The 138,303-nt window shown below is 60.5% G+C and overlaps 4 protein-coding genes across 4 annotated transcripts; 2 read left to right on the top strand and 2 right to left on the bottom strand.

The window, feature by feature from the left end:
* The first annotated feature begins 12,025 nt into the window (after window positions 1-12,025).
* PLA2G3 (phospholipase A2 group III) lies at window positions 12,026-18,756 on the top strand. Its single transcript, XM_077835337.1, has 7 exons — window positions 12,026-12,902; window positions 13,786-13,918; window positions 14,570-14,704; window positions 16,274-16,809; window positions 17,082-17,211; window positions 17,586-17,717; window positions 18,552-18,756. The coding sequence occupies exons 1-7, from the start codon at window positions 12,026-12,028 to the stop codon at window positions 18,754-18,756; spliced, it is 2,148 nt and encodes a 715-aa protein (XP_077691463.1).
* Window positions 18,757-22,121: 3,365 nt separating this feature from the next.
* On the bottom strand, window positions 22,122-57,202 carry INPP5J (inositol polyphosphate-5-phosphatase J). Its single transcript, XM_077834995.1, has 13 exons — window positions 57,092-57,202; window positions 52,585-53,432; window positions 50,556-50,666; window positions 48,863-48,971; window positions 47,158-47,274; window positions 46,890-47,065; window positions 32,237-32,348; window positions 27,562-27,671; window positions 26,779-26,968; window positions 26,516-26,653; window positions 24,237-24,314; window positions 23,223-23,327; window positions 22,122-22,799 (listed from the first exon to the last, which is right to left on the bottom strand). The coding sequence occupies exons 1-13, from the start codon at window positions 57,200-57,202 to the stop codon at window positions 22,122-22,124; spliced, it is 2,883 nt and encodes a 960-aa protein (XP_077691121.1).
* A 22,538-nt stretch (window positions 57,203-79,740) lies between these two features.
* Window positions 79,741-83,810, top strand: SELENOM (selenoprotein M). The gene is made up of 5 exons (XM_077835268.1): window positions 79,741-79,836; window positions 81,613-81,648; window positions 82,001-82,035; window positions 82,764-82,842; window positions 83,210-83,810. Exons 1-5 carry the CDS (start codon window positions 79,741-79,743, stop codon window positions 83,447-83,449), a joined length of 486 nt encoding a protein of 161 aa, XP_077691394.1. The 3' UTR covers window positions 83,450-83,810.
* A 2,392-nt stretch (window positions 83,811-86,202) lies between these two features.
* On the bottom strand, window positions 86,203-138,009 carry SMTN (smoothelin). Its single transcript, XM_077835182.1, has 22 exons — window positions 137,942-138,009; window positions 136,002-136,222; window positions 116,786-116,946; window positions 116,247-116,340; window positions 114,756-114,834; window positions 114,552-114,649; window positions 113,137-113,230; window positions 112,345-112,682; window positions 111,581-111,647; window positions 108,610-108,711; window positions 107,516-108,196; window positions 106,618-106,688; window positions 99,193-99,351; window positions 98,664-98,739; window positions 97,953-98,117; window positions 96,512-96,574; window positions 96,142-96,202; window positions 95,346-95,516; window positions 95,141-95,264; window positions 93,926-94,077; window positions 92,055-92,224; window positions 86,203-86,337 (listed from the first exon to the last, which is right to left on the bottom strand). The coding sequence occupies exons 2-21, from the start codon at window positions 136,050-136,052 to the stop codon at window positions 92,080-92,082; spliced, it is 2,952 nt and encodes a 983-aa protein (XP_077691308.1). The 5' UTR covers window positions 136,053-136,222; window positions 137,942-138,009; the 3' UTR covers window positions 86,203-86,337; window positions 92,055-92,079.
* Window positions 138,010-138,303: the final 294 nt, after the last annotated feature.

The raw sequence follows: 138,303 nt of genomic DNA, 5'->3' as shown, positions 1-138,303 counted from the left end.
CCTGAAGTTAAAGATTATGTCATGTGACGAAACCTCCAGGAATACGTCCAGCCAAAACTGGCAGCCCTAGTTGCCAATGCTCCCAGATTTATTAAGATGAGTCTGGCCCCCACTGCAGGAGTTCTCACCCCACATCTGCCTGGCCCCTGCTCAGCAATTCATTCTGCACCCATCTCCTCATCAATTCTGTCCCCGCCCCAGACTCCCCTCTGCTGCTCCTGCAGTTCTTCATCCCCCTGCCTGTCTTTGCAGCTGCAGTGGGGTCTCCTCACTCCCTTCCGGACTCGGGGGGGGGCTCTTCACCCCCCTCTGCCCTGACAGGTGCTGCAGGGGGAACAGGACAGTCCCGTCCGTATTGCTCACAGGAGGGGAGGGGGGATGCCCTGAGCTGCTGGGCTCTTTAGCTCCCTCCTGTCCCCTCCCCTTCTGTGAGAACAGTGTAGGCTCCTGAGGGGTGGGGAAGAGCTCTTCCTGCTACCTGCAACAGCTCTGATTGGCCGTGGGGAAAGCAGCCAACCACAGGCATTTTCCCCCCTCCCAGCCCCAGCACAGTAGAAATGCACAAGGGGGCTGGAGTGTCTGGTGCCATCCCCAGCTGAACTCCTGTGGCTGGCAAAGGAATGGAACAGGCCCCAGAGCACTACAGTGCTAATAAACGATGGTCACATAAACACCACCCTATACTGGAAACCTACTGACTGCTGTTCCTACCTACATGCCTCCAGCTTTCATCCAGACCACACCACACGATCCATCGTCTACAGCAAAGCTCTACGATATAACTGCATTTGCTCCAACCCCTCAGACAGAGACAAACACCTACAAGATCTCTATCAAGCATTCTTACAACTACAATACCCACCTGCTGAAGTGAAGAAACAGACTGACAGAGCCAGAAGAGTTCCCAGAAGTCACCTACTACAAGACAGGCCTAACAAAGAAAATAACAACGCCACTAGCCGTCACCTTCAGCACCCAACTAAAACCTCTCCAACGCATCATCAAGGATCTACAACCTAACCTGAAGGGCGACCCATCACTCTCACAGATCTTGGGAGACAGGCCATTCCTTGCTTATAGACAGCCCCCCAACCTGAAGCGAATACTCACCAGCAACCACACACCACACAACAGAACCACTAACCCAGGAACCTATCCTTGCAACAAAGCCCGTTGCCAACTGTGTCCACATATCTATTCAGGGGACACCATCATAGGGCCTAATCACATCAGCCACAATATCAGAGGCTCGTTCACCTGCACATCTACCAATGTGATATATGCCATCATGTGCCAGCAATGCCCCTCTGCCATGTACACTGGCCAAACTGGACAGTCTCTATGTAAAAGAATAAATGGACACAAATCAGACGTCAAGAATTATAACATTCAAAAACCAGTCGGAGAACACTTCAATCTCTCTGGTCACTCGATTACAGACCTAAAAGTGGCAATTCGTCAACAAAAAACTTCAGAAACAGACTCCACGGAGAGACCGCTGAATTGGAATTAATTTGCAAACTGGATACAATTAACTTAGGCTTGAATAGAGACTGGGAGTGGATGGGTCATTACACAAAGTAAAACTATTTCCCCATGTTTATCCCCCACCGTTCCTCAGACGTTCTTGTCAACTGCTGGAAATGGCCCACCTTGATTATCACTACAAAAAGCTCCCCCCCCCCACTCTCCTGCTGGTAATAGCTCACCTTAAGTGATCACTCTGGTTACAGTGTGTATGGTAACACCCATTGTTTCATGTTCTGTGTGTATATAAATCTCCCCACTGTATTTTCCACTGAATGCATCCGATGAAGTGAGCTGTAGCTCACGAAAGCTTATGCTCAAATACATGTGTTAGTCTCTAAGGTGCCACAAGTCCTCCTTTTCTCTTAAAGGAATGGTGAACGTTCTCAGCAGCGTATAAGGCACCGTTACACAGTATAACTGCAACCCCTCAAGGGGCTGTAGCACATCACAGGCTCTGTAAATATCCCCCCAACCGACCAGTTTCACCGGTACTAGCAGCGTGTGCCGGAGCCTAGCAGGCTAAGTGCAGACCCACAACAGGTTTGAGCTTTGTGAGCTGCTGTGACCCAAGAACCATCTAATGCCACTAGCAAGAGGTGCACAGGGATTACAGCGATCTCCTGCGTCTGGCATGTACCCTCTGATTCACCCAAGAGTGTCATGAGAGGTTTCAAAGAAAAGCTGGTGTCTGGTCACAAATAGCCTCACTCAATGCACACACAGACATTGTGTAAGTGTTAAATACACACCCTGAAAGTTATGTTCTTAACTTCTCTGTTTAGGGGCTGGTCACCAGTAAAGATGTTTATCTAACTGGCGGGGCAAAGAGCAGAAGTGGGGAGAACCTTGTCTTGAGGTGCACATCAAAGTTTCCCTCTGCTACATGTGGGAGACAAAGACAACACCGTCGCCCTACACCTAGGAAGTAAACCAACAGAGCACTTGCTTCATGCAGAGTGTGGCTGCAAACACTGAGGAGAGTTGAGTGAGATGGGCGTCCTGAGACAGGAGGGTAACCAGCTAGTTAAGTTTAGTCTCCAGGAAGTGTGTTTGAATTTTGTTTTATATGTAACCTTTGGTTTCCAGTGTCCTTACTCACCTTTACTTGACACTCTGGTCTTTGAGAACAAACGTATTCTCGTTTTCACTATAAACTTCTCTCAGTGCCGCGGCGCTGAGTGAAGCGCTGGGCCTGGGCCAACTCTTATAAGCTGGTTGTTCTGCTCCTTGGGGAAGACCAGGCCTGGTTGTTCTGTGAGCACCCCGTGGAACAGGGGCTGGACTCTGTGTCCAGGACTGGTGTGTGCCTGTCGCTACCCGTACAGAGAGAGCGAGGCCTGAGGAGGCGTGTGTGGCAAGCAGTGCTTGTTCCGCCGCCAGAGGCTGGTGGTTTCAGGGAGCTGGTCCACAGCAGGCACAGACAAGGACAGAGGGTGGTGAGGTGCCGCGGCGCCCTACATACCCCTAGGGAGCATCAGGGCTGCTAACACAGAAGAAAGCTGCAAAGTCACCAATTATTTCCCAAGCAGGATGGGAGATTTCAGCAGGGTGCAGACATTGCCCGGAGCCGAAGTTCCTTCTGATTTAGTCGAAAATTGTAAGCCAAGCCCAGATCAAAAGGAACTTCAGCTCACCAGGCCATTGCTTTGGGAACAGCGTGGAGTAGTAACTGCCCCTCTGGGCACCACGCCCTGTGATGCTTCGTGGGCACCCAGGGTTGTGAGTCACCTTGTTGCCACCTGCCTCCAGTGCAAGGGAATCTTGCCTGTGCCAGCCGGGTTCTAGCTATTTAACACAGCCAGCCTGTCAGCCACTTCAGCACTCTCCTCTAGGCTACACCAGCCCTGCCGGGTGACAACAGATGCAACCCAGCTCCTTCAAAGTGTCCCCTGTGGCTTCCAGTCCTTGATCACTGGATCCCCCCAGAAATCCCAGATCCTCTGTTCCCAAAGGAACAGTATCCCCCATTTTGCCTTAGCCCACTGCTCCTGTATTACACACAGCCCTGGAGTTCAATTCTAAACCAAAAGAAAATGTATTTAAGAAAGAATCGAGATTTAAATAAAAACCAGCATGAGAGATGGGAACAAATGTGCACTATTTAACACCTTTATCAGTGACCTGGAAGAAAACATCAAATTATCCCTGATGAAGTTTGCAGATGACACAAAAAGTGGTAAATAATGAAAAGGACAGGTGACTAATTCAGAGCAATCTGGATCACATGGTAAACTTGGTTCAAGCCAACAATATGTGTTTTAACATGGCTAAATGTAAATGTATTCACCTGGGAACAATGAATGTCTGCCAGACTTACAGGAGCAATGACTCTGAAAGAGATTTGGAGGTTATGGGGGATAATCAGCTGACGATCAGCTCCTAATGGGACACTGTGGCCAAAAGAGCTGATGGGATACATGAACATGGGAATCTCGAGGAGGAGCAGAGAGGTTATTTTACCTCTGGATTTGGCCCTACAGTGACCCCTGCTGGAATCCTGTATCCAGTTCTGGTGCCCACAGTTCAAGACGGATGTTGCTAAGTCGGAGAGGATTCAGAGAAGAGCCCTGAGAATGACTAAAGGATTGGAAAACCTGCCTTATAGTGATAAACTCGAAGAGCTCAATTTATTTAGCTTAACAAGGAGAAGGTTAATGGGTGACTTGATCACAGTCTGTAAGTACCTTCATGGGGAACAAATATTTAATAATTGGACTCTTCACTCTAGCAAAGAAAGATCTAACACATCCAATGGCTGGAAGTTGGAGCTGGTCAAATACAGATTAGAAATAAGGTGTAAATTTTTAATGATAAGAGTAATTAATATTGGAACAAGTTACCAAGGGCCATGGTGGATTCTCCATCACTGACAATTTTAAAATCAAGATGGGATTTTTTTCTAAGAGATCTGCCCTAGGAGCGATTTTGAGGCTGTTCTCTGGCCTGTGCTACACAGACTAGATGGTCTCAATGGTCCCAGCTGGCCTTGGAATCTATTAATTTATTCTAAAGCTCAAACTTCACTAACACATTCCCCTCCTGGTTAAAGAACTTTTTTCTCACCCAAAGTTCTGTCCAGCAGTTTTAACCAAGCCTGGCTGGGATCCCTTTTTCATGAAGCCAACGCGCTATCCATTTAGTTCCTCAGTGAAGGATGCCAGGGTGACTATTTGCACCCCCAAACGTAACACAACAGCCCTTGGACGTTCACCTCAAGAGAGCATCTCCCTTCCCCTCTTGCTCCTGCTGTTGCCTTTTCCTGGTAGTTGCCTTCTGAAGTCTCCGCCAGTTCTTCATCAGTATTTGACTCCTACTGCATGAGAAACAACAATGCCCACTGGTCCCCTGGAGACAAGTGTCTCCCACGCCCCTGTCTGGAGGAGTTTGTCTCAAGACATCTACCTCTGAGTGACCTGTTTCGAACGAATGACCTAGAGAACATAATTGTTAGTATATGTAGAACTCCTCACATCTTCTCCATACATCCATCTCAATATGATTATGATGATGAGTGTGACACAGGCTTTCCTTAGGGACTTTTGAGCTGTAGCTCACGAAAGCTCATGCTCAAATAAATTGGTTAGTCTCTAAGGTGCCACAAGTACTCCGTTTCTTTTTGACATTCTTTTAGTGAACCCTGGGGACCCCTGTACCCCTGTATACCCCAGCGCCCTCTGCCAGTTGGCATCCAGGGGTTCTTGGGTCACAGGTGTATGTGGTACCTACGCCTTGGCATGGCCCCTCTGCACAGGGGGAATGTCACCCTCTGCGGGAAGGAAAACTCCATGGCTCTGAGCCCTGGTGCTGGCTGCATTGACCACAGGGTGCTGGTGGATGGGGCAAGGGACCAGAGCCGTCCTCAGGGAGCTGACCCCCAGCTGCTAGGCTAAGGCTCTGCCAATGGCAGGGGGCATATCCCCCCTCTGCTGCCCTGTGCCCAGACCCAGGGGATGGTGAGAGTCCCCACCCAACAGCCACCCCCTGCTGAGGAAGGGGAGGAGCTGCACTCAGGACATGGGACTCCTGCTCCTGAGTGCTAAATGGGACAGACCAGCCCAGGCCCCGCTCTAACTCCTGCATGTGCTTCCCTTGAGGAGCACAGCCTGACCCGTTCCCCCCATCCCTGCTGACTGAAATCCACTGTCTCGCCAAGTCCTTCCCACTCCCTTATCAGCAGCATCGGGTTATCTCTCTGAGTGCCACATCACCTGCTCCTTGAACACAGAGCAACCAGCCCCGCACAGCCAGGGCACGGCCTGGGAAGGCACACACAACACCCTGGCAACAGCCCCGACAAACAGCACAATCCCCCTGCCACAAGGACAGCACACAAACACAGACCCTCCCACACACAAACAACACGCTCCCCCCTGCAACCTCCCTGTAAAATTCCCCCTCGAGACAACACCCACCAATATCCGCACATACAGACACAACACCCCCACAAGTAGTGCACCCTCACACAGGGACGACAACCCTGTAACACCCTCCCAACAAACAAACACAGAGACAACACCCTAACAAACACCCCCAACACCTTCCTGGGTAACAGTCCTGTCACAAACTATACAAGCCTGCAACATGAATATCCTGACAACCTGCACAACATGCCTCCAATCACCCTGCCCCATTGTGCATGCTCACAAACAACAACACCCCCCACACGAACAACACAACCCAGACCCCTGCCAGGAACACCCTCTGAGCTGGTCACAAGCAGGTGCTCCCAGGGGCTGGCTGGCTTGGGGGATCAGTACCAGCGATCGAGCCCACCCAGACCATTGCCTCAGTCTCTCGGGACTTGCTCTTCCTACCACCTCTGGGGAGACTCTGTTTGACGCCTACTCCTGAGCCCTTGATCTTCCAGCCAAGGAAGGTTTCAGAGGAGCAGCCGTGTTAGTCTGTATCCGCAAAAAGGAGGACTTGTGGCACCTTAGAGACTAACAAATTTATCTGAGCATAAGCTTTCGTGAGCTACAGCACACTTCATCAGATGCACGCAGTGGAAAATACAGTGAAGAGATTTTATTTACACAGAGAACATGAAACAATGAGTGTTACCATACAGATTGTAATGAGAGTGATCAGGTAAGGTGAGCTATTACCAGCAGGAGAGAAGAAAAACCTTTTGTAGTGATCATCAAGGTGGGCCATTTCCAGCAGTTGACAAGAACGTGTAGGAACAGTAGGGGGGAGAAATAAACATGGGGAAATAGTTTTGCTTTGTGTAATGACACATCCACTCCCAGTCTTTATTCAGGCCTAATTTAATGGTGTCCAGTTTGCAAATTAATTCCAATTCAGCAGTCTCTCGTTGGAGTCTGTTTTTTTGAAGTTTTTTTGTTGAAGAATTGCCACTTTTAGGTCTGTAATCAAGTGACCAGAGAGATTGAAGTGTTCTCTGACGGGTTTTTGAACGTTATAATTCTTAGAATCATAGAATCATAGAATATCAGGGTTGGAAGGGACCCCTGAAGGTCATCTAGTCCAACCCCCTGCTCGAAGCAGGACCAATTCCCAGTTAAATCATCCCAGCCAGGGCTTTGTCAAGCCTGACCTTAAAAACTTCCAAGGAAGGAGATTCCACCACCTCCCTAGGCAACGCATTCCAGTGTTTCACCACCCTCTTAGTGAAAAAGGTTTTCCTAATATCCAATCTAAACCTCCCCCACTGCAACTTGAGACCATTACTCCTCGTTCTGTCATCTGCTACCATTGAGAACAGTCTAGAGCCATCCTCTTTGGAACCCCCTTTCAGGTAGTTGAAAGCAGCTATCAAATCCCCCCTCATTCTTCTCTTCTGCAGACTAACAATCCCAGCTCCCTCAGCCTCTCCTCATAAGTCATGTGTTCTAGACCCCTAATCATTTTTGTTGCCCTTCGCTGGACTCTCTCCAATTTATCCACATCCTTCTTGTAGTGTGGGGCCCAAAACTGGACAATTGCTTCTGGTTGGGGGGCTGTCTGTAAGCAACGACAGGACAGTCCTTTGTTCTCAAGCTGGGGTTTCCGCTCAGCTTTCCTAATGAGAGATGGGGAAATCCTCACCCCACTGGGTCACTGGTTGCTAGGTCTCAGTGTCCTGGTGACTGGGTTTTCCATTGTCTTCTCGGATTTTCCACAGATATCGGTTGGCCTAGGCCAGTCCTTTTTAATAACCCATGGTGTGGAGAAAGTAAATAAGGAAGTGTTATTTACTCCTTCTCATAACACCAGAACTAGGGGTCGCCAAATGAAATTAGTAGGCAGCAGGTTTAAAACAAACAAAAGGAAGTATTTCTTCACACAACGCACAGTCAACCTGTGGAACTCCTAGCCAGAGGATGTTGTGAAGGCCAAGACTATAACAGGGTTCAAAAAAGAACTAGATAAGTTCATGGAGGATAGGTCCATCCATTAGCCAGGATGGGCAGGGATCGTGTCCCTAGCATCTGTTTGCCAGAAGCTGGGAATGGGCGACAGGGGATGGATCATTTGATGATTACGTGTTCTGTTCGTTCCCTCTGGGGCACCTGGCATTGGCCACTGTCGAAGACAGGATACTGGGCTAGATGGACCTTTGGTCTGACCCAGTGTGGCCGTTCTTATGTTTTTATGTTCTTATTCAGTCCCCTCAGACAGCGAGGCAACACTCACACACTACGGCCATGTCTATTCTACCACTTCTTTCGGCAAAACTTGCGTCACCCAGGGGAGTGAATAAACAGCACCCTGAGTGACATAAGTTTCGCCAGCATAAGCAGCAGTGTGCACAGTGCTCTGTCGGCAGGAAAGCTGCTCTCCTCAACGTAGCTACCGCCGCTCACTGGGGGTGGTTTAATAATGTCACCAGGAGAGCCCTCTCCTGTCGGCACGGAGCAGCTACACGGGAGATCTTACAGCGGTGCAGCGGCATTGGTACAGCTGTGCTGCTGTAAGGTCCATAGTGTAAACATGGCCTTAGTCTCTACACCTGTCAACTTGATCCTTTTTCCCCAACTGGGTAACAATGCAGAGTATGGGGGAAACCGAGGTACACAAAGAGTTCATACAAATATTACCGAAAATTCCCACTTTGTCACATCTCCTTATTCCAAGTACTTTCCATTTGTACAGCTGTCTCCTGCTCTCTTGGGACTGGTCACACTCCTTTGCCCTGAATGCATGTCCCACAGAGCTCATCTCATTCAGCCCAACTGGGCATTAGCTCCTGTTGAACACAGGTCCATCTCTTTGTCCCACAGTAGAACACTCCATACTATTGCCCCTTTGACCCAAGCCGTTCACCAATATTCAGGGTCTTGCCAGGTTGTTTCTATTAGGATGAGGAATTGGTGAGATGAGAAAAGTCTATTCTTTGTACAGTCCTCTTTATTTACAAAGAATGTGCACAAGGTCCCACTACCCTGAACCCAGTAGGAGCAAACACCAGCAGGCAGCTTCCTTGCTCAGAAATCCTCATGTCTGCCCCTCCAGCGAGCTCTGTGCCCAAGCACACGAACTGTTCTGGAATAAAGCAATTTCTCTTCTGGAACAGAGTGCAGGCTATTGGCGCCAGCTTCCTCACATAAAGAAGCCCCAAGGCTCTGCAAGCAATGAGAGAATAAGACCAGGAAGGTTACTCATGAAGAAGTTCTGGCACTTGTATTTCTGCAACAAGCTTCATTTTCTCTGTACTGCACGTTTAAACTTCAAAGAGTCGGCCCACCTGCAGGGAGAGCACACACCGCGCTCCCTCTCCCCTGAGGACTTTGCTTTTGGTCTTTCTTGTTGCTGTTTTCCCTATAAAAGTCCTTCCACTTACAGCACAGGCTACTCCAGAGGAATGGGAAGCAGAGGTAGGCTTAAACCCACCCCTCTCTGAGCAGGGGAGGCAGCAAGAATCTGAGCTCATTTTGCAGAAGCTAAATATCCAGCATCTCATGGGACACTCTGGCACCTGGCAGCGCCCCTCCCGGCTCTCCCATCTCCCCACAGCCTGGTTGGATCCTCACACATGGCTGGGCTGAAGGGATGATCTTCCAGTGGCTCCTTATGGCCACTTGGGGTGGTGTGGGGCTCTGTAGGCAGCCAGGTGCCCCTCTGCCTCCCCAGTCACAGCCCCCCCGCTGCATCCCAGCAGGGAAGGAGCAGCCAGGAGGAGGCAGCGGCAAGGGGAGGTTGCTGGGGGTGTGGGCAGAAAAGGGAGGGGGAAACAAATGCTGGTCCCAAGCTCCCCCTTGTCCCAGCTGCTTCTCCAGCCTCTCCTGCAGGGGCCACTCACCCTCCTACCCCAGTTTTGTGCAGGGCGTGGGGGAATCAGGGACATCTGCATTCCCATGGGGGCGGTGAGGGAGGATCAGGATTGCTCCCAGCCCTACAGCTCCATTGTGCTGGCTATGCTGAGGAAGGGGATCCTAGGGCAGGTGTCAGCCCCCTCCAAGGAATACCCTGGCACAAAGGCACCCTAGGAGTTGCAGACTCTGGCACAGGGCACGGGCAGGGCTGGCACATCGGTGATCCTGCCTCATGTGCGCCAGAACAAGGGAGGCCCAAGCCACCTCCAGTTGTCATGGAGTCCCCGGGCGATGCTCTGCAACTGCTCCCTACGAAGCCAGTCAGGACTCTGGTGAAGCCTCCTTTCTGTGAGCAGACTGTCTTCAGGGCAAGAAGCTCACACGGCTTCCACCTTCCTGGGTCTGACTTTGGAGCATTCAGCATCCTCTGCCCCTCCGTGCACCTCCCACAGCGAGTCCGCCCATGCGAAGCCAGAGGGTCCTGCACCTCAACATCGCAGTCAGACATGACTCTTAGCCAGCCAGTAAAACAGAGGTTTAATAGATGACAGGAACACGGTCTAAAACAAAGCTTGTAGGTACAGAGAACAGGATCCCTCAGCCGTGTCCATTTTGGGTGGGAGTGAGCCAGTCAACCATGTCTGCACTTCACTCCATGTCCCCAGCCGGCCCCAAACTGACTCCCCCTCCAGCCCCTCCTCCTCTGGGCTTTTCCGTTTCCCGGGCCAGGAGGTCACCGGATTCCTTCGTTCTCCAACCCTTTAGCTCTCACGTTGCAGGGCGGAAGGGCCCAGGCCATCAGTTGCCAGGAGACAGAGTGTTGGCCATTTATGTACACTGGCCCTTTGCTCTGCAACGACACCCCCTCATCCCACCACCTAGAGACTTAAGAAATCCATAGGGGAAACTGAGGCACCCCTACAGCATTCAGAGGAAACAGTAAGAACAGTTCCACTTCATCACAACCTCCCCTGCCTCCCACTGGCGCAGGGGTGAATCTGGCCCTGAGTCTGGCTGCTGGCACTCACAAAGTCCTGGCTGGGTTTGTTTAGCTTCAGCTCCCCGGGGAAAGGGAAGGACTCGTGTGTCACAATCCCCAGGCCTGCAGGGTCAGGGTCCCGGGCTTGGGCTGTTTGAATGCCAAGTTCAGGCTGTCCTATCTGCCCGCTCTGGATGCAATGCCTGCACCACCAGCCCAGACGAGCAGAGACAGGTGCTGGGCAGGGAGTTGCGAGCAGGTGTCCTTGGAGCCCCAGAACTCCCTGGAGTCACTTGCACTCAGGCAAGTTTTATCTTCTAAATAAAAAAATTAAATCCTGGGGCAGGGACTTGCCTAGTGATTTACTGCTTAGACAGGGGAGCGGGTGATCTGGGAGCCAGGACTCCTGTGTTTTTTTCCCAGCTCTGTAGTAGCTAGAGAGCTGGTCACTGTCACCCTGGACAAGTCCCATCCCTGCTCTGTGCCTCAGTTTCCCCATCTGTATCATGATGACACTGACCCACCTTTATAAAGTGCTACGCAAGTGCCAACTATTAATATCATAGATGGGGACACTGAGTCACGGAGAGGGGCCTGCCCGTCATACAGAGCCCATGGTACCGATGAGCACAGCCGTCCAGTCTGATGGCAAGTCCATGTTCTCACCACACTAGACAACTCTCCCTGTGCTAACGCCAGCCATTGCATCCTGCCTCCTTATCTCCCCTCCTCCTCCACTCACCTGCCCACGGGACTCCTCTTCCCTTCCTGCTGTCCCGCGCTGGGGCGTTGCTGTGTGCTGTCCAGCAGCTGCCACGGTGCACCCTAGAGGTGACTGCACCCCAGTGCTGGTGAAGGGGGTAACTTGCAAAGTACGCCAGGAAGCTGAGAGACAGACGGGGCTAGGGAAAGGTCAGATAGTGGCCACTGGCTGACCCCACTTCTCCGGCATCGTCTGGCACCTGCTCCCCGGAGGCTCTGAGGGGCCGTTAATTGCTGACACAGCCCTGTGCGCCCGGGGCCATGCGCAGCCCGGTGCCGCAGCCTCCGCGCGCTGGTGCGGCAGGTGCCCTGGGACCTGACCCAGAGAGGAGCAGCTGGGCAAGGCCCATTGGGTAGGGCACCGTGCCAAGGGCCCTGCTGGCTCCTCCTTGCCTGTGCTGAGCGTGGGGCAGCCCACCTGAGTCCCCCCCGACGGGCGCCGGAGAGGAGCCAGGAGACCAGCGGGGGCCTGCGTGCGTGATCCCGGCGGCCAAGCCACATGCTGCCGCCCCAAGCACTGAGGGGGCAGGGATCCACCTCTCCGGCCCAGCCATGGCCCGGCGCCCGCAGCGCCGAGCCCGCCGGGGCAGCTCCCCGCCATGTGCCGGGCCGGAGGCGGGCGTGGCCCAATCAGCGGCCGGCCGGCGGCCCAGCCCTCCCAGTGCTGGAGTCGCCGCCTCACCCCACGCGGCTGCCGCGCCGCCTTAAAGCCGGGCAGGGCGCGGGGCTCAGCTTCCTCCGTCCGCCGGCTCCGCGCCCCGCTGCCAGCGCGCCCCGCAGCCCCGCCGGGCGCCCCTGCGCTGGCCTTCCCCGCACTGGCCGGCGCCGGCTGGGAACCATGTGGCCGATCCTCTGGGCGCTGATCTCTCTAGCGGAGCCGGGGGCCTGCGGGTCCCCAGGGTCCTTCAGCAGGAGCGACACCTTCTGCTACATAGAGGCGGCGGGCACCGCCGGGGCGGCGGGCACCAGATACCTGAGCTTCCTCAGCCAGCGCTCCGGCGCCCTGGCCCTCTTCCAGAGCGCCTGGGATGGGGATGGGGATGGGCACCTGCTGGCCTGCTCCATCCAGGAAGAGCCCTGGCTCACGCGCCTGTACCAGGAGTCCTGTGCCAAGCGCCCGCAGAGCAGCCTCTTTGCCAGCCCCTGGAGCCCGACGCGCCAGCAAGCCCTGGACAGCCTGGCCCAGCAGGTGAACACCTGCAGCAGGGCTGAGCCCTTGGGGGCTGGCAGGCCCCGGGTGAGGAGAGCGCCCGTGGGCAAGTGGGCAGGACTGGCCCGAGAGGAGCGTGGGCGCAGGAGGACCCGGCGAGGCTGGACGATGCCAGGGACGCTGTGGTGTGGAGCTGGGGACTCTGCAGAGAACCTCACCGAGTTAGGTAAGAGCTGCAACATCCCCAGTGCCCCCAGCTCCCTGGGGCAGAGCTGGGACCCAGCACTGTGGGCAGGGTGAGCTGGCAGGTCCCAAGCGAAGGCCAAAGAGGCTGGAATGAGTTGAAGGGGGTTAAATGAGCTTCCTGCCTTTGCCCTAGTGGTCACCCTATGGCAAACGCCTGGGCCCAAATCACCATGGGGCCTGGCAGGTCTGGGGACAGGGAGACAGCCCCTCATGGGGCTGCCCAGTCTCCTCACTATGCTGCCTGCAGGAGCTGAAGGGGCTGGATTTGCTGCGAGTCAGTGACTCTGGCCTAGCTGTGGCTCCAGTAGGACTGGGAGAGGTGGGCTCCCAGGACTGCTCAGTGTCCCTCAGTTGTGTCGTTTATCATCTTGGTAGATGGGGCTGGTCCCTGGTGACCCCAGGGCTGGCTGGCCCTGCTCCCTGGGGAATTCACCCGCCCCAACCTGCGAGCCTCTGTGTGTGACCCCTGCAGGAGGGGTGTAAGTATCTGCGGGAGCTGATTCGAGGCTGCTGCATTCCTGAGAATGGTGTCAGTGGGCCAAGGTGCCCCATGGGGCCAAGACATTCCACAGGCTTCTGAGGGAGGCCCTAGAGATACCCTAATGGGGCCAGACCTTCAGCCAGCACAGAGCCACCGCCCCTGCATGTCCAGCCTGAGTTGGGTGCTCTTCCCCCTGGGCATCGTGGCCAGTGTGTGTGACAATAACCCACCCTGCAGGTCCCCTCCTGCACTGCCAATAGGTGCCCCACCCATCGCTCACAGGGGGCAGCAGCGAGGGTGCTGCGGCCTCTGCAGGCTGTTGCTTTGCTTTGCTGGGCAATGCTGCGCCAGTCCCCCTGAGCCAGCCACCCCTTCCCTGCAGGAATCTTCCAGGGCCCAGACTTGTGCTGCCGGGAACACGACCAATGCGCAGAGCAGCTCTCTGCCCTGGAGTACAACTACGGCATCCGCAACTACCGCCTGCATACCATCTCACACTGCAACTGCGATGCCAGGTGAGCGGGCTGGCATGGGAGAGCCTGGCACGGGCCGTACTAGCCTGGTGCTGCACCAGCTCCCCAGGGCAGAGAAGTTGGGGGCTGTCTGTATCGCAAACCCACCCAGGCACCAGCATTGGCACTTTGGGCTCAGGAGATGCCTAGAGTGGTGGGGCTCTGAGTCAGGATTGAGGAGCATCAGCAGAGCTGGGGGCAGTGAGGCCTGCAGGTCCCCTCTGCCCATTTTGCACGGCCTGGTTGGGAGTCCCCAGCCCCACCCACAGCTGTGCGGCTCCAGAGGGCCCACCCCTGCTCCAGTGTCCAGGGCCAGCGGGAGGCTGGCTGGAAACGACTCAACTCCCCAGGTCCCATGGAGACACCGGCAGACCCCGACTGCCCCTTTCCCTGGCGACTCCTGGATCACGGGCTGTGCGGGGGCCTGTCGCTGTCACCTCGCATGCCCAACAGAGCCGCTAACCAGGGGTTCAGCGTGGGAGGGGGCTGGGATTGGACAGCAGCAGGGCTCCTCTGCAGTCCCTTCTCTGCCCCCGCTGCCCGCCTTGTGCCCTTCGTCTCCGAGCCAGCCCTTCCTCACCTGGCTGCCAGCGTCCAGGCTGGCTCTCCTGTACTGCGCAGCCCGCGGCTCTGACACCCCTCGCTGGGTTGTAGGTTCAAGCAGTGCCTGCTGGAGCTGAACGACACCATCTCCAACATCGTTGGCATCACCTTCTTCAACCTGCTGGAGGTCCCGTGCTTTGTGCTGGAGGAGAGCGAAGCATGTGTGGACTGGCACTGGTGGGGAGGGTGAGTACCCATGCAGGGTCCTGAGCCCCTGGCCCTGCTCACAGAACCATGCCCAGCTTCTCAGGGGGGCTCTTTGACACCAGGGCCATCAGGCGGGGCAGGCTGGAGTTGCAGCCGATTTCCCCAAGCCAAGGTTCAGGGAAGCGTCTCTGGGCACTGCGCCCAGCAGGCCGGGCTCCTGACTGCGTCACTGGAGTGGGGGCTGTGCCAGGTTTCTCACTGGTGTCCCTGCAATGCCCTTTGCTAGCAGTGCTGAAGGCACTGAAGGTAGAACCGGAGCTGGGCAGCATTCCCATCCACCCCTACACCGCGGGCTCCTCTCCGGGGTGCTCCTGGGGTTGAGAGTCTGCTGCCACGTGATGGGGCGCAGAGATCAGCTTCCCAGGGGCTCTCAGGAGGTGCCCCATGACTCCACGTCAGCTCATCAGACATCCTGAATCCTGCCAGACCGCATGGAGCAGCCATGGGCTTACCGGCGGGAGCAGGGTTGGCTCAGGTGTGGGAGACAGCGCAGGAATAGGACGGACACTGCCTCTGGCGAGCTGTGGAGCAGAGACAGGCCTGGCACCGGCTGGGGATGGCGGAGCCGCCACCTGCCCTGGCAGTGCGGTGAGGTCACTGAACTCAAGACATCTCTAGAAGTGATTCTCCAGCCAGGCAGGGTCTCAGCCAGGCTGCTCGCGGCACCGTGCCAGGGTGGTAGGGAGCCCCAGGACTCGGGGTGGGATGGGAAGGGAGGGACAGACTCGCCCAGCACAGGGTGTCCCCTGCGGTTCTGGCTGGTGGTGGGGGGCGGGGCACATGGGGACTCTACCAGGTGACTGTCCTCTAATGGTGGAGGGGAACGGGGGAAAGACAGGTCAGCAGGGGGCAGATAGTGGGCAGGGGGCCTATGGTGGAACCCAGCCCTGCCGGTGGGAGTCCTAGGCTCTGCTGCCATCCAGTGTGTGGGCGATCGCTGCAGAGCTCGCAGGGCTGCCGGGCTAGCGTGCCCGGCAGAGAACCTGGCCCTCCTCCCTTCTCCTGCCCTGGGCTGCCTCTTTCATAGAATATCAGGGTTGGAAGGGACCTCAGGAGGTCATCTAGTCCAACCGCCTGTTCAAAGCAGGATCAATCCCCAATTTTTGCCCCAGATCCTTGAGTGGCCCCCTCAAGGATTGAACTCACAACCCTGGGTTTAGGAGGCCTCTGTCACCCCATCTCTCCCGCTGGACATAGACTGCCGGTGTCCATGGCCGTGTACTGGCCCCAGGCTGTGGCTCCCTTGCTCGGCCAGGGCAGGCTCTGGGAAGGTTGTGGGTTCCCTGGCTGGCCCTGTGTGGGGGAGGGTGTGCTGTGGCGAAGCAGCTGGGCACCGGTGGGGTGTGTCCCACTCCCTGACTGGCTGCTGCAGGTGGCATGACTGGGCAGGTGGGACGGAGCCAGTCAGCTCCACCCCTGCCCCAGCACTCCCACATGATGGGGACACGGTGCCAGCCAGGACATGGCTGTCAGGAGCTCCAGCAGCCCAGCCCTGGAGGGAGTGGGAGTTTGGGGGATTGCCTTGTCTCACTCCCCCTCTGCTCCCAGGTGTAAACGCTATGGCCCCGTAGCCCTGGCCCGGATGGTGCAGCAAAGCCAGTACCACTATGGCCTGCCCCGGGGGGAGACGGCCAGCCCTGCTCCGCACCCACCGGGCAAGGGCAAGAAGAACGCCAGGCGGGGCAGGAAGCACCAGAGGAAGAACAGGAAGAGGCCTGGGCAGGACGATGGGGCCCAGGGGTCACAGAGCCCCAGAGAAGATCAAAGGCTTGTCACGCCCCCCCCACGCAGGGGCTTGGGCACGCTGCCCCCTGCCCCTGCTGAGGATGCGGCCACCACCCCACACAGGCGTGTCCCAGCCCTGGGGGGGCAGGAGTCACCACCCCTTACAACGAGGGCCTCCGAGCAGGGCCCCACACCAGAGACTGAGCACCCACCCCCTGGTGGGGCTAGAATGGAGGGGGCAGGGCAGCCCCAGGACAGGGACTCAGCGCGCCCTGCCCAAAGGACTAACTCGCCACTCCCCCCAGCCTTGGAGCCACACCACACCCCCACACTGCACCCGCCCAAGCTGAGCCACCGGGGTGAGTGAGGGCTCTGGGCACGAGGGCGGGGGAGCAGAGGGGGCTGGGGGGCTGCCATGGGTTCTCGGGGGTGGCATGCTCTGCAGGGGAACGCCCAGAGACTGCCCATGCCCATGGTGTGTGTGCGCAGAGCTTGGGTGCCCGTGGCACTTGGCACAGCATTGTGCATACCGAGGCCCTGGGTAGAGTTTCTGGGCCCCTGACCCGCTGGGGGGGGGGGGGGGGCGAGTGATGTGCCTCAGTTGACCCCAAGCCCAACTCCCTCCCCCCAGCCCCAGGAAGGAGCTGTGGATGCTACCGGCGCCTTGACCAGTGTGAGCACAAGATCGCGCCCCATGAGGTCAAGTACCAGCTGCGCAACCCAGACTCCCGCACCCTGTTCCACTGCAACTGCACCCGCAGGTGCGTACCACTTCCTCAGGCAGTGGGGCCCCCTCTAGAGCCCCACGCCCTTTGGGGTGCAGCTGGGTGGGTGCCCGGTGCTGGGACTGGCACTGGCTAGCTCTGCTCTGATTGGTGTACGGAGTGAGGGGCCAAGGGCCTGACACTGGGCCTGTTCCTTCCCACGGTTGCCCAAGCTAACCCTGGCTCCCAGGGACTGGGCCAGGTGCTCTCTGCAGCGGGTGAGGGGGAAGGATGGGGTGGAGGTGCTGGGGACTCTGCAGGAGCAGGGGGCGCTTGGTGCATGTCTGGAGGGGCGCTGGCCCCTGCCCAGCATTGCCTCTCTGCCCCCAGTGCCCCCCAGCTCCTGCTGTGAGCTGTGCCTGTCCCCACAGGTTGGCACGGTTCCTGCGCAGGACGAAGGGCCCCAATGAGGTGGAGGAGGAGGTGCTGTCCGACTTCATCTCCACGGCCTGCTTCGTGCTGGAGCCGCCCAGGGGCTGTGCCCATGGGGAGCAGCAGCCCAAGTGAGTGCAACATCACCACCAGGCTCAGAGCCTCTGTGCCCTGGGCTGGGGCTCAGAGTCCCAGCGTGGGAGAAAGGTGGCATGGAGTCCCCTGCAGCCTGGGCTCCCAGTCTGGTGTTGTGGGGAGGTCCCCTATGCTGGTACGTGGGTGCTGCCTGGTTTGGGCCCTACATCTGCTTGAAGATCCCCATGGAGGTGCTGGAAGGGGGCAGCCCAGGCTAGGCTTGCAATGTGGCTTTCTCACCACCGGGTGGCAGCACAGGATCACCCTGCGCATAGAGAGGGCGGGAGGGTTTGGAGCCTGGATCCCCTGTGTAGTGGAGTGCCAGGCTGGGGGCACCGCTAGCATTGAGGGCCCCCATGCAGTGCCGTGGGCATTCGGGGCCCTTTCCGCACCTGGAGCAGGGGCGAGGGCAGGTGCTCACTTGGAGGAGCCCCTTCCCCTGCCCCTCTCGGCTCCAGTTCCCTGCCCCAGAGCTGCCTGGCAGCACTCCGTCATTAACAGCGGCAGTGTCATGGTGGGATCTGGCAGAAGGCACAGCCTGAGTGGGGCACATGGGGCAGGCTGGCCAAGCAGGGGGGCTGGGAGGAGTGCCCAGGCTTAGAGGCCATGGGAGGCTGGAAGAGAAGGGGCTCAGTTCAGCTCCCTACAGCATGCCCCTATGGGCCCACGGGAGCAGGGTGGAACTGGGGGATCTGAGCCCCTGCCTTCCTCCCATCCTCCCTCCTCAGCCCCATAGGGGTTGATTCCCCAGTGGGCCGAGGGCTGGGATCCTCCCATGGTGCCAGTGGCCTGGGGCTCCCTGGACTAAGCACGCTCCTGTTCTCTCCCAGCTGCATCGGGTTGGGCCGGGCCGTCCTGGCGCCCGCACGGCACCTGAAGAACACGCTGGGGCGGTGGCAGGTGTGGCCCGCGGCCTCGGTCAAGGTCAAGCGGCAGGAGTGGGAGGCACAGGGCAGCCCCCCCAGGCTCTACGACAAGTGTCTCCAGCTGGCCAGGGCAGCCCGGAGGTCAGACCATCACCCCGCGCCTCACTGAGGCCAGGGCACAGCCTGGACATGGGACCGTGGAGCCGGCCTGTCTGCAGGGGGAACGTGGAGCTGACCCTGCAGCCAGCCCGCCCCTGCTCACTTCCGGCGGTGCTGGGAGACTGACTGTGCTGGACATGACCGGCTGGGCAGCCTGTAGCCTCCAGCATGGACACTGGGGGGGGGGGGGGGGCATCTCAAGGAGACAGGACCCTCCCAGCCTGCTCTGGGACAGAGGCTTGGCTGTTCCCTCCCTCTCCTTCACCTGATGGTGCAGCTGCCCCCTGCCTCACACTCCTGTGGGGTGGGCTGGACAGAGCCCAGGCAGGAGCTGTGATGCTTGTGGGGCCAGGCCGCGGCGCTGTCTCCACTCCATGTTCACCCCTGGGGAGCATCCTGTCCTGTGCAAAGGTCAAAGGAGCCCTGTCCGGGGGAGGGGCTGTCTGCCCTGCTTCAGGGGGCAACCCCCAGGGCTGGGTCCCGGCTGGGTCCCTTGAACACGCCCTCTGGGGAGAAGGTCCAGGATGCTACTTCCTGAAGCTCTGCCATGGGGGGCAGGCGTGGCACCTCCTCAGGACTGCAGCCCCGGGGTGGGCAAGACACTGGAAACCAGCCCCATGCTGCAGGGAATCCCCTGCCGGTGGGGGGGCCCTGCCACTAGCAGTGCCCCCCACCCCGATGGGCAGGAGGACCCTCCTGTACCTCCCCGAGGCTATGGGGAGGAGGGAGGTGAGTCAAGAGGGGGGTGCTGGTCCTAGCCTTGCTGAGGGAGCCTGTTAGTGCCCTGCCTGGGGGCGGGGGGCAGTGCCCCCCGGCCCTGGGGCAGAGCTGGCCCCTGGCAACTGCAGGGACAACTTTTCTACAGAGCCTGTATTTTTTTTACATCTTTCCCCCCAGTGCTGCAGCCCCCCCCGCCCCCCCCCAGCACTGCCCCTCCTCTGGCCGGGCATGGGGCAGAGGGGGCTGGGCCTGAACGTGCTTGGGCTGGGGCCATTGCTCTGTAAATAATGCTGCAATAAAGGGTTCCCTTCACACCGGCTGTGTGCTGGGGCTGGGCTGGGCTGCTGGGGTCCAGGCTGGGGTGGGTCGAGCAGCCCCCTGTTCCTGGGGGCCTGTGGGGGTCTACTTCTGTCCCATCAGCCTCTTGTGCATCCTGCCTCGTTCTGTACCCTCCCCCTCCCATTCTGCAGTACCCTGGCCTGCCCAGGCCCCCAACAGAAGAGGAGGGGGGGGAAGGCTGCCTGCAGAGGACCGTGGCCCCTTCTCCCACCCCCCAGCTCCCCGGGAAGGGCAGGTGGCCCAGTCAGCTGCTCGCCCTGCACATTCCTTATGGCCCTGGGGGAATGTTGCTAATTTTATCCACAGCAATAGCACAGAGCGGGGGAGCCAGCATGCGTGGGGCGGGGGCAAGGGGACCCAGCGTGCACATACAGCTGGGGGGGCTATTTTGCACATGGGGTGAGGTGACCGGACCTAGAGAAAGCACCTAGGGCCCAAACTGCCCCGGGGAGGGCGGGAACAGCACTGGCTTCAAGCTGCCAGCCACTCATTGAGCATCTTCCCCCCCCCCCCCCGAGAGCAGCACAGGGTGGGGGCGCCCAGCTCAGGGGAGCCTCAGCAGTGGGGCAGCAGCTGACCTTGGTACATCCTTGTCCGCTAAGAGGCGGGAAGTCATGGTCCCCACACCTTGCCTGGGGCCCCTCCTCCTACCACTACTCTGCTCTGCCAGCTCCAGTCCCCCTGTAGCTCCTGTGCTGAGGGTGGGGCCCACTCAGGGTCCCCCCACATGCAGCAAGTGGCAGACCCAGGCGGCATGGCCCCCTGCCCCTACACTCCCAGCACAGGGCCAGGCAGGGCAAGCGGGTGAGGCGGAATGGAGTGACCCACCAGCACTAGCTCCCTGGGGCGGAGCCTTCAGGGACCACCGGTGACTAGCACCATGCTTTGACAGGCACTTTCTGTGCTGAGCTGGGGCCTCGGGGCTCCTGGCAGCATGGCACCCCTTGGTGCTGCACGGGGGCTGGCATTGAGTGCTAGGGTAGCGCCCCCTCCTGAGCCATGTCATCCAAATGCTGAGCCAGCCCCAGGCCTGCCAAGGGAGCAGACCCAGGCCTGCCATCCCTGCCCCAGCCCCTCCTGCACATACCAGTTCAGCAAATCAAAGCACAGGGGGGCACCTGGGGGTGGGGCATTTATTCCATCAGCTGCAATGTGGTAGGACATGGTGTGTTGGCTCTGACCCTTGCCGAGCCGTGGGCCCCAGGGCAGCCAGGCCCATGCACTCCCTGGCAGCTTTGGTTTCTTCCCTCCCTCGTGGGCACTTGTGCTGCAGACCCAGGCCAGGCTCTGTGGAGTGAACAGCTGTGGGTCAGTGACCCCCCTCTCCTTGTGCTGCACAGCTCCATCCTGTCCCCTTCTGCTCTAATCTGCCCTGATGCTGTCCCTGTGCCCCCAGCACCGCACCGTGCCCCAACCACCCCTTCGCACCCAACGCCAGCTGGAACCACAGCTGGGCCCCCACCACTACTGCCCCGAGTGACCCTGACACGCTCCCTGTGCAGCCCTGGGGCCAGCGCTCAGCCCTTCTGGGCATCTGGCACCCTCCCCCTTGGAGACTCTAGCTGGGCCCCCAGAAGGCTCCTCAGCATCCACCTCCCTGTCCATGACGTTGTCTGGGCCATGGGGCCAGTCCCACTGTCTCTCCTCTTCCTCAGCCTGCTCTGCGTGGGGGTGGGCAGCAGGCTCAGCCCAGCCGTGCGGCAAAGGAAAGGAGGACTTGGACCGCAGCTTGGTCTGTCATGTCAGCCGCTCCCAACCAGCTCCCCCAGTCACATCCTCTTGGCCCCAGGCTGCCAGCCCTGCCCACATCCCCCTGGCATAGCCACTGACTGCTGCCATGGGCTCTGCCATACCCAGTGTCCCGACTCCCTGGCCCTGCTCATGCCCTATGGACTCCGTGCTCCAGGCTGCCCAGGAAGCGCTGGCCAAGCCCAGCCCCAAGGCGCCGTCTCTCAGCTGATGGAACCGGAGCTAGGGCCCAAGCACACAACCTGGGGCGGAGGGTTTCACGACTGGAACAGCGAACAGGAGGAATGGACCCAGGGGCCCTGCTGGGGCCTCACTACACTCACACTACAGGACCCGGCGGGCGGATGGCTGGGGTGGGTGTGTGTGGGGAGCAGAGTGTCCGTGCAGTGGCCAATGCCTGGACCTGGGCAGGGCGTGTGGGTCGCTAACAGCCGTTGCCTACATCACACCAGCAGGGACGGATCACAGAGCACCTGGGGTGGCCCAGTGTGGGCAAGAGAGGCAGCACACGGGGAAGAACACGGCAAGCTCTACACGGGAATCACTGCAAGTGGCCAGGCCCAGCATTCACTGAGCGGTGCCAGCTGCTCGGCCCTGAGTGGCTCCAGTGGCTGCAGCTGGCAGAGGGTCCTGGCTGTCCCTGGAGCTGCTCCCCTCCTTGGGGGAGGTGCTGAACAGATTGGCAGCCCCAGCGGTGGGGCTGGTGGGGCTCATCCTCCTGGCAGGGTAGCCCTGGTCTGCGCTCGCCCTCCTTGGGCCCATGGCCTGGTCGACAGTCTCCAGGCGGAGCGCGGGCAGCAGGCCGAGGTTCCTGGGGTTGGCTCTGGCCAGGGGGTTGTCGTCAGAGAGGCACCAGGCACCGCAGGGCTCCCCCGCAGTCCTGTAGCCAGGGGCACGGCTGTTCTCCTGGCTCTCGGCAGCCCGCGCTGGCTCCTTGCTCTTGGCGTTGCGCCAGGGCAGCTCCTCCTTTGGCAGCTGGATGCTGGGGATGTCGCCCTTCAGGGGGCGTCGGCTCTGCGGGGACGGGCTGCGGCTGGCCCCCCGTTCGTGGCTCATCGGCCTCAGGATGAGCCCCTGGAACTTGGGGAGGCTGGGGCTGCGGCTTCGGTGGCTCTTCATCTTGCCAGGGCTGGGGCTGCGGGACTTGGGCGCCAGCAGGACCAGGGTGCTGTTGTCCTCCTCCTCGGAGCTGGTGCTCGAGCTGTCTGGCTGGCTGCTGCCGTCCTCCGACGTGGGCAGCGAGATCTGCACGCCCACAGAGACAGTCAGTGGGGAGACAAGGCTGGTGCTGCCCCATGGGGAGTGCGTGAGGAGAGGGGGTGTCTCGGGACAGTCCGCCCTCTCTCCTGCCCCTCACCTCCCCACACCGAGGGTTCAGCTGCCGTGGAAGGGGGGGGCATAGACATGTCACAGCACATTTGGGGCAAGGCCAGCCCAGCTTCTGGGGTGTCTGGGCAGCAGCTGGCACCATGAGGCCCCAAGAACCCCCATGTCATTCAGCTCACACCACCAGAACTCCCCTCCCTGTCACCCTCCATCTCTTCTCCCCCACCGTGATGCCCTTGTACCCTGCACAGCAGCCCCTGCCCTGCACTCCCCTCCCCACCTGCATGGTGCCCCCCAATGTGCCTTGCCCCCTGCGGACGTGCCCAGCAGGAAGCTGCTCACCTGGAAGGGTTCTGTCACCCCAGTGATGCTGCTGTAGTTGTTGCCGTAGTAACCGAGAATGTATTCGCCCTTCCCTTTGGGTAGCGCCTCCTCCGAAAACACCACCTACAGCCCCGGGGAGAGCGAGGGGGCATCAGGGGCCCTGCCAGCCACACAAGATGGGCCCTGCAATCCACCCGTCCCTCCCCCACCCCTGGCATGGCAGAGCACCCAGCGGGGTAGCTCAAATGCGGGCCCATCACAGTGCCCCTGGCATACCCAGGAAGGACATGTGGCGCCCCAGGGCGTTTCTAAGGGGACAGGCGAACGCAGAGCTGGCAGATGGAGAGGACGTGGCACTAGTCGGAGAGCCGGCGCTCCGAGAGGCCAAAGGCTCGCTGGGAGCAGGGCATATTCCAACAGGCACAGGGAGCCTGGCACCCAGGCAGATCACCGCCACCGGCAGCAGTTGGCAACGGCCTGGCTCCTGCTGTGGCATGGAGTCCAGGCTCCAGGCCGTCCAGTGGCTTGCATGGGATTGTGTGATCATCTACCCACATGGCAGGGACTGTCTCCATGCTATGAGGGGCTGGTTCAACTGGGCATGTGGCTGCCTCTCTAATCACCGATCCAGCCCCTGGACTGTCCTACAAGCTCTAAAGCCCCACACCTGGCCTCTGGCTGGTGCTGGTTCTCCAGCTCCCCCCCTCCCCACACACACACCTGGTGGCCCCCAGCACAACTCCCCTCTGGTGCAGGATGTCCCGCTAACAATGGCTGCCTCCCACTGGGCTGTGTGCTACACCCAGCCTGGAGGGAGGCTGCCCTAAGACGCCATGGGCTGGGAGATCCCGAGAGCCCCAGGCTCTATCGGGGGCTGACCCTCACCTGGCTGGCAGAGCAGGGAGGGCTAGCTCACTGTTGTGGGGGGAAGAGAGTGGGGCTCAGTGGAGTACTTGGGAAGCAGAGGCAAAAGGAGCAGCCAGCGGGGGCCAGCTGGGTACATGGCCATGAACGGGGGCTGGGCTCACACACCTGGTACACACTGCCCTCTGGGTCCTCTTGTTTGGCCCACACGTACGCCACGTAGTCCTTGTAGTGCCTGAAGCCTACCTGCAGGGAGAGAAGTCCCAATGGAGAGCTAGATGGGACCAGGCCCCAGCCACCCAGAGAGTGCCCAGTGCTGACCCCTGCTCTTGCCCACACCACTGGGCCTCACACTGACTCCTAACCCTGCCCACCACCCCTATAACACTCACCTGCACGACCCAACCCCCACCAGTGTGCACCTAACACTGACCCCCTAACCCACCCACACTAGAATATGCTCCATTGACATCAACTGCAACCCCATCACTGGACCATGCCCAACTCTAATCCCTGACCTCTAACCCCAAGGTGCTCGATTCTGACCCCTAACCCCAGAGCATGCTTACCCTAACCCAGCCTGGTCGTACCCCCCGAGCCAACCCTCAGCTCCCAGCCAGCCTCTGCCAACAACCCGGCCTGATCTGGGGGCTCCATTTAAGACACACGGGGTCAAATTTTCAGAGGTGCTGAGCACCTGCAGGCACCCACTGGTCACCCCACCCACCACCACCAGCCACAGCCCCAAAGTCCTGAGCTTTCTGAACGCCCCAGGGCTCGTCCTGGATGCACCTTCTGGGCTCGGAGCTACGAGGGGCTCTCCTCTCCAGCCCTGGGGGCTCCCAATCCATTTACAAATAGTGCACTGTGAGACACCCCTTTGGGCACAACACGAGTCACCGGAGCCAGAGGCGCTCGCCCCCCAGCCCACTCCCCAGTCCCCGGCTGGGCATCCAGGAACCAAGGATGACCCAGGTGACTGCCTCTTCTCCTCACCACAGGGCAGGTCAGGTGCCCCTGGCCAGCCCCCCAGCCCCGAGTGCTAGCGGGGCATGGGCTCGCCCAGTGGGCGTTGGGGGTGGGGGGACGCATCCCCTCTGTCGCTTCCATCCAGGCTCCTGCCATAGCAGCAGTGCCCCAATTTGGAGCTGTTAGCGAAGACCAGGCTCTGCCCCAGACATGTCCCCCCAACCCCCCCGGCTGCACGGCCCCATCGCAGCGGCACCCAGGGCGGGGCCTTGGCACGCAGCAGCTCCCAGCCAGGCAGCTATAACCCAGGGGACCCGCAAGCCCCTGGGGAATCCAGTTAGCAGCAGGGGCAAGGGGAAGAGGGATGGCCCCTGCTAGAAAGAGGGGCCAGATTCCTCCCTGGGGTGAACACACTGAAGCCAGGGGAGTTACCCCAGGGGAGAACCTGGCTCAGTGAGCCTAGGAAAGCAGGGGGCCTAGACAGCAGGGCCCAGGGAGCAGAGGCTGGCCCCACATGGGAAACAGAGATCCTGGAGAGGGGTGCAGGGCGACGTGTGATCCCTGCAGGCTGCTGGAGTCTCTCTGCCAGGGGATCAGGTTTGCAGCGCAGCACACGGGAGCCTCCCCTGCAGCCCCAGCTTGGCACAGGGGGATCTGAAAGTCACATTGCCTGGCTCCTGCGCTGGAGGCCCTCCCTCCCTCCCTCCGCTGTAAGGAGACACCCAGGTGAGATGCAGGCTGCTCCAGAAAGGCTTACCCTGTGAGCCGATTGCACAGTGCCAAGGACACCTGCAGCTCGCCGGGGCTCACCTTGGGTCCATGCTCGCAGAGCCCTGGCACACACTGCAGCTGGCTGCCAAGGGGCGGTGGCTCGCCATGTGGTACAGAGCAGCACTGTAGCTAGGGATGTCAGCACCAGGGGAGTCGGCTCTCCCACTTCAGGCCATGGGCAGCTCGCCCCATCAGGAAGGGAAAGGGCAGCAGGCAGTAGCCGCTTAGGAAGGCTGGACAGCCTGGCTCAGAGTGGCAAAGCCGGTGCTCCCACAGGACAGCTCTGCCCCTCAAGAGGGAACTAACCCCAGGGCACCCCTGTAACAGGCATCTAGCCTTGCAGCGCTCCCCATTCACCTGCTCAAAGATTGCTGACTGCACAGACATGGGGTGGGAGCTACTGCCCTGAGCGGGGAGAAGGGGCAAGGATACAGCTCTTTTGTGGTGTGGGACTCTGGGGGCTAGGGAGGGAGGAGCCCCGTGGAGCCCGCACCCTCCATCTCCACCTCCAGGGGACACCTGCCTGCCTGCTTGCCATCCCCCAGCCATCTGGACCTGCTCCCCCTCACACCCCCAGCCACCCCCTCCCCCTGCATGCCCAAGCAGCAGCCAGGGAAGGACCCAGCCGAGAGGCCAGGAGCACCCACAGGAGGGCCCCACACCCTGCCCCTCTGGCACTCAGCCCCAGCTACAGCACAGCCCCTTACCCGGTAGAGGCCTATCCAGTCCCAGGAGCTCCTGTGGAAGACGGTGGCCATCTTGTATCGGACAATGGCTTGCTCGGGTCTTGACCACTCGTCGGCCACTTGAATCTCAACCAAAGGCTTGTCGGTCTTGGAGGCAAACTGCCATGGAGAAGCACAGGGCATCAGCGGGGGCAGCCGCACTCCTGCAGGGGAAGCTCTGCCAATGCTGTCAAGCACCTCTGTCGAGGGGCTGGGCCCTCAGGACCGTGGCCAGACTGACTCACCTGCACAGCGAAGATGGCAGCCACAGGCTTGTGGTCGCTCACCACATACTCCATGTGGCTGCAGTAGCAGAGCTGGGTCACGGCCAGGACAGTCCTGCTGGGCCTCCGGCCGCCGGGGTTGTGCGGGGCGCCGCAGGACTTGATCTTCCAGAGGATGCGGTCGGTCCAGGCTGGTTTCCGTTTCTTGGCGCTGCGTGGCACAGGTGGGCACCGTTCAGCTGGCACAGGGCAAAGGGGTCTCCCCGCAAACCGCCCCCCTCCCCGGCGCAGGCCCTGGGGGAGGGGAACGGAGCACATCTTGGGGATGCTCCCTGGTGCAACTGCAGGGACTCCCTGGCAACATGGCTACTGCAGCCTCCCCCATAACAAACCCCATGCCCCCCGCGCTGACACGGCAGCCCATCCCTATGCCCCCCGCACCAACACGGCCGCCTGTACCCTCCGCCCATCCCTATGCCCCCCAGGCCGAGACAGCCACCCATATCCTCTGCCTGTCCCTATTTCCCGGTGCTGATGTATCCTGCCATATCCTCCCCCCACGGGTGTGCCCGCCCTATGCCTCCCATTCTGGAGCCCCTTTCCCAGCCCCCATGCAGAAGCTGCTTCTACTCCCTGCTTGTATTGTGTCCCCCAGCCAAGCGCCAGCAGCCTGCAATGAGGAGAATGGTACCCCAGTTCCAGAGTTCAAGACACCCAGTGCCCACTCTCACAGCTAGGCCCCCCAGTCTTCTCCTCAGCCTCTCCCTCCCCGTGGCAGGCAAGTCACTCACGCTGCACCCCTACCTGGTGTCATACTGGTTGGTCCCCACGTCAAACTTGAAAGTGGGCGGGAAGTTGAGGGGTCCCTCCTGGAAGCCGCTCAGGATGGGCCAGGTGCCTTTGGCGATGTTCAGCTGGGAGAGGGGATCAAGGGGAATGGACAGACATTGGCAGGGTCAGCCCGCAGTGCAATTCACACAGGCCTCCCTTCCAGCCCCTGCAGCCCCCCAGCTCCTGACCCACTCCAAGGAAGGGAACGCAGCTGCTGGCCCTGGGCTTTGGGATAGGGTGACCAGACAGTAAATGTGAAAAATCGGGACGGGGGTGGGGGGTAATAGGAGCCTATATAAGAAAAAGACCGAAAAATAGGGACTGTCCCTATAAAATCGGGACATCTGGTCACCCTACTTGGGGAGGGGCTTGGGGTTGGGCATTGCTGGAGTGGAGCTCTGGGCTTCAGTGGAGCCATGGCCCTGGTGATTCCCCTCCCCCCTTCATCCTCTTTTGGGGGCAGCCCCATTAACGCCTGCCCTGGGGAGCCCCAGTGGCCGTTCCCTGGAGCGCAGGGGAGGACTGGCTGAGCCGCTGCAGACTCAGGGTTGGGGATCTCAGCCAGCACCTGTTCCTGCCCTTGGAGCCCCAGCTGAGAGCACGGACGCAGGCGGCAGTCCCGGGTTACAATGGCTCCAGTGGCTCCATGGAGCTGGGCCCATGCTCAGAAGGACTCCCACCACTTGCTCCTCTTGGCCTTCCCACCTGCTGCCTCCTCAGCCCCACCCCCCTGCTCCTCTCTGCCCCCTGCCCGGACCCCAGGGCACCTCCGGCTCCGGGCAGTCTCTGCTTCCCACCACCAGTGGGGCCCCCCGTCTCCCCGGAGCTGAGCCATCTGGGACTGGTGCAGAAGCCTGGCCCGTCTCAGCTGGGGACTGTGCGGGAAGCTTGACTGGGTCCCTGAAGGGGAAGTGCGTCTTGAGGAGCCCAGCCGGGGCAGGCCCTGGCCTGGCTGATCACACCACTCCTGTGGGGCCGGAGCAATTCCCCGCCCCAGGACCAGCCCTGGCTGCACTGCCGGGGGCTCAGCCCGGCAAACACAGTCGCCTCCCAGCAGGGCCAATGAGTGCGGCCAGGAGGCAGGGCATGGGGGAGTGGGTTACTTGCGGGGGCACTGCTGGGCTGGGAGGGGGCAGGGAAGAGGTGTATGTTGGGGCACTAGGGAGTGTGGGGGGGTGCTTGGCAGTTGTGGGGGGGCTGTGGGCAGGGGGGCACTGGACAGGGGTGGTGTTGTGCAGGGCGCTATGCATTTGTCTGGGGGGGCGCTGGGCACAGTGGGTCTGGTGGGGCTCTGGCCAGAGGGTGTTGGTGTGATGAAGTGGGAATTTTCTTTATGCTTTCTCTGAATACTGTGTGAGTGCCTCAGTTTCCCCTATGCATTTCTTAAGTATCTAGGTGGGGGGATATGGGTGTGTGATTGTTGCAGAGCCCGAGAGGGCCAGTGTGATGGTGTCTACATAGAGAATGGCCGACACCCTGTCTCCTGGCAACTGATTGTAACAAAGTGTGGGGGAGTCCAGGCCCTGCACCCCTCTTCCTGGGATTCACCGTGGTTTATTGGACAATAGCAACACAGTCTAAAACAGAGCTTTTGGGTACAACCAGGACCCATCAGTCAAGTCCTTCTAGGGGGCAGGGAGCTTAGACCCCAGCCTTGGTGTTCCCTGCATTCAACCACCCAGCCCAAAACTCTCTCCACCCCCTCCTCCTCTTGGCTTTGTCCCTTTCCTGGGCCAGGAGGTCACCTGATTCCTTTGTTCTCCAAACCTTTAGCTCTCACCTTGCAGGGGGGAAGGGCCCAGGCCATCAGTTGCCAGGAAACAGGGTGTCGGCCATTCTCTGTGTCCAGACCCCTGCACACACCTGCCCTCTAGGGCTCTGCAACGATCATACACCCTTATCCCACCACCTAGATACTTAAGAACTGCATAGGGGAAACTGAGGCTCCCCCACAATATTCAGAGAAAACATTAAGAACAGTCCCACTTTGTCACACTGATGTCCTGGGCCCCTCCCCTGCAAAGGTGCTGACTGAAGGTGCTGTAGAACAAAGAGATCAGGTGACCTCCTGGCCTGGGAAAGGAAAAAGGCCAGAGAAGGGGCTGGAGAGTTTTCAGTTTGGAGCTGGCTGGGGAAATGGAGGGAGGCCCAGATGGGGTTCTGGGCTCCCTGCGCCCCAAGATGGACCTAATTGAGGGGTCCTCGTCTCTGTACCTACAAGCTCTGTTTTAGACCATGTTCCTGTCATCTAATAAACCTTCTGTTTTACTGGCTGGCTGAGAGTCACGTCTGACTGTGAAGTTGGGGTGCAGGACCCTCTGGCTTCCCCAGGAGCCCGCCTGCGTGGACTCGCTGTGGGAAGCGCACGGTGTGGACGGGGATGCTGAATGCTCCGAGGTCAGACCCAGGAAGGTGGAAGCTGTGTGAGCTTCTTGCCCTGGGGACAGGCTGCTCACAGAGAGGAGGCTCCCCCAGAGTCCTGACTGGCTTCATGAGGAGTAGTTCCAAAGCATCGCCCAGGGACGCCATGACAGTTGGGCGGGACGGGGGCTGTGTGGTGCGGCATGGGCCTGCCCCCCAAGCGGAAGGGGCATGTTGGCAGCACAGGGCGGGGCGGGCCACTGTGTGTCTGGCAACTACCAGTTTGTAAATAGTGCCCTCGCACTGGGCTGGGTGGAGCTGGGCCGCCCCTGTCATGCCATGCCCCATTGCCCCTGGTTGGCCCCTTGCTCTGGGGACTGACCTCCCTGTGCCATGCTCCACTGCCCCCCTGGGGGCCCACAAATAAGTTTGGCACCGGGCCACAAAAGGTCAATCCGGCCCTGGCAGGCGCCAAGATCCAGATCCTCATGCAAATATGTCCCCGCAGCTCCCGGCAACACAGGCCAGGCTGGGAGGACTTTGCCCCAAGCACAAACCTCTAGGAGTGCCAGGCGGCTCCTGTGCTCTCTGCCCAGCCTTAGTGCAGCCCCACGGGGCTCAGGGCCCCCGTGCGGGCCGCATGCCCAGAGCCCAGCGATTACAGCCTCGCATCAACCTTAGAGCCCATCAGTGCAGAGACACGTCTCCCCCGTCTCAGCCCCCACGCTCCCTCCAGGCTCTGAGAGTCATGCTGGGCTTGTGCATCAACCACAGAGATTGTGCACTGGGAACGCAGGGAGCAATTCCCTTGTCGATGCACAAGCCAGGCTGGGCCCCAGCTCCCGCACACCCCACTGGCCCTGCAGGGCGAACGGGAGGGGATTAAAGTAGCTGTGAGCCACACCCCAGGGAGCAGACAGAGAGGGAGGAACGAGGCACTTTGCACATCCCTTTCCTGAGCAGCCCCAGAACCCAACCCTCTTACAAACCCCCTCCCAGCCTCCCGGCCCCCTTCAATCTCTTCCTAAGGGGGATTCCGCACTGTGACTTTACCTTGTTCATGGAGCAAGAACACAGGGTGGCCACATCACCGCAGGGCAGCGTGACAAAGTGGGAATGTTCTTAATGTTTTCTCTGAATACTGTGTGGGTGCTTCAGTTTCCTGTATGCATTTCTTAAGGATCTAGGTGGGGGGATAAGGGTGTGTGATTGTTGCAGAGCCCTAGAAGGCCAGTGTGATGCTGTCTGCACAGAGAATGGCCAACACCCTGTCTCCTGGCAACTGATGGCCTGGGCCCCTCGTCTGCAAAGGTGCCAGCTGAAGGTGTTGGAGAACAAAGAAATTAGGTGGCCTCCTGGCCTGGGAAAGAGACAAAGGTCAGAGGAGGGGCTGGAGAGTTCAGTTTGGAGCTGGCTGGGAAAATGGAGGGAGGCCCAGATGGGGTTCTGGGCTCCCTGCCTCCCAAGATGGACCTGTCTGAGGAGTCCTGGTCTCTGTACCTGCAAGCTCTGTTTTAGACCGTGTTCCTGTCGTCTAATAAACCTTCTGTTTCACTGGCTGGCTGAGAGTCACGTCTGACTGCGGAGTTGGGGTGCAGGACCCTCTGGCTGCCCCAGGAGCCCCACCTGGGTGGACTCGCTGTGGGAAGTACACGGTGTAGAAGGGGATGCTGAATGCTCTGAGGTCAGACCCAGGAAGGTGGAAGCTTCTTGCCCTGGAGACAGTCTGCTCAGAGAGAGGAGGCTCCCTCAGAGCGCTGACTGGCCTTGTACGGAGTAGTTCCAGAACATCGCCCAGGGACTTCGTGACAGGCAGTAGGCGGGGGAGCAACGCTGCCCCACTCCAGGGGACTCTGCGGCGGGATCATGGAGGCAGCTGGGCTCCAGGGAACCTCTCTCCCAAGCCCAGGGGCACGCCTGCCCTTCATGCCCCATGGGCTCTGGGCTGGCAGCAGCTGGGTTAGGAGGAAGGAGCTTTTCTAGCCTCTTGCCCTCCCCGTCCCCAAGGAGCTGTGGGCCCCAGCCGGGGATTTTCATTCCCCAGGGGAGCAGCTCTCCCTGCCCCCCCAGCGGGGGGCACAAGGGATTGGATTTTCATATCTGCCCCAGGGAGGTGCTGGCTCCTCAGACCCATGTCGCCCTCAGCACCTAGCATGTGGGGCTGCAGGAAAGCAGAAGAGTATCTGCCGGCCCCCCTTCAGCACCGCCGAGCGTTAACTCAGAGCCGAGCACGCACAGGAAGCAAGCACCTGCCACGTGGGATGCACCTGCCCGGACGGCCTCTCACCTGGTCCTTCTCCCACAGCTGGCTCAGGATGCTGTTGTCGATGGCGTACTTCACAAAGCGGATGTCTAGGCTCTCGATGCGGAAGTTGAGGTCCCCAAACCAGAAGACAATGCTGGGGAGAACGAGGGTGAGAGCAGGGCCAGGGTGAAGAGGGGACTCTGTGCCCCCCACACAGCACAAATGCAGCGTCCCCAGGGGCGGGCCAGCTGCAGCCCACGGAGACGGGACTAGACTCCCTCCAGAACTCGCAGTGACTGAGTGACAACCCGGGGAGAGCACTAGGAGTCCTGGCTTCCAGGCCTGGGATCCAGCCACTGGGCTGCGCTGCCTTTGAGAACTGAGGCCCAGGAAAATGTCCTGGGTAAGGCAGTGGGGAGGGAAAATCCCTGCCCCAGACGCCAGCTCCCGTAGCCCTGTCCAAGAAGGCTCCCCTGCAGCACCCAGCACGATGGGGCACGATTCCCAACAGGTCGCTGTCAGAGACCCAGCGTCACAGGGTCTCGGGGAAGTTTAACCCGGGGCGGAGAGAGAGCTTCAGGCTAGCAGTCAGGGCCCAGAGGACAGGGAGAAAGCAGCTGGGACTCTGGCAGCCCTGCCAGGGCCTTCCCTGGGCCCTCCAACCAGCTCCAGGGTGACAAGTTGGGTGACAAGCAGTCCTGGAGCTGTCCTCTGAGCCCCAATGCGACCCGGACTTGAGCCTGCTCCCAGGCAGGCAGGAGCCCTTTGCCTGCTAGCGTCTGAGGAGCTGGAGCACGGCTGCGGGCTGGCAGGGTGGGTTGTGGGCTGTGTCTCAACTTTGGCTTCTGGGAGCTTGTGGGCTGCAGAGGGTGTGACAAACTGGGACTGTTCTTAATGTTTCCTCTGAATAGTGTGGGGGTGCCTCAGTTTCCCCTAGGCAGTTCTTAAGTATCTAGGGGGTGGGATAAGGGTGTATGATCATTGCAGAGCCCTAGAGGGCAGGTGTGTGCAGGAGTCTGGACACAGAGAATGGCCGACACCCTGTTTCCTGGCAACTGATGGCCTGGGCCCTTCCCCCCTACAAGGTGAGAGCTGAAGGGTTGGAGAACAAAGGAATCCGGTGACCTCCTGGCCCGGGAAAGGGACAAAGCCCAGAGGAGGAGGGCCTGGAGGGAGTTTCAGTTTGGGGCTGGCTGGGAAAATGGAGTGAAGGGCAGACGTGGTTGTCTGGCTCACTGCCCCCCCAAAATGGACCCAGCTGAGGGGTCCTGTTCTCTGCACCTGCAAGCTCTGTTTTAGACCATGTTCCTGTCGTTTAATAAACCTCTGTTTTACTGGCTGGCTGAGAGTCACGTCTAACTGCGAAGTTGGGGGGCAGGACCCTCTGGGCGGACTCGTTGTGGGAAGCGCACAGAGGGGCAGAGGATGCTGAATACTCCGAGGTCAAACCCAGGAAGGTGGAAGCTGTGTGAGCTGTGTGTCTTGCAGACAGGCTGCTCACAGAAAGGAGACTTCCCCAGAGTCCTGACTGGCTTCATGGGGAGCAGTTCCAGAGCATCGCCCGGGGACTCCGTGACAACTGGTGGGAGCGGTGGGATCTACTGCATCCCATGGATGGCACTTCCTGCAGTAAGTGACTGGGAAGCAGTAAAACGAAGGGGGATTGACGGGGACCAGGCGTGCTGAAGATTCAGAGAGAGATGGTTTCAGGGGGCGGTTAACCCCTAGGAGTGTGTGACCAGAGAGAAGAACTTTTGCAGTAACAGGGTCCCCCGGGAGATTGCAGCGAGCGGTCCCAGGGGCGGAGGAGTCTGCCGCTCGACCCTGGCAAAGAGGTGGTGACCTCGAGAAGGGCTGGCACACTAGGGGTTCTCCCTGGAAACCGTGGGGAGCTGAGAGTACACAGGCCTGTGAGTTCACAACAACTTGGGAAGAGCGGAGTGATGGCCTGTCACCATATCCTTAAGAAGGACATTGTAACCCTGTGCAAAAAGAGAGGGTTGAGCATTGGAAAGTTCACCAAAGCAGAGTTAATCGTGCAGCTGGAGGAGGATGACCGCTCTAAGGAACAGATTTGTGACCCAAATGGGGCTATAGCAGGATCTGGGAGCAGCTGGAGTGGTAGCCAGACATCCCCAAGACTTCTGTCCCCGACCAGATGAGGGTCTTCACGATCGGGTTCCCCATCCGGGGATCGGAGACGGACGGGATTGGAGCTCAGTCCGAGAGAGCAAGAGGACTGTGAGAGACAGCGAGAGCCCAAGAAAGAGCTGCAGAAGCAACAGCAGCATGAACTGGCGGTGGTGGAGTGGGGAGGCATAGGGAACCTCCCAGGGGTGAGTGGGGATAGACCCCGGGGGGCCAGTTCTGCAGGGAACCTCGAGACTAAATTGCTGCCCCTGGTTAAGGAGTGGGGGGATGTGGATGCCCACCTCACTGCCTTTGAGCAGGCTGGTGATTTGAACCAGGGGGACCCTGCGGAAAAGCCCCGGTGTCTAGCTCCCTTGCTGGGTCCCAAGGCCATAGACTCCGTCAGCCAGATGGTTGGGGAGGTGGACAGGCTCCCACTCCTGACCCCAACCTATATGTGTGAGGATGTGACGCAGCAGGGAGGGGGGAGTGTTGACCTGGAAATGTGCCCTGGGGATGGGAGACCTGAGAGCCTGTAACCTGAGCCAGGAGGGGGAGGGGGAGGTAACACCTCTGCCCAGGAATGTGAAGACAGGCTGCAGGAGAGAGCCCGCTTGCGGGGGGGGGGGGGGGGGGGGGGGGGGGGGGGGTTAGTTTCAGTTTGGGGCTGGGTGGAGGAACGCAGGGAACCCCAGGGCTGGGGGTCTAAGCTCCCTGCTCCCCCAGAAGGACTTGACTGAGGGGTCCTGGGTGTACCCACAAGCTCTGTTTTGGACTGTGTTCCTGTTGTCCAATAAACCTTCCGTTTTACTGGCTGGCTGAGAGTCTCAGTGAATCCCAGGAAGAGGGGTGCAGGGCCTGGACTCCCCCACACTCCGTGACAATATGTCTGTGTGGAGTCTCCTGGGGCCAGGCCCCTTCGGACCCCCAGTGGGAGCGGAACTTGATGGTCAATGGGGAGACATTCCTGGGGTGGCGAGACCGTGGGACAGAGAGAACTGTTGTCAGGCCCTGGGTGGTCCAGCCTCAGATACTGAGGGGCTGTGTGAGCTGGGTGAGGGTCCCAGGGATGAAGCCCCTCGACCTGCCTATGGCCCAGATCCCTGTGCAGACCCAGGAGGGGTCAGGCTGGCTGGCCGTTGGGGTGCTCCAGGACACCAGCTGCGAGACCCTGTTGTGGGGTGACTGTGTCTCTTTGGGACAGGATCCAGGCCCTGTTCCTGTAACTGCCGAGGGTTTCAGAGTAACAGCCGTGTTAGTCTGTATTCGCAAAAAGAAAAGGAGGACTTGTGGCACCTTAGAGACTAACCAATTTATTTGAGCATAAGCTTTCGTGAAGTGAGCTGTAGCTCATGAAAGCTTATGCTCAAATAAATTGGTTAGTCTCTAAGGTGCCACAAGTCCTCCTTTTCTTTTTGCCAAGGGTTTGAATTTGAATCCAGGGAACCAATCAGTGGAGAGGGAAATAGTCAGTGAAAATGCAGATGACCTGGCTGGCAGGGGGGGAGGAGCCGCTAGGCTCAGACTACCTGCCTGCTGGTAACCAGACCCCTGGGGCTGGGTGGGACAGAGAGATGCTCCCCGCCCCCTTGCACACCGGAGAGGTGGCTCACGCTGGCTCTGATGCAGTGAGGAAAGCAGCGAGCTCGCTGCCTACCCCCACTGGGACAGCAAGGGCAGCGCTGAGCACAGTGGGAGCTGAGACCCCAGCTGAGTGGGGGGAGACACAGGCAGGGTATCTGTTGGGAGTGGAAGGTGCTTGGTAAGGAAAGTTTGGATGAGCCTAGGCAGCCTTGTGAGCTGATGGTTGTGTCTAGTCAACAGTGTGGGAAGGCGAGGAGAGTGGAAGATGAGTGTCCCTGGACCTTACCTATTACCTGGGTGGAGAATTGGGACAGTGAAGGAAATCTGCCTGTGTCTGTCAGGGGTATTGACTTGCCTATGGAGGGAGCTACCCTGATCTCCAAGCAGTTGTCTGTGACCAGCCTTGTGTGCTGGGACCAGAGGAATGAGATCCCAAGCTGTGTGTCTGGTAAAGGAGAAAGTGTGTCTGGCTCTTCTTTGTCTGTGGAGCAGACAGAAGGGGCCTTTCAGCCTGTGATGGATGAGGGTTGTGCAGTTGTCTCAGAGTTGGTTCTGGAATCAGCTAAAGCCCAGGAAGGGAAGGGTCCTAAGTTTGTGTCTGCTCGGGAGAATGGCCCTGTAACTAGGTCGCATCCAGTTAGTGTCTATGCAAAATCCCAGAGACCAGACAATTCTGGTGCTTGTATTTTGCCTGTTGCTAGTGTGTGGTTGGGAAAGGGTGGAGCAACTCTGTCTAATCATGGTGAAATCCTAGCCAGAGCACAAGGAGAGCATGAAGGTGATGTGATTGTGTTACCTACTGAAGGGGTGGAAACCTGTGGCAAGAAGAAAAAGATTTCTGAACTTGTGTGTGGCAAAGGGAAGAAGAATGCTTCTGACCTTTTCTCTAGGAAGTCTGTAAATTTGCCTGAAAGGGGATTGTGTAGGAATCCGCCGGATGGGCCAGAGGTAATTCTGGATGTAAGGGAGACCCGGAAAGAGTCTGTTGTTGCTCAGGAAAGTGTTCCTCCAGAGCAAGCCCTAGGTAAAGAGGGTAAGAGCAGATTTTCTGAGAAGTGTGAATTGTTGCATAGAAAAGCCCTAGGGAAAGGAATCCTCATGGAGTCTTTGCAAGCAGTTTACTGCAACTGAAGGGTGTGAAAGTGATTTAATTAAGAAAGTTTCAGGTCCTAACAGCCAGAAATTTTCTGCTGTGAATGGATCCACTGACTTTCCTGTTGAAAGATCCAGTGTGGATAGCTTTGAGAAGGTCTCAGATGAAGTGAAAGCTGTTAAGAAAGTTAAATAGTCCTATAACCAAGTGGCTGTGTTTGGCCAGCTTGTTGGGGAAAAGATCCAATCCCAGTTTGACCCCCTGGGGTTTTGGAGTGGCCAAAGGGCACTGGCCACATAAACCTTCCCACATGCGGCCTGCGAGTGTTATCGACCACCCCCAACCTAAGGGAGGGCGTGAAACTGGAAGGGCCTGGTGTAACTCCTACCAAGGAATGGGAGAGATGCTGGGGCATCCATGGGAACGTTGGTGGCTTCGAACTTCCCCAGGTCACCGGCTAAAGTGACCCCGCCCAGTTAATTCTTGAAGGGGGGAGAGATGTCACAAAGTGGGACTGTTCTTAATGTTTCCTCTGAATATTGTGGGGGGTGCCTCAGTTTCCCCTAGGCAGTTCTTAAGTATCTAGGGGGTGGGATAAGGGTGTATGATCATTGCAGAGCCCTAGAAGGCAGGTGTGTGCAGGGGTCTGGACACAGAGAATGGCCGACACCCTGTTTCATGGCAACTGATGGCCTGGGCCCTTCCCCCTTACAAGGTGAGAGCTGAAGGGTTGGAGAACAACGGAATCCGGTGACCTCCTGGTCCGGGAAGGGACAAAGCCCAGAGGAGGAGGGGCTGGAGGGAGTTTCAGATCCAGCTGAGGGGTCCTGTTCTCTGCACCTACAAGCTCTGTTTTAGACCATGTTCCTGTCATCTAATAAACCTCTGTTTTACTGGCTGGCTGAGAGTCACGTCTGACTGTGGAGTTGGGGGGCAGGACCCTCTGGCTTCCCCAGGAGCCCCGCCTGAGCGGACTCGCTGGGGGAAGCGCACGGAGGGGCAGAGGATGCTGAATGCTCCAAGGTCAGACCCAGGGAGGTGGAAGCTGTCTGAGCTGTGTGTCCTGCAGACAGTCTGCTCACAGAAAGGAGACTTCCCCAGAGTCCTGCCTGGCTTCATGGGGAGCAGTTCCAGAGCATCGCCCGGGGACTCCGTGACAGAGGGCAGGGCAGGAGCCTGGTCACATGGGGAGCCTAGATGCACAGAACGCTGTTGGGTGGGGCCCTGGATGCACAGGGGTCCTGGGATGGGGGGTGTTGGGTGGGGCCCTGGACGCACAGGGGTCCTGGGATGGGGGGGTGTTGGGTGGGGCCCTGGACGCACAGGGGTCCTGGGATGGGGGGTGTTGGGTGGGGCCCTGGTCGCACAGGGGTCCTGGGATGGGGGGTGTTGGGTGGGGCCCTGGACGCACAGGGGTCCTGGGATGGGGGGTGTTGGGTGGGGCCCTGGATGCACAGGGGTCCTGGGATGGGGGGTGTTGGGCGGGAGCCTGGTCGCACAGGGGTCCTGGGATGGGGGGTGTTGGGTGGGGCCCTGGACGCACAGGGGTCCTGGGATGGGGGGTGTTGGGCGGGAGCCTGGTCGCACAGGGGTCCTGGGATGGGGGGTGTTGGGTGGGGCCCTGGATGCACAGGGGTCCTGGGATGGGGGGTGTTGGGCAGGAGCCTGGTCGCACAGGGGTCCTGGGATGGGGGGTGTTGGGCAGGAGCCTGGTCGCACAGGGGTCCTGGGATGGGGGGTGTTGGGTGGGGCCCTGGTCGCACAGGGGTCCTGGGATGGGGGGTGTTGGGCAGGAGCCTGGTCGCACAGGGGTCCTGGGATGGGGGGAGTTGGGTGGGGCCCTGGTCGCACAGGGGTCCTGGGATGGGGGGTGTTGGGCGGGACCCTGGTCGCACAGGGGTCCTGGGATGGGGGGTGTTGGGTGGGGCCCTGGACGCACAGGGGTCCTGGGATGGGGGGTGTTGGGCAGGAGCCTGGTCGCACAGGGGTCCTGGGATGGGGGGTGTTGGGCAGGAGCCTGGTCGCACAGGGGTCCTGGGATGGGGGGTGTTGGGCGGGACCCTGGTCGCACAGGGGTCCTGGGATGGGGGGTGTTGGGTGGGGCCCTGGTCGCACAGGGGTCCTGGGATGGGGGGTGTTGGGCAGGAGCCTGGTCGCACAGGGGTCCTGGGATGGGGGGAGTTGGGTGGGGCCCTGGTCGCACAGGGGTCCTGGGATGGGGGGAGTTGGGCGGGAGCCTGGTCGCACAGGGGTCCTGGGATGGGGGGTGTTGGGTGGGGCCCTGGACGCACAGGGGTCCTGGGATGGGGGGTGTTGGGCAGGAGCCTGGTCGCACAGGGGTCCTGGGATGGGGGGTGTTGGGTGGGGCCCTGGACGCACAGGGGTCCTGGGATGGGGGGAGTTGGGCAGGACCCTGGTCGCACAGGGGTCCTGGGATGGGGGGTGTTGGGCAGGACCCTGGTCGCACAGGGGTCCTGGGATGGGGGGTGTTGGGCGGGGCCCTGGACGCACAGGGGTCCTGGGATGGGGGGTGTTGGGCGGGGCCCTGGACGCACAGGGGTCCTGGGATGGGGGGAGTTGGGCGGGACCCTGGACGCACAGGGGTCCTGGGATGGGGGGAGTTGGGCGGGACCCTGGACGCACAGGGGTCCTGGGATGGGGGGAGTTGGGCGGGACCCTGGTCGCACAGGGGTCCTGGGATGGGGGGTGTTGGGCAGGAGCCTGGTCGCACAGGGGTCCTGGGATGGGGGGTGTTGGGTGGGGCCCTGGTCGCACAGGGGTCCTGGGATGGGGGGTGTTGGGCAGGAGCCTGGTCGCACAGGGGTCCTGGGATGGGGGGAGTTGGGCGGGAGCCTGGTCGCACAGGGGTCCTGGGATGGGGGGAGTCGGGCGGGAGCCTGGTCGCACAGGGGTCCTGGGATGGGGGGTGTCGGGCGGGACCCTGGTCGCACAGGGGTCCTGGGATGGGGGGTGTTGGGTGGGGCCCTGGTCGCACAGGGGTCCTGGGATGGGGGGAGTTGGGCGGGACCCTGGTCGCACAGGGGTCCTGGGATGGGGGGTGTTGGGCAGGAGCCTGGTCGCACAGGGGTCCTGGGATGGGGGGTGTTGGGTGGGGCCCTGGACGCACAGGGGTCCTGGGATGGGGGGTGTTGGGCAGGACCCTGGTCGCACAGGGGTCCTGGGATGGGGGGAGTTGGGCGGGACCCTGGTCGCACAGGGGAGCGCCCGGGCAGGCGGGGGCAGAGCAGGAGCCGGGACGCGTGGCTCTGGCACAGGGAGGCCTGGGATGGGGGCTGTTGGGCGGGACCCTGGTCGCACAGGGGTCCTGGGATGGGGGGAGTTGGGTGGGGCCCTGGTCGCACAGGGGTCCTGGGATGGGGGGTGTTGGGTGGGGCCCTGGTCGCACAGGGGTCCTGGGATGGGGGGAGTTGGGCGGGACCCTGGTCGCACAGGGGTCCTGGGATGGGGGGTGTTGGGCAGGAGCCTGGTCGCACAGGGGTCCTGGGATGGGGGGAGTTGGGTGGGGCCCTGGTCGCACAGGGGTCCTGGGATGGGGGGTGTTGGGCAGGAGCCTGGTCGCACAGGGGTCCTGGGATGGGGGGAGTTGGGTGGGGCCCTGGTCGCACAGGGGTCCTGGGATGGGGGGAGTTGGGCGGGAGCCTGGTCGCACAGGGGTCCTGGGATGGGGGGTGTTGGGCAGGAGCCTGGTCGCACAGGGGTCCTGGGATGGGGGGTGTTGGGTGGGGCCCTGGACGCACAGGGGTCCTGGGATGGGGGGTGTTGGGCGGGACCCTGGTCGCACAGGGGTCCTGGGATGGGGGGTGTTGGGTGGGGCCCTGGACGCACAGGGGTCCTGGGATGGGGGGTGTTGGGCAGGAGCCTGGTCGCACAGGGGTCCTGGGATGGGGGGTGTTGGGCGGGGCCCTGGACGCACAGGGGTCCTGGGATGGGGGGAGTTGGGCAGGACCCTGGTCGCACAGGGGTCCTGGGATGGGGGGTGTTGGGTGGGGCCCTGGACGCACAGGGGTCCTGGGATGGGGGGTGTTGGGTGGGGCCCTGGACGCACAGGGGTCCTGGGATGGGGGGAGTTGGGCGGGACCCTGGACGCACAGGGGTCCTGGGATGGGGGGAGTTGGGCGGGACCCTGGACGCACAGGGGTCCTGGGATGGGGGGTGTTGGGTGGGGCCCTGGACGCACAGGGGTCCTGGGATGGGGGGAGTTGGGCGGGAACCTGGTCGCACAGGGGTCCTGGGATGGGGGGTGTTGGGCAGGAGCCTGGTCGCACAGGGGTCCTGGGATGGGGGGTGTTGGGTGGGGCCCTGGTCGCACAGGGGTCCTGGGATGGGGGGTGTTGGGCAGGAGCCTGGTCGCACAGGGGTCCTGGGATGGGGGGAGTTGGGCGGGACCCTGGTCGCACAGGGGTCCTGGGATGGGGGTGTTGGGCAGGAGCCTGGTCGCACAGGGGTCCTGGGATGGGGGGTGTTGGGCAGGAGCCTGGTCGCACAGGGGTCCTGGGATGGGGGTGTTGGGCAGGAGCCTGGTCGCACAGGGGTCCTGGGATGGGGGGTGTTGGGCGGGGCCCTGGACGCACAGGGGTCCTGGGATGGGGGGTGTCGGGCGGGACCCTGGTCGCACAGGGGTCCTGGGATGGGGGGTGTCGGGCGGGACCCTGGTCGCACAGGGGTCCTGGGATGGGGGGTGTTGGGTGGGGCCCTGGTCGCACAGGGGTCCTGGGATGGGGGGAGTTGGGCGGGACCCTGGTCGCACAGGGGTCCTGGGATGGGGGGTGTTGGGCAGGAGCCTGGTCGCACAGGGGTCCTGGGATGGGGGGTGTTGGGTGGGGCCCTGGTCGCACAGGGGTCCTGGGATGGGGGGAGTTGGGCGGGACCCTGGTCGCACAGGGGAGCGCCCGGGCAGGCGGGGGCAGAGCAGGAGCCGGGACGCGTGGCTCTGGCACAGGGAGGCCTGGGATGGGGGGTGTTGGGCGGGACCCTGGTCGCACAGGGGTCCTGGGATGGGGGGAGTTGGGTGGGGCCCTGGTCGCACAGGGGTCCTGGGATGGGGGGTGTTGGGTGGGGCCCTGGTCGCACAGGGGTCCTGGGATGGGGGGTGTTGGGTGGGGCCCTGGTCGCACAGGGGTCCTGGGATGGGGGGTGTTGGGTGGGGCCCTGGTCGCACAGGGGAGCGCCCGGGCAGGCGGGGGCAGAGCAGGAGCCGGGACGCGTGGCTCTGGCACAGGGGTCCTGGGATGGGGGGAGTTGGGCGGGGCCCTGGTCGCACAGGGGTCCTGGGATGGGGGGAGTTGGGCGGGACCCTGGTCGCACAGGGGTCCTGGGATGGGGGGAGTTGGGCGGGACCCTGGTCGCACAGGGGTCCTGGGATGGGGGGAGTTGGGCGGGACCCTGGTCGCACAGGGGTCCTGGGATGGGGGGAGTTGGGCGGGACCCTGGTCGCACAGGGGTCCTGGGATGGGGGGTGTTGGGCGGGACCCTGGTCGCACAGGGGTCCTGGGATGGGGGGTGTTGGGCAGGAGCCTGGTCGCACAGGGGTCCTGGGATGGGGGGTGTTGGGTGGGGCCCTGGACGCACAGGGGTCCTGGGATGGGGGGTGTTGGGCAGGAGCCTGGTCGCACAGGGGTCCTGGGATGGGGGGTGTTGGGCAGGAGCCTGGTCGCACAGGGGTCCTGGGATGGGGGGTGTTGGGCAGGAGCCTGGTCGCACAGGGGTCCTGGGATGGGGGGTGTTGGGCGGGACCCTGGTCGCACAGGGGTCCTGGGATGGGGGGTGTTGGGTGGGGCCCTGGTCGCACAGGGGTCCTGGGATGGGGGGTGTTGGGCAGGAGCCTGGTCGCACAGGGGTCCTGGGATGGGGGGAGTTGGGTGGGGCCCTGGTCGCACAGGGGTCCTGGGATGGGGGGAGTTGGGCGGGACCCTGGTCGCACAGGGGTCCTGGGATGGGGGGTGTTGGGTGGGGCCCTGGACGCACAGGGGTCCTGGGATGGGGGGTGTTGGGCAGGAGCCTGGTCGCACAGGGGTCCTGGGATGGGGGGTGTTGGGCGGGGCCCTGGACGCACAGGGGTCCTGGGATGGGGGGAGTTGGGCAGGACCCTGGTCGCACAGGGGTCCTGGGATGGGGGGTGTTGGGTGGGGCCCTGGACGCACAGGGGTCCTGGGATGGGGGGTGTTGGGTGGGGCCCTGGACGCACAGGGGTCCTGGGATGGGGGGAGTTGGGCGGGACCCTGGACGCACAGGGGTCCTGGGATGGGGGGAGTTGTGCGGGACCCTGGACGCACAGGGGTCCTGGGATGGGGGGTGTTGGGTGGGGCCCTGGACGCACAGGGGTCCTGGGATGGGGGGAGTTGGGCGGGACCCTGGTCGCACAGGGGTCCTGGGATGGGGGGTGTTGGGCAGGAGCCTGGTCGCACAGGGGTCCTGGGATGGGGGGTGTTGGGTGGGGCCCTGGTCGCACAGGGGTCCTGGGATGGGGGGTGTTGGGCAGGAGCCTGGTCGCACAGGGGTCCTGGGATGGGGGGAGTTGGGCGGGACCCTGGTCGCACAGGGGTCCTGGGATGGGGGTGTTGGGCAGGAGCCTGGTCGCACAGGGGTCCTGGGATGGGGGGAGTTGGGCGGGAGCCTGGTCGCACAGGGGTCCTGGGATGGGGGGTGTCGGGCGGGAGCCTGGTCGCACAGGGGTCCTGGGATGGGGGGTGTCGGGCGGGAGCCTGGTCGCACAGGGGTCCTGGGATGGGGGGTGTCGGGCGGGACCCTGGTCGCACAGGGGTCCTGGGATGGGGGGTGTCGGGCGGGACCCTGGTCGCACAGGGGTCCTGGGATGGGGGGTGTTGGGTGGGGCCCTGGTCGCACAGGGGTCCTGGGATGGGGGGAGTTGGGCGGGACCCTGGTCGCACAGGGGTCCTGGGATGGGGGGTGTTGGGCAGGAGCCTGGTCGCACAGGGGTCCTGGGATGGGGGGTGTTGGGTGGGGCCCTGGACGCACAGGGGTCCTGGGATGGGGGGTGTTGGGCAGGAGCCTGGTCGCACAGGGGTCCTGGGTTGGGGGGAGTTGGGCGGGACCCTGGTCGCACAGGGGAGCGCCCGGGCAGGCGGGGGCAGAGCAGGAGCCGGGACGCGTGGCTCTGGCACAGGGAGGCCTGGGATGGGGGGAGTTGGGCGGGACCCTGGTCGCACAGGGGTCCTGGGATGGGGGGAGTTGGGTGGGGCCCTGGTCGCACAGGGGTCCTGGGATGGGGGGTGTTGGGTGGGGCCCTGGTCGCACAGGGGTCCTGGGATGGGGGGAGTTGGGCGGGACCCTGGTCGCACAGGGGTCCTGGGATGGGGGGTGTTGGGTGGGGCCCTGGTCGCACAGGGGAGCGCCCGGGCAGGCGGGGGCAGAGCAGGAGCCGGGACGCGTGGCTCTGGCACAGGGAGGCCTGGGATGGGGGGAGTTGGGCGGGACCCTGGTCGCACAGGGGTCCTGGGATGGGGGGTGTTGGGCAGGACCCTGGTCGCACAGGGGTCCTGCGATGGGGGGAGTTGGGTGGGACCCTGGTCGCACAGGGGTCCTGGGATGGGGGGAGTTGGGTGGGGCCCTGGTCGCACAGGGGTCCTGGGATGGGGGGAGTTGGGCGGGACCCTGGTCGCACAGGGGAGCGCCCGGGCAGGCGGGGGGCAGAGCAGGAGCCGGGACGCGTGGCTCTGGCACAGGGAGGCCTGGGATGGGGGGTGTTGGGTGGGGCCCTGGTCGCACAGGGGTCCTGGGATGGGGGGTGTTGGGTGGGGCCCTGGTCGCACAGGGGTCCTGGGATGGGGGGAGTTGGGCGGGACCCTGGACGCACAGGGAGGCCTGGGATGGGGGGAGTTGGGCGGGACCCTGGTCGCACAGGGGTCCTGGGATGGGGGGAGTTGGGCGGGACCCTGGTCGCACAGGGGTCCTGGGATGGGGGGTGTTGGGTGGGGCCCTGGTCGCACAGGGGAGCGCCCGGGCAGGCGGGGGCAGAGCAGGAGCCGGGACGCGTGGCTCTGGCACAGGGAGGCCTGGGATGGGGGGTGTTGGGTGGGGCCCTGGTCGCACAGGGGAGCGCCCGGGCAGGCGGGGGCAGAGCAGGAGCCGGGACGCGTGGCTCTGGCACAGGGAGGCCTGGGATGGGGGGTGTTGGGTGGGGCCCTGGTCGCACAGGGGAGCGCCCGGGCAGGCGGGGGCAGAGCAGGAGCCGGGACGCGTGGCTCTGGCACAGGGAGGCCTGGGATGGGGGGAGTTGGGCGGGACCCTGGTCGCACAGGGGAGCGCCCGGGCAGGCGGGGGCAGAGCAGGAGCCGGGACGCGTGGCTCTGGCACAGGGAGGCCTGGGATGGGGGGTGTTGGGTGGGGCCCTGGTCGCACAGGGGTCCTGGGATGGGGGGAGTTGGGCGGGACCCTGGTCGCACAGGGGTCCTGGGATGGGGGGTGTTGGGTGGGGCCCTGGTCGCACAGGGGTCCTGGGATGGGGGGAGTTGGGCGGGACCCTGGTCGCACAGGGGTCCTGGGATGGGGGGAGTTGGGCGGGACCCTGGTCGCACAGGGGAGCGCCCGGGCAGGCGGGGGCAGAGCAGGAGCCGGGACGCGTGGCTCTGGCACAGGGAGGCCTGGGATGGGGGGTGTTGGGTGGGGCCCTGGTCGCACAGGGGAGCGCCCGGGCAGGCGGGGGCAGAGCAGGAGCCGGGACGCGTGGCTCTGGCACAGGGAGGCCTGGGATGGGGGGGTGTTGGGTGGGGCCCTGGTCGCACAGGGGTCCTGGGATGGGGGGTGTTGGGTGGGGCCCTGGTCGCACAGGGGAGCGCCCGGGCAGGCGGGGGCAGAGCAGGAGCCAGGACGCGTGGCTCTGGCACAGGGGTCCTGGGATGGGGGGTGTTGGGTGGGGCCCTGGTCGCACAGGGGAGCGCCCGGGCAGGCGGGGGCAGAGCAGGAGCCGGGACGCGTGGCTCTGGCACAGGGGTCCTGGGATGGGGGGAGTTGGGCGGGGCCCTGGTCGCACAGGGAGGCCTGGGATGGGGGGTGTTGGGCGGGACCCTGGTCGCACAGGGGAGCGCCCGGGCAGGCGGGGGCAGAGCAGGAGCCGGGACGCGTGGCTCTGGCACAGGGGGGCCTGGGGACAGGAGTCGATCTCACCCAGTCGCACAGGCGCTCTCAGCAGCCCAGCTGTGCGAGCGAGGGAATGTAGGTCAGTGCTTTGCCGATAACGCGCTGGCCAGCTGCCAGCCCCGCTGCGGGAGCAGCTCAGGTGCGGGGCCCGGCAGCCCAGGGGATAATTAGATGAAACCTTCTGCTCAGATCATCCGACTTTCCATGGATCAAACGGGAGAGCGCGAACCCGGGGTGGAAATTTCCACTGCCAGGCGCTAGCTGGTGGGGTGTCCCGGGGCCTGCAGCCCTGCTAGCACTGAGCACGAGAGCATGGTGGGAAGTGGGCAGAGCAAACCACAACCTGACAGGCCTGAAGCAGACTCCCTGCCCCCCAGCTAGCCTGGAGGAAGCCATCTGCCAGCGCAGCAGAATGGCCGTGTACACACAGCCCTGTGCCCAGCACACATCCAGAGGGGCCACAGATTCAGATGGGTGCTGCTGCAGAGCAATCCCAGCTGGGTTTAGGACTGAAGGGCCAAGGGAGGCCCAGGACCCAAATCCACGTGGGGACCACACAGCACTCCCCAGGCAAGGTGCTGGCTTGCAATTCCCAAAGCAGAGCCCCCGCTGGGAACCCTGCTGGATGCAGGGGTTCAGCACCTGAATCTGGCTCCTGGGGGCGAGACACGGCCCGTTTCAGAGGGGTGGAGCTGCAGACTCAGCTCCAAGCCCCAATCAGAGCCGGTGGGTGGGGTGGGCAGGGAGTGGAAGGAGCCGGGGGGTACATACTCGTGGTCCAGGATGCCGCTGGCTACATGTCCCTCGAACTGCTGCATGTTGAGGATGGTGGTGAAATCCTCCTTGCGCTGCTCGGCCTTCTCCAAGTGAGCTGGCAGGTGGCAGTTCAGGAAACAGACCATGTGGCCGAAGATGGAGAGCCGCACGCTGACCCCGCCCTTGTTGCCCTGCTCCAAGAGGAACCCAAGCTGTGTCATCGGAGGAGGGGAGCCCCCCCCAGAGTCACATCCCCCCACCCCTGCCAGAGCACCCTCCTCACCCAGTAGCCGCCCAGCCCGGTCCTGGTGCAGTCCGTCTGGATGTCCTGCAGGAAGGGGAGATGATAGTACTTGGCAAACACCAGCAGGATCACACCCTGCATCCGCACCGTGCTCACCTGCAACAGGGAGAGAAGGGCATGAGGCAGGGCAGCCATTCCAGGGCTTTTCCCCTGCATGGCAGGGGGCATGGGGCTGAGGTGCAGGGCTGGGCCAGCACCTCAGCTAGAATCCCAGCTCTGCCCAGGTGCCCCCCCCCCCACTCCCTGCCCCTGCCTGCCTCAGTCTCCCCATCTGCGAGACAGGGCTGATGGCACTGACCCACCTTCCCTGGGGCAGGCCTGGCAGGACTGGTCAGCTTTGGCACATGGCACAGCACTGAGGGGTGTTTATGCGCCAGCCAGAGCAGATGGCAGCCACCCCAAGCATGCAGATCTGCAGCTTGCTGTGACCGGGAGCACCCACCCTGTCCTGTATTTGGTACCCAGCCGGCGCCCTGCTCCGCAGCATCCATTCCCAGGCAATCCTTATGCAGCCAGGCTCACGCCAGCATGCCACTGCCCCAGGAATGGACCCTGCATAGCACTCTCTTGGCAACAGGCGCTATCCCAGAGTCCCAGCGGGGCTTAGTTCCCTGGATGGGGGTGGGCACTTAGGACCTCGGATCAGGCCAGAGTCCGGCGGCTGCTCAAAGCCCAGGGCTCCACACGCAGTGCGCTGGGGGCTGTGCTAGCCCCCCAAGGGATGGGGGCGGTGGGCCAGCAAGGGACCAGCAGGATGGGGAGGTATGCTGGGCTGGCCGGGCAGGCATGGTGGGGAGTGCTGTGAGCCGCAGGGCCATGGGATGGCACAGGGCAGCTCCATGGGCTCCAGGCCACAGAGTAGATCCACTGGAAATGGGGTGGGCTCAGGCCCCCATGGCAAAGCAGCCCCCACCCTTGTGCTCCTGGGGAAGACCTGCCCTCCACTCCTGGGCCCAGGTACAGTTACACCCCCACCCCTCTGGCAGGGGAGGAGCCAGACACAGCACTGCCCACCCAGCATTTGGGGCCCCCATTAGAAGAGTTTAACTGTGCTTGTGACCTCACAGTCTCAAGTTGCCATGGAGACAGCTGTGAGGACACACACAAAGGGGGCCAGGGGGCTGGGAGTGTTCAGATCACAGGCAGAAGCCCATGGAAGGTGCCTGGCACCAGATACCACTGTCATGAGCTTTGTACGTTTTCTGCGCTCCCCGACTTGCCAAACCCAACCCCACTCCTGACTCTCCACCAGCTCCCCTCTACTCTTTGACCTCACCCCAAACTTTAATTCAAAGAAGTAGCCCAAACGGCACTAAGGAGACACCCATGGGACAAGAAGTGCCTCATGTCCCAGATTCTTAGTACCTTGCAAAGGTGGGGCAGGGTGTCACTTCTCCGTGGTGCAATGAGGGAAACTGAGGCAGAGATCAGGGAAAGGTCTTGCCCAGAGTCACCCAATGAAGTGGTGGCAGGGTCTTGCTCTCCCTGTGCATTGTTTAAGCGTTAGAGCAATCTCCTTCAAATCACCACCCAGGGAGACCTGGGATGGGGAACTGTGTCAGCTTCCCAGGCTGGGGGGGCGTAGGGAGGCCCTGGCTGCCTGCACTGCTGGGTGGGGTACCCAGTTTGATTTAATCAGATTTTTGCTCAAACCAAGCAGGCCTTCGAGCCCAACCCCCCCTACCAATACAAAGTTGAAGGGACTCAGCACGTCCATGAAGAGCTCACTCCACTGGTCTGTGAAGAGGGCGTCCTTCAGGCGCTTGTTGATCATGGAGTTCACTTCCTGCAGCCTGGAAGGGAGACAGACAGGTCTGACTGCAGGCTTGGGAAGACTCCCCAGCAGCCCTCCAGCCAGCGGGCACTCCTCCCTGCCAGGAGACTGCCCGGGCGTCAGCTAGGGGCAACTCCCTCAGACAGGGGCAGAGGCCCAGTGCTGGAGGGAGCAGGGAGATGGAAATCCCCCCAGGAGAGTCCCTGCCGCTGGCAGAGGAGGGGGCTTCTGCACTGTGCCCGGCTGGCAGCTCAGGGTGAGTCAAACACTACAGCCAGCAGGGCAGGGCTTAACCGCCAGACAGGGGTCTTGGGGACCCCGCAGGGGTTCTGTGCCCCTATTCACACTGTAGTTCTGCCAAGGTTTGCACCACCCGTGGCTTTGCATTATTAACAGCCTGCCCTAGCTCAGCCCGGGCAGCTGTTAACAAAAGCAAAGGGCGGGAGACACTGCCTCAGGGATAGAATCATAGAAATGTGGGGCTGGAACGGAAGGGACCTCGGGAGGTCAGGTCCTCAGCCCCTGTGCTGGGGCAGGACCAAGTTAACCTAGACCAGCCTTGACAGGCATTTGTCCAACCTGTTCTTAAACTTCCAGTGACGGGGATCCCACACCCTCCCGAGGGAACCTGCTGGTTGAAGACGTCGCATCAAAAAGCAGAGAGGAATTTAAACAGTGCCAGGCCCCTGGGCACCATGCCTGTGGGGGCCAGGCAAGTGGGCCAGAGGTGTCAAGGAACCTGGAGAGCCCTAGGAATGGACAGTGATCATAAACGGGTACAGGGAATTGAATCTCCTGTGCTGTGTGCGACTCCCAGCCGGGATGGGGGAGTCCAGCAGGAGAGAGAGCAAGCCCACAAGCAGCCTCATTTGGACTGGAAGGTCTCTGGGAGAGGGACTATCTCTGAACAGTGGAGCCCTGATCTCAGTTAGGGTTCCCAGGTACTAATGTAAACCACTACAATAGTACCCAAAGGGCCTGTCTTTTTCTTGCACTTTGGCAACACTCGTCTGGCTTGTCGTGCCAACAAAGTCTCCGTGCGTTGAATTGGAAGCTGCCTCGTTGGTAGCTAAGAACTGCATTAAGTGTTACCAGGGGCTGGCTCCAATCCAGCTTGAACAGAACAATGGATCCATGCCCTTGAGGGCTGCTTACTATGGCCAAGGGCTGATCGCAGAGAGAGAGACTCCTACGAGGCTTTGGAGGGGATGTTGAACTGTCCATGGCCCAGTCCTGAGAGGTGCAGGGGCATTTGTATGGGCTGGGCTCTGCCATGTATAGCAAGCAGGGATCGGGGGAGTGAGGAGGGCTGGAGGGTGGATTTGAGGGGGTTAAAAAGTGTTTGGGCTACATTTACTGTTATATCTTTATCGTGTGTTTTATTCTGAATCATCTTCCTTGCTGTCGTACGCCGTGTGCAGGGCAGCACGCACCCTTGGGGAGCTGGGACTAGAACCTGGGTCTTTCCGCTTCAAAAGAGGCTCTATTGCTTGGGCTAGTGGACGATTCCTTTTGGTGACCACAGAAGTAGGTCTCCTGGCCTCTCTGGGACCCACCTACCGCAGGGCAGCCTCCTCCAACACCGGCGCATGGCGCCCCTTACCCAATGGCGATCATGTCGGTGTCGTTTGTGTCACCCGTGTTGAGGTGCAGCAGGGAGGTCACATCGCTCGGGGGCATGGCTGTGCCAACGTTCCACGTGACCACGGTGATCCTTGGACAGATAAAGGGAGCCACGCTCAGGTTTTGGGACAAGGGTGCCCCTCCCCCACAGTCTGCTTAGCCCTCTGCCTCGGAGCTGCTGCCCTGTGGGGAGGGAGAACCAGCCATGGCAAAGGCTAATGAATGAGGTCGGGGTCTGGCAAGGCTGTGCCCGAGGAAGAGGCTGCTGGGCACCCCGCCCCGCTGCAAGCGGAGCTCAGCTGGGCTAAGAACACCGCACTGGGCATGCTACACACCGAGTGCACTCAGCAAGTGCTAGCCCCTGGGCGCGTGCTCCATACCAGGGCGTGGCAGGCACAGGGCTCAACCCTGCCTCGACACCCACGCCTCAGCTGGACTGTCACACACCCGGCTGGGCGGCAGGAAGGCCTTCACCTACAGCCGTGTCTTTTGACACTAGCAGCCTCTGTGGAGCTTCTGCCCCTTGCCCTGTGGGCTCAGGGCCGGGATAGCAACACCAGGCTGGCCCCAGGCTCCCTGCAGCCCCCCACCCCCAGGAGCCTGCTAATCCCCAGTTGTATCAGCAGTAGGGTGACCAGATGTCCCGATTTTATAGGGACAGTCCCGATTTTTGTGTCTTTTTCTTATATAGGCTCCTATTACCCCCCACCCCCTGTCCCGATTTTTCACACTTGCTGTCTGGTCACCCTAATGAGCAGCCACCCACCCCAACAAGCTGCCTGGGGTTGTGCAGCCCCATGACTCCTCCTTCTGCCCCACTGCTCAGGGCAGGACTTGGTGGTTCTAGTGACATGCAAATTACTTGCAAAATGTAACTTGATTCATTAGCTTATTTGCACAAGATGACAGAGGTGGGGGGAGGGCAGTGGCTGCATCTGAGTCCCCAGGGACCATGCCGCAGCCATGGGTCACACACAAGGCTGCAGCTGACCCCAGCCAGGAAGTTGGTGCAGAAATGGGGTCTCTCGTGGGTCTCTCCCCTCATTACGGTGACCAGACAGCAAATGTGAAAAATCGGGACAGGGACTGGGGGTAATAGGAGCCTAAATAGAAAAGACTCAAAAATCGTGACTGTCCCTATAAAATCGGGACATCTGGTCACCAGACCCCTGATCCAGGAGCTTACTGGATTCTGGCTGGTGTGGAAGGGGTTGGGTTTGAGCTCGGGGGAGACATTGGAACCCACTTCCCTCCCCACGGTCTGCCTGAGTTTGCTGCCCTGCCTTAGAAGCATGTGGCAGACCTGGGGGAGGAAGGGAGGAGCAGGGAATGCCTTGGCATCGGGTCGGGGGGGGAAAGCTGGGCTGTTTCCTCTGGAGCAGCTGCTGGCTCTCTCTTTGTGAAGGGCTGGGATTGGTAGAGGGGCCCGGAGCCCAGGGCATGTGTGTGCTGTCCTCACGCAGAGCTGCTATCAGTCACGCCATGGCACTGAACGCCAGCCTTGCTGGACAGTTGAAGTTGCTGAAGAAGGTGGGTTCCAGCTGCAGGGTAGATGTATGGGGCAGGCAGGCTAGGCCCGGATCCCAAGCTAGGGAGCTGAATGGACAGACAGCTACACAACTGACCCCGCTGCCCTTTGAGCCCCGCACTGGGATCACATCCCCGGCCGCTGCCAGGACTAGGAGCAGTCGGCAGGCAGCACACGCCCCACCTGCCCCCATGTGCTCCAGCTCCCGAAGGGGCTCTGCCCATCCACACTGGGCTGGCCTTTGAGCTGGGCAGTTGGCCCTGACTCTGCTGAGCATGCTGCGGCCACCTGCAGAGAGCACCGAGCGGGGCATTACTCTGCTCCTCCATGCTGGCACTCAGCCAGAGCCTCTCCCGGTTCCTCCCCCTGCCCAGCCGACCGCAGCAGGGCTCTGAGCATGCCCTGGCCCTGAAATAGGCTTCCCAGCCCCCCAGGGATCAGACTGATCCCCCCCTCCCCCAGAGCTGCAGCTCACGCTCACCAGAACGCGCCGTTCTCCTTGGCCTTGCCCAGCCGGCTCACGGGAGCCTCGGGGGGGTCCATGCAGCCAGGCAGGGCGAGGGACGGGCTGCTCCTCCCGTAGGAGGGGAACTCCTCAGACTCGACCTTGGCCAGGGCCATGGACTTGGAGGGGCCGATCCTTCCCCCGGAGAGGAACTCGCTGGAGATGGCTTTGGGGAGGCTCACGGGTCTGGGGGACGAGCTAGTTCTGCCCCCGGAAATATAGTCACTGGACTCTGCCTTGGGGAGTGCCTCTTTCCGCTCCACAGGGAGCATCTGCCCGGAGGGCCCTTGATCCAGGAGGCAGAGTTCGGGGTGTGTGGATCGGCTGGGCGACTGGCTGAGCTTCCCAGCGGGCGCCGGGCTGGGGCGGGAGGAGGGGCTGCCAGTGCCCGGGGACAGCGGGCAAAACTCCACCGGGGACAGCAAGCTGAACAGCTGGGCCCCACCTGAGCCGTCGGGCTGGGCTCTGCTGCTCTCCAGCGCCAGGGACTGGCTGTGCCTGCCCGGGGACCTCTCCTCTGGCCCCACGTGCTGGGAGCCCTCGGGCTGCGAGCGAGGGGAGATGGGATGGAAAGGGTCAAAGAGGGTGTCGGGCCTGGAGCCGCTGTGCCCCAGGGGGAGGTTCCCCCCAGGGTACGCTGCTGAGATGGGCCCACTGGAGCCCTCCGGCTGGAACCGAACTGAGCCCTCCGCCCCAAACGGGGCCATGAGGGGAGCAAACAGTCCCGGGGAGGTGGCGGTAATGGAGCCCCTCGGCGATAGAGACGGGGCCCCCATGGCCGAGGCCGGTCCCTGGTCCTTGTTCCCACGGTGAGCCGGCTCCATCTGAGAGAGAGAACAGATAGGGTGTGCATGAGCCCCTGCCACGCTCGTCCCCTGGCCTGGATGCTGGCCCTCGCCCATCCCTGCACCCCGAGACGCACTCATGCTGGGGACGCCACCCTTCCAGGGACACCCCGAGATGATCTCCTTCCAGGGACACCCCCTTCCAGAGATACCCCCCTTTCAGGGATGCCCCCGTATCCTGAGATGAGCTCCTCCCAGGGGCGCCCAGCTTCCGGAGATGCCCCCACCCCGAGACGTGCACTTTACCCACCCATCCTGTGCCCAGCACTCATGGGCCCACTGCCTATGAAAGTGCAGCCCATAGGCCCCAGCGGGCCAGACTCCATTTTGGTGTGGGACCAAGATGCAGCAGTGCATGCTGGGACCTGGATCCTTTGCAGGCCATACCTTTGCTTTCAAGAGGCGAGTGTCTGCCCTGTTTCAGGCCAAGCCTGCAGTAGCCTAGGAGGGCCAGGGCCCATCCACTGGAGCTAGAGGCTCCCCCTGACAGTCACATGGAGGCCAAAGCCCCTTGTGCGGGCCAGAGGTCTCTGCACCAGGTTTGTCCTCTGCCTGTCCTCCCCAGGCTCACCGGGGCTGCGCTGGGACACCGGGCGAGCAGGCACGTACCTGCAAGAAAGCTCCAGGGGTATCTCTGGAGCACGTGGGGGTGGGGAGGGTGGCTCCAGATCTGCCACATGCACATTAGCACACCAGCAAAGCGTGCCCCTGCCCGGAGCCATGTCGTGTGCTCGGGGCTCTCAGGGCCTGGGGTTCACAGCAGCCTGTCTCCACCCTGGGGAAGGGAAGTCAGGGACCTTCCTCAGAGCTCCTGCTGCCTTCCCAAGTCTGCATGAGGGGCTATGGCTGCAACAGCCCCCGACCCCTCCTCCCCCCCTGCTCCTTGTCTCCTGCCTGTCCCCTGGGCTCAGCACTCTGAGAGGGCTAACTCTGGGGTGCAGAGGACGGCAGCTGGCAAGCACATCGCAGCTCCTAGGGGTCAAAGCCCTGAGGCCAGGGCGCACACAGGGCTGCACAGTGGCACAGTTTCTGCAGTGCATGGTGCCAAGCGAGTGCCCGGAGTCCTGCCTCTGCAGGGCTGGGCCTGGCACCCAGGGGGGAGCAGCGGGTCCCCTCTCTGGCTGCTCCAATCTGATCAGTAAGCTCAGCACACGGGGAGGAGAGAGGAGAGAGCGCCTGGCAGGCCGGTGCCCTGCCCACTCCAGCGAGTTACCAGTGAGATCCTGGGGGCATAGAGGCTGGCAGGTGCAGGGCCTGCTACACAGCATGGGGCAGCAGATTCATCAGAGCCCAGAAAAACAGAGGGCCCGGCTGCCCACTCGCGTGCACCCCCCGGGGGTCAGGAGAGATGCCATTGGCATCAGGGTAGTCACACCCAGGAGCTTCTTGCTGCCCCGCCACATGCCACTCACTGCCATGCTCAGAGTGTCCAGCTGGGGCGCCAGGCTGGTCGGTTGGAGCTATGCATGCTGGGAACACCCGTCTAGGGCAGGAGATGCTGGAGAATGGCGCCGCTGCCCTGCTGCGTGGGGGCAAGGCGTGGCCAGCAGTGCCAGTGTGAGGCATGCCAGGGAGAATGGGGGTCACGCGAGTCCAGGAGCCAGCTGAGTGAAGGGACACCCCCCATCAGGGGGATCCCCAGCTCGTTCCCCCCCCCCCCCCACACACACACACCCTCTGGCTGGCCTGGCCTGGGGCCGGGCTGGATTAAGGAGGGGGATGGAGAGACCTGGCTGCACCCAAAGCCGGCAGCCCCTGGCACAAACCCCACTCTGCCAAAGCCCCCCCCATCCCCCATCTCTGCCAGCCCAGCAGCATGACACGGCCCTGCCATGCGGTCACCTCGCTCCTGCTGCTCTGCCCAGCCAGCCTACTCCTCCCTCGGGAGTGTTCCCTTCCCAGCTAACAGCCTGGAGCCCTGCTGCTGGGGGTCTCCCTCCCCCCAGGGGCTTGTCCTCTCTGGCAGCGCTTGGCACCGGTGGGCAAGGGGCTGTGCCTGAGCTGCCCACCCATCTCCCCTGTACCAAGGCACCCGCCTCCCCTCTGCTACTAGCCATTAGAGCAGAGGACTAGCCCGAACTCCTGGGTTCTAGCCTCTGTTCACTTTAGCACAAGGTCAGCAGCCTTGGGGCACTGGCTGTGGGGTGGGAGCATCGGGGGGCCGAGCCCTCTGCCCCTGCTGGTACAACAGGCCACAGTACCAGTCCCCCAGCTGGACTTGGACTAGCAGTTCCGGCCACCCAGCCCGCGGGGGCCAGGCTCCCAGCTCTTAGGGACGATCAGGCCCCCTCGTGCTGGGACAACCAGAGCCACCAGCCCCTGGGAACAGCTTGGCCTCGGTGTCCGATGTGAGGCCCCTTTGTGTGAAGAGCATTGGCCTTGGGGACCCAGTTCCTGGCTGGCTCTCCCTGCTGTGGGGCAGACGGGACGTCCCACCTGCCGGCAGGGGGCTGGGCTGTGGGTAGCTAGTCGCTGGCACCTGGGGAGCTGGGCACCGTTCTCCCTCCATGGATCCCTGCGCTCACATGGCCCCTCCATGCCCTTCATTTCCCCTCTCCAGCCCGGCTCAGACTTGCTGACATTTGCACCGTTCCCTTAACCCTTCCCATACCGGGGACCCCGCTTTGGGGCTGCTGGCCCATCGGGCATGGGACGCCTCGGCAGCTTGGCTCCCTGCAAAGGCAGGGGCTGCTTTTCGCCCCAGGAACGTCACCCGTTGCTAGCAGGAAGGGGAAGAGGAAGCAGCTGACTGGCTCTTGGGTAACACGGGTGCTGGGTGTCAGCTCGGCCAGTGCTCGCAGGGGGGTGGGGGGCAAAGCATGGCTGGGGGCACCACGGCAGGTGCACACACAGCAGGCCAAGCTACTAGAGCCGCCAGAGTCTGGCGCAAACCAGTGAAATCCCCCCATGGGGCTCAGAGATGGGGGGCACTGGACAGCGGAGCCAGCCCGACCCGCGCCCCTCCACCTCACCAGGCTCTTCCCTGCCCCGGGCAGAGCTGTCCCGCTGGGAAGCCACAGGCAGGTCTCCTGGGTTCTACTCCGGGCACAGAGCAGCGCCCAGCTCCCTCCGGGACCCAGCCCCCCGCAACCTCCCCAGAGCGCCGGCTCCTCCACTCACCTGCCATGAAAACAGCTCAGCCCGGGCCCTCCCGCGCTCCCCGGCCTGGGGGCGGAGCGGGAGAAACCACCAGCCATTATTTGACTCACCTGCCGAAAGCAGCGACTCTGTCACCAGGTGGGCGAGAGGTCGGCTGGTGCTGCCAGCGTGACCCAGCTCCCCCCGGGCCACAGGTGCGTGGGACCGCGGCCAGGCCCCTCGCGCAGCTGGGCGAGGGACGTGGGCCGGGGGGCAGCCTGGGGTCATCGGACTAACGGATCCGTGCCCCGTCGGGGCAGCTCTGCCAGCCGCGACCCCTGGCATCACTCGCCCCTCCGGGGTCCAGGCTGCCCAAGGGGCAGGGGCAGCCGGTCACCAGAGCTCACAGCCGGTCAGAGCCGGGGCCGGGCACGTGGGGAGCAGCCGGCCCGGCACTCGGGGCACCCCGGGGGGCAGCGCTGCCCGGCTCTCGCGGGGAGGCTCCATTTTCCCTGGCCCAGGTGTGCCCGGGCTGCCCGCGGGGCCGGCCGGAGCCTCACCTTGCGGGGGCCGCCGCAGGGCTCAGCCGCAGCCTGCGGGGCAGCGGTTCTGCTCCGCCCCGGCCCCGGCCCCGGCCCCGGCCTCCGGCTGCTGCGGCTCGGTTGCTCCATCGCTGCCTCCCCGACGATGCTTTCAGCTCCCTCCCGCAGCCCGGGGACTCAGTGATGTCACCAGCCCCGCAACCTGCTGGAGGATTTAAAGGCGCAGGAGCCCATCAGGGTGCCACTGAGCGCTGCCAGCTGGAGGGCAGCAGGCTGGGCAAGCAGAAAGCGGGGACTGGGAGCCCTTTGCCCTGCCCCGGGGTGGCAAGGGTCTCTGGGCACAGCTGCCACTGCAGGTTCTGCTCCCTGCCTGCCCTGGAAAGGTGCTCCCTGGGTGAGGGCACCCACTGCCGCTCTGCCCCACTGGCATGGGACTGTCGGAGACGCTGAGCTGAGCAGGCGTGCACTGGGGGCCCCCTGTGGGATTCTCAGGGGGCATCTGCATTTAACAGAGCAGGTCCAGGTCCTGGCACTGTTGGCAGGATGTTGGCAGAGCTCGGAATCCCACATGGGCCGGGAGGTGGGGCCTCATCACACACCAGGGTCTACGCAGGACAGGGCGTCGGGGGCAAAAGTCGGCCCCATCAGATGCACGTGGCACTAGGGGGCGCTGTGCTGTAGGGAGAGGGGTGGGGGCTTAGTAGGGGGCACTCTTCCCTTGCAGCCAGTGCTGACCCTAATTCCCCAGTGTGGCACTAGGGTGTGCTGTGCTGCAGGGAGCAGGATGGGGGATTGAGGGCTGTTGCTACACTGGGACCCACTCGCTGCAGCAGATGGGGCGACTCCAGCACCAGGAGAGCTGACAGCAATTTCCCTCCAGGGCCTGGAATCAGACCGTCTGGGACAGGCCCCCTGGGCACTGGGAGCTGAGCTTCAGGCAAGTGCGAGAGGCACCCAGCATCCACACTTCCAGGCCTCTGCCCAGCTGCTTGGCACTGCCCCCAATGGCCTGCTGAAAGGATCCCTGCTCCTCTCCCCCTGGGAGCTCGGCTGTCTGACTTGGCCTGTGACTCAGAGACAGACTAGCCCTGCCAGTCACACCCCTGCTCAGGTGCTGTGGGGAAGCAGGATCAGGGCCGTCCCAGATGGGAGATGGCAGGTAAGGCTGCCTGGGTGGCTGTGTCTGCCCAATGGGGACTGCTTGGCGAGGGGGTGACCTGCACAATATTGTGCCCGTGGGGGCAGCAGTGTGGGGAGTGAGTCTTGCTTGGGAAGGAGAGCCATGGTCCTAGGGCAGGCCGAGGCTCTTGGGTAGCCCCAGAGGAGAAACTCTTACAGATCTGTGCCTGCAGGGATGTGCTGAGGGCCCACGTACAAAGAGCAGCATGTATTAAAGTGAGCAGGGCTGGGGCACATGGGGAAGGGGGCACAAAGACCTTGGGGTCCTGGCATAGAACACCCTGAGTCCCCTACAGAGTATGGGCCAGCGTGCCCCTGTGGGGGGTGCCCCATCTCAAACCCATGCTCCCAGGTAGAACAGTATGACCTGGCTCTGGCCAGACCCACCTGTGAGCAGAGAGGTGGCAGGCGATTGCCAAGCTGGCCACAACCCCCCTGGGCCCACTCCAGAAGGGGCAGGGAGACGCTGTTGTACCAGCTGAAGCAGGAGCCCCTGGTGCCCCTGGAGATGGGGGTGAAGAGGCCAGCACCCAGCATGTCCCATTAGCACCATGTGGGTCAGGAAGACCCCATCCAGTTGGTCACCTGAACGTTCTGCCTGGGGTCATAGAATCATAGAATCATAGAATATCAGGGTTGGAAGGGACCCCTGAAGGTCATCTAGTCCAACCCCCTGCTCGAAGCAGGACCAATTCCCAGTTAAATCATCCCAGCCAGGGCTTTGTCAAGCCTGACCTTAAAAACTTCCAAGGAAGGAGATTCCACCACCTCCCTAGGCAACGCATTCCAGTGTTTCACCACCCTCTTAGTGAAAAAGTTTTTCCTAATATCCAGTCTAAACCTCCCCCACTGCAACTTGAGGCCATTACTCCTCGTTCTGTCATCTGCTACCATTGAGAACAGTCTAGAGCCATCCTCTTTGGAACCCCCTTTCAGGTAGTTGAAAGCAGCTATCAAATCCCCCCTCATTCTTCTCTTCTGCAGGCTAAACAATCCCAGCTCCCTCAGCCTCTCCTCATAAGTCATGTGTTCTAGACCCCTAATCATTTTTGTTGCCCTTCGCTGGACTCTCTCCAATTTATCCACATCCTTCTTGTAGTGTGGGGCCCAAAACTGGACACAGTACTCCAGATGAGGCCTCACCAATGTTGAATAGAGGGGGACGATCACGTCCCTCGATCTGCTCGCTATGCCCCTACGTATACATCCCAAAATGCCATTGGCCTTCTTGGCAACAAGGGCACACTGCTGACTCATATCCAGCTTCTCGTCCACTGTCACCCCTAGGTCCTTTTCCGCAGAACTGCTGCCTAGCCATTCGGTCCCTAGTCTGTAGCTGTGCATTGGATTCTTCCGTCCTAAGTGCAGGACCCTGCACTTATCCTTATTGAACCTCATCAGATTTCTTTTGGCCCAATCCTCCAATTTGTCTAGGTCCTTCTGTATCCTATCCCTCCCCTCCAGCGTATCTACCACTCCTCCCAGTTTAGTATCGTCCGCAAATTTGCTGAGAGTGCAATCCACACCATCCTCCAGATCATTTATGAAGATATTGAACAAAACCGGCCCCAGGACCGACCCCTGGGGCACTCCACTTGACACTGGCTGCCAACTAGACATGGAGCCATTGATCACTACCCGTTGAGCCCGACAATCTAGCCAGCTTTCTACCCACCCTATAGTGCATTCATCCAGCCCATACTTCTTTAACTTGCTGACAAGAATACTGTGGGAGACCGTGTCAAAAGCTTTGCTAAAGTCAAGAAACAATACATCCACTGCTCCCCACAGCAGAATCTGACATCTGTGTCCCTGGCATGTGGTTCCCGTGGATTACCCTGCCCAGAGAGTCAGCCGCACTCCTCGAGTTGGAGCCCCAAACAGAGCCCCCACCCCGCACCAGCCCCCACCCTGTACCTGGCCCACCTGAGCGCTGCGCTGCACTGCTCCTGGCATAGGTAGCAGCTGTGGGAATGGCCTGCCCTCTGGTGGCCACTTCTAACAGTGCAGCACAGCCACTGCTGCCAGACACCGAGCCTCCCCCTGGTTCCCGCCAGGAAGCAGCCTGGACCCTGGGCTTGCTGTGGGCAGGGGGGCTGGAACAATGTGTACAGTGGGGGTGCTGAGAACCATTGAACCAAACTATAAGCCCTGAACATGATGGAAACCACTTCAAGCCAGGAGGTGCGGCAGCCCCCCCCAACACCCCTGGTGCCAGCACCCATGATTGTGGGGCCAGGGCTGTCAGCTCTGGGGCATGGGATTCTGCAGGCTCCTCTGTCCCTTTGGGGCTGCCACTGTGCAGCAACCTGGGCCTGTTCCTCGGGGTGTTGGGGGCTGTTAACGGGGTGGCTGCTGGCTATCGGGGGCCTCATCTGAACCTTTCCTCCCTTAGCCTCCAGACCATGGAGCCGGGAAATGTACCAGTCTCCTCCCTTTGCCCATGACTGCCCACTGGCCCCATCACACCCTTGGCCTCAGCTTTTCCCCATGTCCCGGTCCCTCCCCACGTCCTGCCATCCGAGTCCATGACCGTCTGAGCCAGCACCCCACCCCAGTCCCTCCATTGCCGCCTCCCCTGAGATGGGTGCAATGGTTCTCGGGAGTGCGGTGAGATTCCCAGGCAGGAGCCTCAGGTTTGGTTAACAAGATGCATTAAGAACAGAAGTGACATGCAGAGGACAAGGAGGGGCCCCCAGTGCCCAGCCAGGCTGGCTCACTGAGCTGTCCCACCAGGCAGGCGTGCTGTGGGGTGGTGAAAGCCATGCCCCTTTCTGCCTTGTGCCGAGAGCGCATTTCTCATCTCCCCTCCTGTGACCCACTTAGCCTCCCAATCCCAGCTCTGTGCTGAAAGCTCTGAGCTCCTCTCGCTCCTTCCGCTCAGGTTCCTTTGATGTGCCTGGCTCGGCTCAGTGCAGACAGCCGGCATCTCCCCCAAACTCATGCAGGAGACAGGGCAGGTTCCATAGGGCTGGCTCCTCTGCAGCTGGAAATGAGCAACGCTCCTCTGAAATCTTTGCACCAGCCATGGGTCTGGCCCCCAGTCTCGTTAACCTCCTGTCAAATGTCGCTGCTCCCGAGCCTGGTGCCAACCTGCACCCATGCCTAGTCCAGCTGTTACAGAGAGTTCTCACGAGAATCCCTCCTCAGCTGCATTTCTCCTCGCTACGAAATACTCACCACCGAGAGCTGATCAAGCAACCACACACCCTGAGCCTTCGGCAGCTCTGCCCAGGGCCTAAGGCTCTGCCAAGCCACAGACTGAGTGGGGGGTTAATGTTAGCCGAAATCAGCACTTCTCACACTGGGGGTCCCAACCCAAAAGGGGTCACAAGGCAATTGTAGGGGGGTCATGAGATCACAAAAAATATTGTCAGGGTGATGGGGAGCTTGAGGGGGTGAGGGGGTTCAGCAGCTGCCACCCAGCTGTAAAGGCAGGGCCGCCACCCGCAGCAGCAGAGAAGTAAGAGTGGCAATACCGTGAGTATGCTCCTAGGAGCATGTACAGAAATTTGTTATCTTTTTTTTGGCTGGGGGGGTCGCCACATCCTTAAATATTTTCCAAAGGAGGCCCAGAAAAAAAAGGTTTGAGAATCCCTGGCCTAAATCATCATGGCCCTAAAACAGGGATTGTTCTCAGACTACAAAGGTCTCCCCCTCCCCTAGCTCTCCCGCAGCACAGCACCCCTCGGGGCAGAGGTGGAACAGCACCCTGCACTGGGCCACCTCCTGCTGCCATCAGCATAGGGCTCCCTGGGACCATCCTGGGGCACTGGGCTCAGCACTGACTCAGGGAGGAGAGCGCCCCCTGCTGAGCCCCACACCACTCCCTGCAACATGCACCCCTTAGCGCTGTCCTGGGGCACAGCGGTCAGTGCTAATACAGAGGGGAGAGTGCCCCCCCATGAGGAAGTGGGAATTTTTCATAATATTTTGGATGAATAGTGTGTGTGCCTCAATTTCCCCTATGCGGTGCACGGTTAACTAGGCTGGGGAAAAGGTTGCTTTGCTCTTTGCAGAGACCCAGAGATACAGGCATGCCTCGGGGCCCATGCCCATGGAGAGTGCCAGAAGACATTGGTGAGGCCTCTATTCGACATTGGTGAGGCCTCATCTGGAGTACTGTGTCCAGTTTTGGGCCCCACACTACAAGAAGGATGTGGATAAATTGGAGAGAGTCCAGCGAAGGGCAACAAAAATGATTAGGGGTCTAGAACACATGACTTATGAGGAGAGGCTGAGGGAGCTGGGATTGTTTAGCCTGTAGAAGAGAAGAATGAGGGGGGATTTGATAGCTGCTTTCAACTACCTGAAAGGGGGTTCCAAAGAGGATGGCTCTAGACTGTTCTCAATGGTAGCAGATGACAGAACGAGGAGTAATGGTCTCAAGTTGCAGTGGGGGAGGTTTAGATTGGATATTAGGAAAAACTTTTTCACTAAGAGGGTGGTGAAACACTGGAATGCGTTACCTAGGGAGGTGGTAGAATCTCCTTCCTTAGAGGTTTTTAAGGTCAGGCTTGACAAAGCCCTGGCTGGGATGATTTAACTGGGAATTGGTCCTGCTTCGAGCAGGGGGTTGGACTAGATGACCTTCAGGGGTCCCTTCCAACCCTGATATTCTATGATTCTATGATTCTAAGACAATGGCCACTCCAATTGCCCAGAGATTTGGCACCTAGCAACAAATGACCATGCATGGCCCATCCTCCTTAGGAAGCCAGTGGGATGTGACCAGCTGAAGAACAAAGGGCTGGGGACGGGTTGCTAAGTGTGGGCTGCTGGAGGCAGGAGAGAACTAAAGCTTCTGGACTGGGACTAAAGAGGGTGTCAGAGGGCTCTGGACGGACCCAGATGGACCAGGCTGTAACTTTCTGTTCTCCATGTTAACTAAGGACTTTCTACGCTGTGTTCCAGACATCTAATAAACCCTTCTCCTGCTACACCGCTGACTGAGAGTCACTCCACAGTCAGGAAGTTGGGGGTGCATGGCTCCTTCAGCTATCCAACTCTGGTGGACTCGCTAAAGAGAGATTTCTGTGTGACATGGGAGTGCTGAGGGCTCTGAAGTTTGGTCCCAGGAGGCGGTGAGGCCAAGGAACTTCCCGTAGTGAAAGGGTGTGAGCCTAAGGGGCTGACACACTGTTCTAGAGCCCATCAAGGGTCTGTTCTAGAGTCGTTCAAGAGCACCAGACCTATGGATCCATGACACCCCCTACTGAGCCACCCACACAGGAAAGTTAAGAACAACATAAGAGTGGCCATAGTGGGTCAGACCAATGGGCCATCTAGCCCAGTCTCCTGTCTTCCAACAGTGGCCAACGCCAGGTCCTTCAGAGGGAATGAACAGAACAGGCAATCAAGTATTGTCCACTCCCAGGTTGTGACGAACAGAGGCCAAGGACACTCAGAGCATGGGCTTGCATCCCTACCCATCCTGACTAATAGCCATTGATGGACCAACCCTCCAGGAACTTACCTAGTTCTTTTTTAAACCTGTTATAGTCTTGGCCTGCACAACATCCTCTGGCAAAGAGTTCCACAGGTTGACTGTGAAGAAATACTTCCTTTGTTTGTTTTAAACCTACTGCCTATTAATTTCATTGGGTGACCCCTGGTTCTTGTGTTATGTGAAGGAGTAAATAACATTTCTTTATTCACTTTCACTACACACCAGTCAAGATTTTATCCCATTTTAGTTGTCTCTTTTCCAAGCTGAAAAGTCCCTGTCTTTTTAATCTCTCCTCATAAAGAAACGGTTCCATCCCCCTAATCATTTTTGTTGCCCTTCTCTGAACCTTTTCCAATTCTAATGTATCTTTTTTGAGATGGGGCGAGCGGATCTGTATGCGGTATTCAAGGTGTGGGCGAACCATGGATTAATATAGCAGCATTATGATATTTTCTGTCTTATTATCTCTCCCTTTCTTGATGATTCCCAACATTCTGTTGGCTTTTTTGACAGCCGCTGCACATTGAGCGGATGTTTTCAGAGAACTATCCACAATGACTCCAAGATCTCTTTCCTGAGTGGTAACAGCTAAATCAGCACTGAGCGTTTTGCAAACCCCCCCTCCCCACTGAGTCTCAAATCCTGGTTTTACCCACATTGGCCATGACTCATCCATTCTTTGCAGCATTGCCCACGACAAGCCAGCAGCCCTAAGTGTCATATTAATATCACTGCTGTTATCAGGGGGCTGTCTCCAGCTCACCCACAAACTAGCACACTGCTTTCTGGCAGTCACATTCGCTTGGCTCGCTTACTCAGACTGCTCCCACTGCGCGGGTCTGGATTCCCCAACCCTGCAGCCAGGGAGCAGAGACTGGCCATTGTCCCTGCCCAGGAGCACAAACGCTCTCAGATGCCATCACTGGGGCTTGGCGTGAGCTCCAGTCTTTTCACTTATCCCAGAGCATCTGTGCAGCCGGGGTGGGCCCAGGGGCAGTACAGGGGAAGGGATGTGCCTGGGTGCCAGTAGCTCTGGGCAGCAGGTATATATTCTGCAGCCACTGGGCTGAATTCGCCAGCAGGGTCCCAGGATTCCTCCCCCTTCAGAGCCCAGCTTGGGCATCTGCAGCAGCTTCCTTTACATCCATTTGTGGCTCTTGGCAATGAATTCAGCCTGCACCTGAGTGGCCCATCCCTCTTGGCACCATTTCTGTTTCCTCTGCTATTAAATGCTATTGATTTTGTGTGGTGCCCACATGCTCCATGGTGTTGGTGCCAAAGAGGTTGCCTTGCCAGAGCAAAATCCTTGTTGGGGGATGTCATAAATATAAAGGGAAGGGTAACCAACTTTCTGTATACAGTACTATAAAATCCCTCCTGGCCAGAGGCAAAACCCTTTCAGCTGTAAGGGGTTAAGAAGCTAAGATAACCTCACTGGCACCTGACCCAAAATGACCAATGAAGGGACAAGATACTTTCAAATCTGGAGAGGGGGTGGGGGGAACAAAGGGTTTGTCTGTCTGTGTGTGATGCTTTTGCCAGGAACAGATCAGGAATGCAGCCTTACAACTCCTGTTAAATTAGTAAGTAATCTAGCTAGACAGGCATTAGATTTCCTTTTGTTTAAATGGCTGATAAAATAAGTTGTGCTGAATGGAATGGATATTCCTGTTTTTGTGTCTTTTTCTAACTTAAGGCTTTGGCTAAAGGGATTCTCTATGGTTTGAATCTGTTTACCCTGTAAGGTATTTACCATCCTGATTTTACAGAGGTGATTCTTTTACCTTTTCTTTCATTAAAATTCTTCTTTTAAGAACCTGATTGATTTTTCATTGCTCTTAAGATCCAAGGGTTTGCGTCTGTGTTCACCTGTACCAATTGGTGAGGATTCTTAACAAGCCTTCCCCAGGAAAGGGGGTGTAGGGCTTGGGGGGATATTTTGGTGGAAGATGTTTCCAAGTGGTCTCTTTCCCTGTTCTTTGTTTAAAATGCTTGGCGGTGGCAGCATACAGTTCAAGGCCAAGGCAAAGTTTGTACCTTGGGGAAGTTTTTAACCTAAGCTATGAGAATAAGCTTCGGGGGTCTTTCATGCAGGTCCCCACATCTGTACCCTAGAGTTCAGAGTGGGGAAGGAACCTTGACATGGTGGCAGAGCGGTGGGATCATTTTGAACCAGAAGCACAGCAGGATTTTAAAGGGTTTGTAAAAGGTGATTGCAGCTGTAGATTCTGTCTCTCTGCCTGGGAGACAGAGCAGCAGTCATAACAAAAGGATTTTTCTGTAGGCTGAGAACAGCTATCAGAGAAAAGGGTATCAGGTTTCAGCACAGCAAAATTTTACAAGCCAGGGGTTTTTTTGTTTTCTTTCTAACTCTCGGGTGTAAAGTTAGTTAAAAACAGAGAGGTTAGGATGACAGACTGCACTGTTCAACAGAATCTAGAATTAGCCAGATTTGAGGCTGAGGAAAAACAAAAGGAACATGAAAGACGGGTAGAACTCTGACAGTTGGAGATGGAGGCAAAAGAAAAAGAAATGGAGGCTGCCCACAGGAGAGACATGGAGGAAAAAGAAAAAGAGAGGCAGCATGCACTGGAGACGGAGAAGGCAAAGGCTCAGCAGAATATACCGAATAACCCTAACAATCCTTCCCCAACAATCCACAAATGGGAGCAACTATGTCCACAGTATGATGAATCCAGTGATATTGCTGAATATTTTCTCACCTTTGAAAGACTGTGCACACTCCATCACCTCACAAGATGACCACATTGGTCGCAAAATTGACTGGAAGAGCTCTGGACATATTCAATAAGATGCCCATTGAGGAGGCTTCTGACTATGGTAAATTTAAGGATTTGGTTTTAAAGCAATTTCAAGTTACACCTGAAACTTACAGAGTAAAATTTAGAGCCCTTATGTAAACCAGATGAAGGATCTGTTAGATAAATGGGTCAAAGGAAGGGGGGTAACTAGCTTTGAAGGAATGTGTGATTTGATGACTCAGGAACAAATCCTGAATGTGACCAATCAAAGAATCATAGAATATCAGGGTTGGACAGAACCTCAGGAGGTCATCTAGTCCAACCCCCTGCTCAAAGTAGGACCAATCTCCAACTAAATCATTGCAGCCAGGGCTTTGTCAAGCCTGACCTTAAAAACTTCTAAGGAAGGAGATTCCACCACCTCCCTAGGTAACACATTCCAGTATTTCACCACCCTCCTAGTGAAAAAGTTTTTCCTAATATCCAACCTAAATCTCCCCCACTGCAACTTGAGACCATTACTCCTTGTTCTGTCATCTGCTACCACTGAGAACAGCCTAGATCCATCCTCTTTGGAACCCCCTTTCAGGTAGTTGAAAGCAGCTATCAAATCCCACCTCATTCTTCTCTTCCGTAGACTAAACATCCCCAGTTCCCTCAGCCTCTCCTCATAAGTCATGTGTTCCAGTCCCCTAATCATTTTTGTTGCCTCCGCTGGACTCTTTCCAATTTTTCCACATCCTTCTTGTAATTTGGGGCCCAAAACTGGACACAGTACTCCGGATGAGGCCTCACCAGTGTTGAATAGAGGAGAACGATCACGTCCCTCGATCTGCTGGCAATGCCCCTACTTATACATCCCAAAATGCCATTGGCCTTCTTGGCAACAAGGGCACACTGTTGACTCATATCCAGCTTCTCGTCCACTGTAACCCCTAGGTCCTTTTCTGCAGAACTGCTGCCGAGCCATTCGGTCCCTAATCTGTAGCGGTGCATTGGATTCTTCCGTCCTAAGTGCAGGGCTCTGCACTTGTCCTTGTTGAACCTCATCAGATTTCTTTTGGCCCAATCCTCCCTCCAATTTGTCTAGGTCCCTCTGTATCCTATCCCTACCCTCCAGCGTATTTACCTCTCCTCCCAGTTTAGTGTCATCTGCAAACTTGCTGAGAGTGCAATCCACACCATCCTCCAGATCATTTATGAAGATATTGAACAAAACCGGCCCCAGGACCGACCCTTGGGGCACTCCACTTGATACCGGCTGCCAACAAGACATGGAGCCATTGATCACTACCCGTTGAGCCCAACAATCTAGCCAGCTTTCCTTATATGAATAACCTTATAGGCCATTCATCCAGCCCATACTTCTTTAACTTGCTGGCAAGAATACTGTGGGAGACCGTGTCAAAAGCTTTGCTAAAGTCAAGGAACAACACGTCCACGGCTTTTCCTTCATCCACAGAGACAGTTATCTCATCATAGAAGGCAATTAGATTAGTCAGGCATGACTTGCCCTTGGTGAATCCATGCTAACTGTTTCTGATCACTTTCCTCTCCTCTATGTGCTTCAGAATTGATTCCTTGAGGACCTGCTCCATGATTTTTCCAGGGACTGAGGTGAGGCTGAGTGGTCTGTAGTTCCCAGGATCCTCCTTCTTCCCTTTTTTAAAGATGGGCACTACATTAGCCTTTTTCCAGTCATCCGGGACCTCCCCCGATCACAATGAGTTTTCAAAGATAATGGCCAATGGCTCTGCAATCACATCCGCCAACTCCTTTAGCACTCTCGGATGCAACGCATCCGGCCCCATGGACTTGTGAACGTCCAGCTTTTCTAAATAGTCCCGAATCACTTCTTCCTCCACAGAGGGCTGGTCACCTCCTCCCCGTGCTGTGCTGCCCAGTGCAGTAGTCTGGGAGCTGACCTTGTTCGTGAAGAAAGAGGCAAAAAAAGCATTGAGTACATTAGCTTTTTCCACATCCTCTGTCACTGGGTTGCCTCCCTCATTCAGTAAGGGGCCTTCCTGATTTCACTCCTGCATGCCCGAGCAATATTTTTATACTCATCCCTGGTCATTTGTCCAATCTTCCACTTCTTGTAAGCTTCTTTTTTGTATTTAAGATCAGCAAGGATTTCACTGTTAAGTCAAGCCGGTCGCCTGCCATATTTACTATTCTTTCTACACATCGGGATGGTTTGTCCCTGTAACCTCAATAAGGATTCTTTAAAATACAGCCAGCTCTCCTGGACTCCTTTTCCCCTCATGTTATTCTCCCAGGGGATCTTGCCCATCAGCTCCCTGAGGGAGTCAAAGTCTGCTTTTCTGAAGTCCAGAAAAGCTGTAGCTCACGAAAGCTGATGCTCAAATAAATTGGTTAGTCTCTAAGGTGCCACAAGTCCTCCTTTTCTTTTTGCGAATACAGACTAACACGGCTGTTACTCTGAAACCAGTCATGTGAGTTATCCCACCAAGTCTCTGTTATTCCAATCAAATCATAATTCCTTGACTTTGCCAGGACTTCCAGTTCTCCCTGCTTGTTTCCCAGGCTTCGTGCATTTGTGTATAGGCACTTGAGATAACCTGCTGATCACCCCTCTTTCTCAGTAAGAGGCAGGAGCCCTCCCCTCTCACGCACGCCTGCTCGTGCTTCCTCCTGGTATCCCACTTCCCCACTTACCTCAGGGCTTTGGTCTCCTTCCCCCGGTGAACCTAGTGTAAGCAGTGTCAGGATGAGCTCCACCCTGACTTCTGGTGGTGAGGTGTGGCAAGTTGTGGAAAAGAACTTCAGGGGCTGATCTCATTTGCATAGGCACACCCACCCCACCGAGAATGAGGCCACAGCTGCCCAAATGGTCACTTTGGCTGCTGTGGGATCCCCAGTGTCTCTGTTATTGGGGCAGGAAGAATAAATTGTTATTACTCTGATTATGGGAACTGTGCTTGGAACTGTACTTGGCCTTTTGTTATGACGGAGGGACTCACCATCAACTAAGTAGCACTCGCTAGGCAAGAGTCATGGGTTCCAAAACTCTGTGAATTGAGAGAGGCTGGGGACAAGTATTGATACTTGGTGGTATGGGCCCCTTGTTGAGGGCCTTACATGCTAATTGCACTTCCTCCTCTCTCCATTGTGGAATATCAGAGCTAATTTTGATTCTATTAGGAGTCTAGTTACAGGCTGCTGAGCTCACTTTAGGCTAATGGAAAAGGAGTACTTGTGGCACCTTAGAGACTAACCAATTTATTTGAGCATAAGCTTTCGTGAGCTACACCTCACTTCATCAGATGAATCCGATGAAGTGAGCTATAGCTCATGAAAGCTTATGCTCAAATAAATTGGTTAGTCTCTAAGGTGCCACAAGTACTCCTTTTCTTTTTGTGAATACAGACTAACACGGCTGTTACTCTGAAACCTGTCTTTAGGCTAATGGTGTGCCAGCACTGAGGCGTCCCTACTACAAGCTGAATTCACCAAAGAGCTGAACTGACTAAGAGCTGAAATCACTGAGCGTTGTGTTAAGTAGTGGGGGAGCCTGAAGATATATTGTGGAGCAGTTTGTGGGATGGCTGGAGTGCCTTGTGGACAGGCTGGTGGAGCAATTCATAGGACGGCGGGAGCTGCTTGTGGGACGCAGAGCAGAACCAAGCGAAGCAGTTTTTGGGCGGCAAGCGGAGCAGAGCGAAGGCCTATGGAGCTGTGGGGCGGTCAGCTTCAGATCATGTAAGGTGCCCCTTACCCCTCTCCCGCCCCATCTCCACCCAGGTTGGGAGGTAAAGCTCTGCAGATAAACTTTCGAACTCTGGGGCTGCCCTGACCAGGGACAGAGACTTTTGGGTCACTGGACTTTTGGGACTTTGGGTGATTTGGGGTTGCTGGACTCAAGAACCAAAGGGAAAGGGCATGCCCCAATTTGCTTGGGGTGGGTTTTTTGCTCATGGGTTGTGTTATGAATCCTGTTGGTGGTGTTTCCCCAACATAATGCCACATTGTTTCTCTCTGTTATTAAAAGGCTTTTGCTACACTCAGACTAGGTGCTTGCGAGAGGGGACGTAGTGCCTCTTGGAGGCACCCAGCGGGGGTGGTATGTATTTGTCCCAGGTCACTGGGTGGGGGCTCGAGCCAGTTTTGCATTGTGTTATTGGAATGGATCCCCTAGATATTGAACCCGGCCCTTGTTGCTGCCAACTCTGACGGGCAGAAGGGTTACACTAGTTTAAAGCCCTCCTCACTAGGTTAGCCAGCCTGCTGGCGAAGATGCTCTTCCCTCTCTTCGTTAGGTGGAGCCCATCTCTGCCAGCACTCCTCCTTCTTGGAACACCATCCCATGGTCAAAGCATTCAAAGCCTTCTCTCCGACACCACCTACGTAGCCATTTGTTGACTTCCACAATTCGACGGTCTTTACCCAGGCCTTTTCCTTCCACGGGGAGGATGGACGAGAACACCACTTGCACCTCAAACTCCTTTATCCTTCTTCCCAGAGCCACGTAGTCTGCAGTGATCCGCTCAAGGTCATTCTTGGCAGTATCATTGGTGCCCATGTGGAGAAGCAGGAAGGGGTAGCGATCCGAGGGCTTGATGAGTCTCGGCAGTTTCTCCGTCACATCGCGAATCTTAGGTCCTGGCAAGCAGCAGACTTCTCGGATTTCCCGGTCGGGGCGGCAGATAGATGACTCAGTCCCCCTGAGGAGAGAGTCCCCGACCACCACCACCCGCCTCCTTCTCTTGGGAGCGGTGGTCGTGGAACCCCCAATCCTAGGACAGTGCATCTCATGCCTTCCAATCGGTGGAGTCTCCTTCTGCTCCCTTCCCTCATGATGATACAAAACAATGTTTATGGGTTAAAAAAATGAACTCAGCAGAAACTCTTGCTTCTTATGCTGATCAATACAAGCAGTCCCAGACCGCCAGAGAGGCGGGGCAAGCCGGAACAAAATGGGTGGAGGGAGGAGAGAGGAACAACCCTGGTCCCAGTTGGAGTGGATACCAGAAGGGACACCCTCAGACCACACCCTACTACCGGGGGCAGCCCAAGGCCCCAACTACACCCCAAGGAACACTCCAGACACCTTATTGTCCCGCCACACTGTTCTCCAGCAACCCACCTGGCCCCAATGACCCGTCAGCTGGACGATGTTTTAAATGTAATGAGCTGGGGCATGTAAAGGCCAACTGCCCGAAGAACCCCAACAGATTACAGTTCATTGCACCGGAATCACACCAGAGGTCCTCAGGCCCAGATACCTCCCAGATACCCTCAGAGCAGAGGGAAACTGTGAGTGTGGGAGGGAAGAAGGTCATCGCATGGAGGGACACCACAGAACAAGTGTCAGCTATCCATGCTTCCTTAGTGGACCCCAATTTAATCGATCCAGAGGTCCAAGTGATGATTCAACCCTTCAAGTCAAACTCTTTTGACTTGCCTACTGCCCAAATTGCTGGTCCAGTACAAGGGCTGGTCAGGAATGTGGACTTTTGCTGTCTATGATGATTATCCCATCCCCATGCTGCTGGGGGAAGACTTGGCCAACTATATAAAGCTGGCCAAGAGGGTGGGAATGGTCACCCGCAGCCAGGCTAAGCAAGCTGTCACACCTAGCTCTGTTCCGGAAACTTCTACCAGGACCCAGTCAGGGGTGATGGAACCGGACCCCATGCCAACGTCTGCAATAGCAGTAGTGGATCCAGTCACAGAGACCCAGACAGAGCCAATCTCAGAACCAGAACCGGTGGAACAACCAGCACCAGACCCATTGCCAGCACTGAATCCAGGACTTGCAACCCCAACACCAGAGGGCCCCACCGAACCTGAACCGGCAGCAGCAGATAACCCTACACTAGAGGCTCAGCCGGAGCCTGAACCCCAACATAGTGCCCCCGCGGAGAGCGGTTCACAGTCAACGGAAACAGCCCCATCAGCTGCATTGCTTCCAGAGGGACCAAGCCCAGGTCCACAATCCAATGAGGAACTGATATCTCCAGCATCAGGGGAACAGCTCCAGACCTAACAGGAAGCAGATGAAAGCCTCCAGAGAGCTTGGACGGCGGCACGGAGCAACACCGTGATCAGCAATGATCAGCAGTGAAGGAGGTAATGGCTGTGCCAATGAAATGGTCCCCATGGGGGCACTGGAGCTGACCCCACTCCCACAGAGCGGCAGGAGACCACTCTCCCACTCCGAGCTGTGGTTGCAGGATCTCTGCTGACCAAGGCCAGAGTTGTCCACTCACAATGGGTTTGTTTTTCTCTCTCAGCCAGGAGGGCCCCACATGTGTTGCCAACCCCAAATGTTCAAAAATCATGAGATTGGCTTTAAAGTCATGAAATCAGCACTAGATTCGGCGTTCTTGTTATTGGTCTTCTGCCTTTGTGGGCCTTTCGGGCGCATGGGGGTCACATTTGGAAGCTTTCTCTACAGCCATGAGGGCTAGAAACTTACCTTTTCTTTAAGAAAGAAGGCTGAAATCACCACATCTCCACAGGACTCCAGGAGCTGGGGCTTTAAGGAAAACAATAATTATCCTGAGACTCATGACAGAACATAAGAACGGCCAGACTGGGACAGACCAAAGGTCCATCCAGCCCACTGTCCTGATGTCCGACAGCAGCCAGTGCCAGGGGTCACAGAGGGAGTGAACAGAACAGGGAACCATCAAGTGATCCATCCCCTGTCGCCCATTCCCAGCTTCTGGCAAACAGAGGCTAGGGACACCACCCTTCCCATCCTGGCTAATAGCCATAGATGGACCTATCCTCCATGAACTTATCTAGTTCTTTTTTGAACCTTTTATAGTCTTGGCCTTCACAACATCCTCTGGCAAGGAGTTCCACAGATTGACTGTGTGTTGTGTGAAAAAATACTTCCTTTTTTTGTTTTAAACCTGCTGCCTATTCATTTAATTTGGTGGCCCCTAGTTCTTGTGTTATGAGAAGAAGTAAATAACACTTCCTTATTTGCTTTCTGCACACCAGGCATGATTTTATAGACCTCTATCATATCCCCCCCCATTAGTTGTCTCTTTTCCAAGCTGAAAAGTCCCAGTCTTTTTAATCTCTCCTCACATGGCAGCCGTTCCATACCCCTAATCATTCTTGGTGCCCTTTTCTGAACCTTTTCCAATTCCAATGTATCTTTTTTGAGATGGAGCGACCACATCTGCGTGCAGTGTTCAAGATGTGGGCGTAACATGGATTTTTATAGAGGCAATATGATATTTTCTGTCTTATTATCTATCCCTTTCTTAATGATTCCCAACATTCTGTTGGCTCTTTTGATGGCCGCTGCACATTGAGTGGATGTTTTCAGAGAACTATCCACAGTGACTCCAAGATCTCTTTCTTGAATGGTAACAGCTAATTTAGACCCCATCATTTTATATGTATAATTGGAATTGTGACATTGCACTCCACAGTCTTTATTAAAATATACTTATTATATGAATATGATATAACTGAGATGTACTAGATGGGTCTTGTAAGAGATCATTGGAAAGGTTATGATTTACTGAATGTGATTATCCAATGTGTATGCCTGTATCATTTCTGTATCTGAAGTTAGGAATAGTGACTATGTATCTGTATATCAACTGGGCTACTTTCCGCGACACCCACTGCTAACACTTCAGGTACAACAATAGAAAAGCCAGACAGGGCGGAAGGCCCATCAGGGAGGACAATGGACTGTGAAAAGCTTGGCCTGCCTGTGGACACTCCATACTGCCATGACTCATGGACGCTGTGATACTACAGAGTCAGGTAACCTGGTCAACCGATATAAAAATTTTATTAAAGCTAATGTTAAAAAATTATATAATACGGGAGGGAAAAGAGGTTGGAAAAAGAGGACTGTACAACTGGATATAGTGCTTAGATTGTCCACAAATATAAAGTTAGGTTTTAGAAGCATATGATACACAAAGTATGTAATCAGCAATAACCCAAATGTAGGTGAATACCTTTAACAATACAGTTCAGCTATTAGAATCCGAATACTCCGGTACATCACTCATGAAAAGCTGGACTGCTGAACTTTTTCACTGGGAGGTGGGGAAATCAAACAAAGGATTCCCGCCGTATGGAAATCCTATATAAGGTGGGGGAGGAAAACAATCAAGGTCTTCAGTTCATTCCTCCTCTGCCTCTCTGCCCAAAGAGATACTTGAAAACTCCTGGAAACAAAAGGACTGGAACTGAGTTGGGGGCAGGGAAGAACTGCTTGACCCAGGCTGGAAAGATATCTGGCCTGTGACGGAATCTAACTAAGAGAATATCTAGGTTGAGCAATTACTATTTGTAACCAGGTTTCAAAGTAGCAGCCGTGTTAGTCTGTATCCACAAAAAGAAAAGGAGGACTTGTGGCACCTTAGAGACTAACACATTTATTTGAGCATAAGCAATTTCTTTAGTGAATCAAGCTTAGTTTGCGTGCTTTGTTTTATTTGCTTGGTAATCTGCTTTGTGCTGTTTGCTGTCTCTTTACCACTTAAAATTCACTGTTTGTAGTTAACAAACTTATTTCTTGTATATAATATAACCCAGTTTATGTAATTTCTAACTGGGGGGGGGCAAGAAGTTGTGTATATCTTCCTCCACCTTGAGGGAGGGGGAAAATTTCATAAAACCTTTGGGTTTGTACCCTGTAAAGGGAGTGGGCACCACAGTGCTGGGGCAGGCCCCAAAGGCTGAATCTTTCCAGAGAGGATCTCTGTCTCTCTGTGCAGCTGGCTGTGGCCCTGCCTGTGTGCTTGGCTGGCAGAATAGCCTGACTCAGTGGCATCCCAGCACATAGAATCATAGAATATCAGAGTTGGAAGGGACCTCAGGAGGTCATCTAGTCCAACCCCCTGCTCAAAGCAGGACCAGTCCCCAATTTTTGCCCCAGATCCCTAAATGGCCCCCTCAAGGTTTGAACTCACAACCCTGGGTTTAGCAGGCCAATGCTCAAACCACTGAGCTATCCCTCCTCCCATCAGAGGGAGCTATCCCTCCCTTCATCGGATGAAGTGAGCTGTAGCTCACGAAAGCTCATGCTCAAATAAATTGGTTAGTCTCTAAGGTGCCACAAGTACTCCTTTTCTTTTTGCGAATACAGACTAACACGGCTGTTACTCTGAAATCTGCCATTTTGTTGCCCAGTCACCCAGTTCTGAGAGACCATTTTGTAGCTCTTCACAGCCTGCCTGGGACTTAACTATCTTGAGTAGTTTTGTACCATCTGCAAATTTTGCCACCTCACTGTTTACCCGTTTTTCGAGATCATTTATGAATATGTTGAATAGGACTGGTCCCAGTACAGACCCCGGGGGCAGGGCCGGTGCAAGGATATTTTGCACCCTAGGCAAAACTTCCATCTTTCACGCCCCCGTCCCCCACCCCACCGACAACCTCAGAAAACTTGTAAACTTAGCATTATAAACAGCCTGTCAGAACGGGTAATGGCTGTTGTAATGTTTCTTTTTTACCTTTAAGGCATTTCAATTGTTTGCCATTGCCTCTGATGGTGTCCCATTCAAAGTCTTACTATTGTGCAAAGCTAACAATTGAGCCTTGCATTGCATCACCAGCCAGATTAGACAGGGTGACAAATCCCCCTTGCCCCAAAGGACCATTATCCCGCAGTGACTAATTTCTACTCCAAGTCTGTAAAGCAGACTTTTAAGGTAAATATGTTATTCCTTAAATAAGAAAAGGAGGACTTGTGGCACCTTAGAGACTAAAAAATTTATTTGCGCATAAGCTTTTATCACTTGCATCCGATGAAGTGAGCTGTAGCTCACGAAAGCTTATGCTCAAATAAATTTGTTAGTCTCGAAGGTGCCACAAGTCCTCCTTTTCTTTTTGCGGATACAGACTAACACGGCTGCTACTCTGAAACCTATTCCTTCAATATTACCCATGCACACATTTCACAAAGATTCTCACTCTTGACAAGTTACCAGCCTTGTGTAGATACCTTCCACGTTCCTCTTTGTGGGTAAGTGCCCTGTAAGACACGTGTGGGGTGCAGTGAGTTTGTTAGGCCTGTGGTGACAGCTGTTTGTGAAGATCAGGGTCCCTTTGCCAAGGGGTGCTGCTGTCACAGTGAGGTTGGGGTGGCTGACAGTATGGGGCAGAGCACTGAGGCTGGTGGGGCAGGTAACACTCACTGGGCTGGGGGGCAGGCGGTGCCGGGATGGGGCAGGGGCAGGTACCTGTCAGTCTCAAGCCCAGGGTGGCAGCAGCCTCCGCAGGAGCAGGTGGGGAGCATAGGCGCCCTGGGCTCGGGCTGCCCAGCTACCCTGAAGTGGCGCCCGGTTCCTGCTGCTCTCAGCCGGCAGGTGAGGGGCCCCAGCTGAGCCCGGCCCCTTGCGTCTCCTCCGCAGCGGCGCCCCACGCCCACGCCCTCCCCGGTAGCTGCAGTGACAGCGGCCAGGGAGCCTGAGAGGAGGAGTGGCCCCCGGGCAAGCAGGGGAGTCTCCAAGGTGAAGAGGCTGCTGGCCCTGGCATGGCCCGAGTGCTGGAGACTGACCGGTAGCTGCCCCTAAGCAATAGTGTAAAAAAAAAATAATTGGGGGGCACCGCTTTTTGGCACCCCCAAATTTTGGCGCCCTAGGCGGTCGCCTAGTTCGCCTAGTGGTTACACCGGCCCTGCCTGGGGGACACCACTATTTACCTCTCTCCATTCTGAAAACTGACCATTTATTCCTGCCCTTTGTTTCCTGTCTTTTAACCAGTTACTGATCCATGAGAGGACCTTCCCTCTTATCCCATGACCACTTACTTTGCTTAAGAGCCTTTGGTGAGGGACCTTGTCAAAGGCTTTCTAATAATTTGGTGAGGCATGGTTTCCAGTTACAAAAACCATGCTGACTCTTCCCCAACACATTATGTTCATCTATGTGTCTAACAATTCTGTTCTGTACTATAGTTTCACCCAGTTTGCCCGATACTGAAGTCAGGCTTACCGGCCTGTAGTTGCCGGGATCTCCTCTGGAGCCCTTTTTAAAAATTGGCATCACAATAGCTATCCTCCCGTCATCTGGTACGGAATCTGATTTAAATGACAGGTTACAGACTACAGTTAGTCGTTCTGCAATTTCACAAGTACTCCTTTTCTTTTTGTGAATACAGACTAACACGGCTGTTACTCTGAAATCTGTGATGTTATTGACATAAACTATAACTGTCTAGATCATTGTTGCAACCACTGGCATATATTTGCAGCAAATATTGTACAAAGGTTGTCATGTGAGGTGTCTATGGAAAGGTTATGATTTGTTGATTATAATTATGCTAGCTGAAGTTATGAATATAGGCTATGTACTTGTATATCAATGTGTTTTGATTCTAAAGTAGCCTTAGTAAAGCATTTGGTCAGCTTCTTGAGTGCAGTTTCCACGGTATGCATCCGATGAAGTGAGCTGTAGCTCACGAAAGCTCATGCTCAAATAAATTGGTTAGTCTCTAAGGTGCCACAAGTACTCCTTTTCTTCTTGAGAGGCATTTGCAAATTAAGTACCCAGTCAAGGAACACTTAACTGACAATGGATCTTGGAAGACTCCAATCAACATAAGAAGTCTTCCTGGGGACGTTCAAGATAACATATAAGGAATGGCTGCCGCCTGTAAAGAATTAAGTCATGCATGGACATGTGACTTGCCCATGTGACTCTAAACTCCATTTTTGCTGTAATTTTCCACAGGAAGAACAAAGAGGTGTTCTTACACCTGGAGGAGACTATAAAAGTCTGATGCTCATCTCCATCTTGTCTTCAATCCTGCTTCTTGCCTCTGGAGGGACTTTGCTACAAACTGAAGCTCTGAACAAAGGACTGAATGACCCATCCCAGCTGTGGATGTTCTCCAGAGACTGGATTTGAACCTGCAGTTTATTCCCTCACTGCTACAAGCCTGAACCAAGAACTTTGCCATTACTGGATGTCATTGATTCCATTTAACCAATTCTAGCTCTCATCTCTATCTTTTTCCTTTTATGAATAAACCTTTAGATTCTAAAGGATTGGCAACAGCGTGATTTGTGGGTAAGATCTGATTTGTATATTGACCTGGGTCTGGGGCTTGGTCCTTTGGGATCAAGAAAACCTTTTTTCTTTTACTGGGGTATTGGTTTTCATAACCAGACATCCTCATAACACATGGCATTGGTGATGATAGTGGGAAGCTGGAGTGTCTGAGGGAATTGCTTATGTGACTTATGGTTAGCCAGTGGGGTGAAACCGAAGTCTTCTCTTTTTGGCTGGTTTGGTTTGCCTTGGTGTGCAAAGGAACCCCAGCCTTGGGCTGTAACTGCCCTGCTTTAAGCAATTTGTCCAAATTAGTACTCTCACTTGGATCCCACCAAAGCCAGCAACATTACAGTTCCTTCAGAACTCTTGGGTGAATCCTGTCCGGTCCTGGTGACTTATTACTGTTTATCAGTTTGTTCCCAAGCCTCCTTTAATGTCACCTCAACCCGGGCCAGTGCCTCAGATTTGTCACCTAAAAAGAATGGCTCAGGTGTGGGAATCTCCCTCACATCCTCAGCCATGAAGACTGATGCAAAGAATTCATTAAGTTTCTCCGCAATGGCCTTATCGTCCCTGAGTGCTCCTTTAGCATCTCAATCGTCCAGTCACCCCACTGGTTGTTTGGCAGCTTCCTGCTGCTGATATAATTAAAAATATGTTTACGATTACTCTTGGAGTCTTTGGCTAGCTGTTCTTCAAAGTCTTTTTTGGCCTTTCCTAATGATATTTTTACATCTCATTTGCCCAAGTTTATGCTCCTTCCTCGCTAGGATTTAACTTCCACTTTGCAAAGGAGGCCTTTTGCCTATCGCTGCTTCTCTTACGTTGTGGTTTCGCCTCCGTCCCACTTTTTTGGTTCTCCGACTATGGTTGGTAATTTGGGGTATACATTTAAATTGAGCCTCTATTATGGTGTCTTTAAAAAGTTTCCATACAGCTGCTTGTAGGTGCAGAAAGGAAGCAGCAGGTCCCCTGTGCTTATGCCCCTGAGTTAACATGGGGCTACTTTGCCCGTGTGGTAGTGGGGAGGGAAGCGGTGCCTCCCCCCAGCTCCAGCCGGGGGCTGTCAGTGCCTAGGGGCCCGCTCTGTCCCCCAGCCCCATGCCCCGCGAGCCACGGTACCATAGGGAGGGGCCGGAGCCCCCCCTCGCGGCCGGACAGGCGGGGCTCCCAGCTTGCACCGCCGCCCTCCCACCTACGTGGCAGCGGCCCCAGCAGCAGGCTCCGCTCCGAGCCCCCTGCACGCCCGGCCCGGCCCGGCCCGGCCCCATGCGCCGCCTGCTCCTGCTCCTGCTGCTGGCGCCGCTGCGCGCCTACGAGCCGGACTGGGGGAAGCTGCAGGGGCTGGCCCGGGGCAAGGTGGAGGTAACGGCGGGGGCTCGGGGAGCCGAGCGGGGCGTGGGGCGATCGGGGGGCAGGCCGGGCGCTGTGGGGATCGGGGGGCAGGCCGGGCGCTGGGGCGATCGGGGGGCAGGCCGAGCCCTGGGGGGGATCGGGGGGCAGGCCGGGCGCTGGGGCGATCGGGGGGCAGGCCGAGCCCTGGGGGGGATCGGGGGGCAGGCCGGGCGCTGTGGGGATCGGGGGGCAGGCCGAGCCCTGTGGGGGATCGGGGGGCAGGCCGGGCGCTGTGGGGATCGGGGGGCAGGCCGAGCCCTGGGGGGGATCGGGGGGCAGGCCGAGCCCTGGGGATAAGGAGAGCGTCCTGCAGGGACCTGGGGTGTTCAGGCAAGACGCGGGGAGGGGCGTCCTGCCTCCCCGGCCCGTGTCTTGGGGCAGCCCTCTCCCCAGGCTCTCCGCGCCCCAGCCAGGGGGACCCCGTGAGCAGGCTGCTGTGGCAGTGCTTGGAACCCGCGTAGCCGGGGTTGGGGGAGGCTGATCCCGGGGGGCTGGAGCAGGACCGCCCGCAGCCGGTCGCTCGCACCGAGCAACGAAGCCAGGCTGCTGCCCGGGGCGAGGAGCACGGGCCGGGCCGGGCCGGGCCGGAGGCAGCAGGGGCAGGAGTGAGAGCCCAGCTGGACCCAGAGCCTGCCCCTCCCTGTGCCGCGGGGGTCTGCCTAACCCCGTGGGCGGGGTACCCCAAATCCTTCTGCGGGGAGATGGGCTTGAACCAGAACTGCGATCTGAGCGCCCCAGACTGTGTGGGAGAGGAGCTACTCACTGGGTCCAACATCCACCCAGCAATTAACCAGGGGCAGGTGGCCATCGGCTTCCCCCACCCCCTGATCCCAGAGAGGGGTCCCCAGGTCGCAGGGAAGCTGGGGAATGGCGGGGGTGGGTGTGTGGATCACCTGGGGCAGGGGTTCCATTTATCCGTGAGCAGCAGTCAGTGCTATGGGGCAGCTGGCTGGAGACCACACACCAGTGGAAGGTGGGGAGAGGCACAGCCCAAGCAGGGATGAACCCCCAAACTCTGCTTTGGGGAGGGGATGGAGCATCCCTATGAGTTCCCCTGGAAACCATTAATGTGACCTGTTACTAGGACAACCTGATGTGTGCTTCATTACCATGGCAACCAGGCATTCTGCTTCTCCTGGTGACCTGGCCCTGGCGACCTGGCGGAGCCCAATGTGGGGCAGGGGCAGGCAGGGAGGGGCTGGGTCCAACTAGGAGCAGTCCACCATGCCCAGGGGAGGAGAGGAAGGGTGACCCCATGGCTGGGGCCGAGAACTTGGGGACCCCTGCTCTGCCACAGGCTCCTTGTGGGACCCTGGCAATTCACTGTCTGACCTGGGGGTGTAAGCCCTGCCCAGCCCCAACCCATTACAGACTGGGAGGAGCTCAGATACTCTGCTGATGGGGACCATAGAAGGACCAGCTGGGTCTGGGTGGGGATCAGTGAGATGGAGTAGAGGGCAGGGTGGGGCCTTGGGATCTGGGGAAGTGCCCTACAGAGGGGTGGTGTGGATGGAGTGGGTGCAAGGGGATGGGGGAGGGTTGAAGCCAGATTGAGGCGGTTATAAAAGGGATTACTGGGGGCAAAGGGCACGTGGGGCTGGGGAAGCAGGTTACAGGTGGGGCTGCAGGGCGATGCGGTTGCTGGTGCAATTGCAGGGGGGATAGTGGGGAGATTGCAGTGGGGTTAGGGGGTGGCGTGGGGGGCTGGGGGCAGCTCTCACTCCCTGTGCTCTCCCTTTCCTTCAGACCTGCGGAGGATGATGGCTCAGCCGCCTGAAGGAGGTGAGTGCTGCCACGCCCCGGCCGGGGACACAGGGAACGAGCTCCACCCCCTCCACTGGGCTGCTATGCAGGGGACTGGGACACCCCCTTGGCCTCCTCCTGGGGTCCTTCCTCCCCCAGGCACTGCTCGTGCTGGTGCCAGGCCTATCACCGTGCTTTGGCAAACCCCTCTGCCAGGGTGGTGGGGCAACCCCTCCCCCACAGGGGTAAGGGCAGCTCTGGCAGGATGGGCAGGTGCACAGGTCTCATGCAGCCTCCTGCTTTCCCTGGGAGTTCTGCGGTGTGGGGGAGCCCTTCTGGCCCCTTTGGGGTGTGTGTCTCGGGGGCAGCACTCATCTCTGCTCCCTTCCAGGTGAAGGCCTTTGTCACCGAGGACATCCCTCTGTAGTATCCTTTTCTGCTCCAGGGCTGGGCCAGGCTGTGGATGGGGAGGGGGCTGGCAAACCCAGGATTTGGCTCCAAGATCCAAGCTCACATTTGCAGCCTGCAGGGCTGTGAACCCCTGTGCATATCAGTGGGTCTGTGGTGCCTGCCTGAGTCTGCAGACAGCCTGGGCCAAGAGCTCCCATTCACCCCAATTGGGTGTTGACTTTGGAGCCTGATGACCGTTTGCCACTAACCTGCCCAGCACTGTGGGATGCGGTGGTGGCTTCTGGGGACAGCTGGCTGGTGTCCAGGGCTGCGGGGGATGGGGGATATGAGATCAAGCTCCCTTTACCCTCAGAAATAGCATCAAGTCCCTGTGTCTGGGGGGGGAGGGGAAGCAGAGATGCTGTACCCCAGAGGCAGATGCTCAGCCACCTGCTGGAGGCTAAACCCCAAACTGCCTCCCACCACGTCTGGGGCCAGAGCCCCAGCCCCCTGCTTCCTCAGCCCCCAGGCCCTGCTGGACACTGTGCTAGGGCTGGTGTCATCCCAGGAGCTAGCCCAGGGAGTATCACGTCAGCCAGGGGCCCATGCCCTGCTCTCCCAGCCCAGCGGACACAGAGGACCCTGCAACTTCCAGGCATGGGACTCCCCCAGGCCCGAGTCACCCAGGCCATGATCAGTGGGATGCTGATGCCAGGCCAGGGCCCTGCCTCCTCACTGCCAGGATCCTTAAGGGCACCTTCCAGCCACAACCTGGTGATGAAGCATCTCCCCGGAGCCGACCCTGAGCTTGTGCTGCTCAGCTTCAGATACGAGGAGCTGGAAGTAAGGGCTGGGTGGGTGTGGGGAAGGAGGGGTGCTCCTGGGTACTTTTGTCCCAGCCTCTCCCAGCAGGGGGCACTGCGGGGAGCAGGGTGGGAGCTCTGGCTGTAGGGGAGCTCCCGGCTGCTTGTCCCAGCAGGGGATGCGTTCTACAGTCAGCTTATAAAGCCAGTGGGAGGCTGCCTGCCTGTGCAGGCCCAGCCGTAGGCGCCCATGGTGCTGGACGGACAGGAGCCCTGGTCCTAGCTGTGGGAGGGAGCTGAGCCTGCAGGGGCATGAGTTGCTGGCCCAGCTGTGACTAGCAGCAGGCCAGTCGGTGCTGGGCCAGGGCTGCTGGTCATCCGGCACTGCAATCCCTGTCTTTTTGCAGAGAATTCCCCTGAGTGACATGAGTCGGGAGGAGATTAACCAGCTGGTGCAGGAGCTGGGATTCTACCGCAAGGAGGCACCTGATGCCCCAGTGCCTGAGGAGTTCCAGCTCGCCCCAGCCAGGCCTCTGCCCACCCTGCAAACGAAGGAGCAGGGCCCTGGAACACCCTCCCCACCAGCTCCCGCAGCCAAGAGCAAGCCCCCCAGGAAGCCTGACAACCAGGAACACCCAGATCTATAGCCAAAAGTGTGCATGGGGGTGTGTGCCTGTGGAATGAGTGTACATGTGGGGGGGGGTGTGCATGCTCGGAGTGTATGGACTGTACACCCACCTCACTGGTTGGTGTGACACAGCTTCTGCCCCCCACAATATGTTCTAGACCAGCCCTGGGTCAGCTGCCCAGCCCCATGGCTGTTAACAGGCAGTCCCGTGGCACCCAGACCAACCTGCTAGTGCTTCTGTGCTGTGCGTCAGTGCCCCCTGCCTGCAGGGACAGAATGAAGCCCTCAGCTGAAAGCTCTGGGTGCTGAGGGTGGATGAGCTGAGTCCCAGAGGGCCCGGGGTCGCTGCATGCTGGGCAGCATGGGCAGGCTCCGTGCCATCTGTGCTGTGGTCCAAGGGCTTGTGTCCAGAGCTGGAATAAAGGCCCCTTCACCCCACGAGTTGCAGTGTGTCATCTTCTTCCTGGGCGGGTCTGTCAGAGCCCTATCCCACGGGTGCATTAGGAGGACCCTGTCCCATGCAGCTGGCTGGCCCAGCACAGCTGTAGCCAGTGGGGGATGGGAGCGGCTGGTGGTCCTCGCAGGCTGGGTTCAGGTCAGAGCCATACTCTGGCCCAGCTTGTGGGGGGAAGCGGCACAGCCCCTCCCAGCTCATTACAGCAAACACCACCGCCACCCCCTGTCAGCACAGACCAGGGCTCTTGGTGGAGGTTGCGGGGAAACCAGCACTGTAGTCAGGCTGTGGCTGGTGGCTCCAAGGGGCAGGGCTCAGACCAGACCTGTGGCTTTTAGGGGCTAGTCCTGGCTGCCTGGACCCAGTTGCCCCCTGCTGGCTCCCCAGCTGCAGGGGAGGAAAGCCCCCTTGCTGAGGCTGGCCATGGGGCAAGGCCAGGGCCCTTGCTGATTGACAGAGCAGGAGCTGGGGCCTGCAGAAGAGCCAGGGGCCGAGGTGGGGTCTGCTTTATGTCCAGGAAATGGGTTGGGGAGCCTTGCAGGGTGCTCCTCACCAGGAACTGGACAGCAATCTTGCTAACTACACAGCTCCACTCCCTCCGCACTGGGAGATGCTCTCCCAGCTTGTGCTGGGGATCTCGGCCATGGGCTTTAGCCAGTGAGGAGGGGGAGGACGAGTGTCTGAGCTGAGAGCCAGAGCAGAGGGGATGGGAGTGTGGCTCAGCCAGGAATACACCCAGCATTAAGACACCCCAGAAACAGTGCAGCCTCCTCAGGTGCAGCATGGCTTCAGAAGCCCCCCATACCCCACACTTGGCCCCTGCAGGAACCTGGACACCAATGGGGCAGTGGGATAGTGCAGGTGGAAGGACCTCCTACCCCTAGACTACAGCCCTGCTGGTTGTTCCAGGAGGCCCCCATCCCTCTCATCCCACCGGGATCTACTTTGCAGTCATAGCCACGGGGGTGGGAGAGGGGATGGAAAATAGGGGGTAGGGCTATCACAGGCGAGCTGGTGGTGGAGAGGGGAGCAGGGCAGAGGGACTGGGGCCACCCACACCTGCCTGCTGGCAGGGAAAGGAGCTGGCCAGGCTGGAACTGGGCAGAGCTGCAGATGAGAGCGTGCAGGGCCCTTCCCCTAAAGGAGAGGAAGGCACACTGTGTGCAGGCCCCATGCCTCCCCCCACGCAGGCAACGGGACAGTAGCAGTGCTAACCCAGGCAGCCTGCAGAGCCAGGGCAGTGGGAAAAGGGCCCCAGGGCAGGCAAGGAGCAGAGGCCAGGCCCTGTATAACAGAACTTTATTGTCTGGCTGGTGCTGATACAAGTGTCTATGGGGGTGTAGAAATGGTTACACAATTGGCTAGTGGCACTTGGTGCAAAGGGCCCAGAGCCAGGTCGGAGGGCTAAGGAAACAAGTGGGAGGTGCCAAGCCAAGCCCCGGGGGGCTGCCCCACTGGGAAAGGCCTGCCCCAGGAGCCCACCCCCTCACCGGGTTCCAGTCCATCTCCCCAGGGCAAAGGGAATGTGGGTCCCAGCAATGGCGGTGCCTCCTAGGGGTGGGGGTGAGCAGTAGGGCAGCAGCGTGCCAATGTGGGAACTGCCCCCAGCTGTGGGCACAGTGCTGAGTGTGGAGGTCCCCAAGGGAGAGGGCTGCAAGCAGGAGTGTGAGCAGCACCCTTCTGGAGTGCCAAGGAGGGCAACTCCCCCCACGGGCAGCGAACCCCCCCCCCACACACACACAGAGACCAGCTACCCAGGCCTCAAGCCCTGGAGGAAGCAGGGCAGTGGGGGACACTCACTCACCCGCCCATGTAACTCCAGTGACAAACCCCTGGGCCAGGTGTCTACAGCACCATGCCAGCCCATTGCCACTATGCAGCACACAGGCCCAAACAGCCAGCCTGAGACGTACACAGGGCTCTCCCAGCCCAAGTGGGGTCAGGGGTATTGCACAGCATAAAAACAATTCCTTTAAAATGAATAACTTAAAACAATATAAAGCACAGGGCAGAGGGGTGAGAGCCAAGCTGGCAGGGGGACCAGGCCAGGGACCATGGGGGCTCAGCTTGCCATGGAGAAGATTGAGGGAGCTCGCAGCATGGCCAGGGGGCAGAGCACAGACAATGCAGGACCAGTCTCAGCCTCACCCAGGCCCTGCGGGGCAGCCTGGTGGCTGGGCAGGTCTGCTGGGGGTGGGCAGCACCCCCTCTGCACACCTGGGTCCCTGCAGGGGCAGTGTGGGTCTATTTACTCTGCAGCCGTGCCCAGGACGGGGGGGGGGGGGGCAGAACGGGGGGGGCTCTAGAACTCTTTCTGCCGCAAGCGTAACTCATGGCGCCGCAGGTGGTTGTAGAGGGACTGCACGTAAGTGAAGACGCACTTGGAGTCCGGCCTCTTCCCCATGATCATCATGTCTTCCACCTCCACCAGGGGCATGCAGTCAACCAGCATCCTGCGGGGAGAGGGCAATGAGCATGGTACACAGGACCACAGGCATGACTGCCTCCTGCAGGCCAGACCCTGCCCTGCCAAGAGCCCATGCAGCCCCACTGCTCACCCAGCCTCCCCTCTGCTGAAACCCCACACATGCCTGGTCCCAGCCCCCAAGCTCCAGGCCTTGCTCAGATCCTGCCTGGCCCCCCGCTCACAGGCACTAGCCCACCACCCAGGGCTCCCTCCACAACCAGCAGCCCTCTGGGCCCAGCTGGCATGGGTAACCCTGGTGCATCAGCCTCTCCTTTCAGGTAAACAGCTCAGACAATGCACGCCCAGGCGGGTGGGGTGCCCACCAGCCCAGCTTCTCCCTAGGTCCTGCCCACACGACCCACTGCCCAGAACCTTGGCCCTCAGCAGCCTGCCAGGGCCTTGGCCCCATCACCCCCACAGCTGGCACCTGCCACATATCCCGCTCTCTCCTCACAGCCCTCCTTGCCTCCCCCCCACCACATCCCCACCCCTGCTCCTCTCCACCTGAGCTGTGACCTGGCCCCATGCCCACTCACCTCAGCTGCCTGGCTCCAGGGGCCTCCTGCTCAGCTGCAGGCCCAAGGCTAGGGCCCGTTGCCTTTAAACTTTGGCCCTGACTTGAGGGCAGCTGTGCTCACAGAGCCCCAGGCCACCCCACACACCCCTGGCCTCTCGGCTCACCTCCAGCCTGTGGTGCCCAGAGGGGGCCGTGCCCTCAGCCTGTGTGTGAACCTGTGCTTGGGATATGCCCACAGAAAGGGGAGCCCCCCCCCAACCCATCTGGGGAGCTGACATGCCACCCCTCCCTGTCGCTGTCCTGTCTCCCTCCTCAGTTCCCACCCCTTGGGTCCCATGGCAGCCTCCTCTCTCCTCTGGCCCCCGTGACAGGAACGGGGCAGCCTGCAGCTTTAGCTCCAGTGCCAGCATGGGGGTGGCAGGCACCCGGAATAAGGGCAGATGTTTGCATGAGCCCCTGACCACACACCCCTCAGGACTTGCCCTATGTTTGAGCTGCATGTCGGCACTCGCCCCCTCCACCCACAAGAGCCTCCTCCCCCACACTTCCTCCCTGTGCTCCCTCATCCCCTCCCACCCTGTGGCCAAGGGCAGGCTGTGCCCAGCTGAGAACACAGCAGCAGGACCTGCCACCAGCCTGTGCCCCCATTGCATGCCCTGCTGCTGCCACCATGTCCCCTTCGCCCCAGGATGGGCGAGTTCCTTTCTCCACAGGCCCAGCCTATCAGCGCCCCCCCCACCACCCATGTGCACAATCATCCCACCGCAGCAGGTGCCCTGGGCAAAGAGCCTGATCCGGCTAGTGCCCTCAACTCCTATCCTCATGTCCGCAGGCTGAGGGCTTGGGCAGATCGCAGGGTGAGGTCCAGGGTAGCCCAAGGCCTCCAAAGGCCTCAGGCACTGCTTCCCCACCCCTCCCACTTCCCCAGCTCTGGAAGTCAACGGTGGCTGAGGAGGCTGCTGGTCTGCCCCCCAACACTCCTGATTGCAAACTGCCCCGTTGGTAACCAGTGCAGCTGGCTGCCTGCTGGCCTGCGTGCCAGGCCTATGCCATGCTGCCTGGGGCCTATGGGTACACTCCAGCCTTCCCAGACTCACCCTCCTCTCCCAGGCCCAAGAAGCCAATTTCTTTGCAGCTCCCCAGCAGAGGCTGCGACTCCATCAGGCCTGGGTTGAGGCTCGCCCCGGTGTCCCAGCAGGATTTTAAGTCCTGCTGGGATACAAGCGAGGGGAGTGAGTGGGTGCAGATGGGCAGACTAGGTACTGCATGGGCGGAGGCAAGCACATCCCACACTGCCAATCCATACACCTCACCGAGGCCCAGCCAGGTGCCCTCCATGGCTGCTCAGGCCCCAGAGCCCATTCAGTCCTCCTGCTCTGGGAAGGATGCTGGCGGGTGGGAGCCCAGGCAGGCCGGAGCCCAGGCAGGCCTGGGCTTGCTGGGGTGCGACCTGCAGCACCGGAATACGTGTAACAGCAGCACGATTACGAGTGCTATACCAGCCCCTCACCTGCCGCATGGGCACATAGCGCCTCTCACCTCCCCAGGAGAGAGGCTGCAGGGGGAAGCTGCAGCAGAGACAGATGATGTTGTAGCAGTGTGGACAGACAGACCAGGCTGGGCATGGCCCAGACTCTGCACCCAGCAGGACCTTGTTGGCCCAGGGCCCCAGCACAGGCTCCCGGAGTCAGATTCTGCTGGGAGCCATTGGCACTAGCCACAGGGCCACAGCAGCTGTTGCAAGCAGTGCAGGTAAGGGGAGGTGGCAGCTCCCCCGCTGGCTGGCCAGGCTCTGCTACCTGGGACTGGAATGGGGGGAGTGGATTTTAATGGGGCACATGGCTAAATCATGAGGCAATAGTGGGGGAGCACTGGGGCTCTGCAGAGATGCCAAGCCCCCCAGCAGAGAGCAGCCCTGCCCGGAGCACAGGAGGGGCAGGCCTGAAGGAATGGAGTTGACGTGGTAACCCAGTGCCACGCCTTGCCCAGCTCACACTCAGGGGAGATCTGTGCCTTCAAGTCCACTCAGGCCCATCTGACATCCCAACTGCAGAGGGAGCAAGGGCTGGTGGGGTGAGCACACACCTGGGGCCAGCATCCCCCTCCCCCTCCCCAGTGCTGGCACAGACTTCCCGTGCAGCCAGCGGCAGTTCACAGGCCTGGTGTGTGCTGAGGTGAGACCGAGGGCCCAGGTGGCTTGTGCCTGTGACGTGCTGTGAGATCCCTATGTGGGAGTGGTGGAGGGGGACAAAGGATCCCTCTAGCTCCAGACATCAGCCCCTTCTGCTGAACAGGCCTGGGCCCCCGGTGCTCTGAGGGCATGGGGCAGCAGGCTGGGAGACACCTGGCAGCAGGAAGGAACAGCGCCCAGCGGTGGCAGCTGCAGGTACAGCAGCAGGCTGCTGTGTAGCCAGAACCCAGGACCCCATCCATTCACTGGGAAAAAGCCCCACAACACCAAAGCCCCCTTCCCACCCGTCTGTCTGGGCACTGGCGCCCCTTAGCAGCGAGGGCACGGCCTGGAGGCTGGGAGAGCCTGGCCCATGCCACCAGCATGTACGCAGCACAGCCTGGAGGTGCTTGGCCCAGCCAGCTCCCTGGCAGGGGCTGAGGCAAAGCCCAGCTGACCACACCCCTGGTGCCCAGGGCAGGCGCCCTGTCAGCAAGTGGCTGATTCCCTAGGAGCCAGGGGCCAGGCCTTCCCTGCACTGCTCAGGCCCGGGGCAGAGCCCAGAGCAGGAAATCCCCCCAGCTAGCCCTGCAGGGGGAGGGACCTGCCCCCAGGGCATCAGAGAGCCCATGCCTGACTCCCCTCACAGAGGCAGGGGAGCACCTGCTGCTGGCAGCAGAGTACCTCTCACCTGCAGCATTAAAACAACAGCACCAGGCAGAGAGTAGGTACCAGCCCCCTCCCCCAAGCTCAGCCCCACAAAGCCTTAGAGGGAGGAGCCTCACCCCCCCAACCAGCCCACCCTCTTCCTGCACAGTGCAGGGAGCTGGGCCGCAGGACTGAGACCACCCAGAAACCTTCCAGCCAGGAAGCTCCACGTGCTGCCCAGCCACTGATTAGCCCCTTCAGCATCCTCCCACCTCTGCAGGTGGGGAAACCGAGGCACCGCTTGCCCAAGGTCACACAGTGAGCCACGGCAGAGCTCCAACCACCAGCCGTTTGCTGATGACAGTTCCCAGCATGCACCCCTTGCAGTGTGTTATTCTGCCAGCCCAGGCCGCCGGGGCGGGGCGGCCAGTCAGTTGTGGGCTGCTGAGATGGACTCGGGGCCTGCACTGCTGGGACAAGAAGTGAAGGGACGCTGGCTTGCGACAGAACAGAGGGGAGCGGCTGCGCACGACCGCACCCAGCTGCAGAGCCCGGCTCCCCCTCAGCCAGGGACACAGCAGCCAGCTGGGGCCCACACAAGAACCTGTGCTGAGCTGGCTGCCCCACGGCCCTGCAGTCCGGGCTTCCCACCCCAGCCTCCTGGTCTCGCCCCCACCTGCTAATCTGCACAAAGGGAGGGCTCAGCAGGCGAGCAGGGCTGTACACCCGGAAGGGGGGGCGCGGGCTCGGTGTACACACGGTACCCAGCCCTCTGCCACACCCCGCTCGGCACTCCCTGCCAGGACGCTGGCGCTGGGAGTGAAAGGGGCTTGCTGGCCAGCGGCTTCCAGGCATTTGGCCGAAAGTGCCAGGAGGGGGCAGGCACCTCCTGCTCCCCTCCCTCAACAGTGCCTGCTTGCTTCCACCAGCACGGGCATGGAGAGGGGATGTGGGAGCCAAGACTGGCACAGGGTCTGCTGGGCACTCAGCACAGAGCACCAGTGCTGGGGGTAAGGGCTTCTGCCCCCCCATCCCTGCCCACTTTACGCCAGGGGCCCTCTGCCCTGCAGCTCCCCACTCATACAGCTGTGGTGATGCCGTCCCATCCTGCTCCAGGCCAAGGCCCCGTTCGGTTCTTTCAATGCACTGAGTCCTGTGCTGCAGCAGAGAGTGGGCGATCACTGCAATGACATCTCCAGCCTGGGGGGCCCTCCTGGCTCTGGCCAGCTTGGCGCTTAGGTGACCCCGGCCAGCACCTGCTGCTCCCCTTGCTTCCAGCACCTCTGGAAATGCAGCCCCAGGCAGCTGGTTCCCCCCCTCCCCCCCACAGGGCACTCAGGCACAGGCCCGGCTGGGTTTGTGATGGAAAAGCTTGAGGCAGCCTCAGGAGAATCCCTGCCCTTATAAAGACATAGCTGAACCTGCAACGTGCTCAGCGCAGCACGGGGCCCGCGTGCCGGGGAGGCTCCAGCAGGAGCAGAGATGCCCCCAGACAGGCCCAAACACTAACAAGGAGCAGCGTGATGGACGTGCCTGAGTCACACTTTCCAGGCTCCCTGCTCCCATTGCCTGCCCATATATGACTAGGAGGGACTTTGCAGCGGGAGGGCTCGCTCACCTCGCCTGATCCCCGGCTCAGCCCCGCAGCCTCACTGCCCTGGGCCGGGGGCTGGGAGTGGGTGCTGGGGACGAGAACTCTGCTCTTGCGGGACACAAAGACTGAGGAAGCACCAGGCCCAGGAGTTCACTGGCCCCCTGGCCTTGCCAGAGGGGAGGCAACCCAACTCAAGCATGAGCAATGGGGCATGGAGGGAGCCACTCTGCCAGCCCTCGATCCAGCCACAGGCTGCTCCAGCACAGTGGGAAGTGTAATTAAAGCAGCAGTTCGGAACAGCCACCCCTGCCCCAGATCCCGGGCTCAGAGAGCTGGGGAAGGAAATCTCGTCAGGGCACCCCTCCTCCTGGCGGGGAGCAGCCGGCCAGGGTCCAAGGCTAAGGCTCAGCCCGAGTTTTACGCTGGGGTGCGATGTCCTCTTCCCCTCCCAGTCCCCATTCTAGATGCTGACACTCTGGCAGTGTTTCTGGACAGCCCTGGCTGAGGTCAGAGTCAGTCTGGCGCCCTGACATCTGGCCTGCTCTCTGGGAAGAGGGGTCTGTCTGCCCCCTGGACCCTCACCCCACGGATGGCAGGACTCACCCCCTCTCCCCTCACCTTCTGCACAGATGCACCCAGGCCTTGCCAGGTTCACCCCTGCCCTGCCCGCCAGCCCCCAACTCAGCACAGCACAACCAGGCCCCTCGCTGCCCCCTCCTGCCAAGGGCACTGCCAAGCCGGGGCTGGACGGTAGATTGAGAGGAAGATTCTCACCATCGCTCCCGGGGGTGTAAATAGGCTACGACTTTTTGGTTTTTACCAGCCCCTTCTGGACCAGGCAGCGATAGAACTCCTGAATGTACGTGTACACACACTTCCAATCCGGCTCGCGCATCCGGACCATGTCCTCCACGTCGAGCAACTGCGGACAGTCTGCGTGCTTCCTGGGGGCGGGGGAAAGGGGGAGCGAGTGATCACAGCCCAGTCCGGGGGAGGGAGAGGGGGGAAGAGAGAGAGAGAACAAGAGAAACGTATCAATCCAATTCACATTCCCCTGGTGCCATAACAACGCTCCAGTTCACACATGCTCTGGGGAGGGTGCGTAATGCGGAGGGGGGGCATTCCCAGGTACCGCTGCACTAATGGCACTGTGAGACTAACAGGAATCGGGGCTACACAAGCACAGCCAGGGGAGTCATAGGTGCGGGAGCGTGAGGTCCAGGCGTGAGGAGATCCAGAGCGGAAGAACAGAGTGAGACAGAGGAGGAGAGGAAGGGAGTGAAGTGCTCTGGCGCCAACCAGTGGTTGAGGAGCGGATTCCAGAGCGGAGCAGCTCTCTATATAGCTGCGTATATAGATGGGGTGGCAGAGGGGAAGGCCCAGCTCCTCCTTGCCTGGCTCCGCTTGGAATCGGTGCAAGAAGCTCACCGAGGGCTAGAGGGGGAGGAAGGGGAAGGGCCACCTGGCTTCCAGGCCGGAGGGATCGATTGCTCTCATGGTCCACGCACCGGTCCCCGTTAAGGCAAAAGGTATAATTAATAGGAAGGCGGAAGTCCCAGGCACACGCACCTGTTTGCTGTACCCTGTGCGGACTGGAGAAAAGAGCACTTGGGCCCTGGGGAGCTGGCACCCACGCTCCATCTGGGGCCACCTGGCCCCCAGACATCATCCCCGGCAGGGCAGCCTGCACGGGCCAAGGGAACTCGGAGATCCCCTCCAACACACACACGCACATCCCCAGCCTGCGGAGACACTGGAGGAACTAGCCTGCCGCTGAAGGGAAGGAGGGATAGGTGGGTGGATGGATGGAGAGACAGAAGGAAGGAAAGGGGCTGACAGCCTCCAGCTGGACCGGCTCCCTTTTCTCAGCACCTCAGGAAACCAGAAGCAAAAAGGGGGCGCTCAGGAAGCTGCAATAGCGCCCCAGCCCCCGGGGCAGGCCCCCACCCTCGGGGCGGGCTCCAGCCCCCAGCCGCCCGGGCTGCAGCGCTGCACCGCACCAGGGCCCCCACCAGCCTTACCATCCCCTCCCTACTCGACGCCAGTCAAGCCCCAGGCAGCTTGAGGGGCCTCGGCCTGCACAGGTTTTGCTCCAGCGTTCAAGCAGTTAGAAGAGGGGGACGGAGGCAGGGGAAGGGGCTCCGTGCGCCCAGGGTTAGCCAGGGAAGGCCAGCCACTGTCGGTGCTCAGCTGCATGGCGGGGCAGCGGCTGCCGGTTATGGGGAAGGAGCTCTCTGGGGAATCATTCGGTCCCTTGCGAAGGCTGCTCCGGGGCCATCTCAGCGATGCTTGGGGCTCTGAGTGTTACGGGGCGAGAGGGGTTTGGCCCAACATCTCTGCACTGAGCACTGGGCTGCGTTGGCTTCCTATGCACCTGCACGGACGTCGCTTTGCCCAGTGTCAGGCCAGAGCAGCCACGCACGGCATGCTGGGAAGCAGCAGAGCCAGCCTGAGAGCCCCAAGCACGTGGCAGGGCAGCAGGGAGCTGGCTCAGCTCAGAGGAGAGGCAGCCCTAGGGGCACTTGCTGCTTCCCTGCGCCAGCCTTAGCAGGGCAGTGCCATGCTCCTGACCCAATGGAGCTGAGCTCGAGGCAGGGACCCAGCCCCGGCCCGCATTGCACAGTGGGGAGGGGAGGGGGACGTACTCTGCCGAGGAGAAGGCCACCTCAAAGTTGCGGCGGCGGTTCTGGGGCGTCAGCTGTGTGTAGTCGAAGGCCTCGGGGAAGAAGTTGTGGACGAGGGCACAGAAGGCCATGCCGTCGCTCCAGCTGGAGGAGAAGTTCTGGATGTCCACGTGCTGTGGGACAGAGGCAGGGTCAGGAGAGGGAGCAGGCCCCAGCCTGGCTAGGGGCTGGGAGGAGAGCAGGCCCTGGCCAAGAGCCGAAGGGGATGGGGGAGCGGGGTGGGGACTAGGGCCTGATCCAGCCAGGAATCGGGGTGAAGGGGAGGGGAAAGGAGAAGCCAGCCTGGCCAGGAGCTGTAGGGGAAGGAGGGTGGGGGTGAGCAGGGCCTGCTGCTGCTAGGAGCCCTGATAGGATTGCCAACTTTCTAATTGCAGAAAACTGAATACCCTTGCCCTGCCCCACTCCCTCCTTCACCCTCCCTCCTGTCACTCGCTCTCTCCCACTCTCGCTCACCTGCTCAGTTTCACCAGGTGCAGGAGGGGGTGAGGGCTCCGACTGGGGATGCAGGCTCTGGGGTGGGGCCAAGGCTGATGGGTTTGGGGTGCAGGAGGGGGGCAACAGGCTGAGGCAGGTGGTTAGGGTTTTGGAGGGCTGGCTCTGGGCTGGGGGTTCGGGCTCCGGGGTGAGGCCAGAAATGGGGGGTTCAGGGTGTGGGAGGGAGCTCTGGGCTGGGGAAGGGGGTTGCAGTGTGTGTGTGGTCGGGGGGGGCCTCTGGGGGGAGGGGGGGGTCCCGATGTGGGCTCTGGGCAGCACTGACTTCAGGCAGCTCCTGGAAGCGGCTGGCATATCCCTCCTGCTCCTAGGTGGAAGGGCCAGGTAGCTCTGTGCCCCTGCTCTGTGCTCCCATTGGCCACACAGTTCCCAGCCAATGAGAGCCAGCGCCTGCAGGCAGGCGCAGCGCACAGAGCCCCCCGGTGGCCCCTCTGCCTAGGAGCAGGTGGGACATGCCAGCCACTTCCGGGAACCACGCAGAGCCAGGCAGGGAGCCTGCCAGCTCCACTGCACCGGCACCACCACCAACCAGACTTTTAACAGCCTAGCCAGCGGTGCTGACCGGAGCCTTCAGGGTCCCTTTTCAACTGGGTGTTCCGGACCTGGCAACCCAAGCCCCAGAGGATGGGGGGCAGGGAGTGGGCCCAGCCTGGCCAGGAGCTGCAGGGGAAGGGGGGCACTGACCTCATAGCCCCGGGTCTTCGCTCTGCACCAGTCCAGCAACATCTGCTTGATGCTGTTGGCGTTGGGGACACCGAAGCTCGAGGAGCGCTGCACGGCGACCCGCGACATGGCCGGGTTCGAGGGGCTACCGGGAGCACACACAGCATGTTGGTTGACTTCCCATGGCATCGGCCCACCCCAGCCCAGCCGCACCCAGCGCCCTCACCTCCCACTTTCCTTCTCCAGCTTCTCGATCATGGCCTTCCGCGCCTGTGTGGCCGACGTCTTGGGCAGGCTCTGAGCCTTCAGCAGCTCCTTCTTCTTCTCAGCCTGGCGCCGCTCCAGAGCAGCCAGACTGCCCTGGCGCGAGCTGCTCTCGTCCTCGCGGTCAAAGATGCTGGGAGAGGGAGAGAGACAGACTCAGCATGGAGGGAGGTCTCTGTTCAGCCAGGTCCCAACAGCACCCGGGGAAGGGGTGCAAGGATCTCTTCAACTTCGCCCAGGGGGGCCGAAGGAGCAGCTGCAGCTCCCCAGACTCAGCTGCAGGCGAGGGTGCTCAGCCCAGGAATGCAGGCCCAGAGGTCTCAGCTGGGCCCCCCAAACCAGGGGAGAATCTGCCTTCATATGGCAGCGACGACACTACTCAGGGTTGTGGGAGCCTTAAATCAGTGGGGTCCGAGATCCCCAAGTGACAGGCACCGGGTTCTCCTGGCCCTCCAACAGTGCAGTGGACACTCCACCCCATGGGACATCACAAGACCCCCAAAGGCTGACACCCCGCAGGACTGCTGGAAGGACAGGTAGCAGGCTGGGTGACAGCAGCTGCTCTGGGGGGTGGAGGGTAGCCAAGGTCGCTGACCTTTGAGGACACCGAAATACAATGGGTAAAGGCCTGTGCCACCCATGGATCCCAGCAGGGGGGGGCAAGCGGCCCACACTGAGCTGCCATGCCTTTCTCCACCTTCCCCAGGGCACAGGAGCTCTCCCAGAGGGCACTGCCCATTCAGCAGGGGGTCACTCACCTGCCCACCTTCTTGGATGAGGAGCTGTAGGAAGATTTGGTCTGGACGAACGTGCTGCCATCTGCAGAGGCAAGGAGAAGAACCTCAGACACTGAGGGAGGTAGTGGGAGCTGTCTTTTCCCTGTGCCTGGCGCTGCCCAGAGGCACTGCAGCCTGCTTCCACCAGGGCCCAGCACCAACGGGCAAGTGGTTGCCCCTCCCGCCCATCCCAGGACTGAGCGCCCAGTGCCAACGGGCAAGCGGGTGCCTGCCCCTCCCTCCCCCGGGGCTGAGCGCCCAGTGCCATGGGGCAAGCAGGTGCCCCCAGAGGAAGGGGGAATTGCCACCAGGCGGCAGGAGAGCAGGCCAGAAGGGGGCAAAGGGCCCTTACTCTCTGATCGCTTTGTGTAGCTCGACTCCACTGTTGTCATACGGGAGGTTCTGGTGCCATCGTCTGCAAAGGGAGGAAAAGACAAAGAAGGGTCAGCCAGGGTGGGGTGAGGCCAACACCTACAGCACCCGCCCCTGGAGAGGGCAGGGCCAGACGGACGGCATGGCTGCAGAGAGGCAGCTGAGCGAGGCCAGCAAGCTCCGCAAAGGCCAGGCTGATGGGCGCGTGTGCAGCAGGCTCCAAAGACAACACAGAGTATGGGGCAGAAAGAGGCAGGGAGGCCCAGCCTGGCGGCAGGAGATGCAGAGAAGGCTCTGCCCCAGGCTGGAGAGAACAGGCCAGTGGCAGTGAACGAAAGGAGCAGAGGCAGTATGAAGCCAAGGCAGGCTTCTCCAAGGAGAGGGCCACCCAGCCAGAGCCTGGCCTGGCCGGGAGCCAGAGCAGTTGGTGGAAGGGCCCATGTGGCCAAGCTTCCTTGTATGCCTGAAAAGGCAGGTGGCAACAGGAAGGAACTGTAAGAGCCAGGGCTCCTTGAGCCACAGGCATAGGAAGGAAGGTGCAGCTGAGGGCAGGGTGCACAGGCCAATGGGGGAGAGAACAGTCCCAGCCCTGGGGAGAGGAGGGGGCTGTGCTGGACAGAGCCCCTTGGGCAAGGCTTGCTGGAGGAGCTGGCCGCCTGAGTTCATGCCAGCCTGGGCAGCGGCTGCTGGCAGGTAGAGGAAGCACAGGAAGGGACAGGTGAGGCCAGGGATGGCTCCAGCCAGCCAGGGAGGCCCAGCTTTAACCAGGGGCCCAGTTACAGACCCATGACCACTCCAAAGGCTCCATGCCCACCATGCCATGGGCTGTGCTCGCTGGGGGCTCCCCATGCAGGCCCCATGGTTGGTGTAGTCCTGTGCCCCAGGCTCCACACTGGCCTACTCCAGCTCTCCCTGAGCTGGCATGTCCCTGGAGCCATCCTGGGAAGCAGGGAATTCTTGGCACAGAGGCTGCACCTCCAGAGCCCAGCAGACTCACAGCAAGGCAGAGCACATGCGTGCTGGATGCTCTCGGCGGTGGGGAGCCAGGCCCCATGGCTGCCAGCTGTCCTGGATGGCTGGGCCCAGGAGCCCTTTTTCAGAGTGAAGCCCAGGCAGCCAAGCACCGTCTTCACAGGGACAGCGAAGGACAGAGAGAAACAGAGAGAGACTCCAAGAGCAGGGGCTGCGCCTTGGGAGATGATCGAGAAGAGGCCAGCAGAGACTGGCAGGCACCCAGAGACAACCCTGTGCCAGGGTGGCAGAGAAGAGATCAGCAGAAAGGGCCCCTGCCAGGGTGGCAGAGAAGAGATCAGCAGAGGGGGCCAGTGCTAGAGTGGCACAGAGCAGGCTGTGCTGGGTGTGAGCGGGACCAGGCTGAGAGATCAAGCGGTAGTGCTCAGTGGCCTTGCAGGGCCCCTTACTGGACTGGACGAGGCGCTCAGTTTTGGTGAGTGTGTGGCGGGCTGAACCATCAGCCGACTGGGCGCTCTGCTGGGTGGTGGTCTCGGTGGCCTGGGCCGCCTTCCCCACCACGGCCTGGTTCTTCATCTCCTGCAGCCGCTGGCCCCGCTCCTTGTCCCGCTGCTCTGCAAATGCACGCGGGCGATGGCGTTAATGCGGAGATGAGGGCACAGGGGGCAATGGATGCTGCCCGGCATGGAGCCACCACAGCCTCTCTGGGGTGCCCAGCCCAGTCCATCCTCTGCTACACGGTCCAGGAGTCAGGGCCCTGTGGGGAACTCCTTGCCCTGACAGAGCCGGAGACACAGCAGGAGGGATGGGGACGTTCTCCCAGCCAGGCCCCTGCTGCTCCTCGCCCATGATGCTGCCTTGCCAGATGGCGCCATGGCTATGGCACTGCAGAGACTCACACACAATGATCCGCAAAGGCTACAGAGCCTGCCTGCCTCCATGGCCAAGCCCCTCCCTGGGGTAGGGCCCAGACATCCCCATGCCAGCTCAGGTTTCGGTAGCACGGCTCCTGGCTCTCTGACCCCCCGTCTGCTGCTTCCATTCCACAGCCCTGCCAGCCTGCTGCCAGGGTCAAGGTGCCCACCCCCAGCCTACACAGGCCCTTGGGTGAGCCCATGGCTCCCCCAGCCACCAAGACCCGGGGACCCATGAGCAGCTACCTCTCTTCCTCTGGCGCAACTCCCGCATGGCAGTGCGGATCAGCCGTCGCTCCTCGAAGTCCGACGTCTGGTCCAGCTGCCAAGGCAAGCACGACACCAGCAACCTCAGCAACCGTGGCCTCATCCCCTGCCCCACAGCCAGCCCCAAACTCCACCACGGCCTCACCCCCCAACCCTGCCCCACCGCGGCCTCAGCCCCAACTCCACCACAGCCTCGCCCCCACCTAGGGTGACCAGACGTCCTGATAAAATCGAGACTGTCCCGATTTTCGGTTCTTTGTCCCGCGTCCCAACCAATGCACGATCCGGACACCATTTGTCCCAATATTGAGGCTTTGACTGCTTGGGCACTTTTTTTTTGGGGGGGGGGAGGGGAGAGCGGGGGGGGGGGGCCTTCCCCCATGTGTCCCGATATTTTGTCTGTTTCATCTGGTCACCCTACCCCCACTGCCCCCTCAAACCCAAGCCACCGCCCGGCTGGGGTAGCTCAGACAGAGGCAGAGGGCAGGCTCAGCCAGGCCCAATGTACCATCTTATCCAGCACGTCCTCCTCCTCGATCCTGCTCAGCTCCTCAGCGCTCAGCTTGCTCCTCTTCTCCGGCTCCCTCGCCTGGGCCTTCTCCATCCCATTGGGCAGCTCCGGCTCTGGAACCAGCACCTGGGGCTGCTCCACCAGCTCGGCCTCCATCTGCAACAAGAGGGGCCAATGTCGAGAACCTCCTCCCCGCTCCAGAGCGCCCTGCCCTGCCGAGGGCCCGGGCAAACCCCACGCATACATCCCCCGGCCCCACAGGGAGAGCAGCTCCGGATGCTTCCCCCAGCCAGCAGGCCCAGCTCCCAGCGCTGGGGAGACGTGCCGGGGCGCATGCCCACGAGCAGCGAGGACTTGGTTTTACACCCCTAGTAAAGGGTAGCTCCAGTACTACCGTGCCCTCAGTGCCAGGCTGGGTATTAGCTATGGGCTGACGAGAGGGAAGAGCGCCACCTACTGCATTGCCAATGCCACTGCCCGACCATCCGCCCAGCTCCCGCTACCCATCGAGCCAGGCAGTACCAGCAAGCCCAGCAGAGGCTCCATCTGCCAATCCTCTACACCCACACAACAGGCTGAACTGTCCTGCCCTTCCCTAGCCGCCCCCACCCCACTCCATAAGTAGAGCTCTGTTGGGGGGCAGCCCTGACTATCTCCATACACAGTGGGGATGTGACAGACCAGAGGTCCCCCAGCAGGCCAGTGCAGGAACAGAACCCAGGAGTCCCGTCTCCCAGTCCTGGGCTTTTGCCACTGAGCCACATGTGACAAAACAGGAATATTTCGTAAACTTTTTAGGAGATCTATTTGTGCCTCAGTTTTCCCCTATGTGCTGGACTGTCACTAGCATGTGGAAAAGGGCTGCTTGCACTCTGGGCAGGCAAAGAGACAGATATGGGTGTTGCTAGCTGTCTGGGCCCTAGGTTCAAGTTCAATGGTGCTCTGGAGAATACAACAGCAGATCCAATTACCCAGATGCTGACACCGAGCAAGCAAGGACCCAGAGGCATATGGACTTCCCCACCTCCCAGCAAGGGGGCTCCCCAGCATTTCCCCAGCTCGGAAACAGGGGTCTGGAGAGGTGTGAGCTGGGGGACAAGCGTTGGCTGCTAGTGGCAGTCAAGGGGGCTCTGACCTGAGATTTGGACCAAGGTCAGACGGACGGAGAGCCAGAGTTCACTACAGCTTGGCTGGGCGCCCCAGAATGGACAATGTTTTACCCTTCCTTCCTCTGGGCTACCCCAAGGCCGTCCTGTGCTGTGCTCCGAGTGACTAATAAACCTGACTGGCTTGACAACACTGCGAGTATCACTGCACAAGCTGGACGAGGTGCATGCTTTCCCCAAGAGCAGACAAGTCCCCCTCGGCTGTCTCAGCGGGACTCGCTGACCAGAGCTGATGGGGTGGAGCAGGGGGGCTGCAGGCCCAGAGGTCCAGTCGGAGGAGGAGGGGAAGCCACGTGGCTTCCCCTGGAGGAAGTGAGAGACGCCGGGGATCTGGCCCATGGAAGGGTTCCCTCCCAGATGCTGTTCCAAAGCTGGCCCTAGCTCCAATCCTGTGGCTCCATGACACCACGGACATCACCCCACACCACCAGAGCCCAGCAGCCTGGTGCAGTCCAGCCTGTGGGGCAGACATGTACTGCTCCTGTGGATGGGCAATTCCTTCCCTACCCTCAACTCCTGCTCTCCGCCTCAAAGGGCACGCGGAACCCTGCAATGGGAACGGAGGAGTCAGGGACAGGGCTACTGTCAAGTTTCATGGTAACCCTAACACAGGCATGAGGGTCCAATCAGCCCATCCAAGATCCGCAGCAGTGAGTACACACGTCAGGCAGCCCAGATACACCCAGAGAGCGACGGCTGCCCGCAGCAGGCAGGCCCCACTGCCCAGTGAGCAGGGGCGCTGCCTGGGGCAGGCGGGTGGGCTGGGCAGCAGGCACCGTGGAGCCAGGGAGGTCAGCGCCCGCCTCTAGCTCCAGCACAGGATTTCCAGGGGGATTAAGAGGCTTATCGGAAAGAGGATCCTGTGCTGGGGATCAGGAGCTGCCCTGGCAACGAGGCAAGCCCAGCCTCTTCTGAACAATCATGTGGTGCCAGCTCCTTGTCAACACAACCCCCAACGAATGTAGCTCGGGCAGCCGGCCAGGCCCAAAATAGCACCACAAAGGCCTGTGGGCAGGGGCTGAGGTGTCAGCTGTGGGGCTGAGACCACACCTGCTTGGCTCCATTCGCATACCCCCAGCAGAGCTTGGGCACCCCGGCGCTGGCCGCCTGAGGGGCCAGCTCTCAGTAGCCCCATTGGAGCAGGGTGCCCTCCATGGCAGGACAGGATGGGGCAGGAGAGCCGGGCAGGCCAACATATACAGCACTGCTGCCCTCTGGCTCTGCTTGGACCCAGCCCCCCCAGGCTGGGCGTGACGGCCAGCAGCGCGGCCTCTCTCTCTGCCCAGCTGCTTGCTGGGGGTCAGTTCTCTTTGGTTAAAACACCAGGGGACCAAGGGCTGGGACTTCCCACCAGCCCTGGGGGCAGGGGTCGACCAGATGCCTAGCGCCCTTGGCAGGAGGCTGGCCTCTGTGGCCAGGGCTAGTGGTAGGCAGGCAGCGATGGGAGGAACCAACCCTAGGGCAGGGTCTAACGCCTGTTGTCAGCCGGGCCCGCTGGGCTGTGCGCACAGCAGCCCCACTAGCCCTGGTGCTCTGGCAGATTATCCCTGCAGGGGCCACACCCAGATCCAGGCAGCCCCGCGCCTCCCTGCCCAGCGGCCAGGGGAGACCCCGCTCACAGCGACAGCCTCAAGCAGCTCTGACACGGCACAGTGCCCCAGCACTCGCCGGAGGGCGCAGCTCCCTGGCTGGGCTCGGAGCCGGTGTAAGGAGACCCCAGGCCAGCTGTTCCTGCAAACAAACACGGGCAGGCAACAGCACCCACCACAACAGGCTGCTCCAGATGGCATGTCAGCAATGCGAGGCAGGCGGCCCGGATTGGCTCCGGGTGATGGGAGCCTCGGCTGGCACAGGTCTCCCTCAGCTGTAATCTCCTGCCACAGCCACAGTTAATCCCCCGTGAAAATGCACCTGCCTGGGCCAGCAGCAGCTGGCGCCAGCTCTGGGGCTCCCCCGCAATAGCTTCCCTTTCCCCAGGAGCCAAAGCTCGGGGAAGGGCCGACAGGAGCACAGGGGCCTCACCCAGCCAGCTCCAAGCTGGCCGCCTGCTCTGGCCCTAGCAGGGGGAAGGGTATGCAAGGTGCCGGCACTGGGTACCCAGAGCAGTTTTGCAGCTCAGCCAGCAGGGGCAGGCCAAGGCTTCTGCCCAAGCAACATCTGCCCACCCCTGCCTCCTTCCCCCTTGGAGGGAAGAAGGGACCCAAGACACAGCCAGCCAACGCTGCCCGTGGGACGGGCTCTCGGGGAAGCTGTCCACTGGAGGGAGTGGGCCTGCCACCCTGCCTTCCCCTGCCCAGAGCCCGCACACTCACAAGGCTGTTGCCCCTGGAGAGGTGCACAGATGACTGCCTGCGGGTGCTGGAAAAGGTGGGCGGATGGGCCACGGGGCTGCTGGGCTCCTCGGTGCCCGCAAAGTGGGCACAGGGATCTTGTGCCTCCAGGAAGAGGGTGCTGGGGTCTTTCTCCTCCAGATCCTGGGCTCCCAGCCAGAGCGTGAGCACCTCCAGCTGCCGGCCGAGGCGCGCCTGCTCTGCCCGCAGCACCAGGTGCTCCTCCTTCAAGTCGTTGAGGGCGTTGGCCAGGGGCTGCAACTGCTGTAGAGCCTCCTCCAGGCGCCTCTCAGTGGCCAGCTGGAAGGCCTGGAGGTCCAGCCGGATCTCCTCCACCGTCGCCTCCCGGGCATTGTCCAAGCTGGGGAGGTGCACCCCCGGCATGATGCTGGTGGGGGATGGGATGCGGGCACGGCAGGGCCCCTCGCTGCCACGCCGCAGGCTCCCGGGGTGAGACACAGTATGGTCAAGGTCCTCTCGCTGCCAGCTCCGGGCGGTGGGCTCTGCAAGCTCCCAGCTCTTTATAGGGGCTCTTGGGCGTTGCCCCTCCCCGGGGCTGGGCTTTGTGTTCAGCCCCGCTATTCTTATCGCACAGGCCGGGGCCGGGCAGAGGGGCCGACACAGGAGCCGGGTGGGGAGGTGCTGAACTTGGGACAGTTCCCAGAGCAGGCCGGGCAGTGATGGACTCGGGCCAGGTGGCCAAGCCAGGGGGGCAGGCACCAGGACATGCAGCTGGGCATGGGGCAGTCACTGAGCATGCTGCCTCCCCACCCCAACGCACAGCGTGGGCTCCCCCTGAGCTGCCTCCCGGGGTCTAGCCCTCAGCAAACGGGGGAAGGGGTCAATCAAAGGTAGAGCAGGGCTTGGATAGAGCAGCCCAGCCCCTGCCATGCTGCCCCACGCCTTCACCTCACCACCCCCCATGCTGCCCCCCACAACACTCACCCCCAAATCCCCCAGCCCCAGCCATGCTGCTCCCCACTGCTCCCCCTAATTCCCCCAGACCAGCGCCCAGCTGTGCCACCCCCTACACCCCAGCTACCACAGGCCAGCGCTAGTGTCCCCTCCCAACACCCTAAGGAGGGGGAGGCAGGGCCCTTAGCCCGTATCCCTGCAGTTCCTTTGGGGAGGGGCAGACTCCTAGCGCCACTCATGCCCATCCAGGCAGTGCTCCCAGCCCCCGTCCTGTGCCCTGACAGGGCCAGCTCCTCACCCCCGCACCAGCCCCGCCGTGCACAGATCTCCCCCGCAGGAGGGGATGCCTCCACCTGGACCGGCGCTGCCCAGCCTGTGGGCAGAGAGAGCACAATGCAGAGAGGAGCTGGCTGCAGGTCCAGGCTAGGCCTCCATGGGCCATAGGGGCAGGATTTCCTCTGGAGCGGGGTAAAAGACACAGTTCCCCAGCGGGGCTGCCTACTCCGCTTGGGAGTCCTCAGTGGGTCCCCGTCTTCGCCCTATGCCCTCCCACACCCCACAAAAGGCTCTCCCTCCCTCCCCACCCTCCCTCCCCATGGCCTCGGCGTGCACAGCCCAGTGCCAGCGTTGGCAGGGACGCTGTCCCCGTCCCACCCCCACACCAGGCCTGCTCCACCCACCGGAACCAAACCTCTCTGCCCCACCAGCTGTTGCCCCCTCTCCGGGGGCTCCATGGCAAGCAAGCCAAGCAGGCAGCTCCAGCCCCACCAGCTGACTCTGCTCTGACACCAGCTCGCCTGGGGGGCGCTGAGCACCTGGCAGGGCTGGTAAATAAAGCATCAGCCAGGCAGATCAAGTTCCCAGGCAGCGAGCGGCAGCAGGAGTGAAGTGCCCCCCCTCAGCCCGCCCCCTCTAGGGCCCAGGAGCACGCAGCGCCCTCCGCAGGGGCCCCTGGAATAAAGCACCCCCCAGCAGCCACACTGTTCACCCTCCGCATGGGCACCTGAGAGCACGGCCCCCCTGGTCCCCCGCCCAAGCACCTGCCAGCCCCACAGTGCACTCCATGGCCTTGGCCACCCGTACCTGGAAGAGGTCGTGGGCTGCTCCTCCTGCCCTCTCCCCTGCGGACAGCCTCAGCGCACACCTGCCAGCTGCACTCTCCCACCGGGCAGACCCAGCTCCCCAGCCCTGTGCCGGCCACGCTAATACCTTAATGAGAGCTGACGGGCCGCAGCCGGGCCACGGGGCCGCGTTAGCTCATTAGTGCGGGAGAAACCGCCGGCCCCCCCACGCCCAGCAAGAGCTGTCCCTGCAGAGCGCACGGCTCCCAGAGGTGCTGCCCTCCTCCCCCAACCAGCCCTGTGGATGCCGCTCAATCCTGACCCACAGTCCCCCTCTGCTCCCTCAGGGCAGGGTGCAGGAGCCCCAGGGTTGCATGTGGTGGCTGGGCCAGAGCCCATGTGGCTGCTCCTGCAGGGCGGCCCCCCGAGCGTGGCTCCCACGGGGGTGCTGGACACAGAGTGGCCGAGAGCCGCAGACTCAGCTAGAGGTGCCTCATGTACCCTGGGGAGGGCCGGGCTGGCTCAGCCCCTCCTCCAGCTCCAGGGGCCAGGTGGGACATGACTCTGGTGCTGCACCTCCTGGGGAAAGGGAGATGCAGACACTCCTGCCACAAGGGGGAGCCACCCACAGGGGCACGTGCCAGGCCTGGTGCCATCCTGGGCCCCACGGCCGCTGGACCTCGAACACCACTGCAGCCTGGCCCTGACGCCTTTGTTTTTCCTAAACACTGCAACATGCCTGAGTGCTCAGCATTACCCTACATGGCCAAGAGCGCCAACCATGCCGGGCCAGCTCAGGGCCCAGCCACACGCACCCACCCCCGCCCCTCTCTTCCCACTTGGAGGCACGCGCCTGGCCACACACACCCGCCCCCCACCCTGGGGACACGTCCAGCTGCACAGGCCTGCCTCCTCCAGGGGTGTGCGCCCAGCTGCATGTTTCCCTTAGCTGGCTCCGCTCCAAGGGCCACCCCCCCACACACACATCCCCCTACCTGGGTCACATGCCCGGTGCACACACCTCCCCCCATCATCCCCCCAGGCGCACGCCTGGCCACACACAGGAATCCCAGCTCCAAGCAGCTGCCTAGGGGCTAGGTGGCCACTCCCTGACGCCAGCCAGCTCTGACCCCTAAAAGGAAGGCAGGGGGGGAAGAGGTCCGTTTTCCAGTCCTTCCCAAGAATCCCCCTCCGGAGCCATGATGGGCAGGGTCCGGCACGGGCAGCTTCTTGCTGCACCCAGCGGGGTCTGGGGCAGAGGTACCACCCCGCACTCTGCGGGGCTCTGGGGTCCTGTCCCGTGGTTCATGGGGTCACCTGGCCCCATGTGACCCCAGAGTGAGGCCAGGATCCCCAGAGGGGATGAGGGGATGGGGACACTCCTCACACTGGGCTGCCACCCCTCACACAGACCACACCATCACAGAGCTCCTGGAGTAACACTGCTCTGACCTGGCCACCAGGGAGGGCAGCCACAACAGCTCCCCACCAGGCGCTCGCCGGGCTCAGTTGCAAGCCCCCAAATACACTGGGGGGCTGGGGACAGGCCTGTGCCAATCCCAGCAGGGAGCCACAGGGCCCATGGATCTGATTTCACAGCAGAGCCAGTGCAGGCCCAGGGATTTGTTTCCCTCCCCACCTCCTTCACACAGCCAGAGCCCCACAGTACCTGGCACCGGCTCTGTGCCCCCTGCTCCCCCGGACCCAGCCAGCCAGGGCTGGCAAACTCCTGCACCTGCCAGCTCAAGGGCTGAAGCATCCTTCCCTTGCGCAGGACAGGGCGACCGCGCTGTTAAAGCGCCCACCCCCCCAGGTACAGCCTGCACTGCAGGAGGTGCCCAGGTGGCACCTGGCATAGAGTGCGGCAGGGCAGGACTCAGAGGCCTGCAGGGGCAGCAGCGCTGGCTGGATCCATAGCCCTGGCGTGCACGCGGTGTGGGGGGGGCTCACCTTGCTGGCCGTGCTGACCCTGCCGGTGCTGCTGATCCGGATGGGCGAGCTCCGCAGCCCCAGGGTCAGCTCTAGGAAGGGAGGGCACAAGAGTAGAGGCTGGCAGCCAGCAACGGCCGCGGCTATCTCAGCACTTCCCCCGCCCCCAACAATCGCACTCGTGCCAGCACCCCACGGAACCATACAGGACTCAGATCCGAGCCCCCCGCCCCCACCCCATCAGCTGCCGAGCCATAGAGGACACAGCCCCCAGCCCTCTCAGAGCCCATGCAGGATCTGGGCAGAGTCCATTCCCCGAGCGCCAGGGCTCACCATGCAGAGCGAAGCTCACCCTAGCTGATGGCACAGCTGGCCTCTGCACAGGGAGGGTCCAGAGTCACAGGGATCCCCCAGCCCTGGCAGGGGACTCCCCAGCAGGGAACCTGCCTGCTCCACAGTGAGGGGAGCTGAGGCGCTCCCCAGCTCTGGGGCAGGACTGGGAGGGATCCCTCCCTGGGGGTTAGGAGCAGAACAGCCAGGGGACCCAGTGCCCAGGGAGCGTCCCACAGCCCTTCAGCTGGAGCCGAGACTCCCTTGGCTGGGACAAGGGGCAGCCAGCCCTGGGGCCATACAGCCCAGCTCCAAGAGCGAGTAAAGGCTCTGTTGATTTCCCGTGAGCCCCACTGATCTGCCCTGGGGAGAGAGGGAACTGTGGGGCATCCTAGCGTGGCAGAGGGACCCCAAGCGGACAGCCAGGCGGGGGCCAGGGCTAGGCTGCACCCCCAAGGGCTGTAGAGCCAGCCCCACCTGGGCATGCTCAGCAGCGGCTGTCCTTTGCTCCCAGCTCTCCCAGGAGCACAGCTGTGAGACCCACACGTCGAGAGCTCAGCCTGGCTGCCATGGCAGCTGTGGAACCTACCTGCCCGCTGGCTGCCCGGTGCGCCCACGACGCGGCTGCTGAGGGGCTGGGCCCTGCCATCCTTGATCTCGATGGTGAAGAGTGTTTTCATGGGGTCCTCGTCCCTGGCGCTGGCCTTGGTGCCGCAGGCAGGAGGCTGGGGCCGGGCCGGGCGGCTGGGCAGAGAGGCAGCGTGCTGGGCGCCAGGCTCCTCTGTGCCGGACGAGCTTCCCTCGGCGTTTTCAATGGGCCTCTGGGGGGACGTCAGCAGGCTGCCCTGCGATTGGCCAGCCTGGCTCCTCCCCACAGAGCTGCCCTCCTCTTTAGGGCAGGCTGGGCCCCCGGCAATCGCAGCCTCTGCCTCCGAGGAGGAGGTGCGGCGCTCCGCACGACTGCTGGCTGGGGGGCCCCCCGAGCCCTCCTTGACTCCCCGGAGGGCAGCATGGCCCAGTGGCGCTGGGCTGAGTCCGCATCGGGGACCGCTGGGTAAGTCTGCTGTGCACTGGGCACCGCCCGCCTTTGAGCCCCAGGCACCCTGGGGGCGCAGGAGTTGCTGCTGCAGGACCCAGGAGCCTTTGCCAGGGGTCTCCCACTTCTGGCTGCAGGACCTGGGACCAGGCTGGGCCAGGGAATCTGAGGTGAACTTGCGGACGCGCTCCCGCACCGAGTTGGCTCTCTGGAAGGGCTGCTCCCGTGCGGGCTCTGGAAGGGGAGACAGGAGCCGAATGAGGACTTGAGCGATTCACCCTCCCTTGGGCACAGAGCCTGACTGGCACTCGAGCACTTTGCCCGGGAGGGGCCGCGTGGCATCCTCACCCCCAGCTCAGTCAGGTTTCAGGAGGACCCTGCCAGCCCATTACCCCAGGATGGGGAGGGGAGAGGCAGCCTTGCACCAGCTCTCATGCCACCAGGGCAGGTGCCACATCTGGTAGGGCAGCTGGCATGCTCTCTAGAGAAGCCAGGGCTGGGGCTCCTTCCCACTGCACCCCTAGAGCAGCAGCGGGCAGTGTCACAGAGAGCCCCTCCCAGGGGCTGCTTCTGAGGGAAGGATATGGGGTAGAGCAAAGGCCAGGGAGCAAGGAGGGCATGCTGGATGCAAGGGGAGAGGGCATTACCTGTGCTGTGGGCCAGGAGCGGGGAGAATGGCGCAGATGGCATGTGGGTGTGGCGGGAGAGATCCTGGCGGGCAGGGGTTCCTGGCACATCATGGGTGGGCGCTGCCAGCCACAGTGTTTGGGAAGGACCAGTCCAAGGTAGCATTTTCAGAGATGCAGAGAGCCCAGTCAAGGAGAGCCATGTTAGAACAGCAGCACCAGGGATCACCTCCGAGCACAGCAACCCGAGGCCCGCCCCACGGCCAGGGCAGCCGGGCCCCCCTGTCGCAAAGCCAGGCAAAACCCCCATGGCTGCCCTGCCCCACAGGTACCCAGACCTCAGCCAGGGGTGAGTTAATCTGGGCCAGCGTAGGCCCACGGCCAGCAGAGGGCACCAGACTGCAGCCCTGGCCCCCAGCTCTGGAGCACACAGAGTCCCCAGGTGGGGCAGCCTGGGGCAGACTCAGGGACAGTGCCCACGTTCCGCCCGCCGCCCCCCTCCAAGGGCGCTGCCAGGCTGGGGGAACCTGGCCAACTTCCTGCAGAGGCGCCCGAGGAGTGCAGGGTTGGCTGCAGAACCAGCCCCTTTGCACGGACTGCATTCGTGCCCCCACTGCCTGGGCCTCCAATGAGCACCCCGCCTCACCAGCTCGTGGCACCAGTCCTGGGCACTGCCCGGGGAAAGCCCACCTGCGGGGTAGTCGTGAACAGCTGCCCTGGGAACCTGGCTCCAGGGGTTACACTTGGCCAAACCAGGGCCCCTGCCCCTCCAGAGCACAGAGAACAGCGCTGTGCCGCCAGACACCAGCGCCCCCATGCCCTCCGCTGCGACCGGCCGCGCCACACAGACTGGGCTGGGGGCTAGTCCAGCAGGCCACGCTGCCAGGGCACAACCCTGTGGGGAGAGCCAAGGGGAGGGGCTGCCATGGGGTCTGCGGAAGTTGTCCCCCTTCCCAGAGCAGCGATCACAGGCGATCTCTTGCTCCATGCGCTGCCCTGGCACTGTCATCCCCAGGACCCCCTGCTCTTGGGCAGGGACACGGGCACCGCAGCACCTGCCTGGCACCACGCAACAGGCTCACACAGCGGGACGCTGAGCCCACCTCGGCCAGGCCCCAGCCCAGCCAAGGAGTCACCCTCTGTTTGGAGGCCTGGGGGCTTGACCCACTTCTACAGGAGTCCCCATCACAACCATTAGACCCCTCTTGGCCATGGAGAGGGGCCTGCCCTCCCCTGACCGGAGTCAGGCATGGTAGGGTGTCTGTCCCTGCTCTGGGCAGACCCCAGGACTGTAGGTCTCCAGGCCTTCTCCCCGCCCCTCCTGCTCACCCCCTTCGCTCCCGCTGCCAGGGAGTCTGCACCCTACGCCCGGCCTTGCTCAATGCCTGGGGGCAGCGCTTGCTGGGCCTTATCCCCCTGCCCCATTAGCGAGGGCCCCTGCCTCACTCCCCTGGCGCAGGAAGCTCAGGGGTGCTGTCACAGAGATGATCCCCCCGGGAGGGCACTGGAGAAGGGCTATGCACAACGACCCCTGCTCCACCTGTCCTGCAGGGAACTCCCGGCTCATCTCAGCCCCTCCCTGGCCTAGTGGAGACCCTGGCAGGCTGAGTCGGGGGGCTGCCCAGGGCCAGGATCTCAGCTGTTTCCTCCAGCTCCCTGGGCTCCCCAAGCCGCAGCAGCCGGCGCACAATGGGGAGAAGCCTCGGAGCTGCCTGGTACAGCAGGCCTGTGCTATGAATCGAAGCGCAGGGCGGTCCCCCGAGCTGGGAGCCTGGCTCCCCCGCTAGGCCCGCTAAGCTGCCTCCAGCCAGCAGTGCGAGGTGGAGGGCCAGGAGAGCACAGAGCGGTGCTGAGCCACCAGCCTTATTGGGCTAAAGAATGTAAAAGGCCAGAGTTTGCTGCACACACGGATTCCCTTTCATGGCCCTGCAGCAGCCCAGCGAGCAGCCAGGAGATGTCAGCAGCACCAGCCCAGCCCGCTCCCACATCAACCGGGGCCAGGGGCAGCTGATGAGCAGGGTCAGGGAGGGGCCACAGGCCTGAAACCCCCATCCCGTCCCCGGGGGCAGGAACGCAGGGGGCACCCCCTCAAGGACTCCCACGCGGACATGGACCAGTCTCCCAAGGCACTGCCATGTCTGTGCCCCCCGCCTTCACTCTGCACCAGGAGTGGTTTGGTTTTGCCAGGGACGCTTGTCCCACCCCAGGAGGTGGGGGGGGCGGGAGGGGGGAAAGAAGAGGGCATCCTCCTCCTCGAGCACAGACCCGGCCAGGAGCCCAGAGGTTCGTCACAGAAGGCTCAACTCCTTCAAACAGCCAGACTGGAGCAAGGAGGACACAGGCTGTCCATGAGTGCCCGCAAGGCCACTCCGCCTCCCCCGGAGGGCAGCACTGAGCTGGGAGCCCACAGCGCCCCCTACTGAACTACCTTGGCACTGCTGCAAGAAAGCCCACAGCTCCGCCCACCCACACCACCGCCTGGAGGATGGCACTGCCGCAGGGAGCGCCGAGCAACTCTGCAGCCAGCCCAGGGGGAAGCACTGCTGTGGGGCGGGGGGCGTGCAGCATCCCCGAACAAGGCAGTTCATGGCACGGCCACACTGGAAGGGGCACTTCTGTGGGGAAGTTCACAGCCCCAAGGGGGAGACTGGCACAGGGGAGCTCCAAGCACCCCCCAGCAGATGCATTGCTGGGTGTCTGCAAAACACCCCCAGAGAGGGGTCCCGCCAATGGAACAAGTCAACATGGCCAGCAGGGAGCTACTGTGGAGAAGCTCGCAGCGCCACTGGAGAGGGGGCACTGTTGCAGAGAAGCTCGCAGCCTCGGTGCCCCAGCATACAAGGAAGCCCTCACTTGGTGCAGGAAGGTCCATAGACACTAGTGACAGCACCATCTACCGGTGCAACTCCCGGCAGGGGCTCCCCGACCACAAGGCCCCAGCCAGGCACAGCAAGTGCTGGGGGGAGGGGATGGCGCCGCGCTTGCTTCTTACCAGCTCGCGTCTTGTTGGCAGTGCTGGCTGGCTTCTCGGGTGCTTGGCTTTTGACACAGGAGCTGACCTGGGGAAAGGGAGAGGAGGAGTGTAGGGTTAGTCCCAGCAACTCCTCAATCTGACAGGTGCCAGATGGTGCTGGTGAGAGGTGCTGGGTAGTGCCTGCCCTGCCCCCCTCCCCTGACTCTGCCCATGCCCCTGCCCATCCAGCCCTACCCCTCCCACCCCCGGCTCTGCCCACCCCCCTCGATCCCACCACGCAGCTCCCTGCCAATCCAGCTCTGCCTCCCTCCCCTGGCTCTGCCCACCCCCCCTCGATCCCACTGTTCAGCCCCCTGATAATCCAGCCCCAGCTCCACCGATGTGCCTCACTCCTGGTCTGCAGCCCCCTGCCATGCCACTCTGGGACCTGGAAAGGCGAGGGCTGACCTTGCAAGGCACAGGGTAGTTTTGTGTCTCTGATAAATGGGGACGTGTTAAGACCCAGACTCATTTCGCTCACGTCCTGTTTCAGGCCTGGAAAGCGGGTCCCTGTGGCAAGCGGCTACCGGGCTCCCCCCATGTGCCGCCTAGCGGCCAGCATTGGTAGTGCCCGGCTCAGCCCTCCAGTCACGCCTGCCACATACAGCCCGTGGGCTCCGCTAGGGGGAGCGGCAGGTGCCGCACTCTACCCGCCAGCCCGCGGGCCCAACGGAGAGGGCAGCCACAGCCCGGTCCTGGGCACCGTTCCTCAGGCCCCCCGGGAGGGGCGGCTGTCTCGTTACCTGGCTGCTCTGGCTCCTGTTGCTGGGCAGCCTCCGGCAGGTCTCCTCCGCTGGGCAGCTGTCGCCCGTGGTTGCAGGTGCCTCTTGCTGCTCTGGCTCCCCCTGGCTGGGCTCCCCACTGCCCCCTGCCTCTGGCTGGCCGAACCCCTCGCCGTCCCCCTCCTGTGCGCAAGGGCTGGTCAGGCTCGCGCAGGGCTGCTCTGCCCCTGGGCTGGGCTCAGGGCTCTGGGAGCTGCGCTCCGGGGGATCGGCTCTCTGCTGTGGCTCCAGCTCCGAGGACGAGGAGCAGTGCGGGGGAGGCAGCGGGTCCAGGAGCAGCAGGGTCCCCGAGGCCGGGTCTGCAGGGGAGAGAACCAGCTTCTTATGGGGAAAAGTCCCCCCACCCTCCTCCACAGCTAAACAGCCCCCACCAGCCCCTCCTGAGTGCGACCACCGCACTGGGGCAAACCCTCTCCCACGGCTCTTTGCCACACACCTTCTGCCATGCCCAGTCCCTCCAGGGCAAGACCCCTGCTTAGGACCCAGCAGCAAATTGGGTGCTGCCCCGACCACACACTGCAGCCTGGGAAAGGGGCTGCTGCCCCAGTCCAATGCTCCCTTCCAGAGAGAGAGCAGGCAGGGCCACTGCTCCCCCCATAGTGCAGCCCCTACAGGCCACAACCCCATTGGGCAGGGCATAGTGGGGTCCCACTCACCCCATCCCGCTAGGGGAAGAAGGCTGTGGGACGGGATGGACGCGGCAACTTTGCCTACGGAAATTGGGCCCCAGTGGCAGGATTTGCATGGACTTACCCTGGGCATCCGGTTTCTGGGGCTCTCTCCTCTGTTCACTGCGTAGCTCCCGGATCTTAGCCCGGATCTGCTCCCGCTCCTCCAGGTCCTCTGGCTGTGTCCAGGGGACAGGAGAGTGATCACCAGGACAGCCAGCCAGGCTGCCAGCCCCCGCAAGAGGGAGCACCCAGCTGAGGGCCCCTTTCCAGGCTGTCCCTGCCCAGTCCCCAGCACTGGGCGTTTGCGTTAGCCCTGCTTTGACCCTCCCTCTGGAGAGTTCCCAAGTTGCCCCCAGGCGGGCCTGAGGCCTGCAGTGGGTAGCCTGCACGACTCCTGAATGAAGACAGAGATGCTGAGAACCTGGCCAGCCCCGAGTCCAAGGGGAGGACATGGGCTTCCCCCGGGGAGGGCTCAGTGCTCCCCACAGCCCGACCTGCCCTGTTGGCAGGGACATACAGGCCACCCTCTTATACATCTCCTCAGGAATCTGGAGCAAGCCCTCAGCAGCTTGCCATGCTCCTCTGGGGGGGCAGGTTCGAATCCAGCCCAGGGAGAAAGTCGCTGGAAGTCCCCAGGGCGACAGAGAGAGGGCTCAGCCCAGCTCCCACCACCCAAGCCAGCCCTTCTCTCAAAGGGGGGGGGGGGGGCAAGAACTGAAGAGCCCCAGGAGGCTGATCTCTCAAGTGCTCTCTGCAGGGCTGGCGGGGGCCGGGTATGCAGGCAGGACGGGTACGTGGGCAGGGGAGGGTACGCAGGCAGGCCACTTGGGCAAGGCTGGCCCTGCCCCTGCTGCCCTTATCCAGCAGGAAGGGAGCTCCCACCAGTCCCCAGTGCTTGAGTCACACAGACAGCGAGCATGCAGGGCAGCTCTCAGGCTAATGCTGGCAGGCCCAGCACCTCGGGCAGGAGCAGAGCAGCTGCAGGGGCAGGCATGGTCCCCCAGCCTCCCACAAGCCCTGGCCAGGCAGAGGAGACTTCAGCCTCAGCTAGTCTCTCCCCACGCCCCACTCCTGCTTTCAGGAAGAAAGCTTCAAGGTCCCCCTGGCACAAATCCCCTTCCCACCTTGCTGCCTGGAGCAGCTGTGGGAAACCCACCTGCCCCAGGGCCAAAGCCCCACCCCCCAGGGCTCAGGGATGGCAGGGTGGGACCGTGGTGATTACCCATGGGGCTGTGGGGTCCCAGGGATGCAAGAGGGAGCAATGGCACCCAGCAACACTGGGCACCCTAGAGGGCACTGAGGATGCGTGGGGGGAAGCCTGGGACAAGATGGAGCCAGCCCAATGCCCAGCACGTGGGGGAGACTGCCCCCAAGTGTAGTGATAGCACATCTGGGTGTGGGCACATCCCCCGGCTCACTGCAGAGCCCTGCACTAATACACTGCACAGAACCCTCTGCCCCAGGCTTCCCAGTTCCTGCAGAGCCCCCCCCACTCACCACAGAGCTGCCCCCGTCCGGGCTCTCCTTCTCCTTGGAGGCCAGGGGCTCATTTTCCCCTTTCCGGCTGCCGTGGGCTCTCCCTGCCGAGGCTGCAGCTGGAAGGGAGGAAGGAAGGAGCCGATTAACGAGTAGCTGGCTCGGGGCAGCGCCAAGCTAGGCCTGTGCAGAGAGCCAGGGGAGGGGGGTGCGCCAGGGCCGTACCCTCAATCTCCTTGGCCCGCAGCTTGCGGATGGCGGCCCGGATCAGCTTGCGCTCCTCGTACTCGCCGGCTCCTCGCAGCTGTGGCAGAAAGGGACACAACATGGGCTCTCACAGCTCCACGGCCGCCCCAGGCTCCTGGCACGATGGGGGAGGGAGCGCCCAGGCTCGGCTGCAGCCCACTCCCACACGGGCCAGGTTGACTCAGCAGCCGCCAGGAATCCTGTCCAGGCGTATGATCCGCCGGGCACAGTGCAGGTTCCCAGATGACCCTCTGCAGCTGCTCCACGCATGGGCACCAAGCTCGCCCTGCCATACCAGGGCCAGGAAGGGAGGGAGCACAGAGCAGGTTACCATGGATGGTTGGGAGCCAGGACTCCTGGGTTCTAGTGACAGCTCTGCCACAATCTCCCCATGGTACCTAGGGAAGGCCTTGCCTCAGTTTCCCTACGGTTAGGTGGTCAGGCGCCACCCCTGGGGAACAGAGCTCCAGACGCTCTCACTGAACGCTGCCTACTGGGTGCAAGACTAGGAGGTGCAGCGCCTGCTGGGGAGGAGCTCACACTCCAGGCAAACTAGCCGGCAGCCTCTTCCTCCTGCCCACCCCCCCACGCCAGTGGGAGACTAAACCAACTGCATCCTCCTCACCTCCCACCCACCAGGACACTGGAGCCCTAGACTCAGGTCCCCTTGGCGGGACACCCTCCACTGCCCTGCTCCTTCAGCTCTAGCCCCCCAAGAGGCAGACCCCAGAGCATGCTAGTCAACAGCTGGCTCTGCCCACCGCGTGGCCATATGCACAGCTCTGCCCACCAGCCATGCCCAGAGGCAGGGGCTGTGGCAGTGGTAGGCCTGGGTCGTGAGAGGTCCCAATCTCAACTGCTCCATTGGCACTATGGCAAGTACCCACCGTGCTCCTGGCACCAGGGTCTCCAGCTCTCTGCGCCTTGCCAGCAGCCTGCCCGGCACTGCTCAGGAACGGCCTGGCCACGGCTCCCCTGCACACTGCTCAGACAGGGTAGGTGATGGGAGCGGAAGGCAAAGGGACATGGAAGATGTGGGAACGGAGGAGAGTGAGCAGATGGGAGAGGGTGCTGAGGAGACCGGGGGACCCCTAACCAGAGCGTGCGAGCAGTAGCAAGTGTACAGCAATGGACCCGCCCCCTGGCCTGTTTTACCAAGGGGAAACTGAGGCACAGAGAGGGGCAAGGACATACTCGCTGTGTGACCTTGGTTCAGGTTAAGGGGCACAGCTGGGAACAGAACCCTGGAGTCCTAGTTCCCCATCTCGTGCTTGCCTGCTCTGATCACAGGAAAGGAGAGGGAGTGGCAGGAGCTGAGCTGGAAGGCAGCAGGCACCCTGGCTGGCACCAGATCCTCCCCACTCCATGCCCAGGGCATAGTGCAGACCTTCCTCCAGGAACGGAGCCAGAGCAGGGTCAATCCCTCCCCTAGAGGGCAGCCAGCAGCCCACGCCCTGGAGGGCAACTCACCAGAGCCGTCAGCTCCTCCACGTCCGTGATGGAGTCGAGCTTCCCAGAGAGCAGTGCCAGGGATTTCTGCTGCTCCTCCTCCAGCCGCTGAGACCTGCAGAGAGACAGTCTGACAAGGGGCACGCAGGCTGCTGGCGGGGGGCAAGTGCCCCACCTGGCGTAGGCTGGGGAATGGGGCTGTCCCCCCAGTGCCAGAAATCAAAGTGCACCTCAGCTTCCTGGTGGTGCACGCAGGGAGGGGCCAAGACAGTATGATGCCAGGATGGGGGCACTTCCCCTAAGCCGAGCTGTAGCTTCTCCTCTGAGGGGACCAGGGGCACACACAGGTCCCACAGCAGGAGGAACAGGTATCCAGGGAGCAGCATTCAGCCAGCACCGAGCTGCCTGCCAGGAGCACTGCCATCCCCACTGGGAGAGGCAAAGACTCTGCTCCCCATAAACCTGGCCCATTGGGCTCGAGAGGGCAGCTCAGCCCTGCCCACAAGGTGTGACAGGGCCCACAGCCCATGCCCCAGCCTGCGCCCTGCCCCTGCACTCACCGCAGCCAGTTCTCCTTGTTCTCCTGCCGGTGGCTGCCGCGCTCCGAGCGGAAGCGCTTGGACGCCAGAGCCTCCTCGTCCCGCTCCAGCTCCTGGCGCCGCAGCTCCCGGATGGCCGAGCGGATCTGGCGCCGCTCAGCAAGGTCCAGCGTGGCCTCCAGCTGGGGAGCAGAGCAGAGCGGGGAGGTCACCCAGGGACGGACAGAGCCTGCTATTCATCCAGCCCCCTTCTCCCAAGGGAGCTGCGCTCAGTGCCACCCCCCGCCGTGCCACCCCCGCCTGCACTCAGCACAATGGGGCTGTTTGTGACGCTGCGCGAGCTCCACAGCAACATCACCACACACCAGGCCGGGCACTGTCCTCCCTAGGCAGCTGTCACGGAGTCCCCGGGAGATGCTCTGGAACTGCTCCCTACGAAGCCAGGCAGGACTCTGGGGAAGTCTCCTTTCTGGGAGCAGCCTGTCTGCAGGACACACAGCTCACACGGCTTCCACCTTCCTGGGTCTGACCTCAGAGCATTCAGCATCCTCTGCCCCTCCGTGCGCTTCCCACAGCGAGTCTGCCCAGGCGGGGTCTTGGGGAAGCCAGGGAGTCCTGCACCCCAACTCCGCAGTCAGACGGGACTCTCAGCCAGCCAGTAAAACAGAGGGTTTATTAGACGACAGGGACATGGTCTAAACCAGAGCTTGTAGGTGCAGAGAACCGGACCCCTCAGCTGGGTCCATTTTGGGGGGCAGTGAGCCAGACAACCCTGTCTGCACTTCACTCCATGTCCCCAGCCAGCCCCTAAACTGACTCTCCCTCCAGCCCCTCCTCCCCTGGGCTTTGTTCCTTTCCCGGGCCAGGAGGGCACCTGATTCCTTTGTTCTCCAACCCTTTAGCTCTCACCTTGCAGGGGGGAAGGGCCCAGGCCATCAGTTGCCAGGAAACAGGGTGTCCGCCATTCTCTGTGTCCAGATCCCTGCACACACCTGCCCTGTAGGGCTCTGCAACGATCATACACCCTTATCCCACCACCTAGATACTTAAGAACGGCATAGGGGAAACTGAGGCACCCCCACACTATTCAGATGAAACATTAAGAACAGTCCCGCTTCGTCACATCTCTACCCCCTTCGAGACAGAAGTGAGCTGGGCCACTTTAGCCGGTGACCTGGGGAAGTTCGAAGCCACCAACGTTCCCATGGATGCCCTAGCATCTCTCCCATTCCTTGGTGGGAGTTACACCAGGCCCTTCCAGTTTTACACCCTTCCAGTTTCACACCCTCCCTTAGGTCGGGGCTGGTCGATAGCACTCACATGCCGCATATGGGAAGGTTTATGCGGCCCGTGCCCTTTTGCCACCCCAAAACCCCCAGGGGTCAAACTGGGATCGCGTCTTCTCCCAGCGCTCCAGTCTGGAGGGCTGCAATTCGGGCTCTCTTGGTTAAGAGCCCCCATTTTGATCTGGGCCACATAGTGTTCACTTACAGAACTAGCATGGAGACATTCCTTTCTCAACAACCTTGTCTCCCCAACAAGCTGGCCAAACACAGCCACTTGGTTATAGGACTGTTTAACTTTCTTAACAGCTTTCTCTCCATCTGAGACCTTCTCAAAGCTATCCACACTGGATCCTTCAACAGGAAAGTCAGTGGCTTCATTCTCAACAGAAAATTTCTGGCTGTTAGGAACTGAAACTTTCTTGATTCAATCACTTTCACACCCTTCAGTTGCAGTAAACTGCTTGCAAAGACTCCATGAGGATTCCTTTCCCCAGGGGCTTTTCGATGCAACAATTCACACTTCTCAGAAAATCTGCTCTTACCCTCTTCACCTAGGGCTTGCTCTAGAGGAACACTTTCCTGAGCAACAACAGACTCTTTCTGGGTCTCCCTTACATCCAGAATTACCTCTGGCTCATCCGGCGGATTCCTACACAATCCCCTTTTAGGCAAACTTACAGACTTCCTAGATAAAAGGTCAGAAGCATTCTCCTTCCCTTTGCCACACGCAAGTTCAGGAATCTTTTCCTTCTTGCTACAGGTTTCCACACCCTCAGTAGGTACCACAATCAAATCGCCTTTCTGCTCTCCTTGTGCTCTGGCTAGGATCTCACCCTGATTAGACAGAGTTGCTACACCCTTTCCCAGCCACATACTAGCAACAGGCAAAATACAAGCACCAGAATTGTCTGGGCTCTGGGGTTTTACATAGACACTAACTGGATGTGACCTAGTTACAGGGCCATTCTCCCGAGCAGACACAAACTTAGGACCATTCCCTTCCTGGGCTTTAGCTGATTCCAGAACCAACTCTGAGACAACTGCACGACCCTCAACCATCACAGGCTGAAAGGCCCCTTCTGTCTGCTCCACAGAAAAAGAAGAGCCGGACACACTTTCTCCTTTACCAGACACACAGCTTGGGATCTCATTCCCCTGGTCCCAGCACACAAGGCTGGTCACAGACAACTGCTTGGAGACCGGGGTAGCTCCCTCCATAGGCTACCCCTGACACACACAGGCACATTTCCTTCATTGTCCCAATTCTCCACCCAGCTAACAGGTAAGGCCCAAGGACACTCATCTTCCACTCTCCTCGCCTTCCCACGCTGCTGACTAGACAAAGCCATCAGCTCACAAGGCTGCCTAGGCTCATCCAGACTTTCCTTACCAAGCACCTTGCCACTCCCAACAGATCCCCTGCCCTGCCTGTGTCTCCCCCCACTCAGCTGGGGTCTCAGCTCCCACTGTGCTCAGCGCTGCCCTTGCTGTCCCAGTGGGCTGCTTTCCTCACAACATCAGAGCCAGCCTGATCCCCTTCTCCAGTGTGCAAGGGGGGCGGGGAGCATCTTTCTGTCCCACCCAGCCCCAGGGGTCTGGTTACAGGCAGGCAGGTAGCCTGAGCCTAGCGGCTCCTCCCCCCTGCCAGCCAGGTCATCTGCATTTTCACTGACCATGTCCCTCTCCACCGATTGGTTCCCTGGATTCAAATTCAAACCCTTGGATGTTACAGGAGCAGGACCTGGATCCTGTCCCAAAGAGACACAGTCACTCCCCAACAGGGTCTCACAGCTGATATCCTGGAGAACCCCAACGACCAGCCAGCCCCACCCCTCCTGGGTCTGCACAGGAATCTGGGCCATAGGCAGGGCGAGGGGCTTCATCCCTGGGACCCTCACCCAGCTCACACAGCCCCTCAGCATCTGAGGCTGCACCACCCAGGGCCTGACAACAGTTCTCTCTGTCCCAGGATCTCACCACCCCAGGAATGTCTCCCCATTGACCATCACCTTCTGCTCCCACTGGGGGTCCAAGGGGCCTGGCCCCAGGAAACTCCACACAGACATATAGGTTGGGGTCAGGAGTGGGAGCCTGTCCACACCCCCAACCATCTGGCTCACAGTGTCTATAGCCTTGGGACCCAGCAAGGGAGCTAGACACTGGGGCTTTTCCGCAGGGTCCCCCTCGTTCAAATCGCCAGCCTGCTCAAAGGCAGTGAGGTGAGCATCCACATCCCCCCTCTCCTTAACCAGGGGCAGCAATTTAGTATTGAGGTTTCCTGCGGAACTGGCACCCCGGGGTCTATCCCCACTCACCCCTGGGAGGTCTCCTAGGCCTCTCCACCCCACCACCGCCAGTTCATGCTGCTGCTGCTTCTGCAGCTCTTTCTCAGGCTCTCGCGGTCTCTCACAGTCCTCTTCCTCTCTCGGACTCAGCTCCGATCCCTGGATGGGGAATCCAATCATGAAGACCCTCATCTGGTCAGGGACAGGAGTCTTGGGGAGGCCTGGCTACCTTTGCAGCTGCTCCCAGATCCTGCTATAGCCCCATTTGGGTAACAAATCTGTTCCTTAGAGTGGTCATCCTCCTCCAGCTGCACGATTAACTGTGCCTTGGTGAACTTTCCAATGCGCAACCCTCTCTTTCTGCACCGGGTTACAGTGTCCTTCTTAAGGAGACGGTGACAGGCCATCACTCCGCTGTTCCCAAGTTGTTGCGGACTCACAGGCCTGTGTGTTCTCAGCTCCCCACGGTTTCCAGGGAGAACCCCTAGTGTGCCAGCCCTTCTCGAGGTCACCACCTCTTTGCTAGGGTCAAGGTGCAGACTCCTCCGCCCCTTGGACTGCTCGCTGCAATCCCCAAGGGACCCTGTTACTGCAAAAGTCCTTCTCTCTCCCAGGGCCAAGCCGCAGCTCCTCCACCCCTGAGACTGCTCATCGCAATCCCCAGGGAGACCCCATTACTGCACAGTCCTTCTCGCTGGTCACACACTCCCAGGGGTTAACCACCCCCCGAAACTGCTCCTCTCTGAGCCTTCAGCACGCCTGGTCCTCGTCAATCCCCCTTCGTTTTACTGCTCCCCAGTCACTTACAGCAGGAAACGTCATTCACCATTCACGGGGTGCAGTACATCTCACCTCTGCCACCAGTTGTCACAGAGTCCCTGGGCGATGCTCTGGAACTGCTCCCTACGAAGCCAGGCAGGACTCTGGGGAAGTCTCCTTTCTGGGAGCAGACTGTCTCTAGGACACACAGCTCACACAACTTCCACCTTCCTGGGTCTGACCTCGGAGCATTCAGCATCCTCTGCCTCTCTGTGCACTTCCCACAGTGAGTCTGCCCAGGCGGGGTCTTGGGGAAGCCAGAGGGTCCTGCACCCCAACTCCGCAGTTAGACGGGACTCTCAGCCAGCCAGTAAAACAGAGGTTTATTAAACGACAGGAACATGGTCTAAACCAGAGCTTGCAGGTGCAGAGAACCGGACCCCTCAGCTGGGTCCATTTTGGGGGGGCAGTGAGCCAGACAACCCTGTCTGCACTTCACTCCATGTCCCCAGCCAGCCCCCAAACTGAAAACGCCCTCCAGCCCCTCCTCCCCTGGGCTTTGTTCCTTTCCCGGGCCAGGAGGGCACCTGATTCCTTTGTTCTCCAACCCTTTAGCTCTCAACTTGCAGGGGGGAAGGGCCCAGGCCATCAGTTGCCAGGAAACAGGGTGTCCGCCATTCTCTGTGTCCAGACCCCTGCACACACCTGCCCTCTAGGGCTCTGCAATGATCATACACCCTTATCCCACCACCTAGATACTTAAGAACTGCCTAGGGGAAACTGAGGCACCCCCACACTATTCAGAGGAAACATTAAGAACAGTCCCACTTCATCACACTCCTCTGAAGCGACAGAGATCTGTCCAGGGGACACAGGTGATGGTTGGAGGGGAAAGAAAATGGATGGCCCAAGGGCTGAGTAAAGGGAGCCTGCGGAGATTTTGATGGGATGGGGTCCACAGACACCCCTGATGCACCAGTGCAACTCCCCCCAACCACCACAGCCCTGCCCCCACAATGCCCCTCCGCTCCCTTCCCCACCCTCAGAGTTTGCTCTGCTTCACTGCCTGCAAGGGGGGGGGGGGGCGGGCCTATCCTGGATGCTGCAGCAGCTGGAGAGAGACGCGGAGCGGGGAGGGCAGCGTGCCAGGGAGTGGGAGGCTTCATTTCCTGATGTCCCATCTCGCAGCAAGCTCTGATCCCCACGTCCCTTCCTTTGGGAGGGCTACGGCTGGGAGCAATGTTCAGCTACCGCCCCCCCGCACACACACACACAGCCAAGGCGGGAGAGCCACACTGGGCTGCCCAGAGAATGGGGGAGCAGGGGGCACAGTGTAGCGACCAAGCACTGGGCACAGGTTCCTATCAGCGACTAGGCGCCCCAAGGGAGGACCCCGAGGAGAAGCAGCTCCCCCTTGCCTGGGGCAAACAGGGACCCCCTGCTCCATGAGCTAGAGGAGCCTGGTCAGCCACTGTCTGCAGCCACCACACTGACCTGCCACAAGACGAGTTCTGACTCATGCCCAGCAGTGCCAGCCCAGCAGGTAGGGGAGGGGCAGCACCTTGGATATCAGGTGGGACAGGGGACAGGGCAGAGATTTGGGAGTGGTTGGAGCTGGCGGGGGTGACTGTGAAGAACCTGGGCTCTGAGCTTCACAGAGCATTCTGGGGGGCAGCGTGCTCAGCTCCAGCAACCCTCCAAACGCTGGGCAAAACAGAATATCTCCCTCCCTCCCCCCCCCCACAGCATAGCCCCCGCCCTCACATGCCACAGGGCTTCAACTGCAGCAAAGTGGCCTCAGCCACCCCACCCCACAGGACACCCTGAGCAGCCTTCCCCAGAATGGCAGCTGACAGGTCTGCAGAGCACTGCCATGGGCAGCGCCACTCATGCAGGAGGAAGGGCACCGCAGGCTCCCCGCGGGCCCAGTGCCCTGGGCCTGGTTGAGCAGCGGAGGGTGGCTCCCTTGCTGTTGCTGAGGCAGCACGCCTGCCTTGCTCTGCACAGGGACTCCTTTCCAGGGATCAGCCTGGGACCCCATGGCTGGGCCAGGTGCGAGGAGCCAGGCCCAGGCCTAGCGGGAGTCCAGCGCTCCAGGGGCAGCCCAAAGACCCCCAGCCCCAAGGGGTGGGGACCCAGGAGACCCCAGGAAGCGAGGGCAGGAGCACAGCCAGCTGGGCCCCAAGCAAGCCAGAGTGCCTCTCCGACTGCAGTGTGTCAGGGCTGAAGGAGCCACTGGCTCCAGCAGCTATTTCTCATGGAGTTTGTTAAAAATAAATTATTTGACCCAAACCAGCTGCTGTTTGAGATGGAGCCTTTGAGGGTTGGGAGCAGTGATGCCAGATCCAGCCTGGGCCCCTGCTTCCACCTCCCACCCCGAGTGCATGGAGCCACACAAACACTGCAGCCCACTGACCAGGCCCAAGGGGAAAGGCCCCCATTGCAGGAGGTGAACCCGCATCCCCCACAGGGGCAGGCAGCTCCCATCCCGGCAGACCCAGCCTTTGTTTCTTGGGGGACTGGGAGAGGGTGGAATTAACATCTCCAGCCATCTGTAACCTGGGCCCATTCCCCATCAGCCCCCCAAGCAGCCAGCTAGGGACACCCCTCCATAAACCCTCTACGGGGAAACCCCACTCCAGATTCCTGGCCACACACCACAACCACTCAACAGAGGGTAAGTCCCGCAGCTGCTAGCCCAGCAGGCGAGGGCCCCAGGCTCCCCCCAGTCCCCACTTCCCTCCTGGCAGCTCCTGGCCTGTCTCCCACCTCCAGCCTGGACAGAGCAGCACCAGCTTGGGACTGGATTTCAGCACCGAGCTGGATGCAGCCCACATATGATGCAGCACTTGGCTGGGGAGGAGGGACTATGAAGCATGGTGTGGGTCGAGTCAGCCACCAGCTCTCCTGTTTCCGCAGCCGAGAGCTTGCTTTGCAAACATGCAGCATCATTCCGGGAGGTGCCAGGCCAGCTGGACCCCGGCCCCAAGAAGCCAGTGCCCTTTGGTGCCTCTGCCCTGGTGTGGGCTCTGGAAGCCCAGGCACTCACAGTGGGGTAAACATTGCCTGCCCCAGACCCCCTCCCCTCCACTAGGGTGCTCAATGGTGGAGTCCCTAGGGAGCGGCTCTGATGCACCAGGTTGGGGAGCTGGCAGGCACACGGGGAGGGACCAGATAGCAGGGTAGCTCAGAACTGTGCCAGGTTCTGCTTTCTAGATGCTAAAGCATCAGGTGGAGCTGCTATTCCATGCCTGAATCCCAAACCCCTGGCCCGGAACGGCTGCCATGCTGCAGCCCATGGCCATCCAGCTGCCCACAGCTATCCAGAGCCCCCAGCGCCGGGTCGGAGAGCAAGAGAGGCTACAGTGCTGGCGAACGTGGGTCATCGGTGCTCTGCGCCATGCAGCCGGGGGCATCCGCTGGCCTGCCAGACACTTTGCCCCTGATTCCCAGAGAACAGGAGGGATCCCCCTCCCCCGAGCTCAACCCCACAGTCTCTGAGTGGATGGGGTCAGACAGAAGAGCGGGGAAGGAAAAGGCGGGATGGAAGGGATACCGAACAGAGATTAACTGGTGAAGGGGGGAGGGGAGATAGCCAGGCACCAGCCACAGGGCCTCTGGTGGGACCAGGTGGCAGATCCTGGGCATCCCTCTCCCCTTCACTCACAAACTGCCCTGGAGCCCAGGGCACGTACGCCAGTGCAGGAGGTGGCATTTTGCTGGCTAAAAGGCACCTCCTGGGAGAGCATCTGAGCCCTGGAGACTTGCCAGTGGGATCCCACTCTGAGATGAGGCTGCCAGAGACAGCAGGGGGCTCACACTGGACAGCCCAATGCGCCGGAAAGCACAAGCGTGGCAGATACCTGCTTCCTTCTGGAGCCACGAGCATGGGCCTGTCTGGCTCCAAGTGCGGACCCCCTCCCTCTCATGCACTGCCCATCAGCACAGTTGCTATCAGCCACACTGTGGCTGGTTATCACATCCTGCAGCAACTGGTGCCCACATCCTGCAGCAACTGGTGCCCGTTCACCACAGCTGGGAATAGCCCCCAGGGCAGGGGGGCTGCCAGCCAGGGTCCAGCTGGCTCTCTTCTACACAGCCCCGGGCAGGGTTCTCCCACGGGGGCTGTAAGCCAGGATCGGGCCCTGCCTCTGGGGCAGGGAAGCTGCTCCAGAACCCATGGAAGGAAGGAAAGCGAGGCAGTTCTGGAGAGACGCGCAGGGAGAACAGCTAGGAAGAGACAGGGCCTCTCGCTGCTCCCCTTGGATGGGCTGCTAATGAGGAAATTACCCCTTCCATGCCCGGGCCTCCTCCCAGCTCCTCCTCGGCAGCTGCTCCAGCTCTCCAGTAAAGGGGGGCGGAGCACTGACTAGCCAGGGCGGCTGCTGCTGTCCCCACAAAGCAGCACCAGGCACATTCCCCCCCACAGCCCTAGGTCAGTCATCCAGTGCCACGCATCATGCTGGCACACGGAGCAGGAAGGAGACACCACATGGGGCAGGCGGCCCACCCCGCCCTTCCACAGACAGGAAACCCTGCCTGGCAGCATTACCCTTTCCATCTGCTGACAGACTGCACAGGGATCAGCCAGGAGGCTGGGAGGCCTCACACCTCCCATGAGCCAGCTCCATTGGGGTCTCTCAGATTCACAGCCTGATGCCCCCAACCCCAACACAGCCCGCCCAGGCTAGTACCCTGCCCCGTTCTCCCCGTGGGCTCCCCTTCTCCCCGTGGGCTCCCCTTCTCCCTGCCATCCTGGCCCTGAAGCCGAGTGCTCATGCCTGCACTCGTGTGACAAAGCGGGACTGTTCTTAATGTTTCCTCTGAATAGTGTGGGGGTATCTCAGTTTCCCCTAGGCGGTTCTTAAGTATCTAGGTGGTGAGGTAATGGTGTACGATCATTGCAGAGCCCTAAAGGTCAGGTGTGTGCAGGGGTCTGGACACAGAGAATGGCCGACACCCTGTTTCCTGGCAACTGATGGCCTGGGCCCTTCCCCCCTGCAAGGTGAGAGCTAAAGGGTTGGAGAACAAAGGAATCAGGTTCCCTCCTGGCCCGGGAAAGGGACAAAGTCCAGAGGAGGAGGGGCTGGAGGGAGTTTCAGTTTGGGGCTGGCTGGAGACATGGAGTGAAGTACAGACGTGGTTGACTGGCTCACTGGCCCCAAAATGGACCCAGCTGAGGGGTCCAGTTCTCTGCACCTACAAGCTCTGGTTTAGACCATGTTCCTGTCGTCTAATAAACCTTCTGTTTTACTGGCTGGCTGAGAGTCATGTCTGACTGCGGAGTTGGGGGTAGGACCCTCTGGCTTCCCCAGGAGCCCTGCCTGAGCGGACTCGCTGTGGGAAGCGCACGGAGGGGCAGAGGAGGCTGAATGCTCCGGGGTCAGACCCAGGGAGGTGGAAGCCGGGTGAGCTGTGTGTCCTGCAGACAGGCTGCTCCCAGAAAGGAGACTTTCCCAGAGTCCTGACTGGCTTCATGGGGAGCAGTTCCAGAGCAACGCCCAGGGACTCCGTGACAACTCAGCAGTCCCACAGAGCTGGGATTCTGCCACCGCCCACGCTCCCCCGTGGTGCTGCCAGGCCCTGAGGGATGGAGGAGTCAGGCTTCCAGAGGACAGGAGCTTGTGAGGGGCTCTGGGGAGGAAGCAGAGCTCAGCATGGGGCCCAGGGCCCTTCGCCCTGCCCAGGATTGGGGCACAAGCTCTGCACTCCTCATGCCCTGCTCAGCCCAGCCCAGCCAGGAATTGGTGCTCCTGCCTGTCCCTGCCCATCAGCACGGAGCTGGACTCTTCACCTTGGGAGAGGCTACGGGGCACTGCAGGGCATCCTGGGCCAGGGGGCTGCCTGCCCTCCTCTTGGTAGACCCAGGCCTCTCCTCCTGCAGAGCCAGGTGTGCCCTGCTCCGGGGTAAACCCCTTGTGGGCACCCAGCCATCGTCAGCAGGCCAAGGCAAAGCTCCCACAGCCAGGGCAGGCCGTTCTGCCCCCCAGCAACGCCTCTCCCCGCCTTGGGACTCCAGCATAGCCAGCCTGGGACAGCATCTCGCTCTGCCCTTCCATGGCCCAGCCCTGCCTAGTGCCGCTGCCTGCTCTGCAGGGTGAACTCACCACGCTGGGCCCCTCAGGCTCTTCTCTGGAGCTTCCCCAGGACAAAGAGATGGTGGGGTGGGAAGCAGGAGCCCTGGCACTGGGCTTCCTCCTGGGCAAGCCTGGGCCACAGCCCCTGGGCCGTTCAGAGTCAGAACAGTGCTGGGCCTAGCAACGGCTGGCTTGGTGACCTGCAAGCAGCAGCTATTCCATCCCAGGGCAGGGCAGGGCCGCACAGCACAGAGAGCCGGGCATGTGCTGCCCCTCAGGAACCATCACCCACAGGAGCAGGCTTGGGTGCTTCCCCCTCAGCTGCCAGCCTGCAGGATCAGCTGCCCCAGGCAGCAGGAGCGCTCAGCAGACAGACTAACTCCTGGGCGGGTTTCAGTCTGGCAGGGGCAGGGCAGGTGCCCGTGGCCAGAGCCCTGGGGCAGGGGCTTCCCTGTGCAGCATCAGCAAGGACGTTCTGGGGGAGGGGAAGATCAGAGGTGCCATGCAGAGTGAGTGGGGGGCACGCCCCCCAGCAGTTCCTGCCCCTCCCCCTCCCATCCACAAAAGCCGCCTCCACGCGCTGCCTCTGGGCCCCGGTGGCTGAGCCGAACTGGCCCGGCCTCTGCCTGAACAGCCCTCTCCAAATGCTGCCTTGAGGTCACCCCATCAGCACCCAGCCTTGCCAGGCGCCGAGCGGTACTCCAGCCCCACAGCGGGAAGAGGGGGCATGTCCACACCAAGCTCAAGGCTCCTACCCCTGCACAGCTGCTCCAGCCACTGCAGATGGGCCACCAGCCCTGCCACTGTGGTGTGCAGACCTGCTCTGGGGGGGTGGGGGGGGGGGGGGAGAAGGCGGGGAGAGCAGCCCAGGGACCCGTCTGCAGTGCCCCTGCTGTGGGGAAAAACCTGGTGTGGACGCAGCTCGGAGACACCCAACCCGAGGAAGCAAACCTGCCCCCGCAGGCAGAGAGACCAGCTGGAGCCCCAGCCCCCTCCAAGGGCTCAGCTGCAAGACACTGCTTCCCAGGAGAAGGGAAATCTGGGGGTGGGGTGGGGGGAGGTCTGGGGAAAATCAGATGGACTCTCCCCAAGGCAAGGCAGAGGCATTGCCGGCTAGCCACGGGCAACAGGCCCAGCACCCCACTGTGCAGGGGCAGTTGGCTCAGATGAGCCCTCAGCCCTGCAGACCTTCCAGCTGCTCCCATTGAGACCCCCAGGCTGTGACCAGCTGCTGTGCGAGCATCAGCACCCCAACCCCCAACTCCCCATCCCACTGGATGCAGGTACAGCGGGAGGCCTGCCCAGCCCCCAGCATGGCACATCTCCATAGAGGGGACAGACATTGCTGTGGGCATCACTCCTACGAGATGGCAGTGCAGGGATGGGGGCAGAGTAGGGATGGTGGGAGTGGACATGGAGGGTTTTGGAGCCTTTCCCCTCATGGTGCAGACAGGAGGTGCCTCTCCACCATCCCTGTCCCTGCGTTTTGGCACTGCAGTTCTTTATCGGAGCAGGAAGGAGGGAACCCCTCCCCCTGGCCTAGCCCCCGCAGCGTGCCTCCCTCCTTCACCCTGCTGACAGCGCTTGGCCCCAGCACCATTTCCTGGACACTGGGTCACGTTTGCCTTCGTTGTCACCTCCGTTTCCTGGCAGCCCCGTGTCTCGCTGCGGCGCGCCTGACCCCCGGGCCACGCAGGAAGGGCAGAGGGCCGGTCGCGCTGGGCTGCTGGGAGCAGGACTGCCTGAATCAACACGGCTGGCGCACACGCTCCCAGAGCGGATGGCCAGGAGCACCCGTGCCCCTTCCCTGTGGAGACATGGCCTGCAGCCCACCCCACCACCCCACATGGCCTTCCTTGCCCAGAGCGCAGGCCAGGACCCCAGCCAGCCAGGAAGAACGGCACCTATCATGCTCGCCCAATCCTGGCAGCTCTGCCCCCTCGGCTGGCAGTTCTGCAGTCGCAGCTGCGCCCCTCAGCCCAATGCCTCCTGGGGGAGCAGCCCAGCCAGAGACCAGGCTTCTCTTCCAATATCGGGCCTCTGGAGCCCTCTTGCTCCCAGACAGACAGAGAACGGAGAAAGGGAGAGAAGCCAGCCAGGGTCTCCAGCTCTGCGCTTGGTTCCCTGGAAAGCATTCCCTCCATGGAGGAGAGATTACAACAGAGCAGGCGAAGCATCCACATCTCTGACCCACATCAGCACCGAGCCCAAGACAGGGAAAACAAACAGCCCTCGATGCTCTGCGGCCAGCTGCGCAGGGGAAACAAATGTGCTGGAAACCACAGCCTGAGCCGATCTGCAGGGAAAGGACTAAATGTCCCACCCTGCTCAGCTGAGCCGGCTGGCTGGGAGCTCCCAGAGGCCCTCATGCACCCCCTCCCCTGCCAGGCAGTAAATTAATGGTTACAAGCTAACGCCTGCCTAGCGAAACATACGATGTGGCCTTGTAAACAGGGCTCCCGCAAGTCACAGGTGGGCGGCTTCCCTGGCAGTGCCAGGCCCCCTGCCATTCACAAGCCTGTCCCCAGCACTGGGACGGGGCAAGTTTTCCATTTATAGGCAGCTGCTGCTGAGAAGCTATAATTACCTCCAAACCCGCATGGCTTTGGGGGCAGGCAAAGGACCCAAGGGAGCCAGCACACAACAGAAAGAGGGGCATCAAGGAGCCAGACACGGGCACATGGATGGACTGACTGAGCAGACAGAACTACGGACAGTAGTCGGGTGCACTTCTCTCATGGCCTGCATCTCTAAAGGCTCTACGGACCACCTGTCTCTTGAAGCCATCCACCCCAGCCCCAGGCAGCCATCTCTGGGGTGGGTCATGGCAGCTGTTTAACAGTGCAGAACAACACTGCACAACAGTTCAAAGGAAGGACTGTAGGCAGGTGGGGGAGGAGGATCAGTGGGAAAGCGAGAGCCAGGGCTGGGAGAGGGATTGAGTGAAGGTAAAGCAAGGATCCAAAGGGGTGGGGGGAGACAACCCTTCCCAAAAGCCAGCATCAGTGAAGAAACAGGTGGACCCTGCACCTGCGTCCCTCCAGCCCTGGCCTGCCCTTCGTCTGGCCCCAGCTGCGAGGGGATTTGCATTCTGCCTCTCTAATGAGCCAGACTGGAATGTGGAGAGGCCGGGTCGAGCTTTGGGTCAACCTGGTGCAGAGGGGGCTCAGCATACCCACCTGCAGCTTAACAGGCTGGGCTGGAGTCCACGGATGCATCCTGCTGCGTGTGAGAGGTGGGGGTGTCCAGGCGACAGCACGGGCCCCTGTGACCCAGGCCTGCCCCAGGGGCAAAAGACTCCCCCTCTCTCTGGGAGGATTTTGGTCCATGTTACTCAGAGACATTTACAATCCCCCTGATCGCACCAGAGCCCTGCCAGGGGGGTTACCCATTTTCCCACAGCTGGGGCTGCCAGGGCAAGTTCTCGGGGTGCCACCCCATGCAGGCTGAAGGATCTGGGGGCTCCGTCTCCCCCATGACCAGACTTGGCCACACTTCACTTATTGCTGCATGGGCTGAGTCAGCCCCAGAACTGCCCGGCTCCCTTTCAGAAGAGAAGGCAACAGTGTGAACATTCAAACCATCCAATCAGCTGCCAACTGGGCATGGCAGTGGCCCCCTGGCCAGAGCTCAGCACCAGGAAGCCTGGCACACACCCAGCTCGGGGGCAGAAAGGCTCCGAGCAAGCCAGCCTGGTGAGCACCGAGAGAGGCAGCACCTGCATACAACGGAGAGATCACTAGTCCCCCCACCCACACGGTGCCCCCTAAGAACAGGCCAGCCCCCCCACCCCATTGCAGACCCCTCAGGAATGCATGGGGTGGAAAGCGGAAAGGCTGGGAGGGGGCAAGAACCCACTGGTTTAAACAGAGCTAGGGCAGAGGGGAACAGAGGCAGCTGGGCGTGGAGAGCCAGCGCTGGGGAGAGGGGGAGGAAGTACAGGGAGAGGCAGGCAGTTTTTCCTTATATGGACTAATCCTCTTCCAGCACAACAGAGCCAAAAGCCAGCAGAAAAATCCCTCCTCCCATGCCAGCTAGGAAGGGGCCTCTCCCAGCCTGCCCAAGGCAGAACACACAGCTAGGGGACAGCCCCTGGGAAGGGGGCTCCCCCACAGAGCGCCTAGCCCCCTCCAGCCCCACGCGGGAGACATCTGGGGAGTGACACGCCTCAGAGAAACCTAACCACCACACCCCTTCCCCACAACACCTGGGCCCAGCCCCTGCTGCTCGGCCCACGTGCCCTGTCCAGCAGGCGCCGCAGCCATTGCCAGGCCAGACGAGAGCACAGGTGACAATCCGCATTGGGAGGGAGCAACTTGGCCCAGGAGCCCCTGGAGGGGCAGAGAGAAGGAGACAGAGCCATCCCAGGATCCCAGCCATGCTTCTCCCCCTCTGAGTACACCCTCCAGCAGAGGAGCTCACGGTGCTGCTCCATCAGTAGCTGAGTCAAGCCCCTGTTTCCCCAGGGTATGAGGAGAATTAACGGAGAAACTGAGGCACAGATGGGGCGACCCCTATCTACACATGGGTTTCTGGCACAGCTAGGGCACCTGTGGTCTACACCAGGCAACAGAAAGAAAGCCCCTCTCTGCCATGCCCTCAGCAAGGACTCCGCACCTCCAAGCACTCAGAACAGGTCGAGCTGGGCGCCCCAGCTCTTCTGTTCACCCTCCAAGCACACAGAAGGGCAGGGCCCGAGTAACTGCCCAGCACCAGGCTCTAGCAGGGCAGACGCTCTCCTCACAGGGCCACTCAGGTCACGCAGCCAGACAGCGCCAGAGTCCACACGAGAACCTGTGTCTCCGACTCCAGCCCAGGTCCTTGGCCACAAGAACCAGGCGCCAGGACAGATGCACCTGGAAACCCTTCAGCCAGCGACCCAAACAAGAGCTCAGCAAGGGCCATAGGCACTGAGAGGGCAGTCAGGTGCTGGGCAGGGGAGGGTCACAGGACTGTGCTGGAGAGAAGATAAGGCTCCCAAACAGTCATCCAGCACCAGCTGCTGTCGCTGGCAAGTCCCTGCCCCACACTGGGCAAGGGGCTCCCACACAAGCCAGGCATCACATGCGGGCCCCCCTCATGCCCTCCCACCTCCCCACACTGCTGCCCTTCCCAGTAACCCTCCAACAGCTGCCACCGCCCTGCCCCAACACCATCCCCTGCAGGCCTCAGCAGAGCCCCCCTCCTCCCACGTCCCCCTGCAGGTCTCGCTCCAGGCATCACCTGGAAAGCGCCCTCCTCCATGGAGCCAGGGACGAGCATCTGACTGCAATCGCTCCCCTCCTCATCCTCCTGGCACCAGGCAGGCCTGCTGCTCTCCCGGCAGCTGTGCGCGGGCCTGGTGCCTTCCCAGCACAGCCTCGCTCCTACCTAGCGAGCCAGGCGCCCTGGCTCGCCCCATGGCTGCTCCCTCCACCACAACTCTGCTTCAGTGGCGTGCCCCCCAGCCCCCTTCTCCCTCCAACCCAGGCTGTGCCCCTGCTCCCTTCCCACTCTCAGCACAGGCTGTAACACTGGCCTCATCCTGAGCTCACCTTCTGCACCCACACCTCCTATGCCTCAGCCACACTGCTCCGGTACGTCAGAGCACCTGCTCCCCCTCCACTGCGGCCCATCTCCTCTGGCCTGGACGACTGAGCCCCGCCAGCTCTCCATACTGTCACAGCTTCTCACCGCCCCGAGAGGATCAGTCACACCCTCCAGCCACACCCCGGGCTCCCCGCTCACCGCAGGATCTCTCACTCCAGCTGGCTGCTCTATCTGCTGTCCTGTGCCTTCCTCTCTGCTGATCTAGTGCCAGCTTCCTCCATCCCTTCACGCCAGCTCCCCGCCGTGGGGGCAACAGTCTTCTTCGCTGTAGCTCTCCGCACTACCGCTCTTGCTGCCCTCTCCCCCTGCCGAGCCTGCGGGGGGCGGGGAGGTCCCCACATTGCCACCCAGAGCGCACTCCCAAGGGCTGGCTCCCAGACACATGCAGGACGGACAGGCCAAGCACCGGCCCCCCGAGTCCCAGGGGGTGCAAGGTCTCCTGTCCCCCTGCCTGCTGAGACAGGACGTTCCTTCCAGGCTGACTCAGCTTCCTGCCGTTAACCATTTCCCAGGATTCACGAGCAGTTTGGCCTTTGGAGAGCCAGAGCCAAACCCTCCAGCTAGAGGCCAGCAGCCGAGATGAGGGAAGGGGTGGTTAGCAATCCAGCTGTGCCTGGCCCCACAGCAGAGAGGGCAGCATAGGGCCTTTGGCAGCGTTCTCCCGGAGAACCAGGTTCTCCGGGCCCACGCTGGAGGCCTTTGACCCCGGAGAACCAGATTCTCCGGGCCCACGCTGGAGGCCTTTGACCCCGCAACAGCCCCAGTGTGTCACCCCAGGTGATTGGCCATCAACTGGCCGCAGTCCCAATCTCCAGTACGTCCACTGCCAACTCCCTGCTGAGCTGCTCTGCTGGGGGCAGCCGGCGGGCCAGGACTGCCCACAGGAGGGAGTCTTGGTGGGGAGGGAGTGGGGAAATCTAGCCTCCCTGCTGAGGGCAGCAGAGCTCAGCCACATGGGCTGCAGCCCAGCCTGCCCGACCTCGGCCCCAGCAGTGTGCTCTGGAGCAGACCACTGGCTGGCACCCACTCAGGAGTCCCCGCCACTTCCTCACCCTGGTGTTGGGAGCTCTCTGACCACTCCAGCAGGCAGGACACACTGAGCAGGGAGGGGGGCTCCGCCCAGAGAGGAAACCAGCTAGCCTGGGGGGGCAGGGGGGCAGTATTACTGCGGGGGCACTGCAGACGCCTTGCCCTGGGACCCAGTGTGTGTGTAGCAGGCCGGGTGAGAAACTGGGCAGGAGGAGGATGGGAGGTTTCTGCCCTAGCTCGTGGCATCCCTTCCGCAGGCACACTAGGCAACACGACGCGTACATTAGGGAGGGAGCTGGAGCAGATGGGGAGCGCTGGCTGCTCCAGGACAGGTGCCCGCAATGCAGGGGCCCTGCAGAGAGCGGGCAGAGTGCTTCCTGCTGTGACTGGATTCTAGCCACAGAAAGCAGGTCCCAGGTGCAGGGCAAGGCCACCTGGGCGGGCAGGAGACAGAGACCAGAGCCAGACAAGCACAAGGCAGGTGACAAGCAACAGCATGAACATCTGGCCCTGGCAGCAGGAGCCCAGAACACAGGCTGGGAGTGTGTGGCGGCTCAGCACCATAGCTGAGCTGGGCAAGGCAACGGAGCAAGTGGCAGATTGCGTCTGGGGCAGGGGAAGCCCGCAGAAGGGACTGATCCCAAGGCCAGGGATATGGTCAGCAGCAACAGGACAGCGAGCTTGCCAGAGCTACAGTGGAGCCCCCCCATGCCAGGCACAGAGCTGGGAAGTGGCAGCCCTCTCCCCTCCCAGTGACAGAACGAGGGGGTCGGGCCCCCACGCGGCCAACATTTAGGCAGGGAGTGGCAGAGCTCTGCTTCCTCAGAGAGCGAGCATTAACCCTGCTGCTCACTGGGCACCCGCCGCTCTCTCTGCCTATGGATGTGCCCCATCATCAGGCCCTGGTGGTGGGGGCTCGGCATGGGCAGGAGCTGATCCCCCAGGGTCCCTGTGCCCCCCATGGGAGCAAGCAGCAGCAGCCGCCTGAGGAGATTTGGGTCAACACGCTTTGGCACTCCCCACCTCACTCAGCCCTACGGGGGAAGAAAGGCCGCAAAGAGCCCTCATGGGAGCTGTGGCTGCAGCCCAGTGCGTCTGGCTCAGTGGGGAGAGCTCGCAGTCCCACAGACAGGGAAGTGACCCCAGAGCCCCCATTAGCCAAGAGCTCAGCATGCAGCCAGGGATGCAAAGCGGGCACTCACACAGGGCGCTCCCAGGGGCCAGTCACTTATCTCCAGTCACTCGTGCGATGGGCGACTGGCCCTGCAGCCAGCGACCGTTTCCAAACGCAGGGACCGCAGACGCAGCCCGCTCAGGCCCCACAGTATGGAGCATCCCCACGTAGGCCCAGGCTATTCCACTAGACTTGCCCCATCTCATCGCCCCCACCCCACACAGCAGGGGGCTAGGACCGCTCACCCTTCTGTTACGCCCAGGCCTGAGTACAAACTAGCACTGCTTAGCTTCAGCCACGTTCACGCCATTCCCAGGCCCAGGGGGGTCTCTGGAGAGCAGGCAGAGATGTTTTACCTACTGAGTTACAAACAAGCAGCCTCCCAACCCCTCCAGCTGTGCCAGCCAAGCTCACCTGATCGGCCTGCCCATAGAGCACAGCACCACCACCAGGAGCTAGGAAACCAGTTTCAAAGAAAGGCCGTCTACACTAACAGCCACTGCATTGATCTGCTTCCGCCATGGAGAGAGAACTGGTCTCAGCCAGATCCCAAACTGTGCCAAAGCCTAGGTGCACAAAGGTCCCATTTACACTGCAAGACCGAAGCATGGCAGGGCTGTACCTGAGTTCTTCCAGCCCAGCAACAGTTACAGTGCAAACAGAAACAGAGCCACAACCCCAGTGGCCAGGGCCTTACCCTGGCAGCAGCAGGGTGTGCATACGTCCTGCCCAGGTTGTGCTTTGGAGATTACAGGAATGGTTTCCATTTCTTCGCCCCATCCTGATTACAGCTGAACACCTGACACATACTCCCAGGCACCCAGAGAGCCCCAGTGCTCAGCCAGCCACCCTGGGCTACAGCTGCCATGCTGTCAGGGGAAAGGCTCAAGCAGAAAGGTGAATTTAACAGTGGTTTCTCTTTTCTTTCAGCAGGGAAGGTTTGAGCGCTTTGCAGAGAGGACACCATCAAGGTCAGGAGCTACCGACGAGGTACACACACACACATTCCCATGGGGCTGCACCTCAGGAGGGACTCACCAGTTTCCGGAGGGCTCCCTCATCCATGCTCAGGAGGTTCTCTTCAGACATGCTTGCCTCCCTTCACTCCAAATGCAGGCAGGCAGGCCTGGTCTCAGTCACTGCACTGTTCTGGGCAGCTCTCAGGGCTGGATGCTGCGTGGAAGTGAGCAGATGGGAGCGGGTCGTAGGGCCGGGTCAGGCCCCGTTCTGTACTGGTCTGCCAGCTCACAGAAGGAATTCTGCAAAGGAACAGATTGCAGGCGTGTCAGCGAAGCTGCAAAGGGGTTCCTGGATTTATTAAACCTCTGCTGAAAGGCAAATGGGATCAACCTACAGCTGTTTCACTGGCTGTTAATCCCAGTGCTGGAAAAAGAGTCACTCTGAAAGCGAACCACAGCCTACTCCAAGTTCATCACCAACACGCTATGCTCTGCCAGAGGCAGAGCCTGAGCTAAATGCATCCGTTCCACTCACACAAAGCTTCCTACTATTTCTCCAGCCCTGCACCCCACATTCATGCATCCAGATCTGCCAGCACCCCTTAACCTCACTTCCTCCCCAGTTTATTTATCCAGAGACACCATCCGCCTGCATCTCCCCACCCATACACACACCACCTACATTTTGATCAAGAGGAGAGAGATTCCCCAAATACACTTTGATCTTATTAAAACCAAAATTAAAATTAAAAATTAAAAACCTCAGAGAGGTACAATATTTGGGCATCAAAAACTACAACCAGAAAGGGAAGTGGCCATTCACATCAGTTACTCCCAGTTTATTATTGTGGGTTGGCTGGTCCGAGTATACCCACCTTTTTAGTGCTGGCCAATTCCCCCAGCTCTGCCCAGGTGTCTTAATTTACATTAAGAAAAGGAGTACTTGTGGCACCTTAGAGACTAACCAATTTATTTGAGCATAAGCTTTCGTGAGCTACAGCTCACTTCATCGGATGCATCCAATGAAGTGAGCTGTAGCTCACAAAAGCTTATGCTCAAATAAATTGGTTAGTCTCTAAGGTGCCACAAGTACTCCTTTTCTTTTTGCGAATACAGACTAACACGGCTGTTACTCTGAAACCTGTTAATTTACATTGTACTTGTTGCCCTCAGAGTTTAGTGCTGGTGAAAGTCATCAGGCTACTAAACAAAGTGGAGGACTCTGCTCAGGGGCAACAGAGAGCTGAGATACCGTCCATGGTCTCTCTGCGGATACAGCCAACTCAGGTCACCAGCTAGCCCCAGCTGTGAGGCGACTATTTGTCCACAGGGGACTGGACAAACGCATTTCACATAAACTACCAAATAGCCATTAGCCGTTTTCAGGCATGGCTGGTCTCAGATCCAAATAAACTAGTCCTGTGGTGAAAGGTTCCATAGCCTATACACCCACTCCTACCAGGTCCTACACTGGGACTGGCCGGGCTCCCAGATTTCCTTATTGCAGATTGGTTCTATGTCCCCACCCATCCAGAAAGGGCTAAAGGAAGTAGGAACTGCCAAACCAGATCAGACAAGTAGCTCATCCCTGGCAGTAGCACTACCGGATGCTTTAAGGAAGGGAAGGAAAAACCCAGAGGGCACAGCTCTGGAATAGTTTGCCCGCAGCGAGCCAGGGATAGGTTTAAATGAGAGACTTTCCCAACTTTTGGGTTTGTTTGGGTTGGGGGGAGGGGTTGGTCAGTCTTTCCCCTCCCTCTTTAATCTGGATTAGCAAACAGCACCCAATCCAGATTTGGCAGTCTCCCCAACTGTACAATCCAGATTAGAGATCACCCGACCTCCCCCAATTAGCCAGATCCACTAATTCCTTAATCCGGATCAGAGAGCACCACCCCCATGCTCAACTAGGAACGGCCAGTCCTTTAACCCACACCGGACGCTGCCCCTCCAAACCCTCAATCCGGATTAGTCGGTGCCTGCCTGCCTCCCTCTAATCCGGAGCGCTGCCCTGCGCACCTCACGTAACGTTGCTTCGGCCAGGCCATGAGCTCCAGCCACGTCCCGGCTCCGCTCCGCTCCTGCCGCAGCTGGGAGTGAGCCGCAGCCGCCGCACCAGCCCCAACCCCCACCCGGCAGCCCCGCCCACACACCCACTCCCACCAGTCACCGGGCGCGGACCGCCCAATCCGGCTCACTCTCCTTCTCCATTGGCTCATTTCAATTCCTTGACCTCCCCGCCCCGAGCCAGAGCCCCGCCCCGCCCGCGGCATTCTGGGGCGCGTAGTTCTGAGAGGCGTGGGGCTGAGCTAGGGAGATGCCCGTGCCTGGGGGTTGCGGGTCGGGGCACGCTGTACTGTGCAGGGAATGGATGTTGGGGG

This window comes from Eretmochelys imbricata, chromosome 15, assembly GCF_965152235.1.
Source record: "Eretmochelys imbricata isolate rEreImb1 chromosome 15, rEreImb1.hap1, whole genome shotgun sequence".
In the NCBI taxonomy this organism is placed as follows: Eukaryota; Metazoa; Chordata; order Testudines; family Cheloniidae; genus Eretmochelys; species Eretmochelys imbricata.
Note: the sequence above shows the minus strand (reverse complement) of the source record. Positions and strands in the feature narration are given on the sequence as shown.

What these genes read in the sequence shown, in the direction of transcription:
- PLA2G3 (XM_077835337.1), top strand. Translation starts at nt 12,026, where the DNA reads ATGCTGCCGCCCCAAGCACTGAGGGGGCAGGGATCCACCTCTCCGGCC. An exon ending in GACTGGCACTGGTGGGGAGG is followed by an intron (nt 14,705 to 16,273) that starts GTGAGTACCCAT and finishes CTCTGCTCCCAG; the next exon opens with GTGTAAACGCTATGGCCCCG. An exon ending in CACTGCAACTGCACCCGCAG is followed by an intron (nt 17,212 to 17,585) that starts GTGCGTACCACT and finishes CTGTCCCCACAG; the next exon opens with GTTGGCACGGTTCCTGCGCA.
- SMTN (XM_077835182.1), bottom strand. Translation starts at nt 136,052, where the DNA reads ATGTCTGAAGAGAACCTCCTGAGCATGGATGAGGGAGCCCTCCGGAAA. An exon ending in GGGTCAGCACGGCCAGCAAG is followed by an intron (nt 99,352 to 106,617) that starts GTGAGCCCCCCC and finishes CTCTTGTTGCAG; the next exon opens with ATGGAGGCCGAGCTGGTGGA. An exon ending in TGAGCGCCTCGTCCAGTCCA is followed by an intron (nt 96,575 to 97,952) that starts GTAAGGGGCCCT and finishes CTCCCTTTGCAG; the next exon opens with ACGATGGCACCAGAACCTCC.
- INPP5J (XM_077834995.1), bottom strand. Translation starts at nt 57,202, where the DNA reads ATGGAGCAACCGAGCCGCAGCAGCCGGAGGCCGGGGCCGGGGCCGGGG. An exon ending in CCTGCGGCGGCCCCCGCAAG is followed by an intron (nt 53,433 to 57,091) that starts GTGAGGCTCCGG and finishes TCTCTCTCTCAG; the next exon opens with ATGGAGCCGGCTCACCGTGG. An exon ending in AAGGAGAACGGCGCGTTCTG is followed by an intron (nt 50,667 to 52,584) that starts GTGAGCGTGAGC and finishes TATCTGTCCAAG; the next exon opens with GATCACCGTGGTCACGTGGA.